Consider the following 117,144-nt stretch of genomic DNA (forward strand, 5'->3'; position numbering starts at 1 on the left):
TCTTTGAATGTGAAGTGTGAAAGGGGTGAAACAAAACTGATCCTTTTGACAATTTATACTTTAAATCTGATCAAGCATTGAAGGAACAGTTCCTTGCTAAAAAGAAACCATTTTATATTATACAATCACTGAAGCAAAACAGTAAAATGTACTCTTAACATTCAATGAAAACGAGAGTACAATAAACAACCTACCTTCTCAGACACCAAATATGTGGGCACTCAGCAACAAAGTTACATTAACAAAGCAAAGCAAGATCTAGCTTGAGTACGGAGAAGGATTCAGTAATCCTGAAGCAAATTCTATGGACAATAAAGATTCGACAACATCCAGAAACTGAGATTGCAGTTCTATAGTCCCAAGTCTGTGTATGGTAACTACAACAACCACAATAAAAAGTCTCCAAGTATGTACTGTTATTCCAAAACCATTTGTCTTATTCACCCCATCTCTGCACCAAAGCACCAAAAATTGGAATAGAAACATTACTTATTGAAAACCATTTTAAACTGCAATGAAAAAACTTTAAAATTCTTACCAAAACAGGGAAAGAAAAAAAACACTTATCAAGCCCACAGTATCTTTCAAGATATTTAAACTCTAACCTATTGTATTTTAAGCACATAATAAGGCACATAAGAAATTAAGTAAATACACAGTAATTTTGATAAAGTATTAAGAGATTATAGTGGTACAAAAAACCCTTGAGATTAAATTCTTTTTAAAAGAAGACCTTACCAAAAATAACTTTTAAAAAATCTGTCAAACCATATGATAGACCTGAATATTTTCCTTAAGACTGTAAACGTTTTTCTGAAAACTATAAAAAAGTAGTTTATAAGTAGGATTATTTTCCAAGATTATATTCTATTACCTGACAAGTGTCATTTTGAAATTTAAAACCTGATTTTTCTAATAAAATTACTAATTATTGACATCTTAATAGATTCTGGTTGGATTCCACTTAATATCCCTGGGGACAGTAAGATTTTATTTTTCCAAAGTCTTAAAAAGGTAAGGTATATAGCCGGTTACGAGTAGCTCATGCCTGTAATCCTGACTACTCAGAAAGGTGAGATCTGAGGATCAAGGTTTGAAGCCAACCTCAGAAGGAAAATCTGTGAGACTCTGATTTCCAATTAACCACCAAAAAACCGGAAGTGGAGATGTGGCTCAAGTGGTGAACTACTAGCCTTGAGTAAAAAAGCTCAGGGACAGTGCCTAGGCCTTGAGCTTTGAGTTTAAGCCCAGGTTGGGCACATATTTTTTAAAAAAGTAAGATATGCATTATTCAAAGGAGTGTCATACAGTGAACAAAAGAAACAGATGAAGAAAACATGCACATTTATAAATCGGCTTCCAATACAACTCAATGTGTTTATGTATATTAACTATCAATATAGATGGTAAATATTTAATATAATTTTCCAAGCAAACAATCTCCTACAGGGGTCAAAATTCTAAACCATAAAGTTAAAAACTTGGCTGTAAGTGGTTTAAATTACTTACATCAAGTAATTTTAAAAGTCTGCAATTGTCTAAATTTCTTAAAGTACAAAGGAGTTTATAAATGTTGTATAAGGCTGATCTAGACCCAAACTAAAAGAAAGTCTGCTCTCATGAAATCTGATTTATCACAAGAAATTACTGAAGAAGTATTTTTCCTGATTTTTTTTCCTTCCTGAAGGTTATTTTCATAGAAATCATGGTACAAAGGAAAAGCAAACCTTTGATTATTTATGGGAGCAAAGGGAAAAATGGGAAAAAAAAAAAAAGAACATCTCTTGTTTGAATGTACTTGAATATCAAACTCTGAAGGAGTTATTTTTTGTTAAAGAGGCAGGATTGGTCTTGAGCTGCTTCAGTCTATGTCTGAAGGTTCTATTGTACTTATGGTCCAGTTTGAGGAGAAAGATTCACAGAGATGTCAGATTGTAGATTTTGAGAAGGAAACTCGGAGGTGGTGATTTTCTCCAAGATCGTGATTATGAAGCTCAATGAGGGCCTGGATTGCTTCTTCTACAGATCCCAACTGAATGAGTGCCATTTTGCGATCTTTCCTGAAAATGATATAAGAAATATAAGAATATTTAAAATCAATTTTGTTTTCAACTTTCTCTGCCCTGAAGACATCACTGAACTAAGAGGGGTTACAATTACATGGGCAAGATAACAAGTACATTTCGTATCAAGCATTGTTGCCTCCTCTGTTTCCCCTTCCCATACCACCCCCCAACCTGATTCCCCCCCCCTCCGTCCCAGAGACTCTTATCTCCAATAAACCACCAGGACACTGGAAGTAGCGATACGGCTCAAGCAGTAGAGTGCTCACCCTGAGCTGAAGAGCGCAGGGACAGTGCCCAAGCCCAGAGTTCAAGCCCCACGACTGATTAAAAAAAAAAATTGTATAGCATGTTAAATAATGTTAATGTATTGAAAGGACTTACTGGAAGAATTTAAAAGCCTTCACCAAACATCCAGCTTCTGTGAAAAGGTTCTTCAAATCATCCATTGTAACAGAAGGGCTGTGAAAACATCAAAGAGCATCAGCTATATTAGCTTGGATACTCAGCTGAAGCATAGATTAATTTTGGTAATCATCAAATCTATAGCATTTTCTAGTTCAAACAAAATTATTTAGCAAAAGACATGTTTTGAGTGTGTTGAGGAGTATGTTCGAGACTGACATGTCTTCAAACAATGAAATTCTGTCTTTGATGAAGACGATGGCAAGTCTTTGACATTATCTTTATTGACATTTTGGTTTTATAAAAGGCTAAAAAGAACAACAACCAAAACCACTTTCTGTATGTATTCTTTCAAGGTCATTATTATTGTTATTGGCTTTAGTAATTCACTAACTCTAGTACTTCCAAAGTTACTTAACTGGCTCTAAATTGTAGGCTATCGTCCAGAATTCTACATTTATGGATTTCAGGGTAATACTGAATGTAGATATTGACAGCTAGGCTCTAAATGATAATCATAACCTTTGAATACTCTCCTCTTGTACTGAAAAGAGATTTTTCTCTATAATCCGTAAGGTATATTAGAAATGACTTATGTCCCATCAGACATGAGAACACTAATGCCCACATCTTTGGATTCCTGATTCACAGCATGAGATAATGAATATTTATTACTGTGTTAAGCTGTTAAGTTTTGGGGTGATATACTATACAGTAGATAATTGACACAGTAGTCTATCACATTAGAGTCAACTGACTTCAAAAAGCACAATCTTCTCATGACAACCAGCAAGGACAGTGCAGAAGCACCACTGGTTCTGCAGGAAGGCAGACCTGAGCTCAGATTATATTCCTCACTCACTAGTGCTTTATAGATCATTGTGAGTAAATTATCTTGAATCTCATTTCCACTACAAAAACAAACAAAAAACAATTATATCTTACTTCCAAAGTTATTATGAATAAACTGATGTACGTGGATAGCTGTCATTTCTTTCTATAACATCCCTCTAAAGACACGTGCTTTTTTTTTTAACAAATCTAAAAATTTCACTTTATCATCTAAACTGACTTCATATTAACTTATACTATGATTTTTGGGAGGCATATTTTCACATAATTTCACTCAGGAGATCACATATGATTTAAACAAAACTGATAAAAATGCAGGATTGTCTGAGAATATCTCTGAATCAACTGAGCCGTGTAACATACACATGTATGAATTAAAAAATTTGCTTTGGATATTTTTGGGGGAGGGGGAGAACTGTTCTTGGCCAAAACTACATGTAATAAATTCATGAGTAAGGCAGGCTTACTGTCATTACAAGGAGACAGGAAATAAATTGTTTAATGGATAAGGAGTTTGAATTCAGGATGATGAGGAATCTACAGTTGGAAATGCACAATGATATGAATGTATTTAAATGTGAATGTGCATTGTACCACAGGCATTAAATAGTTAAAAAGTATATCACATGTAAACGTTATCAAAATTTTAAACTTTATTTTTGGTGGTAGTGGGACTTGAATTCAGGGCCTCATAGTCACTTAGTTTTTTCCACTCACAGCTGCCACTCTTCCATCAGTACCTAGAATTCAGAAAATAGTTGAACTCGCTCTCTCTCTCTCTCTCTCTCTCTCACACACACACACACACATTTTTTAAAGTGCAGGATCTTGGCACTAGCTAGGCAGGTGCTCTTTGTGACTTGAGGCATGCCCTGTGCCCTTTTTGTTTAGTTATTTTTCAAACAGTGCCTCATGTTTATGCCTGGCAAGCTCGGACTGTGATTTCCTACTTAACCCCATAGATGGGATGACAGGAATGTGTCACCACACTAAGCTTTACTAGATGAGATGGGGCTTGTATACATTTTTGCTTAGGCTAGATGAACAACTTGTACCACTTTGCTTCTTGAGTAAGAAGGATGATAGATACCATTATGCCTAGCCTCAAGATATATTTTGAGATTCTATGTAAGAATATAATGAAAAGAGCTGGTATGTAGCTCAATGGTATAATGTTTGCCTAGTCCTGGGTTTAATCTGCATTATAGGTTTGTTTTTGTTTTTTGTTTTCTTTTTTTTTTTTTAAGTAAGCCGGGTGCCCATGGCACACGCCTGTAATCCTAGCTACTCAGGTGGCTGAGTTCTGAGGATCATGGTTCAAAACCAGCCCAAGCAGGAAAGTCTGTGAGACTCTTATCTCCAATAAACCACCCCAGAAAACTGGAAGTGGCGCTGTGGCTCAAGTGGTAGAGTGCTCACCTTGAGCTGAACTGATGAGTGACAGCGCCCAGGCCCAGAGTTCAAGCCTCTCGACCAACCAAAAAGAAAAGCAAATTGTAACAGGCCCATTAGGCTAGTACACACTAATGAGCAGCTAAATTTCTAGATTCATATACTCTAGATTATTTCTTTTACCTTGAAGTAATTTCTATAGTTTCCTAGGTAGAATGAAGTTTGACATATGGCCTGATTCAGATTAAAGGTCTCTCTTGACAGCTAGCTGTACACCAGAAGTGATGCTGGGAAGTTAACATTAATTTGTATAATTATTTTTCTTAGTATGCTCATATACATATTCTTTTTTTTTTTTTTGGGTCCGGTCGTGGGGCCTGAACTCTGGGCCTGAGCGCTGTCCCTCAGCTCTTCAGCTCAAGGCTAGCACTCTACCACTTGAGCCACAGCGCCACTTCGGCTTTTTTTTTTCTTTTTTGCTTATGTGGTGCTGAGGAATCGAACGCAGGGCCCTAGGCATGCAGGGCAAGCGCTCTACCACTGAACCACCTTCCCAGCCTCTCATATACATATTCTTAATGATGCTCTAAAACTTTTATAGACAGTCACTCCCATGTCCTTTAACATTTTTGTACACAGACATATATGGCAGCACTCCCTACAGCTTTTATCTATCCCTTCTTCCAAAGCTTGTTCTTTTTATGTATTAAGTTAAAATATACAGAAGCTCTGGCTATTTTTTTCCCCCCAGGGGCTTGAACTCTGGGCCTGGGTGCTGTCCCTGAGTATTTCAGCTCATGGCAAGTGCTCTACCACGTGAGCCATAGTGCCACTTCCTGTTTTCTGGTGGTTAATTGGAGATAAGTCTCACAGACTTTCCTGCCCAGGCTGGCTTTGAACCATGATCCTCAGATCTCAGCCTCCTGAGTACCTAGGATTACAGGCGTGAGCCCCTGGTACCTGGCAGAATTTCTGGCTTTATACATCAAGATTTCATGAATTAGAATAAAGGTTTTTTTTAAATGGCCAGATAGTTAATATTCTAGGCATTGTGGGCTATTCAGTTTCTGATGCAAACTACTCAAGTTTTGCTCTTGCCACTCAAAAGCGCTGCAACCTGGGCGCCAATGGCTCACGCCTGTAATCCTAGCTACTCAGGAGGCTGAGCTCTAAGGATCATGGTTCAAAGCCAGCCTGGGCAGGAAAGGCCATGAGACTCTTTTTTTATCTCCAATTATTCACCAACTATTCTCAAATTATTCACTATGGCTCAAGAGTGGTAGAGTGCTCACTTTGAGCTGAAGAGCTCAGGGACAGTGCCCAGGCCCAGAGTTCAAACACAAAAAAAAAAGAAGCAGTGGAGACATTTGTAATAATACCTATTAAAAATAGTTTCACATCCATCTTTATGAAAAGCAAAATGAGTATGTAATTTTCTCATAAAATAGTTGTGCTTTTCCCCCCCCAATTACTTTAAAATAAATAAATCATTCTTGGCTTAATTACTATAACTTAACAGCCATGGGCTTCAGTATGTCAATCTTAATAAAACACTGGGTAATAAAGAGACTTGTAGAAAGAATGATCACAAGAAATACACTTTCATCAAATGTTTAACTATATTATTCCAGGCACTAGGTGTCTCATGCCTGTAATCTCAGCTGCTTAGGAAGCTGAGAACTGAGAATCACAGTTCAAAGTCAGCCAAAAGTCCTTAAGACTCTTATCACCAATAAACTACTAAGAAAAAGCTGGAAGTGGTGCTGTGGCTCAAGTGGTAGAGCATTAGCCTTGAGCAAAAGAAGCTCAGGGATAGAACCTAGGTCCAGAGTTCAAGCCCCAGGACTAGCCAAAAAAAAAAAAAAATTAACTGTATTATTTATCTGATTTTGATGTATTACTTAAGAGTCTTTCCTTCTACAAAGGAATGGACAAATATGTACCAGTGAAATAGTAGTGTGTATGCTTATTTGCTGAAAAGTTAACAGAAAAGCAACTAACTGAAAGTCTCTATTTGAAAGTTTTGAAACTTCTGTTAACTTCTACTTTTAGAGAATATGACTGGAGATATATCCTCCTAAGGCATGACAGAAAAAAATGATCTTAGAAGAAACTGGTGACATGCCAGTTCTTTGTGTAACAGTACAGAGGCTTGAACTCAGGGCCTTACATTCTTGCTTGGTTTTTGCTCAAGGCTAGTGCTCTAATATTTGAGCCACACGTCTACTTCTAGCTTTCTGCTGGTTAAGTGGAGACTAGAGTCTTTTGGATTTTTCTGCCCTGCCTGGATTTAAGATCTGAATCCTCAGATCTCATCCCTCTTAGTACCTGACTCCAGGCAACTTTTTAGTCAGAATCTTCAGAACAATTAGGTCTCCCAAAACATAGTATATGTTACTAAAACACCTAAATAAATAACTTATTAGGTACATACGGAATGTTTGACAGATGCAGAGTAGCTGATGGTGGAAAGATATTCTGGAAGTTTTTAGAACCAGGCTTTTTAAATCGATGCAAAGGACTATTGCTGAAATCCTTAGTCAGACCTTGGTCTTCTTGACCTTCTCGAGGAAGCTGAACTGCTTGGTGTTTGGAGAGTGTAGCACGAAGGACTTTTCCATAAAGTCTCTGACCACTTAAATGGTTCATTGCTATTACATAGGAAGAAAAGAACAAAACTTTTTGAGTACTAAGATAGTCAGTACTAAATTGCCATAAATTATTTTCTCTGAGTTATTTAAAATTATAGCCAGTTTAAGGATTAAAGGGTTTTAAATCTAAAAACTTTTAGGGAAATACACTTAATAACTTCATTTTCATTTTATTATAATGAAAGCAATTTAAACAGAAACAAACCAAACAAATAACTACCTTCCAAGCAGAGCACTAGAAAGTGCCAGAGTACCTGAAACTTAACAAGTACTTAAAAAACTAAACTGAGAATAAATACTAATATTATCTTAAGAAATACTATTTTAATAGCAATATTTTAAGAGCCCCTGTGACAGTGAGGACATGGAATGACATTTCTTGCACCACATCATTAGGAAGCATATCCAGACACCTAGTTTCAAAGGAAAAGAAATAACCATACATAAAATGGGACAAAGTAAGTCATGGTTATTAGTTTAAACAAAAGCCCTACAGTCAAAGCTATAAACATTAACAATATGTTCAGGTACAGAGATAAACCAGATAAAAAGTACTCAATTTTTGTAATATGAAGTATCAATAGGTGCAGAAAAAAGAATGAAGACACTGTAGTAAGAAAACATTCTTGTAAAATTACGTTCCTACTAATTATGTATTTGCTATTTTGAAGAAAAATGTATATATAAAAAGGGCAGGTTATCATTGTCATCATTATAATCATCAGTACCTAGCTGGGCTTGATTTGCATCTGCCATCTGAACCAAGGCATTTTCTTTCTTATTAAACATAATTTTCACTCGATGCACATCACCATATACTCCTGATTAAAACAAAACATAGGGTTAATGCTTGACTGTGTGGTTTAGTTAATTTTACTAACATATTTAAGGGTTTATGTTTTTCATACTATTAATCCCATGGTTATTGCACACATACTTTTCCAAGTTCCAGATCTATTCAAATAGTTTTTCACCCTTCAAATTTATTATATCCAAAGCATTCATCCTCTTACCCCTCCCAAATTCCAGTGTTGGCTAAATATGGATAAACATCACATACATAAAAGCTACATACTATGAAGTTTTAATCTACAGATAAATTTATGGAAGGTTTACACCGTATATAACATTCTCTCTTTTCCATTCAGTATATTACAATATATAGCAGTTTATGTGTTACATGGCATGACTGATGTTATAAAAAAAACTCCTCCAAACAGCAGCATCATTATTATATAATGCAGGGGAAAATAGCTATTTCAAGCCACACAAAAGACAGGTGGTTATCAGTACCTAAAGAAACTTTTAAAGTTTAAAACAAAGCAGGATGCCAGTGGCTCACATTTAAAATTGCAGCTAAGGAGGCTGAGATCCGGGGGATTGAGGTTTGAACTGAGTCTGGACAAGAAAGGCTCCAAAATAAACAGCATAAAGCAGAGCTGGAGGCATGGTTCAAATGGTAGAGTGTCGCAATGAGCAAAAGAACTGAGTGTGAAGCCTGAGTTTCAGCCCCTGTAGTAGTGTGCATGTACACACACATGCAAGCACACATGTACATACACAGGCACACAAAGAAAAAATACAAGTATCTGCTGCCTTCATAAAAAATGACAAATGGCTAAAGTAGATAATAAAATAATAATTAAAGCAGGTGAGTTGTATGCTTATAATTATTCTTCAAAATGTTAAAAAAAAAATCTATCAAGCTGGGCACTGGTGGCTCATACCTGTAGTCCTAGCTACTCAGAAGGCTAGATCTGAGAATCAGGGTTCAAAGCCAGTCTGGACAGGAAAATCTGTGAGACTCCTTATTTCCAATTACTCCCCCAACCCCCACACAAATAAAAAGGTAGAAGTAGGGAGCTATGGCTCAAGTGGTAGAGCCCTATCCTTGAGTAAAAAAGGTCAGGAACAGCACTTAGGCCCCGAGTTCAAGTCCCTAGACCATCACACATACAAACACAGACACAGACACAGATACACACAAACACACACACAATAAAATAGTATTAAAAAAATCTATCTAGCTGAGTGCCAGTGGCTCATGCTTGTAATCCTAGCTACTTAAGAGGCTGAAATCTCAGAATTGCAGCTCAAAGTCAGCCCCTGGGAAGAAAGTCTGTGAGACTTTATCTCCAATTAACTACCAAAAAGTTGAAAGTAGAGCTGTGACAAAAGTGGTAGAGTGCTAGCCTTAACAAAGCTCAGGGACAGAACCTATACCCTGAGTTCAAACCCCAGGACCAAAGAGGCTGGGATTTGAGGGTTTCAGTTTGAAGCCAGCCAGGGCAGAAAAGTCTGTAAGACTCTTATATCCAATTAACTACCAAAAAGCAGGGGTGGATCTGTGGCTCAAGTGGTAAGTCCTAACCTTGAGCAAAAAAAAAAAAAAAAAAAAAAAAGCACAGGGACAGTGCCAGAGCATCAAGTTCAAGCCCCAGGACCAGCACGAAACCATCCCTCCTCCCTCCAAAACCACATTACCCTCCCCTCCCCCGCAAAACACTTCACAGCACACAAACAAACAAACAAACAAAAAAACCCAAACCCTATCATGCCTGTAATCCTCACTTCTCAGAGGCTAAGACAGAAGGATTGTGGTTTGATGCCAAAGCATGCAGGAAAGTCAATGAGATTCTTATCTCCAATTAACCACCAGAAAACTGGAAGTGGTGCTGTGGCTTAAAGTGGTAGAGCAATTGCTTTGAGGAAGAAGTCAGGGACAGTGCCCAGACCCTGAGTTCAAGCCCCACAATTGGTGGAAAAAAACCAAGAACTATCCAAAAACAAACAAACAAACAAAAAATCCTCTATTAAACAGCTGGGTACAGTGAAGTATACCTGTAATCTCAGCTATTGGGAAAGCTAAACAGAAGGAATAGGAGGATCAAAAGCTCAAGACAAGTCTGGGCTACATAATGAGACTATAACTGGAAAAAAAAAAAAAAAAAGGGATGGGGAAGCCAGATGCTGGTAGTTCATGCCTATAATCCTAGCTACTCAAGAGGCTGAAAACTGAGGATCACAGTTCAAAGCAAGCCATGACCGGCAAATCTGAGAAATGTTTACCTCCAATTAGCTACCAAAAGCCAGAAGTAAAGGTGTGGCTTAAGTGGTAGAGTTTTTCATGGAAAAAGGATTTTTCTCATTAATAAAATTCTTTCAAATGTTAAATCTTGCTTATTTCATTGCTCATGTATTTGTATACTTATACCATATATATACTCATTATCTATACATAAATATATAAAGTATAAATATATATATAAGTATAAAATGGATGTAATTTTCTAAATAATTTTATATAAATAGGGGTGTATTTTTAAGTTCTTTTTTTTTCTTTTTTTTTGGGGGGGTCCAGTCGTGGGGCCTGAACTCTGGGCCTGGGTACTGTCCCTCAGCTCTTCAGCTCAAGGCTAGCGCTCTACCACTTGAGCCACAGCACCACTTCCGGCTTTTTTCTTTTTGCTTATGTGGTGCTGAGGAATGGAACCCAGGGCCTCATGCATGCAAGGCAAGTGCTCTACCACTGAGCCACCTTCCCAGAGCCCAAGTTCTTTTTTCTTTAAACTGAGAAGTGAGAATTATTAAAAAGTTGACTTCTTTTTGTTTGAGACAATATCCAACTATGTAACTTGAGTTAGCCTTGAATTTATAATCCTCACTCAGCCTCCCCTAGTGCTGGGATTAAAGACGTGGAGACTATTTTTTTTTATTGTGATTAAGTGATTACATAAACTTCACAAATTTCATAGTACTGTTAGATAGTGATACTTAGTTAATGTCACAAACACATTTAACCTTCATGGGGCAAATTGTCATTATTGTGGTTTATAAAGTTTGTGAATTCTATGAGCTTTGACAATACAGCTATTTCTTCCACATCGAGTGGTATGTACATTTCCCTTTTACTTAGTGTGAACTGTTCCCTCTTGCCCTCCCCCCCATCACTGCCTTTGAGTTATTTAGTTTGTTTTCAGCAATGTCCAGAGCAGTTGATGGGTTCCGCTGTTGTATGTTTTCCTGTTGCCCTCTGTTTCTGTGGTCTCCTCGTTTCCCTCAGATGTGCGCATATATATCATATATATGGTCAGCAGCTTGGGGTCATTTAGTAATGATATGACCAGATAAGAGGAGGTCTTTTGTTTCTTGAGACTATTTTTAAAATCTTGGACTTGGATGTAGTTCAGTGGTGTTTGACTAGCCTTAGGGAGCCTATGAGTTCAACTACCAGCAACAAAACCAGAAAACATGTTGAAAACAAATTTTACAACTTTGGGGTGTAGTTGTAGAGGGGGAAGGGAAGGGGTGGTAGGGGAAAAACAGAGAAGGAGGCAACAATGCTCGATAGGAAATGTACTTATTACCTTGCTCATGTAACTGTAGCCCTTCTGTACATTATTTTTACAATTAAAAATGTACAAAAAAACCCCAAAAACACCAACCAGAATTTCATACATCACTCATTTGCCTAAAACTATTCAATGCCTACCCAGCATGATGGCACATTTCTATAATCTAGCTATTTTTGGGAGATAGAGACAGGAGGGCTGTAGTTCAAGGCCAAACCATACAAGAGTTATCTAGACTCTATCTCAACAACAAGCCTGGGCATCTTGAGGACCTGAGCTCAATGTCCAATACTGTGAACACCAAACCAATTAACCAAAAAACACTGCCCAATGAATTTTCATTGTTCTTAGGCAGAATTCCTTCATGTTCCTTATATATACATATATATATATGTATATATATGTGAATACATATATATGTGTGTGTGTATATATATATATATATATATTCCTTCAGATTCCTTCATATATTGCTTTCTATAAAGCTCCTCATTAACTTGCCCTATTCACATGTTCCACTTCATCATATCTTTTTTTTTTTTTTTCTGGGCTTTTTCTTTTATTTTTATCAGCTGTGAAAAGACATTTATCTTTGGTTTCTGCCCAGCAAATCCGTCTTCATTTTTCACAAGTCACCTTAAATATTGATTTTTTTTTCCCAGCTAGGTAAGACTCCCTGATTTATATTTCCATGAATAACTTTGAAATCCCCAATAATAAAACTTCTATTATATTTACTAAATCTCATTCACTATTTTCCCCAGGTCAAACATGCTACTTGACCTACAGAAATGAACAACAGATACCACTAAATATGCTTAGTTCTTATGTACAGACAACATTCAAAAGAATAAAAATGAACTTACCAAATAGGATAAAAAGCCCATGTGGAGTGATAAGCTGTTTGGAAAAGATAACATACAATGTAAGTGTCTTGACCAAATAATTTTAGACCTTAAGTATATACTGTAATACAATTAATTTTGTTTAAAGCATTGTTTTTATATACTATCTATGCTGGTAATAAAAAAAAAAAAATCACTGAAACAAGCTTATGTACTTCAATTTACATACAACCCTAGATGGAAACCACTATATTTTCTCCTGATAGATGATTTATATGTTAGACTTTTCAACTCACATCAGGATTGAGGTTGGTGACCAGCAGAACAGAATTTCCTGGTATACCACTTGCCCCAGGAATGGGCATCCTCCCAGTGACCGCAGAGGATGTGAGTGTGAGAGGACCCAGGGCTCCAGGAACGGTTGGGACTGACAGGCCTTTTAAAAACATCAAAAGCATTTCAGTCTAGTTATTAAGAAAATGGTAACAGTAACTCAATCAAGAGAAAAAGCAAACATGTAGAAGCAAGCATGTAGTATTCAAGGCTACTGTAAAAATACAAAATATCAAAAAATATCACAGAGGGCCTGGAAGCTGAGTTCTTTATTTGTTGACATTATCACTACTACTTATATTGTACTCTGCAGAATAACTGAACTCACTGATCCCCCAAAAAGAAGCTATTAGGCTTCTCAGATTATATCAATTACAAGCATTCCCCTGTCCTGAAATATAGTCTAGAATCTTTGTACCAATTTTCATATTGCCTTGTGCTGTACAATCAGCTATATTTTTTGAAGTTATTTAAGCTGGAGGTGTGGCTTAAGTGATAAAAATCCTGACTAAAAGTCCTGCAACTGAAGTCATAAATGTGCTAGCTTACACTGTACAATAGTCCATATGGAAAAAATAACCTTATATTGGCTCATGCCTGTAATCCTGACTGGAGATCTGAGAATCACAGTTCAAAGCTAGACTGGCAGGAAAGTCTGTAAGACTCTTATCTCCAATAAACTACTCGGAAAAAGGTGGAAGCTGTGGCTCAAGTGGTAAAGCGCTAGCCTTGAGCATAAAGTAAAGGGACAGAGCTCAGGCCCTGAGTTCAAGCCCTAGGAGAGAGAGACAGACAGAGAGACAAGGAGAGAGGGAGAGGGAGACAGGGAGAAGGAAAGAGAAGAAGAGGGGGAAAGGGAGAAGGAGGAAAGGAGGGAAGTAAGGAAGCAAGGGCGTAAAGAAAGGAAAGAGAAAAATAAAGGAGGAAAAGAAGGAAAGAGAAAGTACTATGTAAACATTAGTATGATCAGTAATAGACTTACAGTGTGCAATATTCTTTTGTGATATTTTCCTATTTTCTGCTCTCCTTGATATTCTCAAACTACTTAAATTTCTAATAAAGGCATAATGTTGACATTTTATGTAAAAAACTACTTTCACCAGAAAGTCCCTCTTGAGGACTTATTTATATCTTGGCTGAAAATTAGTCAAATACATATCTACATATATACTTCTAGTTTATATAAAATGAACCAATTCCTTAATTTTTTCATTTTCTTAATTTCAAAATTTATTATACTTGTATGACAACATATCATGCAACAAAATTTCAATATATTTGATACTCAGCGTATTCTGCTTGACCATCTAAAAAGATTATTCCTATTATCATCAATACTGTTGAATTTTAAAGTGCCCACCACATTCACAGGCTGAATATTGAATACAACCAATACCAAGTCTGTGACTTTTATCTGTAGTTCTGTGATATATTGCTAAGAGTACAGTTTAGTACCACTGTGTGGGGGGGTGTGTGTCCACATGCACGCACATGTATGTGTGATTTACTAGACTTTATTAAGTCAGGAGCTTTCTTTCCTCACTTTTTAATCATTCTTAATATATATTACTGTCATTTCTACATAGTATAGATGTAAAAGAAGTATCTAAAATGAAGGAAAACACATAAACTACTTCAAATATCTACCAATTAAATTCTGGGGAGCTCTTTTGTTTTCAACCAATTATGTAGAATAGCCACTTGAAGATAGGTTACAATGAATTAAAAACCATCCAATAATGACACCTTAAACTAGACTTCTTCGTCATTCTTTCCTTTTTAGTAAACTCTATCTTCTCCATTGGGAAATGGTTAATATTCCCAGAATTATCAGGTTACTATATAAAGATTATTATCAGGAAAAAAAAATAAGGCAAATAACTAAAAGCTAAAAATGTACTTTTTATAAGCAGCTTAACAGCATGTCACCATTTTTTAATTACCATCAAGCATTTCCTTCCTTCCTCCTTTCCCTTCCCTTTCTTTTTTATTTGGGGAGGGAGCTAATAGGGTTTGAACTTGGGCTTTGAGGATGCCAGGCAGGTACTCTACCAGTTGAGCCATGTTCCCAAACCAATTTTTGCTTTAGCTATTTTTCAGATAGAATCTTCTGTTTCTGTCAGAGGCCAGCATCCAGCCTCTACCTCCATCTAATATAACTCCCTTGTAGCTGAGATTATAGGCATGAGCACATGGCTTGGCCCTGAAGTGCTTTCTTTAAAGAGATAAAATCACCAAGTGTTCTTTTTTCCTTTCCTTATGATCAGCTTAAACAATAATTATTACTGAAGTATTAGTCAACTTCCATTTTTCTATTTCCATTAGCTAAAGAGGGAAAAAAATATACTCCAGTATGGTAATCTTATAAACCCTATCACTGGCAAGAGATTTGGAAGAGGCTGAATAGTAAGTATTCATTAAGTCAAATATTTACTGACTATGTAATGTATGCTGAGTGCCACTGAAGATACAAAGATAAAATTCAGGCATGTTCAACATAATATTGTTAAGCCTATTATCAAATGCAGCTCATATACTTTATGTAACAACTTAAGGTTTAATGTGGTAAACCTGTATGTATCTGTGCCAAACGTAAGAACAGGTGACTCAGAACATCTAATAGAATTGCTGGAGTTTGGACTGGAACCAGAGGGAACTATCTGGAAACAGCAGGAAGATGCGCATCAAACAACTGTTTATGGTTGCTGTTACCTAATGCTTTTATTATAAATCAACTCATTCACTTTTCATCTTAGTAAGTGCCTAGAAAACAAAGAATTCCATCTAAAAAAATTGAAGTTCAACTTAAAAAAATTCACCTGCAGCTTGAGGAAATCCAATTGTTGGGGCAAATCCAGCAGCCCCTGCATATGGTGAAGAAATTATACCTGGTGCACCTAGGAAGGAAGAGAAGCCACAATAAATATACTACTTTCTATAAATATGCTTATTAAAACAATATAAAGTGGCTATACAAGATTACAGATAACAATAATAAAACTGTTGTGGAATATATATTTGTTCAAGAGACAATCTTTGATGAGTAAGAGGCTCTGCTACCTCCAGAGGGAGTAAGTCCTTGCATTTGAGTTCAAGGATAAAGAATATGGTTTAGGGCTGGGGCATGGCTCACAGGGTAGAGCATTTGTCTGGCAAGTGCAAGGGAGGGTTCAAATCACAGTAACTCCCAGCATCCCACCCCCAAAAGCATAATTCAGTCAACTAATTGAGTCTGGACAAGGGTCAGATTCTGGCTCTTATTTAGATCATTTTTTTTTCCTATGTAAAAAGTAATTCTAGCTACTCAGGAGGATGAGATCTAAGGATTGTGGTTAGAAGCCAGCCCAGGCAGAAAAGTCCCTGAGCTGTGGCTCAGTGTGGAAGAGTGTTAGTCTTGAGCAAAAGAGCTCAGGGACAGCACCCAGGCCCTAAGTTCAAGCCCCACAACTAACAACAACAACAAAAAAGCCAAGCATAGTATATTTTCACTCATATGTAGAAGCTATCCTAAAACACATACATATCTGTGGATTTGTAGATACATAGATACATTAGATATATACATATATGCATAAAATATGATTATAACTATGGAGCTACTTAGGAAAACGAGATGAAAGGGAAAGGATGAAGGGTAAATAATTCTGAAATATAATGCTGTTGAATGCTACTGGTCAACAGGAGGAACAGAAAGCAATTTTTCTTTGGTTGGTTTTGGTGGGTTTTTTTTGGTTGGAATGGTCCTGGAGCTTGAACTCAGGGCCTAAGCACTGTTTCTGAGCATTTCTGCTTAAAACTAGCACTGTACCACTTTAGCCACAGCTCTACTTTGGCTTTTTGTAGTTAACTGGAGTTAAGAGTCTCTGAGACATCCTGCTCTGGACGGTTTTGAACTGCAATTCTCAGATCTCAGCTTGAAAGGATGACATGTCTGAGCCATCACTATCTGCATATTTTAAGCAAAAGATAATATGTGCATGTCTGTAATGAAACCCCTTGGTGCAACTGATGCCCACTAAAAAGGAATGAAATGACAGGAAAGTAAACAAGTTCTGATGGGGATGACTACCAATGATGGGGGAGACAGAGAGGGTGGATAAGGATGAAAATGGTTGTAGTTTATTTGCACATATGAAAATACAACAATGAAACCTATTGGAATTGCTTTAAGAAGGGGGAGTGAGCCAGGCACTGGTAGCTCACACCTATAATCCTAGCTACTCATAAGGTTGAGATCTGGAGGATCTTTAGCAACTGAAAGCTAGCCTAGGCAAAAAGTCCACAAGATTCTCTCTCCAAAATAAACAGCAAAAACCCAGGCTGGAAATGAGGCTCAAATAGTAGAGCACCAGCTAATAAGCCAGCAGGCCAAATTCATATGAGGCCCTGGAAGGAGTGGGAAGGGTGGAGAAAAAGGAAAAAGAAAAAAAAAACTGGAATAAGAGGAGTGATAGAAGGTGAGAGAGTGACCAGGATACATTATATACATGTGTAGAGATGTCACAATGAAACTCCTCATGTACAATATATGCGTATGATAATAAAAATATCAAAGGGAGGACTTTGGTTTGTTAATAATATGGAAATGGCGTATTTATTGGCATAAGTATATAGGCTCTATTTTACATAGGAGATGAAAGGACATGTAATTTCTGTCTCTCTGTAAAAGGGAATTATTTAATGTAACTTGTTAAATATGTAGCTGTGATTTATTAATAGCTCAACAAAACACTGGCACAAAAAGACTGCACATCTAACACTGGTACAGAGCATTAGCATTAGGAGAAGGTACCCCAAACAGAAAAATTGACAGAAAAACTGATAAAGAAAAATCTACTCAATAAATATACATGTATGTGTATAAATGTACACACATACAATGAAAACATATTATAAGTTAAACATTCTTGTGCTGAAGAATTACTGAAAAAAAAAAGAGATAAAAACTTTAACCCTTAGGAAAAGTGTGGCAGAACACACCTGTCATCTCAGCACAGGTTGAGGCAAGAGGATCTCAACTTCAAGGCCTACATAGCAAGACCCTATTGCAAAAACAAAACCAAAAAAAAACCCAACAACAACATAAATTCTGTTCTCACTAAACTCACCTTATTTTGCTAAAGATCATTGGTAAAGGAAGACTTACTTAACAGTCTTCAAGACTAGAGTACTCACTACACAATCTAGTTCAACAAGGATACAGTAGAGTCTATCTTGTTAGCATTCACCTGTCCCTTTGATGTAACTGGCTAGTCATGTGACCTGAGTTGTTTTTCTAGGAGAAAAGCACACTGTTCTTTGCAAATCACACTGGGCTTGATTGTCACTATTCTAAACAGAATAAATGCAAAAATGAATATGGCACAAAAGCTTCAGGATGTTATTTATTTGTATCAGCTTTCTTATTCTCTATCACAAGAATGCTAAGCGTGACACCTTCAGCCTGAAACCTATACAGAAAAGACATGATGACAGATAACTTGCTAATAGTTGATGATGAGGAATGTGACAAAGAGAAATGCTTAATGGTATAAACTATTGTTTTGGGAGAGAGGAAAATAAAGCAGTTTGTAAATATAGCAAAGTGACTAATACATCCATATGGGGATGGCTATTCAGGCTAGGAGGGGAAGTAGAACATGAGCCAAAGTAGCATGTATGGATGTATTTATTTTAGTTCTGAGTTTGTATGTGTGTGTGAGAGGGAGATTTGCTTGAAAATAACAATCCTTCTGTCTCTACTTTATGAATACTAGAATAAACATGCCAGACAGATTTTAGAGAAAAGAAAACATTCTGAGATAACTAACATAAAACATTTAATAAAACAAAATAATTGCTAAACAAGTACTAAGGCTAAACTTAAAATGACTATTTCCAACTACAATATGATTAACAAGAATATGTTAAAATTTGACAAAACAATCTTTTATAAAGTTTTATCAATCTACATTCCGAAAGGAGCAGACACAAAATCATTTTAGCGAAGTAACCTGTTAGACAATGCCTAGTATATTTTAAGAAGAGTACTCACACTGAATCTCATAACTATGTACAATTATATGTGAAAAAGAATAATTTTAAACCAAATATAGGCTCACACTTGTAATCCTATCTATTCAGAAGGCAAGAAATCTGGAGGATTGCAGTCAAAGGCTACATGCTGCAAAAATGTTCTCAAGCTTCCATCTCAATCAATCAAAAGGCTGGATGTTGGTGACATGTACCTGTTAGTCTAACTACATGGGAAGCATAAATAGGAGGATTACAATCCAGGCCTCCTAAGATAAAGGCCAGACTGTATTCAAGTAAAGAGCTGGGATGTGGCTCAAGTAGCAGAGTACTTGTCTAGCAAAGCCATGAACTCAAAACTCAGTACATTAAAGAAATATTAAGTGTTTTAAAAAGTGGCATTAGATGTCTTTAATTTCTTTGGTACTTTTTTTTTTTTCACATATAGCAGATGAAGTAACACAATCTTACTGTAGAACATGTCCATTATATAAAGATTTAAAAAAAAAACCTAATTGCCTAAAAGTCAACAAGATCATAAAGATCAACCAGAACAAAAATCTTAACCCAGTGAAACTAAGCTTCTCTTTCTTCAATCTCATGAAGCATAAGGCAAGAGACAAATTGTAAATTAGCTCAAGGTAGTTAAGTTAAAAGGACAACTTCAGTATTCATGTTCCTTAGTAATGAGTATGCCTAATTTCTGTATATCCTAGATATTGACTTCTAACTATCACTTCTTACTAACTAGAGAAATAAGTGAGGAGCTAGGTCAGAGGAGTTATAGAAGATGTAGGATGTCTTGAGCCAGAAAGTACTCAAATGATGATGAGAGTATGTCAAAGCCAATGAGAGAGCATGTCAAAAACCACATAAGCCATATAAAAGGTCGCCCATTTTCAAATGGGAAAATTAAGAGCATAAAATGAAAATTGACAGTTAAGAATTATAACCCATAGAATAAAGTAAGAATCTATGAGTCTATACTAAGATATGAGGTCGGTGATGAAAAGAAAAAAAGTGTGCATGTGTACACAGATCACAAACTACTAGATATCCTGAGTGCTGGGTAAGCACTCTACCATAAAGTTATTTCCCCAGGGAGCTTCTATCCCTATTCTTTTAGTGCCACCCTGGCCCACATGGGGACTGAGGACCAAACTAAGGACCTTACAGTTGCTAGGCAAGTCCTCTTCCACTGAGTTAAATCCCCAACCCCCATCCCTATTCTTTTTAAAAAATTATTAAGGTGAGGTAGAGAGGGGTTACTGTTTGATAAGTCAGGTAATTGAGTACATTTCTTTTGGGCAATGTTACCCCTTCCTTTGAGCTCTCCCACTTTTTCCTTCTACTCTCATGAACAAGTTGTATACTTCATTTTGAACACAGTGTAGTATTACCACTGCTGTATTTGTGCCTCCATTTCTGTGCCCGCTGGACCACCATATCTATACTTTTAAAGTATTGCTATATTGCCCAAGCAGGCTCGGAACTTATGATCCTCTTGTTTCAACATCCCAAGTAGCTTATATTACCATACCCAGTAAAAAAAGTTTTATTATGCCAGCTAGTAAATGTACAAGAAACAGTTACCAAATTAACCATGGCAAGCAAGCATCACAAGTATTTGGCAATGGATGTAAACACTAGAAGGTGAAAAGAGATAAAGAATTGGATATTTGTACACTTTTAACCTACATATACTTAAAAGGGAAGAACAGTAATTTTACAGGGAAGATGTCTAGCAGAGTCTACCTTTAACAAGTCATCAAGAGTTAATACTACCAGAAATAGTAAAACCTGACATTGAGTATCTCAAATAATGGACTGAGAAAGGTATTGTTTCAGTGACACTTTTTTGCCAAAAAATAGAAACTCTGAGGGCTGTGGCTCAGTGGTAGAGTGCTTGCTTAGCATACATGAAGCCCTGGGTTCAATTCCTCAGCACTATATAAACAGAAAAAGCTGGAAGTGGCGCTGTGGGCTCAAGTGGTAGAGTGCTAGCCTTGAGAAAAAGAAGCTCAGGATCAGAGACCAGGCCTTGAGTTCACAAGCCCCAAGACTGGCAAAAAAAAAAAAACAGAGAGAGAGAGAAAGAAAGAAAGAGAGAGAGAGAGAAAGAAAGAGAGAGAGACAGAGATACTCTGATATGAAAATATGAGATTCCTGCCAGAGGATGTGGCTTACACCTATAATCCTAGCCACTTAAAAGGTAGCGATTAAAAGGACTGCTATTCAAGGACAGCCCAGGAAAGACTCCAATCTTAACCATTAACATGCTGGGCACGGTGTTTATGCTTGCCCTGGGCATGGTGTTTATACCTGCCATTGCCTATAGTTAGTGTAAATAGGAGGATTGTGGTCCAGACCAGCTTGAACATAAATGTGAGAATCTAATAAAAAATAAAGCAATGAAGGCTAGGGCCATGGCTCAAGTGGCACAGCAATTTCCTGGCAAATAAAAGTTCACCTCCAATATTGCCCCCCTCCAAAGAAAAAAAAATTTAAATGACATAACTGCACTGAAGGAAACACAAATTCTCCCTGAACTCTTTTTTTTTTTGGTCGTGGGATTTGAACTCTGGGCCTGGGTACTGTTCCTGAGCTCTTCAGTGCAAGGCACTAGTGCTCTACCACTTGAGCCACAGTGCCATTTCCAATTTTCTGGTGGTTAATTGGAGATAAGAATCTCATGGACTTTCTTGCCCAGGCTGGCTTTGAACCATGATCCTCAGATCTGGGCCTCCTGAGTAGCTAGGATTACAGGGGTGAGCCACCAGGGCCCAGCCTTCTTGAACTCTTCAAAAATGCAAATCATAAAACACTAAAAAGGTGGAAATGTTCCATCTGTATGTGAAGACTCTAGCAATACACAATAAATTAGTCTTTTACTAAAATAAATCTATCATGTTCACAAATGGAATTTTTTCCTGAAATGTTAGTGTTATATACTAAAAAAAATGTTAGCATAAATTGTCAGAGGGGTTTCATCCTGATTACAACTTGCATGTAGTGTACTTTAATCAAATTCACTTTTTATGTTACCATTTCTTAACCATTCTCTGTGTGCCCCTCCTTTTAAGTTTTTTACAATTGGTAAATTTCTTAAAATGTCTGTAAAATGGTAATAGTATTGTACAGATGTGAATTTTCCCATTAGGATTACTATACTGTGTTTAAGTCTGAATATGTTTGTTCTTTGTCAACACATGACTAAGTAAAGGGCACTATATCTGTAACTTATTCTCAAATGTTCTGAGATAAGGGAAATAAATCACAACACAAATGTCTACCAATAATAAAATACATAGATAATAATATACATTTGACTGAACTGAGAATGAAGAAGCCACAGCCCCAGTCAGTCACAAATACCTAATGAAAGATGTCACAAAAGAAAGAATATGGGGCTAGGAATTTGGCTTAGGGGTAGAGTGCTTGTCTAGTATGCATGAAGCCCTGGGTTTGATTCCTCAGTACCAGTAAAAAGAAAGCCAGAAGTGGGTTGTGGCTCAAATGGTAGAGAGCTAGCCTTGAGCACAGAGAGGCTCAGGGACAGAACATAGGCCCTGAGTTCAAGCTCCAGGACCAGCGACCCCCATCCCCCCAAAAAAGTATGATGCTAGTTTGTAAAGATCTCAATATGGGGTGGGGGAGGGGGGCGGCAGAGTTTAGGACTATGTAAATGGATTTTCTTAAAAGGCAAAACAGGAAAAAAAAAAAAGAAAGAAAGAAAATGCCAGGCACTGATGGCTTATGCCTATAATCCTAGTTACTCAGGAGGTTGAGAGCTAAGGATTGTGGTTCAAAGCCAGCCAGGGTAGGAAAGTCCATGAGACTCTTATCTCCAATTAACCACCAGAAAATCGGAAGTAGCACTGTGGCTCAAGTGGTAGAGCACTAGTACTGAGCTGAAAAGCTCAGAGACAGCTCCCAGGACCAGAGTTCAAGTCCCACAACACACACATACACCAAGAAAAAAAGGAAAGAAAGAAAGAAACAAAGAAAGAAAGAAATAATCAAATCTGTGGTTGTAGCTATCTTGGGGCAAGGAGAACAAGAAAATAATCCATGAGGGAAGTACAAGAAGTGCTTCCTTAATATGAATATTTTATTTATCAATCTAAGTGGTAGTGATACAATTATATACAATATATTTACCACTCAGAAGTATTCTATAGGCATAAAACATATTACCGAAAATAGGGACAGAATTCTTGACTCAGAATTAAAACTTCAGAACTACTGTTAATGAAGAAAGAGTAGTCAGTGACATATGAAGAGAGTAGAGTATGATATTTCAGAAGGCAGGAGTAACAAGGAGGGGTAATCCTAGCTACTCAGGAGGCTGAGATCTGAGGATCACGGTTCAAAGTCAGCCCGGCCAGGAAAGTCCATGAGACTCTTATCTCCAATAAACCACCAGAAAATCAGAAGTGGTGCTGTGGCTCAAGCAGTAGAGCACTGGCCTTGGGCTGAAGAGCACAGGGACAGTGCCCAAGCCCAGAGTTCAAACCCCACGAATGACCCCCCCAAAAAAAGTAACAAGGAGGGGAAGGGTAAACTGTATCAAACATTAGGAAGAGGTACATTAGAATAAAAACTACTTTATTACGTTTTGGTGCTGGTCCTGGGGCTTGAACTCAGGCATTGGGCACTGTCCCTGGGATTTTTTTGCTCAAAGCTAGCATTGTATCACTTGAGCTACTTTCCTAGTGGGGCTGGCTTTGAACCTTGATCCTCAGATATCAGCCTTGTGAATTGCTAGGATTACAGGTATGAGTCACTGGCACCCAGCAGAAGAAACTTTCATACAATATGTAAAATATTTTTCTCTGATGAATTATTAATCTTAGGATGCAGACACTAGTTTGTAATGGTGAAGAATTTGTTAATAACATAATAAAAAGATGCGAACATCTGTTATTTTATATTCAGAAACCAAAATTCAACCAGGTGCTGTAGCTTACATCTGTAATCATAACTACCAAGAAAGGTGAGATCCAGAAGAAACTGTGTTGAGGCTAGTCCAGACAAAACATTCAAGAGACTCCACTGCAATCAATAGCTGTCAATAGCTATATGCTGGGATATGCCTATTATGCCAGCTGCAAAGGAGACTGATCAGGAGACCCAGGCCAGACTGGGCAAAAAAAGTCTCCAAGACCCCGTCTCAGCAGGAAAAAAGCTAGGTAGGGTGGCAAAAAGTATTAGTACGAAGATTATGGTTCAAGCTACATTATAAAAAATAACCAGAGCAAAAAGGGTTGGAGGAGTGGTTCAAGCAGCAGAGCACTTGCCTAGCAAGCATGAAGCCTTGAGTCTAAGCACCAGAAAAAAAAAAAGGATGTATGTGCAGACTTGAGTATAATGCCAATAGTACAGTATATGCCAAGTAAGTACAACTCCTTAATTCAAACCTCACTCTTACCTCTTCCTCCCAAAAAGGCAGTGCCAGTGGTATACACCTGGAAATCCTAGCTATTCAGGAGCCTGAGACTGCGAATCATAGTTTGAAGCCAGCCTGGGCAGACAAACCCTCAAGTCTCTTATTTCCAATTACTCAGCAAAAAGGCAGAAATGGAAGTATGGTTCAAGTGGTAGAGCACAAGCCACGAGCAATAAAAGCCAAGTTCAGGAACAAAGTCCAGAGTTCAAGTGCCAGTACCAGCACACATACACTAAATATAAATAAATACACATATATGTATATGTGTATTTATTTAGCTTTTGGAATAAATTGTGCATTTGATGGCTAAATTTGGGCAAATTTGAATTTGCTCCAATGTCTATAATTCGTTATACAAATGGTAATGACAAAATCATTTGGCTGGTCCTACAATTCAGGTAAATAAATATTGAAATATTAAAAAAGCTTTTAGAGTTCCAAACAATTTTCAGAAAAATTTGGAAAACCAATTCATTATCTTATACTTCTTTAATTTTCTTAGCCATAAAGGACTAAATACTACTTAGTAAGCAATATTTTACTGTGTTATTTCAGAATTGAAAAGAAACACCGAAGGGTATTAATATTTAATACTTTATCCAAATAATAAGCTACACTTTTGAAAGCTTGAAACAAAAAAGTTGCACATATTAACCTAATGATAGATCCAGACTGGGTCATCATTGCTGTTTCCTTTATATAAAAGCTTGCCTTATTCACTCACTTTCTAAACAAGTGCTCTACCATTTGAACCACATTACTAGTCCTTATTTTTGTTTAGTTTTTTAAGATAGTGTTTAGCTTTTGCCCAAGTGGCCCTGGACCACGGTCCAACCACCTCTGCCTCCCAAATAGTTGATGTTACAAGTATGCTAGTACACACTTGTATAATTCTATACTGTTAATTTAGGCCACTGACTTTAAACTTCACTATTTAAAAACTAAGACATTTTTCAAGAGAATTGTATTGACTACAAGTAAACATATTTAAGTCAAGATTAATAGTTAAGATGATTAAATTGACCCAAGTAGTTATGTAGCCTATGAGTAATATGAATATATTGTGTAAGAAAATAAATTTGAAATTCAATTTCAGATATTTATGTGACCTGTCAACTAACTTCTTAATATTATGGGCACATTTTGTTCCATGATTCTTATTCTCCTTTACAAATTCTGAGACATTCAAAAGGGGCTCACGTAAGATTAATAAGATATATAATTCTGGAAAACTTGCTTTGTGATTGAAAAAGGAACTACTCACCAAAAGCAGCAGCCATAGGAGGTTCAAGAGATGGCTGACCATCACCAGTAGGAAGGTCTAAGCGAGTGAAGTCTCTGCTTTTATCATTATTATATTTCACATTAAGGCTGGTGAGCTTGGAGAAGTCAATACGCAGAGTGCAGCATGCATTATAGATATTCTGGCCATCCAGCGCCTAAAGCATGTGAGAAAGGAATTGATGTTTGGCAAGATAACACTAATAAATCAAGTGGCAATTAGGTATAAAGCTAGGGAGCACTAGACTAAAAGCCAAAGATTGAGATTTATTTTTACATCTATCACTGACCCTACGAATCTATGTAAGAAAAGAAAAAGCTTTTAAATCAGTTTATGTATAAAATAAAAAACATCTATTTTACCTGTGCCAGGATCAAATGAGGGAAGAAATGAAAAAGCTCAGAAAATTACTATATAGTATTACAGAAACACTAACTACTATTGTGGTTATTTTGTCTATGACGAATGTTTATAGGCAGGTAGAGGAAAGAGTAAATATTAAAGCTATATTCTGGAGAACCAGAAGCCTATCTTTGAGCAGAAGTTAGAATTGATACAGAGATCAATATAAGATGGAATGAGTACATATCTCAAGATTAAATGTGTCATAAAAAAAGTTTTGTACTTATCAAAAGGCCAACTATTTGTATGTTAAAAAAGACAATATAAAGCAGGGTTCTAGTAGCTCATGCCACTAGCTATTCAGAAGGGTAAGATCTCAGGATCAAGGTTTGAAGCCAGCCAGGGCAGAAATGTTAGTAAGACTCATTTAACCACCAAAAACCTGAAAGCAGAGATGGGGTTCAATTGGTAGAGCACTAGATGGGAGAAAACAAACAAAAAACAACAGCAAGAGACTCTGAGTTTCTGAGTTCAAGCTACAGTTCTGTCACAAAAAATAAATTAAAAACAAAACAAGAGAAGATTTAATATCACCAATTTAGAGCTCAATGGAATAAAGACTGAGTATGATCAATTTCTGGCTAAATACAACATTAGTAAATAAAAAGATAATCTACTTTGTCAGATTACATCAGGAGTAATGGTGCTTGACTTATAAACAGTAGTAAGTCTTGGAGATCTAAGAGGTGATAGATTTGGAAATATTTCCTATGAAGAAAGTAATAGTTTTTACTTTAGGAAAAAAGAACATAGGGAACCGTACAGTTCAAAATAGTTAAACTGTTAAGCAATGTTTAAAATAAAATGATAGTAAACTGTAGCAAGACAGAAGACTTAATGGCATCATCCTTCATGTATCACAAGGTAAGTGATTAACCAGTGAAAATTTTAAAAAAATATATAATTACCATTTTGGCATAATGTGCATTCACTGGGTCAGCATACTGAAGCAAGGCTTGAAACTGATTATTCTTTGTAAAGGTGATAATCTTCAAAACTGTGCCAAATTTAGAAAATATCTGGAAAGAAATTCATAGTAGGTTAAATCTGGAAATATTAAACTGATATTATTTTTATAAATAACTTGAGTATGCATTCCATTTTCTTTTTTTTGAGAGTCTTGAAGGTTCTTAAGGTCTTGACTTGAGGTCTTCTTGCCTCAGTCTCTCAAGTCCTAGAATTATCTGTGTGTGGGCTCCATTTTTTTGTACATTTTTTATTGTAAAAATACTGTGCAGAGGGGTTAGTTACATGAGCAAGGTAATGAGTACATTTCCTATCAAGCATTGTTGCCTCTTCCTCTGTTTCCCCCCCTACCATCCCTTCCCTCCCACTTCCACAACTACACCCCACCCCCAAAGTTGTATAGGCTACATTTTTTTTTTTTTTTTTTTGGTCAGCCATGGGGCTTGAACTCTGGGCCTGGGCGATGTCCCTCAGCTCTTCAGCTCAAGGCGAGCGCTCTACCACTTGAGCTACAGCGCCACTTCTGGTTTTCTGGTGGTTTATTGGAGATAGGAGTCTCACGGTCTCTCCTGCCCGGGCTGGCTTTGAACCGCGATCCTCAGATCTCAGCCTCCTAAGTAGCTAGGATTATAGGCGTGAGCCACCAGTGCCTGGCTTAGGCTCCATTTTTTAAATGAAGCAATCTTCTCTGTTAAAACTATCGGTGCTAAAATGATTTAAAGTCTAAAATGTTAATGTTTCAAAGGTCATTCAGCATGTACTGTTACAGGACCTGACACAAGAAAGGACTCAAACTTATCCTGCTTTATACAAGTATAAATGGTACAATACTATAATAGGAGGCTACTGAGGGAATTGATAGTGTAAGATAATGGTGTTACAAAGCACATAATTGGATGTGGGAGAACCAAATGGTGTAACTATTTCATTCTGTGAATTAGCTCTACTTCCAGATAGTTTTTATAAGACAAACAACAGGGTAAGTAGAATAATATGTTCAAACAGAGCACTATTCAACAAATATTCACAGGACTCTGTTCTGAGCACTAGGAAATCAGCAGTGAACAAAACAAAACTCTCTACCTTTATGAAAAAAAAGTAAATAAGCAATATCCTATCTGGTCATATAAAAGTTCTATGATAAAAATAAAAGAGTAAGATTGACCTGGAATGCAAGTGAGAATAGTACAAAAGTGATCAAGGAAGGACTTTTTGAAATGTCTTCTGATAAGAATCAGAGAAAAATCTTCCTGGCATAGCCCTAGTTAACTTTGTTAAACTTTGTTCCACAAAAACTCAGAACTGGGTTGGTAGTATCTCATTCTGAAAGACTAGGTAGCATTCTGAAAACAGTAATACATTGTTTTCCTCTGTTATTGTATTTTGATTTGGATATTAATATGCTAGAAACTTGACCTTCTGCTAAGAATTAAAGATTAGGAATTTCCAATGCTGATAAGATATATGCCAATGTCTCTAAGGCAATTGATCTTCCTTTTTAAACAAGTAGAAAGAATACTCACGTTAACTATCCTAAAACACAGGCAACAACAACAACAAAAAAAAACCAGTCTACCTCAAAATCTTGTGCAACAAAAGACAGCTGTCAACAGAGTAAAAAGGCAACCCACAAAATGGGGTATAAAATGTGCAACTTACATGTCTGAAAAGGCCATGGTGTTAAAAAATATTAACAAGAGTGTTAGGTAGGGAGGATAAAGAGAAAGAACGTGCATCTGTATTTAAGGTTCAGTCCCCAAGGTTCCTAAGAGTTTCCCCTTTGGTATGAGTTGGTTTTAATCTAATAGCCTTGAAGAGAGCTAAACAGGGAGAGCTAAAAGAACGAGAATCCTACTATAATAATTGCTACTGAGGAGTCTCATAATTAGTCTTCATTACCTAACAGACTCCATGATCTTTTGTGAGAGAAAATAAGGTACAGTTGCTGCTTGGGGGAAAGGATAAACAGAGTAAGACATGATTATGTGACATGGAATAAGCTCATCACATTTTTGTTGGGTAGTAACACTGTTGAGCAATAGGTATAAGAACATCTTTTATGAAAGGCAAATGCATCACAGTACAGATGGCAGTAATACCACTTTGTGAAATGAACAGAGTAAAGTGTCAGTTATAACTCAAGTTTTCTGATTTAAAGTCTCATGCTTTGGTTTTGAAGAATGTAAATAAATGTTGGATCCCTGTAGAGAGCAAACATGGCTGTGAACATCATTCCTTTCTTATTTTTTTTTTTCTTTGGTTGATTGTGGGGCTTGAACCCAAGAGTCTGGGTGTTCTCCCTGAGTGGATTTTGCTCAAGACTAGTGCTCTACCATCTTGAGCCATGTCACCACTCCCAATTTTCTGGTGGTTATAACTGGAGAAAATTTTCTCATGGACTTTCTTGCCTGGCTGGCTTTGAACCGTGATTCTCAGATCTCAGCCTCCTGAGTAGCTAGGATTAGAGGCGTGAGCCACCAGCACAGGGCTTTTCTTTTTTGCAGGGTGGTGGAGGAAAGAAAGACGCTATGCTTTTTTTTTTTTTTTCAATAGGGCTATTTCCGATTATAAGTTAGCTTGACGGCCTTTAAGATGTTCTTGATGGTTCTTTATATTTAAAGGTTTATTATTTTGTACAAATGTCTGTATCTGAATCCTTTTATCTAAATTCAGAGATTAGTATCTTTTATTCAGTACATGTGACATACAGATAATATATTAAATTCATATATCCTAATTAGTGGAAGGTTTAATCAATTAAAAAATAACCCAAAACAGAATACAAATATTGGATGGATTTTGTTTTTTGATCCAATATGGTATTCTTCTTTTTACTGGAGAATTTAATCCATTAATGGTTGGAGTTATTAAAGAGAGATGTTATTTTCTTGATTTTCTATATTTTGTTTTTTCCCTCTTCCTGTGTTTACTAAATTGACCTTCTAATGATTTTTGTCTGTGTTTCTTTGATTTTGACTGTCTTCAGATTGTATTCCTCCCTTTAGAATTCTCTCCACACAAACCCTTGATGAAGGAGAGCCTGGAATGGTATAATCTAAGCACTGAAGATCAACAATTGCCAACCCAAACTGATCTACTCAGCAAAGTTATTTACGTTAGATGGTAAAACCAAAACCTTTCATGACAAGCAAAAATTAAAGGAATTCATGATAACTAGACAAGCATTACAACGAATTCTAAAGTGACATCATTCTTAAAGTCCTTCCTAGGACATGTTTCACAAATATACTTATTTTGAAAATGGTATTTGAGCTCATGCCTGTAATCTGGTACTCAGGAGAAATCAGATCTGAGGATCCTGGGTTTGAAGTCAATCTGAAGAGACAAACCTGAGAGACTCTTTAACTCCAATTAACCAGTAAAAAGCTGGTTGGCTGGTATGGCTCAAGAGGTAGAGCATCAGCCTTGAGGAATAAAGCTATGCAAGAGTGTGAGGTCCTGAGTTCATGCTCTGGTACCAACACAAACAAAAAAAGGTATTTGAAAATTATTAAAAAGAACAAAGTAGGTCTACTAACTAGTATAACTTGTGTAGCATATGTGGCACAGGATCATATTAGGAAATGTGTCTGAGTAGTCACATCAATTGGTATAATGATTACGAAAAAATAAATAAACTTCTGAGGCAAGGGTGGGGGAACCTCCAGGCTCATTTGGTATGTGACTAGACAGCCACAAAGACTTCTAAGTATGCTTCGCATCCATTGCTTGTGGCGGCTGTCTATACTGGTAATTTTGTATGGTCTTAAATGAAATGAAGTTGTAAATATCCAAATGGTCCTTGACAAAAAAAAGGTTCCCTAGCCCTGCAGGGAACAAGCAAAATGCACGAAGAGAGTAAGATGCTTTTCAATTCTAAAGCACAAATGCACATACAGCCCTATAGCTCTTCAGTTATACAAATAAATCCAAAGGTATGAAAATAAGCTTAAAGTATGTTCCAATGTTTTAGAACTTTACCATATGGGATGATAAGTATAATGAAATGCAATCAATAGATTCCAAAAGAGTAAAAATACTAAAGCTGTGGAGCTAGATGTCAAATATTATATAGTATTATGTAGAGTACAATGCACATTACATCGAGGATATTGTATATGAAGTATTAGTTTAAAATATAACAAAAGCATTAAAAAATGTAAGACTCTATAACCAAGAGGCTTAAGTTTGTTTTTTTTTTAATTTGGAGGTAGGGGTAGGGGGGGAGAAGATTGGGGGGGGGGGGGGGGGGGTTGCTGTCAATTAAGTCCAGGCTGGCATTCAACGCAATTCCTCTGACCATAAACTACCTCAATGCTGAGAATTACAGGTGTGCATCATCAAATCAAACTTTTCTCTTTCTGAGGAACAGTGCTGAAGCTTGAACACAGGATTTCATGCTTGGTAGGCAGGTACTCTTAGAGCTGAGCCATGTGTCTGGCCCTTTTATGAACTGTTTATCTGGAGAAAGGGTCTCACATTTGTTCAGGTACACACTTGGATCATGATCTATCTGTTCTATGGTTCCTTAGCTTCTTCCACCATGATGGTATCTCATAAACTTTCTTGTCTAGGGCTGGTCCTGAACTTCACAATCCTGATCTCAGCCTCATGAGAAGATAGGACATACACATACACTATCACATACAGCTGCACACTAGAATTCTGAGATTCAAACTGTCTCTTTATTCTCTACAACAGTCAATACTTACCAATGATATATGACTTTCTGTATTCTTACTATTATTATTTACTACAAAAATTATGTAAGTAATCTTCCATTCATAAATTCTAAATATTACCCATGATTTGATGGAATATTATCAATGTCAGTTATCAAGACAATTTAGACATTTTAATAGGTAATATATGAAGATTATGTTGGGTATTAGTTACTATTTAACATGACACATATATTAATGTTACATATGAAGTTTTATATATCTCCCCTTAAGGTCTTTGTGAGTGTATGTGTGTGTGTGTCAGTCCTGGGGTTTGAACTCAGAGTCTGGGCACTGTCCCTGAGCTTTTTGCTCAAGGCTAGTGCTCTACCACTTGAGCCACAGTTCCACTTCTATCTTTTTGGTGGGTAATCAGAGATAAGAGTCTTCTGGACTTTCTTGCCTGGGCTGGCTTCAAATCTTGATCCTCAGATCTCAGCCTTCTGTGTAGTTATAATTACAGGCATGAACGACCAGTGCATGGCTTTTTTGGGTACATGCTGGTCCTGGGACTTGAAGTCAGAGCCTGGGCTGTCCCTAAGCTTTTTTGCTCACTTGAGCTACGCATCCACTGGAAGTGGTTCCAGCTTTCTGGTGGTTGATTGGGAGTAAGAGACTCACAGATTTTTCCTCTGCCTGTGCTGGTTTAAAACAGTGTCCTCAGATCTCAGCCTCCTGAGTAGTTAGGATTACAAGGCATGAGCCACTGGCATCCAGCAATATTTTAAATTTTTTATTGTCTTTAAGGGTAATTCAACATTTCAATTTGTAAGTACAATGCATTTCGATCAATGTCACCTTTTTCTTGTTCTCCTCCATCTCTCTTGGGGCTTTTAAAATCATGTACTCATCTTAGAAAAAAGAGGCTGTCAAAAATTATCTTTAGGGTGGGGATGGGAGGGTAAAACAGAAAAGAGAGAGAAGGAAGGGATGACACTGTCCAAAAAGAAATGTACTCTTTACCTGACTTATTAACTGTAATCCTTTGTACATCACCTTTATAACAACAAAAACTTAAATTAAACAATTAACTGGTATGAGTTCTTTGTAAAATAATATGGTAAAGGTTTTTTTGTTTTGTTTTTTGCCACTCCTGGCACTTGAACTAAGTGCCTGAGCACTGTCCCTGATCATCTGTTGCTAAGACAGGACTGTACCACTTGCACCACAGTGTCACTTCCAGCTTATTCTGTTTATGGGCTTCATGCATGCAAGGCAAACACTCTACTCCTAAGCCACATTCCCAACCTAGTAAAGGTTTTTTCACTATTTAAGCATATATCATCCAATAACAATAACCTAAAGAAGATAAATATGAAAATATTACAGAAAGCCTGGCGCCAGTGACTCATGCCTGCAATCCTAGATACTCAGGTGATCTGAGGATCTCAATTTGAAGCCAGTCTGGGCAGGAAAGTTCATGGGATTCATAATCCCAATTAATCATCAGAAAACTGGAAGTGGTGTTATGGCTCAAAATGGTAGAGTACTAAGCTTGAGCAAAAGAGCTCAGGGACAGCGCATAGGCCTTAAGTTCAAGCCCCATGACTGACACAAAAAAATTTACAAAGGTTACAGGGGATTATGATTTTGTAAGAGTATTTCTCCTGGGCTGGGAAGGTGGCTCAGTGGTAGAGTGCTTGCCTTGCATGCATGAGGCTCTGGGTTCGATTCCTCAGCACCACATAAGCAAAAGAAAAAAAGCCGGAAGTGGTGCTGTGGCTCCAGTGGTAGAGCGCTAGCCTTGAACTGAAGAGCTGAGGGACAACGCCCAGGCCCAGAGTTCAGGCCCCACGACCAGAACCCGCCCCCCCCCCCCCCAAAAAAAGAGTATTTCTCCTATTTCAAAAAATAAAAGTAAAAACTAAAGGGGTTATACAAAAGTGAATAAGGAGTATTTCTTCTTACCTGATGAAGAACTTCTAGAGTAACGGGATAAAAGAGGTTTTCAATAATTATTCGGAGCACAGGGCTCTGCCCAGAGAGGACTGTGCCTTCATTGGAAGTAGCTCCTGGAAGGGCCAGGTTTCCTGACTGAATAGCACTCACAGCCTGCAGTGCAGCTTGGGTTCTCTGGAAAACAAGTAAAAATCAGAGCTTTTGATTATACAGAAGCATTATATGAATCCTAAATATCAGCTGGCCAAAAAAAAAAATGAAGTAATAAAATCAAACATATACACAATACCCCCATAGTATTACTTGATCCCAAGTTTGTAATTCGTTAAGAATTAAAAACCTACCTATTTATTAGCAATTTATGGTATTAAAGAAAGTTACTTAGCCAAGTACGGTGGTATACCCCTGTAATCCCAGCACTCAGGAGGCTGTAGCAGGTTTTTTATGAATTCAAGGCCAGCCTGAGCTACATAGAGATTGTCTCCAAAAAAGGAAAAAGATAACAAGTGGAAAAACATGTAAGGAATGTTAAACATCATATAAAAATCATTCAAATCCATCTTTATTCATTCTCTTCCTTTCCTTTCTTGAACAATTTAGTTCTTAAAGCCTTTGGGTGACATAAATACAGAAGAGGAGAGAACTGTGCTGGTTCAGTGGGAAAATGAGGGCCTTTACATAGATAGCCATAATGGCATGGAGCATCAGCACCTGACCAAGGTTGAAAGGAAGAACCTATGGTCTGGTTAAGGGAATCTGAGCCAAAGAAAGAAGTTATTTGGGTGTGTGTTGGGGGAGGGAATTCGTTATATATCAGAAACTAAGGAGCATGAGTAAGCAGGGCATTCAGTGGAAGGGGAGCCAAGAATATCAGAGCCCAAAGAGTAGGAGTAGTCCACATGCCTAAGTAGACAGTGTGATGAGACAGAGCAAGCAGCACAAAGAAAGAAGACCCATGGAGGTGAGGGGGAGCAAGAGTCTGAACACACAACATCATTCAATGAAGGGATAGCCTGACAAGAAATGCTAGTTTTCAACCAATCGTGTGCAGACAAAGCATCTAAGCATCTCTCCCCTAAAAGTAACAAGAGCACTCTAAAACAAAACAAAACAAAACAAAAAAGTTGGTTCCAGAATTGGGGCAGGAAAAGCCCAAGATGATTATGAAATAGTTTTATTGTGTTTTCCTTATTTTTGTCAGAACACAAAGAAATAGTCAAAGAATAATGGCAAAAGAATACAGAAACCAACTTGAAGGAACTTCCGTAGTCAAATTCAGAAGTTTATGTACCAAAATAATCCATGAAATAAAACAGGAAACTCTAAATTAATACTGATTAAAATTGGCAGTTGGTTAAGGAACAGTTTATTTATAAAAATCTCAAATCTTGCCCATGTAATTGTAACTCCTCTGTACAGTATTGTCACAATAAAAAAAAAAAATCTCAAAATATGTGCCCAAAAAGTACTATTTATTCCCCCTTTTAAGTATAGATGACTCCTCTCTCTCTCTCTTTACACACATACACACACACACACAATCTGTGAAAAACATATGTAGTCATGGTCTAAAAAATTCCCATCTATAATGAAAATGTAGGGTTTTTTTTCTTCTCATTATTCCCTGAGCAATATAGTCTATACAAGGTAACTGAAGCATCCTTAGATTTTGGTTTTGTGGTGTTTCTGGAACCACCAACTCCTTCCCTGACTCTCCGTAGACACTGAGGGACAACATAATAATTCCAAAAGCCTAGCTAAACATTAGCATAATTGAGTTATCTAAGAACACATCATCAGTAACAAAACAACATGAAATTATATGCTGCTATCATGAGAAGAAACGACTACTGTGATAGATACCCTGAACTGAATCCTCAAATTGAGAGACAATAGAAAATAAATTGCTTGTACTTTTTAGCAATGCCAAAGACAGGAAAGTCAAAGAAAAATGGAGGAACTGTCTTAAACTAAAAACTGTAAAAGATATGACAACTAGATGGAACATGTGAATCGGAACTGGATCCTTTGTTATGAACAAACATTACTGGGACAACTGGTGAAGAGTATGGTGGCTAAGGAGTACAGAAGTGATGCATCAATGTTAACTTTTTAATGTTGACTTCTATTGCAGTTGATGGGAAATATCCTTGTTTGTACAAAAATAGGTATTAAAAACTTCGTTGTGAAGTCATAAAACTATTTCTTTAACTTTGTGACTGCTTAAGTTATTTAAAAGGTGCAGTAAGTGAAAGAGTTAAAATTGAAGTATAATCATTGATTACTGAAACTACATGCATCATTGTTATCAATCTTTCATTCCACACAGCATCTCTTAAGATGATATTTTGCAAAATATTGGTGCAATAAAATGAAAAATTATTGAACTTCAAATTATCTTTCATTTTTACATAATGTATATAGTTGCAATTTTAAAGAGCATAGTATCCTGTATACTATGATTCTAGTGTGAAATTTTTTCTCTTATTTTGCTGTGATAAATATTAAGGTAAGTACTTTCCTGAAAATTGGAAGCTTTTTATTTGCTGTATGCTTATTTAAAAAATTGTCTTTTACACTTATGTACCACTCCCCTTTCCCTTTTTAAAGCACCTTATTAAGATGTTTCTCACAAATCAGAAGAAAATCTAAATTACTTAGAAGGTAAACAGAGTTTGAGGCTAGTTCAGGCAAAGTTGGCATGACCCTGTCTCAAAAAAAAAGTTAAAAAGTAAAAAAGCTTGGATGCAGCTCAAGTAGGAGGGCAAGTACAAGGCCCTGGATACAATTCTCAGTACCATAAGCAAACAAACACACAAACAAAGCAATTTTAAAAAAACCATACAGGGCATTTGCGTGTAAATTTGTGTTAGTTTTCTGCAGATGCTGGCTGATTTTCTCTGTACTATTCCAATTTTGGTATATGTGCTGCTAAAGTGAGCATCATCCTTTTTAAAAGACCTTGCATGCAAACATTTTAACTACTTTTATGTCATATGCAGATTCTTATGTATAACTCACAAATTGCCAAATGTACAGTTCCCCAAGTAGCAGTATCTTCAAGAATATATAAAATAAGCTGGGTGGGTGCAAGTGGCTCACACCTGTAATCCTAGCTACTCAAGGAGGCTGAGATCTGAGGATCTCACCAGCAAAGTCTGTGACTCTTATCTCCAATTAACCACCCCAAAGTGCAAAGTAGAGCTGTGGCTCAAGTGGTAGAGCATTTGCCTTGAACAAAAAAGCTCAGGGACAGCACCCAGACAAGAGTTCAATCCTCAGGACTGCCTCAAAAAACAATATATGAACAATTATCTCAATATTTTATATCACTATTTCTCAAATCTATGCTCTTGACCTGGCATGATGTCCATACCCTCTAATCTAGCTAATTGGGAGGTGGTGATCTGGAAGGACAGCAGTTCAAGCTAGCTCAGGGAAAAGTTAGCAAGACTCCATCTCAACAAACAAGCTAGTGGTACCTATGTGTAATCCCATTATGAGGGAAATACAAGTATAATGATGGTCCCAAGTTAGCTCCCATTTCACACGCACGCAGGCGTGCACACGTGCGCGCGTGCACACACACGTATAGTATCTCAAGTGGAAGCACACCTACCTAGCCAGTGCAAGGCTCTAGGTTCAAACCCTTAAAAAAAGCAAATATGCGTGTGTGTGTGTGTGCTTTATGAAGCCAAATATGTAGGATAATGAACAGTTAGTCTTGCCTGTAAACATGGAAGTGTATCTTATTTACATTATTCTGGATGTCCCTGTAAGATTTTATTGGAAAACAGGGTATTGTTTTGCTAAAGTTTGAGAACTAATTTAGACTTTAGTTTTCAGTACAAAATTGACAGGGGGGGTAGGGGGGATTGAAGTAGAGAAAGAAATTCATCAACCAAAAAAGATCAAAGCCAGTGGCTCATGTCTGTAACCCTAGCTATACCAGTGATACTGAGTATCACAGTTCAAAGCCACACCAGGCAAAAAAGTCCGTGAGACACTTATCTCCAATTAACCACCCCCAAACTGGAAATGGAGCTGGTTCAAAGTGGTAGAGTGCTAGACCTGAGCACAAAGGCTTAGGGACAGTGCCCATACCCTGAGTTCAAGCCCTATGACTGACCAAAATAAGTAAATAAAATTAAAAAAAGATGATCCAGAAATGACACAGGGGTTAGAATTAACAAAGACATGAAGTCATTTATTCTAACTATATTGCACATAACCCGAAAGTGAAAACATGTAAGACATTAAACAGTACTCTCTGTGATAACAGAAATGTTTAGCTGTCTCCATTGTCTAATATGAGTGCTAGTAGTCACAATAACTAGTAAGCACTTAAGTTTGGTCACTGCAACTAAGGAGCTAATTTTTTTTCCTTAGTCATTTACCCTCACCGAGCCAAGTTTGGTTAATTCTTGTGCTTTTTCTACTTGGAAATGAGTATGGCTGGGATTGACGCCTGTAATTCCAAGATCACACAGGGTCTTATTCTTCTGGTGGTGGCCTTCTGCTGTTTAAATTCTGGATTAACCCTGGCAGGCAGAAATATACTCAACTGAGGAATAGGGCTTGGTGCACTAATTTTGTTGTTAAGTCATCCTTAAGTGGTTTAGCTTCTTTTGCTTTCAAATTACTCCTGGCAGTAAAAATTCCAGTGTTTTGGCTGTGGGGATTTATATACATTTTTAGTATATATGGGAAGCTTGCCTTTTAGAAGGAATTAGCCCTAGCATGTGGGACTCCAATGGATTGGTCTGCTACTTAAGGGGGACTAACAGTTTGATTTGTGGTCTTGGTGTTCTCAGTGACCTCTACTTCAGTGTCCTTAGCTCTTGAATTAGTTCCAGCAGCCTGGTGTCAACAGCTGTAGCCTCAGTTAATTGGGGGTTCTTAGTTCCTTGCATGCTCTTGCTGAGCAAGATGGACTCGCCTTGGTTTGAATCTCCTACTGCCAAAGTACCTTTGGCAGCCTGCGGACTAGTAGTTCTTTACTTTTTGCAGGCTTTGAGGCTTTTTACTTTATGAGGCTTTGTATAAAATACTGGTGGGAGAGGCAGCCTTGCACCATTTAAAATCCTTGACTACATTCATACCTAGCAGCCAAGGGTTGGTGGTTGGGTTCTCTGCTCTTCTGGAGCTCAAGTCAAACTTTAACCTCTTAGTGATCTATGAGAAGGATCTGCCTAATATACCATCTGCTGACCAACTAGCTTTTGTGGGGATGTTTCCAACATTTGAGAGCTCAGTTTTTATGAACAATTGGGTATTTAAAAGTTTAAAACTTTGTCCTTTAAGTATTTGTGTATTCAAGGTAATATGCATCAAGGATACCTTGTACTATTTTGCCTTGTACTATTTTGCCTGGTTGGCTATACAATTCAACTAGCATTGAATTCAGCATTGTTGTCCACGAATAGGCAACTCTCTTTGCTTTATGCTCCTTCTTGGTGTTTGAGGTGGCCTGTAGCAGGTTAGTATTCTCTTATAACCTGGCAGCAGGAAGTTCAGTAGCTTGGGGGGGGAGGGGCCTCACCCCTAATCTCACATTTTTAAGTGTCTTGATGACACCTTGCCTTTGCCTGGTTTAGTCTCTCTGGCTGCTGAATATTTGTCATCCTGGTTATTAATGGCTCTGCCTACAATTAATTGGCTACTAAAGGTGTTTGGGATACTCTTGGTAACTGAGGCAAGCCTGTGCAATTTAACTTATCAGTAGATTTGGATATGGCAGACTGCAGTCCAACAGTTGGACCCTCAATTGAGGGATTGCTAAATCTGAGAACCCAGGGGTTTAGGCATCTCTGTGGGGCTCTTTGTTTTCTGGTTGAGGAGGTTCTGTGGAGGTTTAATCTTCTCTCTAGTTTTAGACTTGGTACCCTGGAGTGCAGCAGCTTGGCCCTGGAATGATTTCACATTGTAAATTCATGAGGAGGAGGAGATTGGCCATTGTGAGGGTTCTGGCACAGATGTCTCCTTTAAAGAAGGAATAAGAGCCCTATAACCTGTCTGTTTGGATGCTAAATCATCAAAGATTACAGGGTATGCAGAGGTTGAAAATTGCTGCTAGCCATCTTAAAGGATATCCTGCCCAGATTATCCTTTCTGTCAGATATGTGCCCAAGGTGATGACTGGGGGTCCATAGTGGTTGGAATATCATCTTTGTTAAGTCATTGAGGAAAATCTATGCAGATTATGCTGCTCCTCACAGGCAGGGAAAGTGTGCTGGGTCTGACCTCCATCACAAAGGGGTACAGTAAGTTCTGACATTTGCAATCAGAAACCCAAGAGGATCTGCACAGATTATCACCTTCTGGGATCAAGACAGGAGCCCCAGTAGATGTTTTCCTGTGGTCTCTGTTCTTCACCAACTCATGCTGGTTGGATAGTTGTCAGTGTTGGTATGACAGCAGGGGCTACGGAGTTTACCATCCTCTATAGCAAAAAGAAAAGATGTTCTGAATCCTCCCCTGTATGGGGACTTGTAGTGCTGGCTATCTGTCAGTGTTTGGAAGCCAAGAGGGTCTGCACAGATTCTGATCCTCCAAGACAAAAAAACATTGATGATTTTCTGTGGAAAATCCACCCACTATATCAAGATGTTTGCCAATGCTGATAACCCAGAAAGGTCTGCAAAAGACTAAGATAATTCATGGCAAAAACAGGAGCCTTAGTGGGTGTTTTTATAGGGACTCTTTTCTCCTTTATAGGGTTACAAAGAGATTGGATATCTGCCAAAGCCATTAAGCCCAGAGGGTCTGGCTCAAATATAGACTTGGGATCCCCAAGCAGTGGATGGTCTTGGGATTTTTTTTCCCTCGACTTGAGGGCCCACAGTATCCAAGAACTTGCCATGACCAGTTACCAAAGAGGCTATGTTCATTTCCTGAATGTCAACAGAAGTTGCCCCTGCAGATGGCCGGCTGGTCATGGGCTTGTCCTGCACCTTTCTCCCTTTGGGCTCCATTCCCCTGACAACTCCTTGGGGGTCCAGGACCTTATCTTACTTTTTAGCTTGACCTCCCATAGTACTTTAGAAAAAAAAAAAAGTTCAAAACTAGCAGTTTCTAAATCTTAGAATTGACCTGTGTGCCATGGCTCTCGCTCATGGATCTGAAACCAACTGAATCTTGTGAACAATCTAGATTGTGACCACCAGGCCATGACTCTCTAGCTATGCAAAACCTTCTATGGTACTATGGGTGGGGCTGGAGGAAAGATGCTGTCACAAGTGACCAAGTGCTCCCTGTTAGTTTTCTACTGGTGCCCTATGTGCCAGTATAGTGACATCCTAAGAAATAAATAAATGATTTAAAAGGCTTAAGGGTAGAAACCCCTCAATCTAAAGGTAGATGAGCAAAGACAGTCAGTCTTTGGGCAGTTGTAGGATCCTGAATCTGGGAGTTGTGTCATCAATTCTACTTTCATCTTCCAAAACACTTCAGATCCTAGATTGGGTCAGTTAGTACTGTATTGTACACCTCAGTGCAAGGTACAGCTGAATACCTTTAACTAAAAAGGATGAAGCATATGAGGAACTGTAGAGATACTGCAGTGCAAGCACATAGGTTTACCAGGAAGCATTGCCAAGGAAATACATGCTTACCATGTTTTAAGAACTGAAAGTTGAAAAGTTCCTACTCTTCAAGTTAATGTTTTAGTATATATTCATGCAAAGTATTCAATGAAGCCCTGAGGAGCAGGAAAGAATTTGTAGATGTATCTTTGTATTAGCTCTGTCATGGCTCTGGCCAATTGAACATGAGAAGGAAACCCTTACTTTAGGCTTACAGTTTCTACTGTTTCTGTACATGACCACAGAGAGTATGTGACAGGACACAAGCTTACAACATGGCAGCCAGGACATGTGCTCATGAGAAATATTTGTTTTCTTTTTTCTTTTGTCAGTGATGGGTTTTGAACTCTGGACCTGGATGTTGTCCCTCAGCTCTTCAGCTCAAGGCTAGCACTCTACCACTTGAGCCACAGCGCCACTTCTGGTTTTCTGGTGGCTTATTGGAGATAAGAGTCTCGCGGACTTTCCTGCCCAGGCTGGCTTTGAACCATGATCCTCAGATCTCAACCTCCTGAGTTGCTAGGATTACAGGCAAGAACCACCGGAGCCTGGCACAACTATTTCTTTATCTTAGCACTTATTTACTTGTTGGCATTCACTGGGTCCAGATGAAATAAAAAGGGGAAAGCCAGTAAGAATAATGTTCTTGTGATCCTTTCTCTTATCTCCTTTCCTTCTTCCTGCCTACGTTTTGCTCCCTTTGTTCCATTCTCCTTTCTCCTTTCTCTTCTGTTGGGGCCCAGATGAAAGGGGAAAAGCTTTCATGCTTTTCTCTCCCATCTTTTTCATTTATCTTCTCTTCTGTCCTCTCTCTCTGCCTTTTCTCTTCTCTCCTGTTTTTGCTCCTCTTTCTTCTCTCCCTGACCCTGCCATAAATGACTAAAACTGTGAGCAAATCAAATCTTAACTCCCTTGTGTTCTCAGGTATTTATCACAGCAATGAAAAATTTATTAGTGGTTTCTGTACTTCATCCCACCACACGAACAATAAGTCTACTTTTATGCATGTCATGTATCCTACCACACATGAAATTTTGTATAAAGTCCTATTTTTAAAAAAAGCTTTTGATAAAATCTGAGGAGGGCTGGGAAGGTGGCTCAGTGGTAGAGTGTGTGTCTTGCATGCATGAGGCCCTGGGTTCGATTCCTCAGCAACACATAAGCAGAAAAAAAAAAGCCGGAAGTGGTACTATGGCTCAAGTGGTAGAGTGCTAGCCTTGAGCTGAAGAGCTGAGGGACAGCGCCCAGGCCCAGAGTTCAGGCCCCACGACTGGACCCAAAAACAAAATAAAAAAAAAAAATCTGAGGAAAGAATATTGGGAAAAAGCTGTAGATTATATAAGTAATTATAGTTTCAAAAAAATTTTGAGACAGCATAGCCTAGACCAGCCCTGAACTCAAAATCCTCTTTCCTCAGCTTCCTAAATGGTGGGATCACAGGCATGCATCACACCCAGCTCTTAGTGCCAAATTAAACAAGGCCAAAACATTTAAGTGAAAAATCAACAGGGTTTTTAAAATGTGAAAATGCAACTGGTACTAAAAATTACGAGGCATAAAATCTGTTAGGGGATATGATTTTTAAACATTTGGGCAATAAACTCTCTGGAATAATTACACTTATTATTAATAAAGGAAGTAAACTGGGCACTGGTGTCTCATGCCTTATAATTCAAGTTACTTGGGGGTGAGACTGGAAGGACAACAGTTCTATGCCAGCCAGGGCAGCAAAGTCTGCAAGATTCAGTCTCTATGGAGGGAAGCCAGAAGTGGTGGCATGCACCTGTGATCCCAGAGCAGGTCAGAAATCTTACTAGGTGGACCACAGCTCAGACGTGCTCCTAGTGGCAGCTAGACCCATCTTTATCCTTAAAGTAACCAGTGAAAAACAGAAATGGAGGTATGGTTCACTGGTAGCACACCAGCCTAATAAGCATAAGGCCCTGAGGTTCAAACCCCAGTAACCACAGGAGAAAGGACAGAAGGAAGGAAGGAAGGAAGGAAGGAAGGAAGGAAGGAAGGAAGGAAGGAAGGAAGGAAGGAAGGAAGGAAGGAAGGAAGGAAGGAAGGAAGGAAGGAAGGAAGGAGTGAGGGAGGGAGTGAGGGAGGGAGGGAGGGAGGGAGGGAGGGAGGGGAGGAACAACAGATTTTACTAAGTTGGTACAGGGATATACTTCTTATGAAACTTGGACACTGGTGATGGCAGCAGTCAGGATATGGGGGCAGGAGGCTAATGAGTTCAAGGCTAGCCTGACCTATATAGTGATATCCTGTTGCAACGACACAGAATTACCTGTGTGATGTGAAGGTATTTCCAAAGACAAGAAGGTGGAAATTAACAGGTTGTACATGTACAGTGTTTGTAATTGTTGTTTTGGTTTTGTGCCAGTCCTAGGGTTTGAACTCAAGGCCTGGGAGCTGTCTGAGCCACAGCTTTAATTCTGGCTTTTTTGGCTTAACTGGAGATAAAGAGTCTCACAGACTTTCTTGCCTAGGCTGGCTTCTAACAGGAACTTACAGATCTCAGCTTCCTGAGTATCTAGGATTACAGACATGATCTACTCACACCTGGATAGTGTGGTTTTTGTTGTTGTTGTTTTGTCAAGTCAGGGGCTTGAACTGTGGGCCTGGGCACTGTCCCTCAGCTCTTCAGCTCAAGGCAAGCACTCTACCACTTGAACCACAGCACCACGTCCAGTTTTCTGATGATTAGTTGGTGATAAGAGTCTCACGGACTTTTCTGCCCAGGCTGGCTTTGAACCACGATCCTCAAATCTCAGCCTCCTAAGTAGCTAGGATTACAGGCTTGAGCCAGCGGTGCCTGGCTAGTGTACAGGTTTTAACTGTTCATTTAATATTAAGGGGACATTTTAAAAGGAAAAAGTCTCCCATCTCTGCAGAGTTATAAACTCCTACCAATAAGAACAAGAAATATACAACAATAATGACCATCAAATGTTGTACCTCAGAATATGACCTAAATTTTGTAATAAAAATTATTTTAAATCAAAGAGATAGAAATACTTGGTATTCACTTGATCCTCTATCAATTACGTCTAAGAAGTGATATGCATGTTTGGGGTAGTTTGCTACTCAAAAAAAAAATAGAAAGGAAATATTAATCTATCAGCTTCCTGGGGTTGTTAGAATCAAAGTACATAAAGACCCACTTTGAATTGTGACTTTATGTTTCTATATTTTATCAAACACCAACATATAATAATTTCACAAAAGTAAACAGTACTGGAAAGAAACCAAGGCTAAGAATAAACTAGGTCATTTGGGCGACTGGTTGCCAAGCAACTGGAATTTCTCACTGTTTCCCTTTAGAATAATTCAATCTTTAAAAATTTTATTAAATTACTTTTACTTCTTCAAGAGTTACACTAATATACTTAGAAATCACACTAATGAGAAAACTGTAGGACTTAAATATAGCAGAAATTTAAAACTGTAATATTTAACTTCCTTCTCTAAACACAAATGTTAATTATCTGTAAATTAATCTATAAAACCCCCAAAACCTACACTTATAAATGACTAAAATGAGCTAGGTGGTGGTTCATGCCTGTAATCCTAATTACTCAGGAGGCTGAGATCTGTGGATTGTAACTCAAAGCCAGCCCAGGCAGAAAAGCTTATGAGCGGTTATCTCCAATTAACCAGAAAAAAATTGTACATGGAGGTATAGTTCAAGTAGTAGAGTGCAGAAAAAGCCAAATGAGAGTGTAAGGCCATGAGTTCAAACCCTAGTACCAGTACCACCAAGAAAAAAGAAAAACTGCTGAAATGATAAATTTTAAATTACATGTATTTTACAGTTAACAAAATGAAAGAAAAATGGCATAAGCAGAAGTCACTGAACGTTACAAATTATCAAATAAAAATAAGTAAGATACAACTTCATACCTATTATCAGATAGGCATGAAAATTGTTCTTACCATAAACTGACACACAATCTACGAAAGAAATCCAGTAACATCAAAATATATCTCATAAATGTGCTCTGTCTCAGGCATACTTCACTGCCAGAAGTGACTTAATAATGTTGTAAGAATGATAAAAATATATGCTGTTGCAGTACTGTTTTAAAAAGTATAAAATAAGCTGGGCATTGGTGGCTCATGCTTGTAAGTCCTAGCTACTCAGGAGGCTGAGATCTTAAGGATCAAGGTTTGAAGCCAGCCCAGGCAGGAAATGCCATGAGACTTTTATCTCCAGTAAGCGCTATCAAAAAGCTGGAAGTGGAGCTATGGCTTAAGTATTACAGTGCTAGCCTTGAGCACCAAAGGTCAGGGGCAGTGCCCAGGCCCTGAGTTCAAGATTCTACACTAGGGCTGGGAAGGTGGCTCAGTGGTAGAGTGCTTGCCTTGCATGCATGAGGCCCTGGGTTCGATTCCTCAGCACCACATAAGCAGAAAAAGCCAGAAGTGGCGCCGTGGCTCAAGTGGTAGAGTGCTAGCCTTGAGCTGAAGAGCTGAGGGACAGTGCCCAGGCCCAGAGCTCAGGCCCCATGACTGGCAAAAAAAAAAAAAAAAAAAAAAAGATTCTAGACTAGCACCACCCTCAACAAAACAAAATGCCATTACAAAACAGGGAAAAAACTTTAATGCCTATCCAAAAATTTCACCATAAATTATGGCTATGGTTAAAAAATTGGCAGACTGGATCACACCCCAACTCCTAGCTATTTGGGAGGCAGAGTAGAAGGACTATTCTACAGTTCCAGGAGAGCCTGGGCAAAGAAGTTACAAGTCCCTATATCTCAATAAACAAGTCATGGTGACCCATGACTGTCATTCTAGTTACATAGAAGACAAGGGTAGCGTGGTCCAGGTGAGAGCAAGCAAAAAGTATGAATATGAAAATAACTAAAGCCAAAAAGAGGTAAGGGAAATAGCTCAAGTAACAGAATGCTTACTTAGCAAGTACGAGGTCCTGAGTTCAAATCCCAGTACTGTAAACAACTTTCTCCTAAAAATCAACTACAATAAAAACCCCACCAGAACAAAAACCAAACTTCTCTGTATTTGCTTTTTTTTGGGGTCCGGTCGTGGGCCTGAACTCTGGGCCTGGGCGCTGTCCCTCAGCTCTTCAGCTCAAGGCTAGTGCTCTACCACTTGAGCCACAGTGCCACTTCCGGCTTTTTTTTCTGCTTAAGTGGTGCTAAGGAATCGAACCCAGGGCCTTATGCATGCAAGGCAAGCGCTCTACCACTGAACCACCTTTCCAGCCCCTCTGTGTATTTGTTGTTATAAACAATGTCCAGAAAATATTATGAAGGAAAAATAAAGTTTCAAATTAGCTATCAAGATTACATTATGTTAAATTCAATGACAGGAAAACAGAAAAACATAAAACAGAATGTTAACAAGTTACTAGTTATCTCTGGGAGTATTTTTCCTCTTTGTTTTCTTTTTACTTTTTTAGATTTTCTTTATTTTTCTAGATTTTCTAAATGTTCTGCCACGTATTATTTATAATTTGTACAACATTTTTTTATTTAAAAAGCTCTATCATAGAGGCTTGGGCTACAGCTCAAAGGTAGTGTTTGGCTTAGCCTTCTATGACCCTGTGTTCATTCCTACATGCTTTGGGGAGAAGTATGGGGAGGCAAGTTAAGCTGTGATAATAAATAAATAAATAAATAAAAATAAGGGGCTGGGAAGGTGGCTCAGAAGTAGAGTGCTTGCCTACATGCAAGAGGCCCTGGGTTTGATTCCTCAGCACCACATAAACAGAAAAGGCCAGAAGTGGTACTGTGGTTAAAGTGGTAGAGTGCTAGCCTTGAGCTGAAGGGCTCAGGGACAGCACCCAAGCCTAGAGTTCAAGCCCTGTGACCAACAAAAAATAAAATAGTCTTTTCTACTTTAAAACATCAAGTATTCCAGTAGTTTATTACATTATTGCTTAAAAATAAGGATTACGGACAAATGTTTTAAGCAATGCAGAAAACTGTAACTTAATTTTAATGCAGCCCACCTTTTTATGCCTTTCAACACACAATCAAAAGCAAGGCTGAACAAGGTGGCATACAACTGAAATGCCAGCACTCTGGAGGCCAAGGGATGAAGATCAATAAGGGGTTGGAGGCTAGCCTGGGCTGCATATAGCCCAGCCTGACCTACACAGTAACTCTATTAAAAAATAAGCAACAACTGCAGGAGTTCTTTACCTAGAGCAAGAACACAAGTCAAAGATACACTTCATACAATTTTTTTTTAAATACCCTTTTGGGGGGAGGAGAAATAGGGGGTGACTAGAGATTGAATTCAGGACTTCCACTACTTGAGCTAATGATCCAGACCCCAAACTACTTGCTTAAAAGATACTTGGCTTTATAGACAAAAGCATTCCTATGTTTAATTAACCTCAAATTGAACTAACTAAAAATGGGCTGAGCACTGGTGGCACATACCTGCAATCTTAGCTACTCAAAAGACTGAGACCTGAGAATCACAGTTCAAAGCTAGTTGAGTAGAAAGTCTGTGAGACTCCAATTAGCCACCAAAAAGCCAGAAGTGGAGCTGTGACTCAAAGTGGTAGAGCGCTAGCTTTGAGCAAAAAACAACTCAGGGACATCACAGTACACAGGCCCTGAGCCTAAGCACGACAAGTGACAAAAACAAAAACAAAAAAACTTTGAAAGGATAGAAAAGACTTAGACTATAGCAAAATAAAACAGAAAAGTGAGATAATACCTAATAGCCATGTTTACAATGTTTATAATACCAAATACCTATGTTTACAACATAAACATCACTCCTCCAAGATTTTGCTACAAATTCTATTATAACTTATAAAGTTCCTTTTATATTTGAGATTTTAAAAGGCATATAACAATGCATTTTTCTTTAATCATTTTATTATAAAAATAATTTTAAAAGAAAAAGTGTTATTTCTAATGTCTTAGGATATTTCTAAGTGGCATTTTAAATTATTAAACCTTCAGGAAAGAAATTAAACACATTATTTCAAATAATAAAGAATCCTAAAATGAAAAATGGTACATACCCTACATAGTACAGAAAATTTTAAAGTTTTAATACCATGTATACTTTTATCTATTTTTAAAGGTGCTTTAATACTTACAGCTTGATTAGGTAGATTGTCAGTTTTAAGTTCTCTGTGATTGGAATACTGAATATAAACAGGCTGGCTTCGAAGATGAGGAGTAACAGGAGTGTAATAGTTCACCATAGTAACAGCAGCTTCCTCAGAAGCCATTTCTAAGAAAGCCTGCAATACATGACAAAAAGATAAAATGAAAAACCATGTTTTTTAAAAAAGATAAAAGTATTTTATCATACTAGTTTTCTCTAGCCTCATGCATTCTCAATAGAAATTATAATGCCCCCAAGAGGATGAAAAAATCCTCTGCTTTGAAGTATATCATACAGGCTAATTACAAGTACCCAAAATTTGGATTCAATAATGGACTTAGACTTGGAAGTTGCCAGTTGTTTAAATTGATGATGGATGCATGTTGATTTTTCCTCTCATTTCTACTTCTTCTAAAATCTAAAAATATTACTTATAAAGGCAAAAACAAATATATATACATACATGTATAATATACATATATATATAAATGGGTGCTTTAAGGATTTAAAGTCTTATATTATTTAATAGTCTTATGTTAATAGTGATTTAATAGTCTTAAGTTAAAAATCTTGGGGTTAGCCTGCTTTCACTATATTTGATGTCAGTATAACATGTGGAGGAGATGGGGACAAACAAGTCGTTTAAGGATTCAGGTGGACCTGTTGCAACAATGAGAAGTACAAAATGTCATGTCAAAACCAGCTTTACAATGTCGGGGGGGGGGGGGGGGTATGATTGGGTGGGGGGGAGGGGGGAGGCTGGGAAGGGAGGTGAAGGGTAAACAAAGGAGGAGGCTGCAATGCATGGTAAGAAATGTATGCATTATCCTGCCCATGTAATTGTAACCCCTCTGTACAGTATGTTCTCAAATAAAATAAAATTTAAAAAAACAAAAAACAAAAAACAAAAAAAAAAATCTTGGGGTTAGGAAGTGGTGCTGTGGCTCAAGGGGTACAGCGCTTGCCTTGAGCTGAAGAGTGCAGGGACAGCGCCCAAGCCCAGAGTTCAAGTCCCACGACCGACAAAAAATAGATAAATAAAAATTATAAATAAAATAAAATGATGAAAAAGATGAGTTAAAGTGTTTTCACTCATATGTAGAAGCTAAACCAAATACACACACACACACCTGAGGACAGGTACATATGTATACACATCTGTACACTTAAATTTATATGTATATACATAAAACATGACTGTAACTATGGGACTAGGAGGATGATGGAAGGGGGAGGGAAAGAAAGATGGAGGATAAATAACTTTCAAAGCAACTACATGTGAAGTCAGCATAAGGAGTCTCAATGAAAGCTGTTGATCAAAAGGGGGTTGGCAGGACAGAGGGAGTAGAGATGGTTGTTCTGAGCAAGGTAAAATACATGCACATCTGAAACACCATTGTTAGTCTCAGTACAGTTTAAAAAAGAATGATAGGAAAGTGAGGCAGGCTTCATTCATGGTTACTGGTGCCAGTGGGAGGAGATAGCTAACAAGGAGGGTGAATGAGAATCAGTATGTCTAAAATCTGTTGAAATTAGGAGTAGTGGGATGGGGAGAGTGATAGGAGGTGAGATTCATCAAGATATGCATGCATGTTATACTGGTACCCTTTTAGTTGTACTAATATATACTCATAGTATATATATTAGATACACTGTATAAGTGACATATACTGATATGAAAAGTATTGTGATTAAAAGGCTAGAGTACACAAAAGATGCATTAAAATTTAATGAGGCAATTAGGGTCTTTTTTTTAAAGCCAAAAGCCAGAAAGAAATAAAGAGGAAAGGAGAAAAGGAAGGAAAGCTGACAAATGATATTCCTTTTTTTTGTAAGTCCTGGGACTTGAACTTGGGGCTTTATGCATTGTCTCTGAGCTTTTTTTGCTCAAGGCCAGCACTCTACCACTTGAGCCACAGCACCACTTCTGGCCTTTTCTGTTTGTGTGGTACTGAGGAATCGAACCCAGGGCTTCCTGCATGCAAGGCAAGCACTCTACCACTAAGCCACATTCCCAGTTCTGACAAATGATATTTTAACTATCAAAATTCTTTAACAGGAATGAGACATAATGTTGTGTTCCACCTTTCCTTTGTATAAAAACAACAAAATGAAATAATTTTATTTATAAATTAAATAGAATACTCTTTTTCAGTGACAGTTACCATCTCATACTTAGCTAACTTGAAGCCAACATATCAAGGAACAAGAATTGTCAATTCATCGTGGAAAGGAAACAATTTAAACTTATTCTTAACTGTAATAACTTAGTTATTGACAACCTTGAACCTTATTTCCTCATCTAAAACATGAAGTGCTGTCAAATATGATCTATAAATTTCTTTGCATCTCTTAACATAAGATTCTGGTGTTTTGGAGCTGGGAAGGTGGCTCAGTGGTAGAGCGCTTGCCTTGCATGCTCGAGGCCCTGGGTTCGATTCCTCAGCACCACATAAGAAAAAAGAAAAAATCCGGAAGTGGCGCTGTGGCTCAGGTGGTAGAGCGCTAGCCTTGAGCTGAAGAGCTGAGGGACAGTGCCCAGGCCCAGAGTTCAGGCCCCACGACCGGACCCAAAAAAAAAAAGATTCTGGTGTTTTGTTTTTTTTTTTTTTTGGGGGGGGGGGGGTCATGGGGCCTGAACTCTGGGCCTGGGCACTGTCCCTCAGCTCTTCAGAGGCCAGCGCTCTACCACTTGAACCACAGAGCCACTTCCAGCTTTTTCTGCTTATGTGGTGTTGAGAAATTGAACCCAGGGGCCTCATGCATGCAAGGCAAGCACTCTACCACTGAGCTTCCTTCCCAGCCCTCTACCATGAGATTCTGCGGGGGGAGAATCTATTAAATTTCAGCCACCAAAAAAAAAGCATCCCTTTAAAATGGTGTGGCGCACACACTGTTACTTGACTTTTTCTTGTTGTTTCCATTTCTGAGGTTTGAAATCAGGGTCCTGTGCTTGGCAGACTGGCACTTTTCTACTATGAACTATGCTTCTAGCTTACATTTTTGCTGGCTATTTTGGAGATGAAGTCTAGCAAACTTTTTTACCCAGGCTGGTCAATCTATGAGCCTCTAAATCTTAGCCTTATGAGTACCTACAATTATAGGTATGAGACAGCAATACGTACCTGCAATTACACAGTATACTGTGTAACATTTAAATCAGATAAAAGCAATATACAGTATTCGGTTATTCTTTTTATTCTTTTTCTTTTCTTCTTTTAACAGTGCTCAACATCAAACCCAGGTCCTAGTATGTGGCAGGCAAACACTACACCAATGAACTTCAGTATCATCCATTATATCAGTTAGCCTTGTCTACAGTATTCTAATAAGCAATAGTGTATCAACTTTTTTTTATTCTTTTTTTGGGGTCCGGTCATGGGGCCTGAACTCTGGGCCTGGGCGCTGTCCCTCAGCTCTTCAGCTCAAGGCTAGCGCTCTACCACTTGAGCCATAGTGCCACTTCTGGTTTTTTTCTTTTTTCTTATGTGGTGCTGGGGAATCAAACCCAGGGCCTCATGCATGCAAGGCCAGCGCTCTACCACTGAGCCACCTTCCCAGCCCCCTTTTTTTATTCTTATCATCTAAATATACCTTTGTGCCTACTGATAACTTGTCCCAACCTCTTTCTCCTCATAGTCTTCCCAGCTACTGGCAACCACCATTCTATTCTCAACTTTCAGCTTTTCAGATTCCAAATATGAGTAAGAGCATGCATACTCATCTTTCACTTAATTAAATAATTAAATAATCTTCAGTTCCATTCCTGCTATTACAAATAACAGGATTTCTTTTTTTTTTTAAATGGCAGAACAGTACTCTATTTTTTTTTTAATGGCAGATAGTACCCCATCACTGCATTTTCTTTATATGTTCCCTGGTTGATGGACATTTTGGTGGTTTCTATTTTTTGGACATTGTGGATGGTGATGCAATAAATGTGGGAATACAGATGTTTCTGACACACTGATTTCATTTGTTCTGAGTATTAGTGTATAGAATGAGACCTTAATGTTTTTGGGGGGTGGGAGTGGGAGATCCAGTCACGGGGCTTGAACTAAGGGCCTGGGTGATGTCCTTGAGCTTTTGCTCAAGGCTGGTGCTCTATCACTTTTAGCCACAGTGACACTTCTGGTTTTCTGGTGGCTATAAAAGTCTCATACAGGGCTGGGAAGGTGGCTCAGTGGTAGAGCGTTTGCCTTGCAATGCATAAGGCCCTGGGTTCGATTCCTCAGCACCACAAAAGCAAAAAAAAAAAAGGGGAAAAAAAGCCAGAAGTGGTGCTGTGGCTTGAGTGGTAGAGCGCTAGCCTTGAGTTGAAGAGCTGAGGGACAGCACCCAGGCCTAGAGTTCAGGCCCCACAACCAGACCCCAAAAAAAAAAAAAAAGTCTCATACATTTTCCTGCCCAGGCTGGCCTCAAACTGCAGTCCTCCGAACATTTATAAATAAGTTCTAGCTTCCATATATGACAGAAAATATTTGTCCTTTGTCTCTTTGGGCCTAACTTTAAAACCAGGAGATCCACAGCAACCAATGAGAAAGGGCCCAGTCTATTTGAATTTGCATGCTCTTTAACCCTACAAAAAAGTGGTCTTGTAGTAACTTGCTCTAAAGCAATCTGATTTGAATTTTTTTTCTATTTCCTTGTTTTGAGGTTAAGAACACTAACTCTTCTGTGTCCAGCTGCACATTTAATTCTACCTTACAGGTAAGGTTTTGCCCAAGTCTAGAATCATATATAAGTCAGTATAACCTTTTAAACTTGTAATTTTGTCTTGTGACAATAGTATTCATGCCCATTTAGATTCTGGAAAACTGTTCTGTAATTTGTCAAATGATCTACTAGGATCATCTAATAATCATAAATTTAAAAAAATTTTAATGTATATTTTTATTTAAGTAGTTGTTCAAAGGAGTTGCTATTCAATAGAGCAGTTTATGAATACAGTGCCTCTTAATAAAAAATATTTTAAATAAACACTTCTATTATATAAAACACAAAATGTTTTGTTATGAAGGAAAATGACCACAAGTCCACAGGTAACAGTAATCTTCTTTCCTATGTTATTTTTGTTGATTTTCCTGACACACACACACACACACACACACACACACACAATCTGCTTGAAAAACTGAACTTATACCATGTGCTAGTGGCTTAACCCTGTAATCCTAGCTACTCAGGAGGCTGAGATCTGAGGACCATAGTTCAAAGACAGCTTAGGTGGGAAAGTCATGTGAGATTCTCATCCCCTTCAAAAAAGCTGGAAGTGAAACTGTGGCTCAAGTGGTATAGAGTGCATGCATACACACAGACACAGACACAAACAGAGAGACAGACACACATACACATATACACAACTAATCTTATACACCTGAGGCATAGCTCAAGTGATGAGTACCAGCCAAGAGCAGTTAAAAACTAACTTATAAGTTGATGTCAGTGGCTCACCCGTGTAACCCTAGATACTCAAAAGGATGAGATGTGGATGATTGAAGTTCAAAGCAATCTGGGCAGAAAAGCCCATGAAACTCCATCTCCAGATAAGGACAAAAATCTAGGCTGGAAGCATGGCTCGAGTAGTAGAATGCCTGCTGTGAACAAGGATGCTGAGCAAGCATGATGCCCTAAAGTTCAAATCCTAGTCCTAGCAAAACAAAACAAAAGCAATCACCACAACAAAACTAACTTATAATCACAGAATAAAATACAGGTTAGAAAAGTTAAAGATCCAGACAACTACTTTTTAAGACCTCATGAAATCCAAGACCAGCCTGGGCAACAAAGCAAGACCTATGTCTGGATGGATGGATGAATGGATGGATGGATAGATACAATATTCTTGGACGTTCAAAATAATAAAAACCATCATAACACTAACACCAGGGTAATAATCATTCTGTCAATGTTTAAACATTACATACCTGGCTTTTTCCTTTCAACATCAAAAGATTAGTTACTTTGCCAAATGGTAGACCTAATGATATGACCTCTGCTTCGGTGACATCACATGGAATTTTTCGAAGATGGAGAACACGGGAAGGTGAACAGGGAGGTCTATCTCCTTTAAATTTCTTGTTGTCATTCCCATTAGCTAAAAAATATAAGATTTAAAAAAAATTACTGGAACTAATTTGGATTGACATACTACATTAACTATATTGTCACATTTAATTCCCTCGAGTTTCAGGATGTAAAATTCAAGGGACTATGAGGGCTTAAGAAGGAAAAAGGAGGACAGTGGCAAACAAAATCAACCACCTTTCAATAAACCCTTTATCAGGTTTCTCTGTGAGCATTACAGTTTTAAAAACTGATATATGCTATTTTAACATTAAGGAAAAGTATTAGGGTACGTGAATATATTTAGGCACTACAAAATGATGTTCCAGCCGGGCGCTGGTGGCTCACATCTGTAATCCTAGCTACTAAGAGGCTGAGATCTGAAGACTGCGGTTCAAAGCCAGCCCAGGCAGGAAAGTCCATGCCACTTTAATCTCCAATAAACTACCAGAAAAACCAGAAGTGGCGCTGTAGCTCAAGAGAGTGCTAGCCTTGAGCCGAAGAGCTGAGGGACAGCGCTCAGGCTCAGAGTTCAAGCCCCGTGACCGACAAAAAAAATAAAAATAAATTTAAAAATTATGTTCCAACAAAGGGCCTGACCATATACAGATCCCATTAAGATTTTTAAGTAAAATGGAATATTCCTATTGCCTGTTAATACTATTATTCCTGTATTCTTCATGTCTATGGTGATCCTGATGTAAACAAACCTACTGCTCTTCCACTTGTACAAAAAACACAATTATATATAGTATATAATACTTTATATTAAATGACTGTTATTTATGTATTTAGAATATTTTTATAATTAATGTATTGTTAATTTTACTTATAAAATGAACAAAAAGTAAACTGTACAACAGCCTCAAGCAGATCTTTAAGGTAGTAATTTAAAAGGCACTGCTATCGTAGGAGATGACAGCTTCATGCTTGTTACTGTCCCTGAAGACATTCCAATGGGACAAGATGTAGAAGACAATGAAACTAATGATCATGACTTTTACATTTAAAAAGCAAAACAAATTAACAACAGAAAACACATAATGATATAACGAAAGAAAACATTTTTTACACAGCTGTAAAATGTGTTTGGGTTTTAAGCAAAGTATTATTACAGAATGTTGGAAAGTAATTCTTTTAAGTTTACAAAGAAAAAAGGTAAATGAATCTAAGATCAATGCTATTGAAAAATAATTATGAACAAAACATTCAGGAATTATAAAAAGTCTGCAATAGAACACAATCACATCCTGGGATTCCACATTTACTCACCCAGCAGACCATCTAGTTGTGCAGGGCACCTTTTCTATTTTTAGATAAACAAATACTTACCATTCTGTTACCAATGCTTATAGTATTCAGTAAAAGTGACCATTTGCAGAAATCTATGGCCTAGGGCAACAGGTTATATCATATAGTACTAGTATGTACGTACATAAACTCTCCAATGTAAATCTGTGAGTATACTAGTTATTTCCTTAATGATAAAATTTTCTATAAAACATTTCTCAGAAAATACGCCCACTACTGAAGGATGACTATACCTCTAATTCCACTTTTCTGAAGAATTTTTCTAAGCTATTCTAATGCTAAGTATAATGAAAACAATCAGTTTTAGAAAAGTATGCTAGGAAACTGAATATAAATTACTTAGTATCTGAAAATTTCATTACTAATGAAACTACTTAAAATGTCTGTGATCCTAAATGAACAAACTTTATGAAAAGCAAATAAGATGGGCCCTTGTAGATTATGCTGTAACCTTAGTACTCAGGAGGTCTGAGACTTGGAGGACCACAATCCAAAGCCAGGACAGGCAGAAAAGTCTCCAACTAGTCATCAAAATGACAGACTAGTGGTGTAGCTCAACTGGTAGAGCACCAGCCATGAGAAAAAAAAGCTGGGTGAAAGTGCAAGGCCCAGAGTTCAAGCTCTGGTACTGGCAAAAAATCTTAACAAAAATATAACAGTATTTTGTATTAATATCTGTGACAGAGAACCTAACTTGTGTACATAGTTTCATGAAATACATAAACACTTGTTCCAAAATTCTGGGAACACAGGAAGTACCTGCCTAGAACTAAGACTATTAATTCCTAAAAAGTCCAAGCAGGTCTGCTTCTTGATCACATTATGAGTAAGATGGCTAGAAAAGTGATTTGTTCTCTTCTATTTTAACAAGTATGGCCTTTCCATCCAAAATGCCTACCCACAAACATTATTTTCATCTCTAGCCATAATCATTATCACCAACCTTGCGTTTGATCTTGTCCCTTTTTTCTCTCTCTTCTTCTAGTCTCACTTCCTGTGGAAGTGTCCCTAGGATTTATTATCATCGCTTAACTAAAGAGAGTCTGAAAGTTCCAACAGAGTTACAAATTCCTAAAATATCCTTTAGTAATTTCTACTTCATTTTTATCATTTGAGTCCCACAAATATCCAAATAAAAATTTAAAGGTAGTTTAACTTCAAGTCTCAGAAGTGTTTTAAAAAACATAGGAAAGAGTAAAAAACCTGACAGACATTGACAAATTTCATCATACTATAAGAGACTACTATGGATTAACAATAAACAAATACTAAGCTAAAAAAACAAACATCAGTCACTCAAACAAGAGTTGAACAAGGGCACCTTCCATGCTTGCCCATGCTAAAACAACAACATTAATATCATCAATGAATTAAGTACTGGAAAAACATCCTCAAGCCATGCAATATCTGTAACCTTACCCTACATGTTTCAAAATAATAAAAGGACATTAAAGAGGTTGTTTTGTCAGCCGGGTGCCGGTGGCTCATGCCTGTAATCCCTAGCTACTCAGGAGGCTGAGATCTGAGGATCACGGTTCAAAGCCAGCCCAAGCAAAGAAAGTTTGTGAGCCTCTTATCTCCAATAAATCACTAGAAAACCAGAAGTGGCGCTGTGGCTCAAGTGGTAAAGCGCTCACCTTGACTGAAGAGCTGAGGGATAGCGTCCAAGCCCCACGACCGACCCACCCCCAAAAAAAAGAAAAAAAGAGGTTGTTTGTCTAAGAATGGCATTATAAGTTTGGGAAAAGTGTAAATACTGAAAAGCAAGTTTTTGATTTCTTATTTGTGTTCCACTACCAAGCAGAGATCTAGTATGATAAACTCTTATCAAAAAAACATGTGGAGGGGGGGACCAAGATGGCGACGGGGCAGTAGGGAAACGCCACAGCTCTCTCCAACCAAAAAGAGAGTTCGAGTTCCAACGTTTAATCTCCCCAAGAGACCGACAACAACAAAAAGATGAACACTCAGAGAAAAACCAGAGGTGGAAAATAACAAAAAAAGAAAGAGAGGAAAAGAAGAATTTCAGAACAGAGAAGAGCAAAGACCCCTCCCCCAACCTTTACTGGCCGCGCGGCAGTGCGCCAAGCCGCCGGCCAGCCGCCCGGCGGGGGCTGCCGGAGCCACAGAGACACAGGGGGCTGCTTGCAGATCACCAGGTACCAGATTGCAGAACAGCGGATCGCCAGGAACAGAGAAACCTACCAGCCGGGAGTCTCCACGAGGATCCCATCCCCACCCCTCACTCTCCACCGGAGCTGAGAGGCTCCATCCCGCCAAAGCCGCCCCGCACGAGCAACACGACAAAGGGACCTGTCGGCAGAACACCCGCCCAATCGCGATCGCAGCAACCCGGCGGGGGGCCGCCCAACCCAGCCTGCAACCACCCCAACTGAACTCGGATTGCAACAACAACTGACGACCTACAGGGTGAGTACCCAACAGGGGACAGTGAATCCCCCAAGGGAGACCAGAGCTGGAGGGAATCCCCAGACCCTGACCTAGACTCCCTACCCCAACACCCGGACCACAGGACCCACTAAAACTGGGAACTGTTCGAGAGCTCCACCAGCCGGTGGAGCACACTCTGCTGGCCAGGCCAGAGCAAGAGCGCCCCTGGAAGGGAGCTTAAATGCCCAAGCCAGGAACAGCGCCCCTGGGTCAAGACTACCAACAGTAGAAGAAATTTGAACTGTGTCCTCCAGGCTGCATAACCTAGGTGGTATACACATTAGCACAGGCCTAACGAGCGCGCTCCAGGCTGGGGCCGGAACCAGGCCCGGGGACCGGCGCCTGAACAAAGCAAAAAGGGTCAGAAGTGGGGCTGTGGCTCAAATGGTAGGGTGCCAGCCCTGAGCTGAAGAGCTGAGGGACAGCACCCAAACCTAGAGTTCAAGCTCACAACCAGCCCAAAACAAACAAACAAAAACACATCAGGAGCCCATAGCAGACTCCAGTATTTGGGAGAGTGCATCCAGAGCATCTGATCTTCCCAAGAGCACCCGCAGGAGCAAACACAAGCAGTCTAGGCTGCTCAACCCTTCCAAAGGCGGGAATTGCTACAGCAGAGAGCTGAGAATCCTAAGTAAGTCAGAATAGCAGCTGGAAATAGGCTCCCAACAGAATCCAGATCAGGCACAGACTCTCTCTACCAATACAGAATCAGCAACGAAGCAAAGACAGACACACCAAAACAAGATTGAAGAGCAGTCTCCTGAACCCCCATGCGAAAATCACAGAGAAAAATCACAAGGTTTACCACTACCCAGGACAGCAAGCTCACCTCAAAAGCCAGCAGCCACGCAGGGGAGAGCCCCAGTGGGAGCAAAGCAGGAATGGAAGACAAAAACTACATCCAAGGGTTGCTGGAGGCAATGACTCAAGAAATAAAGCGAGAAATGGATCAGAAATTGAAAGAGCACAAGGATGAACTATCAAAAGATATACAGGATATCAAACAAAAATTGGATGCAAAAATAGAAGCTGCACAAACCTCAGTAAGAAGTGAGATAAACGCCAAATTAGAGGTAATGCATACTGATCTCACCTCATTGAGAGGTGAGATCAGTACTCTGAGAACCAACATTGAATCCATAAAGGGATCCATTTCCACCATGCAAACCACAATAGAAGCCACGGTCAACAGAGTGAATGAAATGGAAGGAAACAATGATAAGGAAATGATAAGGAATGATAAGGAAATGATAAGGAAACAATCCTGCATGCAGCAAAAATGAAGAAGGAGCTATACTACAACGGGAAAAAAATTAGAATCACTGCAGATCTCTCCACACAAACAATGAATGCAAGAAAAGCCTGGGAAAGCACCATACGAGCCCTGAGAGCCAATAACTGCCAACCCAGACTGATATACCGGGCAAAGCTAGCATTCACATTCGATGGAGAACTGAAAACTTTTAATAGCAAAGAAAAACTAAATGAATACATAAACATTAAGCCAGCATTACAAAGAATTCTAAGAGGGGGGACACAACCTGAAGAAAGCAACCAGGAACTGGGACCTGCCCCAAACAGGCATTACTCAAAGTCTAACTGAGCAAGCACAGGAGGAAAGGAAAGAAGAAAAACTTAGGAAAACGGAATGGCAGGGACAACAATGCATCTCTCTATACTTTCTCTTAATATAAATGGGCTGAATTCGCCAATTAAAAGAAAACGAACTGAGGACTGGATCAGAAAACAAGACCCATCCATCTGTTGCCTTCAGGAGACCCACCTCTCAGCCAAACATACAAACAAACTCAGAGTGAAGGGGTGGAAAAGGATCTACCAATCAAATTCCCCCAATAAGAAAGCAGGTGTAGCTGTCCTGATATCTGACAAAATAAACTTTTCATTAAAATCAGTACAGAAAGACAAGGACGGACACTACATATTAATAAAGGGAACAATCCAAGAGGAGGATATAACCATCATCAACTTATATGCCCCAAATATCGGTGCACCCAGATATGTTAAACAAATGCTCTCAAACTTACAGAATAAAATAGATCCCAATACGATAATACTAGGAGACTTTAACACGCCACTCTCACCAAAGGACAGGTCTACCAACCAGAGGATTGGCAAAGAAGCTACCGAATTAAGTGAGGCCATACTTCAAGCGGAATTAACTGACATCTACCCAGTATTTCACCCTAAAACAACACAGTACACATTCTTCTCAGCAGCTCATGGAACTTTCTCCAAAATAGACCATATCATAGTTCATGCAAGGAACTTAAGCAAATACAAAGGGATCGACATAATCTCCTGTATCCTATCTGACCACAGTGGAATCAAGCTAGCTCTCAATAACAAAGCATACCGCAGAAATTTCTCTAATACATGGAAATTGAACAGCACACTCCTTAACAAGGCCTGGGTAACAGAAGAGATCAGAGAAGAAATAAAGCATTTCCTACAACTCAATGAAAATGAAAACACCTCACAAAGAAACTTGTGGGACACAGCAAAAGCAGTCCTGAGGGGCAAATTTATTGCCCTCAGTGCCCACATCAAGAGAATGGAGACAGACCAAGTAAATAATCTCATGTTGCAACTAAAACAGCTAGAAAAACAAGAAAAAATGGGACCTAAAGCTACTAGACGAAGCCAGATAACCAAATTGAGAGCAGAGATTAACCAATTAGAAAATCAGAAAACCATAACCAAAATAAACCAAACAAAAAGCTGGTTCTTTGAAAAAATAAACAAAATTGATGGCCCGTTGGCAAGATTAATTAAAAAAAGAAGAGAGGAAACCCATATTAATAGGATTAGGGATGCCACGGGAAACATCACAACACAACACGTACCCAAGATATCCAAACAATTCTAACAGACTACTTTCAAAAGCTATACTCTCTAAAGGAAGAAAATCTGGCGGAAATGGATGCATTTTTAGAGAAATACAAGTTACCCAAACTGAGCAAAGAAGAAGTTAACCAATTAAATAAGCCAATATCCTATAATGAGATACAGGAAGCTATCAAAAGTCTTCCAACAAAAAAAAGCCCAGGACCAGATGGATTCACAGCAGAATTCTATAAGACCTTTAAAGAAGAACTAATACCCATACTCCTCAAGCTCTTCAGAGAAACAGAGAAGGAGGGAGCTATCCCAAACTCATTCTACGAAGCCAATATCACACTCATCCCCAAACCAGGCAAAGACCCAACCAAAAAGGAGAATTACAGGCCAATCTCCTTGATGAACACAGATGCAAAGATCCTTAACAAGATTCTAGCTAACAGAATCCAGAAACACATAAAAAAAATAATACACTATGATCAGGTAGGCTTCATCCCAGAGACACAGGGATGGTTTAACATACGTAAGTCAATAAATGTAATCCAGCATATCAACAGAGCCAAGGTCAAGAATCACATGATTATCGCCACAGATGCAGAAAAGGCCTTTGATAAAATTCAACATTCATTCATGCTAAAAGCTCTGGAGAAAATAGGAATAGAAGGAACATTTCTAAAAACAATAAAAGCCATTTATGACAGACCAATAGCCAATATTATACTTAATGGAGAAAAGCTACAACCAATCCTCCTAAAAACAGGAACAAGGCAAGGATGTCCACTGTCTCCACTCCTCTTCAACATAGTCCTAGAACCCTTAGCCAGGGCAATAAGGCAAGAAAAAGACATTAAAGGGATCCACATAGGGAAAGAAGAAGTGAAACTATCCCTTTTTGCAGACGACATGATACTATACCTCCACGATCCCAAAAACTCCATCCCCAAACTTTTAGAAATCATAAGTCACTTCGGCAAAATAGCAGGATACAAAATAAACCCACAAAAATCAGTTGCCTTCCTATACACTGAGAACGCACAGGAAGAGAGGGAAATAAAGGGAGCAACCCCATTCACAATAACCTCCCAAAAAATAAAATATTTAGGAATTAACCTAACCAAAGATGTAAAAGAACTATTTAATGAGAACTATAAAAAGTTAAAGAAAGAAATTGCAGAAGACACTAGGAAATGGAAAGACCTCCCATGCTCCTGGATAGGCCGACTTAATATAGTAAAGATGGTGATACTTCCAAAACTAATATACAAATTCAATGCAATTCCTATTAAAATCCCAATGACGTACATCACTGAAATACAGAAAACAGTCCAAAAATTTATATGGAACAACAAAAGACCTAGAATAGCCAAAACAATTCTAGAGGATAAAGACAATATGGGAGGGCTATCCATGCCGAACTTCAAACTCTACTACAGAGCTATAATCACAAAGACAGCATGGTACTGGCACAAAAACAGACCCGAAGACCAATGGAACAGAATAGAAGATCCAGATATAAATCCACAGGCCTACAGCCAGCTGATATTCGACAAAGGAGCCAAAGACATACAATGGAAGAAACACAGCCTCTTCAACCGCTGGTGCTGGGAAAACTGGGCAGCCACATGCAGAAAACTAAAAGTGGACCCCAGCCTATCACCATGCACCAACATCAACTCAAAATGGATTAAAGACCTTAACATTAAACCTGAATCTCTGAAACTACTGCAGGACAGAGTAGGAGAGACACTTGAACTAATAGGCACAGGAAGGAACTTCCTGAACAGAGTCCCAGGGTCACAACAAGTTGGAGAGACTCGACAAATGGGACTACCTTAAAATAAAAAGCTTCTGCACAGCTAAATCTATCGCAACTAAGCTAGAAAGACAACCAACTAATTGGGAAAAAATATTTACCAGCAATATATCAGACAAGGGGTTAACATCCTGTATATACAGGCAACTCAAGAAACTAATCCCTCCCAAACCTAACAAACCAATTACTAAATGGGCAAGGGAACTAAAGAGGGACTTCTCAAATGAAGAAATAAAAATGGCAAAGAAACACATGAGGAAATGTTCATCATCCCTGGTGGTGAAGGAAATGCAAATAAAGACAACCCTGAGATACCACCTTACCCCAGTCAGAATGTCCCACATCCACAAATCAGCCAACGACAAATGCTGGAGGGGATGTGGAGAAAGAGGAACCCTATTACACTGCTGGTGGGAATGTACACTTATACAACCACTTTGGAAAGCAGTCTGGAGGGTCCTTAGAAAGCTAAAGATTGACCTCCCTTACGACCCAGTCATACCACTTCTAGGCATCTACCCTGAACAACAGGAACCAATATACAAGGACACGTGCACCTCCATGTTTATTGCAGCACTGTTCGCAATAGCTAGGATATGGAAACAACCTAGGTGCCCCACCACAGATGAATGGATCCAAAAATTGTGGTATCTATACACAATGGAATATTATGCAGCCATTAGAAATGACAAAATAATGGCATTTGCAGGGAAATGGATGGAGCTAGAAGGAATCATGTTGAGCGAGGTAAGCCAAGAACGAAGAGACAAACGGTACATGGTCTCCCTCATAAGTGGATGCTAAATCCAAAAGGTTAGTGATACGACAAAACTAACAGGACTTAAGAAACAAAGAACTCCCGCTCATCTGGTTGAACCACTACTAAATATCCTCATGCTGCTGATCACAAATATGGTATATAACATGTGAACACTGTTATATATTACAGACTGTGGTAGACAATTTGCTCCAGGGAAGTTAGAATGAACTTGTGACTTTGAAATTATGTAATCATTTAATCACAATCAAAAAAAAAAAAAAAAAAAAAAAAGAACCTCGGGGAAGGGAGGGAGGGAGGGGATGGTAGGGGGAAAACAATGGAGGGGGTAACAATGTTCAAGAGGAAGTGTACTCATAACCTCACTCATGTAACTGTGACCCTCTGTATAGTAGCTTTACAATAAAAAAAAAAAAAAAAAAAAAAAAAAAAATAAAGACAACCCTGAGATACCACCTTACCCCAGTCAGAATGTCCCACATCCACAAATCAGCCAACGACAAATGCTGGAGGGGATGTGGAGAAAGAGGAACCCTATTACACTGCTGGTGGGAATGTACACTTATACAACCACTTTGGAAAGCAGTCTGGAGGGTCCTTAGAAAGCTAAAGATTGACCTCCCTTACGACCCAGTCATACCACTTCTAGGCATCTACCCTGAACAACAGGAACCAATATACAAGGACACGTGCACCTCCATGTTTATTGCAGCACTGTTCGCAATAGCTAGGATATGGAAACAACCTAGGTGCCCCACCACAGATGAATGGATCCAAAAATTGTGGTATCTATACACAATGGAATATTATGCAGCCATTAGAAATGACAAAATAATGGCATTTGCAGGGAAATGGATGGAGCTAGAAGGAATCATGTTGAGCGAGGTAAGCCAAGAACGAAGAGACAAACGGTACATGGTCTCCCTCATAAGTGGATGCTAAATCCAAAAGGTTAGGTGATACGACAAAACTAACAGGACTTAAGAAACAAAGAACTCCCGCTCATCTGGTTGAACCACTACTAAATATCCCCATGCTGCTGATCACAAATATGGTATATAACATGTGAACACTGTTATATATTATAGACTGTGGTAGACAATTTGCTCCAGGGAAGTTAGAATGAACTTGTGACTTTGAAATTATGTAATCATTAAATCACAATCAAAAAAAAAAGAACCTCGGGGAAGGGAGGGAGGGAGGGGATGGTAGGGGGAAAACAATGGAGGCGGTAACAATGTTCAAGAGGAAGTGTACTCATAACCTCACTCATGTAACTGTAACCCTCTGTATAGTAGCTTTACAATAAAAAAAAAAAAAAAAAAAGAAATGATGTGGGAACTTACTGATGAATTCATTCATTCATTCATTCATTCATTCAACAAATGCTTAGTGATTGTCATGCTCCAAGCTAGGCATTGAGAAAACAAATTTTTTAATGAGAGAAACAATTTTTATTTTTAATGCAAAGCTGATAATATTGTATATCCAAAAAAAAAACCATGTAATTATAAATCACTATTGCAGGAGGAGGAGGAAGAAGGAGGAAGAAGGAAGGAGAAGAAAGAAGGAGGAGGAAGGAGAGGAAGAAAGGAAGAAAAGGAAGAAGAAAAAAGGAAGAAGGAAGGAGGAGGAAGAGGAGGAGGATGAGGAGGAGGAGGAGAAGAAAAAGAAGAAGAGGAGGAGGAGGAGGAGGAAGAAGAGCAGGAGGAGGAAGAGGAGGAGGAGGAAGACAAGGAGGAAGAAGAGGGGAGAGGAGGAAGAGGGGGGAGGAGGAAGAGGGGGGAGGAGGAGGGAGGAGGAAGACAATAAAAACAAAGACGAAGAAGAGGAAAGAAGGCACTTGTGTTGGCTATAAAATCAAACATCCCACTCTGGACAAATTACCTGACCACAATGAGATGCCACCTTTCATCTATCAAGATGTTCACTATAATTAAGACAAAGATGTGGAAACACAAACACTTGCATAGTCTTGGAATGTAAACTGGTACAACCACTACAACAAAAAGCTGGGCTGATGATATTAAGTTTATCAAACTTGAGGCTTTGAATACAAACCCAATACTGGAGAAAAAAAAAACCCCAACAAAACCAAATGAATAAAAACAAAAAAACCTAAGCAGTATGTAAAAAACTAGTTCAGAGTTAAAAGGTTCAAGGTCAACCTGGGTAGAAAAAAGTTAAGAAATTACATTTTGGCTAATGGCTGAGTATAGTGGCGGGCAAAACTTACACAAGCTACAGGGAAAGCAGAATGGATGGGCAGTGTGACATGTGCTCGTCACTCATCATTCAACACAGGGAAGCATATAGAGAAAGAATGCAATCCAAGTTGGTCTAAGCATAAAACAAGACCCTACATCAAGAAATGATCAACACAGAAAGGTCTGGTGGAGTGGCTCAAGTGGTAGAATAACTCGCTAACAAGTGGGGCCCCAAAGTCAAATCCAATTACTGCCAAGAATTTCATCACTTCTGATGAACACAGATGTGCAGACTCTCAATGAAAATTTTTTTTTTTTGCAGCACTATTCACAATAGCTAAATAGCAGAATCAGCCAAGGTATCCAACAACATACAAATGAATAAAGAAGACTGGTATATATAAACCACAGAATAGTAGAGTCATAAAAGAAATGCAATCATGCCATTTGCAGGAAAACAGAATTATAACATCATGTTGAGCAAGCTCAAAAAGCCAAGTATCATCTATATATAGAAGTTATACCTAAAAGACATACCCATATTAGCTGATGGCTCATGCCTAAGATCTGAGGATTGTGCCCAGCCTGGCTGGGCACCGGTGGCTTACCCCTGTAATCCTAGCTACTCAGGAGGCTGACACATCTGAAGATCACGGTTCAAAGCCAGTCCGGGTAGGAAAGTCTGTGAGACTCTTATTTCCAATAAACCACTCGAAAACCGGAAGTGGCGCTGTGGCTCAAGTGGTAGAATGCTCGCCTTGAGCTGAAGAGCTCAGGGACAGCGCCCAAGCCCAGAGAGTTCAAGCCCCACGACCGACAAAAAAAGAAAAGCCAGCCTGGCAGGAAAAGTCTACAAGACGCTTATTTCCAACAACCAAAAAGCCAGAAGTGGAATTGTAGCACAAGTGATGGAGGACCAGCATTAAGCAAAAAGCTAAGGAACAGCATATCCAGGGCCCTGAGATCAAACCCCAGTACTGGAATGACAACAAAAAATTTATATTCACAGACATGTAAATGTGTGTTTGTGTGTGTGTGTGTGTGTGTGTGTGTAGCACATGACTAATTATGGGGCTATTTAGGATGAGGTAAAAGGGAAAGAGAAAAGAAAGATGGAGAGCAAATAACTTTGAAATATAGTGCAACTATGTATGCAGTCTGCATTAAAAATTTTCAGTAAAATCTGTTGATGAATAGAGGGTTTTAAGAACAGGGTGAGAGAAAGCAGTAGTACACATCAAGGAAATGGAAAAATGAATGACAGGAAAACGAGATAGGCTCCATTGAGGATTGTGCAATTGGGAAGAGGGAGGGTTAACGAAGGAAGTAAATAATGAATATGGTTAATTATACATCTGCATGTATAAAAATAGAAAAATGAAGCTGGGCCACTGATGGCTCATGCTTGTAATCCCAGTTACGCAGCAGGCTCAGATCTGAGGATTGCAGTTCAAAGCCAGCCTGGGTAGAAAGTCTGTGAGACTTATTTCTAATTAACCAACAAAAATCCAAAAGTGGAGCAGTGGCTCAAATAGTAGAGCAACAGCCTTGAGCAAAAATAGTTAAGGAACAGAATCCAGGCTCTGAGTTCAAAAGGAAAAAAGGCACAAAAGGAAAAAAAGAAAAGGAAAGAAAAGAAAAGAAAGGAAAAATGAAACTTGTTGAAGTGGGGAGTAGAATAGAGATAGAGATAGAGATAGAGATAGAATAGAGATAGAGGAGAAGGACAGAGGTGAGTGTTTGATACATTGTATGCATGTTTGGAAAAGTTACAACGGACCACCACTGTACAACTCATGTACAGTATTTAAAAACAAAAACAAAAAACTTATAGTCAGATGCTAGTGACTCAGACCTATAATCCTAGCTATTCAAGAAGATGAGATATGAGAATTACAGTTACAGTTCAAGGCCAGCCTGAACAGGAAAGTCTGTGAGATTAACTCCAATTAAGCACCAAAAAGCTGCTAGTGGAGCTGTAGCTCAAACGGCAGAGTACTAGTATGCAAAACATCTCAAGGACCTAACCCAGGCCATGAGTCCAATGTCCAGGATCAGCAACAACCACCAAAAACAAAAATGAAAAATAATCTTGCAAGCTCAATCTATTAAAAAGATCACATACCATAATCTAATTGGTTTCATTCCAAGGATTCAAGGTTGGTTCACCACATGTAAATCAATAAATGCAGCATATAAACATAGAAACACACGTAAATCAATAAATGCAGCACATAATCACACAATCATTTCAACTGATACAGAACATACATGTAACAAAACAACATTCCTTTATCATAAAAGTTCTATAGAAATTAAGAATAAAAGGAATGTATCTCAACATAACAAAGGCTATATATAACAAACCCGTAATCATATTGAATGAAACAGGAAAACTGAAGTAATTTCCTCTAAACTCTAGTACTGGCAAAAAAAAAAAAAAAACACTCTAAATGGTCAAATATCTTGATCTGAATATCTGAAATACAGGAACACACTAGAATGTACAGGCACAGGTAAATATTTCCTGAGTACGTATCCAACTGTTCAGAAAATTATCAAGAATTGAAAAGTACGACTGTATCATATTTAAAACTTGCTTTATAGTGAAAGAAATACCAGAACTGAGACAATCTACAGAGAAAATCTTACACTGTTATTGAACAGAGAATGACTGAAACTCAAAATATTCGTTGAGATTAAAAAAAGACAAATAATAGTAAAAGAATAAATAACCTAATAAATGAAAAACCAAGTAAGCACAGTTCTCAGAAGAAGAAATACAGATGACTGATACAGCAAGAAAGGTTCCATATTCTTAGCCATAAATGAAATGCAAATCAAAAACTATATTAATATTCTATCGCATCTAACTCAGAATGGCAATCATCAAGAAACAACAAATTCGGAAGTGGCGCTGTAGCTCAAGTGGTAGAGCGCTCGCCTTGAGCTGAAGAGCTGAGGAACAGCGCCCAGGCCCAGAGTTCAAGCCCCACGACCGACCAAAAAAAAAAAAAAAAAAAAGAAACAACAAATTCTAGCAAGGATGCAGGGAACAACCCTCATATACTATAAGTAGAAATGTAAACCAGTGCATTCACTGTGGCAATCAGTTTGGAAGTTCCTACAAAAACTAAGATCAACCTACTTACGACCTTACACCACTCTTATATATCCAAATTCATTACAACTCTGTTCACAATAGCTAAATTGTGCAATCAGTTTCAATACGCAACAAATAATAAGTGGATAAAAAAATAGAGTACATATACACCCAGAATACCAGTTGGCCTTAAAGAAAAATGAGGGAGAATGGACAGAATTATAGAGATCATCATTAGCAAAGTAGACCAAGCTCAAAACTCAAATACATGTTTTGTTCATTTGCAGAATCTAGACCTAAAAGATATATATGTGCATTTTCATCTTCATCTACATCTATATATAAACATGTCTGTCTATCTATCTAAACAAACATAATTGTAACAATGGGACTGTTTAGGAGAGAGGGAGAAAAGGGGAGAAGGAAAGAAAATTATGAAGGATAAATAATATTGAAATACATTGTATATGTCTATTGAGGGCATAGGAAACTGAAAATTTAACAATAAAGGGGTGAGGGAATAGGGAAAGATATCAATAAAGGAGGTCAATCTGACTAAATTATATTCTATGTAACTTGTGGAATACCATGGTGAAATGTCCTTTGTACAATTAATACACACTTTTAAGAAAAGCAAAAATGAATGACAGAGCCAGCACTAATGACTCATGCCTGAAATTCTAGCTACTAAGCTAGAAACCAGCTAGAGTAGAAAAGTCCACAAGTCTGTATATCCAATTAACCACAAAAAAGGCAAGACTAGAGGGATGGTTCATATGGTAAAGATTACCAGTTATGAGCAAAACTTTAGTACATGCGCGTGCATACACACACACACACACACACACACACACACACACACACGCATACACACTAAAGATAAGAATGAGAGTAAAGAAGGCTCTGCTAGAGGAGTCAAATACCAGCTAACAGATGATGAATGAAGGTGAATATGGTGATCAAAGTACTTCATATGTATTTAAGAAACAGTACAGCCTGGCACCAGTGGTTAACACCTGTAATCCTAGCTACTCAGGAGGCTGAGATCTGAGGATCGTGGTTCAAAGCCAGCTCAGGCAAGAACAGCCGTGAGACTCTTACCTCCAATAAACCACTAGAAAACCAGAAGTGGCGCTGTGGCTCGAGCAGTAGAAGGCTCGCTTGAGCTGAAGAGTGCAGGGAAAGCGCCCAGGCCCAGAGTTCAAGCCCCATGACCGACAAAGCAAACAAACAAACAAAAAACAAAGAAACAGTACAATGAAACCTGATGAAATTGTTTTGAGAGATTAGATGGAGAGTGACAGAGAGGGATTGATCAGGGTAGATTGTGTGAATGTAAGGAATAATCACAATAAACTCTCTTCTTGTGTGACTAATATATGCAAATAAAAATCTTAAAAAAAATCATTTTAAGCCAGGAGGGTTGGCTCATGCCTGTAATCACAATTACACAGGAAATAGACATGGGAAGAATTGCAAAGATGATGGGCAAAGGTCAGCCTCGGCAAAAAAAAGATCCCATATAAATTAAAAGGCCTGCCATCCAAGCAAGGAGGATAAGAGGACCATAGTCCAAGCAAGCCCAGGCAAAATACATTAGACTTATCTAAAAATATAACTATAGCAAAAATGCTTAGGCATGGTTCAAGTGGTATGGGTCCTACTTAGCAAGCATAAGGCCCTGAGATCAAACTCCAGAATCTCTCAACCCCACAAAATATTGTTTTAAGGTATCAGAATGAGTAACAGTAGGGATGAATATGATCAAAGTACATTTTGTGGCTATATGGAAATATCACAATGAAATCCCTTTGAACAATTAATACAGACTAATAAAAAAGTAAATTAGAAAAATTGTAGTCAATAAATATCAAAATATTCAACTTTTGAAGCTTCAGAACATGGCAATATTACAAAAACATTTTAATGTATATTAAAAATTACAATATTTACAAAAAAGGTATAATTTCCAGGTGTCAGTGGCTTATGCCTGTAATCCTTAGCTACTCAGGAGGCTGAGATCTGAGGATGAAGGTTCGAAGCCAGCCTGGATAGGAAAGTCCATGAGACTCTTTATCTCCAATAAACCACTAGAAAACCAGAGTGGCACTGTGGCTCAAGTGGTAGAGCACTAGCCTTGAGCTGAAGAGCTGAGGGACAGCACCCAGGCCCAGAGTTCAGGCCCCATGACTGGACCCAAAAAAAAAAAAAAAAATATATATATATATATATATATATATATATATATATATATATATACCTTACCAGACAGTATATTAAAAATAGGACACCCGAATACCCTGAACTCCATAGAACTGTAAAATCTGAAGCTATAAATAGTTTGGGCTGGGTGCCAGTGGCTCATGCCAGTAATTCTAGCTACTCAGGAGGTTGAGATCTGAGGATTGTGATTTGAAGCCAGCCTGAGCAGGAAGTGGAGCTGGCTCAAGTTGATAGTCTTGAACAAAAAAGCTCAGGGAGAGCATCTATGCCTGGCACCAAAAAAATAGGTTTGATTGGATAGGCACAATAATGCATTCCTGTAATCCTCCCAGTACTCAAGTGTTGTAAAGACAAGAGGACTGTAAGTTCAATGCAAGCCTGGGCTCTTACATCCATTAGGAAAATCCTAACAACTCTCCCCAAACAAAAAGGTGTCTTAAAAGTAAAAAAACCTAATGTAGTATAAAAAAGAGGGGAAGGGGAAGGGGAAGGGGGAGGGGAGGGGGAGGAGGGAAGGGGAGGGGGAGGGGGAGGGGGAGGGGGAGGGGGAGGGGGAAGGGGAAGGGGAAGGGGAAGGGGGAGGAGGGAAGGGGAGGGGGAGGGGGAGGGGGAGGGGGAGGGGGAGGGGGAGGGGGAAGGGGAAGGGGAAGGGGAAGGGGAGGAAAGGGGAAAGGACCCAACCACTATTTAGACTTTAGAAACAAAACAAGTAAGTCTGGGTGAAGATGAAACTTGGGTAGAATGTGTGACTAGCTTGCCCAATTCCAACAGCCACAAAAACAAAAATCAAATAAGGAAACAAAAAAATATTACTTCTAAAATCAAATACTCAATGGAACAATAAAAATAGAGAAACCTGAACAAATAGTGAATTAGAAAACTATTTTAAGGAAATTATGCAAAATATACTATACATTGAGAAAGGGATGAAAATTCTGTAAGAGAGGTTAAGGCAAATCAGGATGCAATGAGATAGTCCTGGTACCGGTTTAACTGGCAATTCATAAAGAGTTGGATTACTCCTGAGCAGAACAAATGGAGATTACAGTAATGGTCTCCAATCCTAGATGCACCTTAGATGTATCACCTAAAAAGCTTTTTACTAAAATCATTTGCTTAGATTCCCACCCACAGAAATTTTAGAGTAAGCATGGAATAGGTCAAGCCATCTTTTTCTTCAATGATCCTTTAAATTATTCTGAGGAGCTGGGCACTGGTAGTTCACACTTGTAATTTTAGCTACGCAGGAGGCTGAGATCTGAGGATCATGGTTCAAAGCCAGCCTGTGCAGGAAAGTCCATGAGACTCTAATCTCCAACAAACTACCAAAAACTCAAATAGTATGGTTCAAATGGGCTATGGCTCAAATAGTAGAGCACTAGCCTTGAGTGAAAAGGCTCAGGGATAGCAACCAGGCCCTGAGTTCAAGCCCCAGGACTGGTGTAAAAAAGAGTAAGTAAGTGCTGGAAAGGTGGCTCAGTGGTAGAGTGCTTGCCTTGCATGCATGAGGCCCTGGGTTCGATTCCTCAACACCACATAAGCAAAAAGAAAAAAGTGGCGCTGTGGCTCAAGTGGTAGAGCGCTAGCCTTGAGCTGAAGAGCTGAGGGACAGCGCCCAGGCCCAGAGTTCAGGCCCCATGACCGGAGGCCCCCCCCCCCCCAATAAAGTCTCACAGACTTTCCTGCCCAGGCTGGCTTTGAACCGCCATCCTCAGATCTCAGCCTCCTCAGTGGCCAGAATTATAGGCATGAGCCACCAGTGCTGGCAGAGGCAAATAACTCTTAACCAAGAATCCTATTTAGTCACTCAAAGTTCAATAATGACAATAAAAGATATTTTAACCAAAGTCTGAGAGATGAGTACTTAATAGAGCTGTGCTGAAAGGCTACTGAAAAGCATGTGCCTCAGAAGAGACACATTGAACCTAAAGCATAATGGGATATATGTATCCTTAAAGCGAAGCCTGAAACAAAAAACTGCTGCTGTCAGCTAAATTCACATCTCATTAGAGTTTCTTTCCTAAGTAGTCACCACCAAGTAGTCTTTCTGATCATCTATCCCAGTAATTCACGAATGTGGCTAGACGAAGAAAATGATCAGATTGTAAAATGAAAATTATTCACAGTGTATATCATAAAACTGAAGAATTTTTAAAGACTCATTAAATCAAAAGGAAATCAGATGTCGCAATTTTAGATTGCTGCCTCTCCACCAGAAGTTCTCAAATGTACAGTGTCAATGTTACTGAAATTTGTACAAGTGCAAATCCTGAGGACCCACTCCCAAACTACAAAATTAGTAGCTGGGATTAAAAACACTCATCAGTGTGCCTTCCTTCAATTGTGAGGTTTTTAGTTTTCTGTTTCTGATGAGTTTTATGAGACTTAGTCTTCCTATGTAGCTCCTGCTGGCTTCAAACTCATTATGTAGCCCAGATTGGTGTCAAACTCAGACAACCTTCTGAAAAGGATTATGCAAACACAATAACAATTTTATTTTAACAAGCTTTCTCAGGGATTCTGATGGGATCTCAACTTTGAAATGTCTACTTCAGATTCAATGCCTTTATTATTCTATCTACTCTTCACATTAACAAATTCCCTGTTGCTCCTCTGCCTACAAAATCTTTCCATTAGTCATTTAAGAGGGTGTACATCAATGGCTGACCAATTCATATCAAGTTTATGAATTCATATGAGGAAATTTCTTTTCATTTTTTTGCCTTAAGTAACTGAATCCTATCCACTTTAATTCTATAGTTCTCCTATAATGGTTTTTAATGGTATTTCATCACGTTTCTGAACATTGCAAGAAAAGTTGAAGCTCATGTAAAGAAAACATTTGAAAAAAACTAAAACTTACCATACACACCTGTAGAAGTAGAACTGTTCATGGTAGAAGGTCCGTTAACGACTCCAGAAGAAAGAAGCTCATCAGATCCCCGCTGAAAAGCAAAATCAATGTTCAGTTAGTCAAAGTTTTTGATAATAGTTTCGTTCACTACTAAAAATATTAACCACTATTATTTAATTTTAGTAGGAAGACATTTAAGAGAGTCCTTAAAACTCTAAAGTTCAAAATGTATTCTAAGGAAAGAGTATAGCACATCTACATGACTGGTAATTATAAAAATAATAAAATATAAAATGCCACCACAGAAAATGGGAACATCATCTTGTAACCCACAAGTTTTGACCAAATCAAGACACCTAAAGTGTTATCTCTGAAATACTAAACTGTAACTATATTTAGGAGGTTGCATTTCAAAAATGTTTTTATAAGATGTATTTATACTGGGTGCTAGTGGCACATACCTGTATCCCTAGCTACTCAGGAGGCTGAGATCTGAGGACTGTGGTTCAAAGCTAGCTTGAGTAGCAAAGTCTATGAGACTCTTATCTCCAGCAAACTATCCAAAACGTGGAGCTGTGGCTCAAGTGGTAGAGCACAAAGAAGTTCAAGGACACACCCAGGACCTGAGTTTAAGCCCCAGGGCTGTGTGTGTGTGTGTGTGTGTGTGTGTGTGTGTGTGTGTGTGTGTGTGTGTGTGTGTGTGTGTGTGTGTGTGTGTGTGTGTGTGTACAAGGTGTCAAATAAGCCTTTTATTGCAATAAGGGTGTGTGTGTGTGTGTGTGTGTGTGTGTGTGTGTGTGTGTGTGTGTGTGTGTGTGTGTACAAGGTGTCAAATAAGCCTTTTATTGCAATAAGGGTGAAGGGTGTGTGGGTATGTATATTTACAAGATGTCAGATAAGCCTTTCACTGCAGTAAGATACCAAAATTTAAAACGATAATATGGAGTACAATACCAAAACCAATTTATTTCAAATACATTTATTCAGTATGGCCAATTTTTAAGAATAAAACTTTGACATAATAGATGACAAATTTTAACCCCTAAACAATCCTATAAATATTAGAATAGCAACAGTGCTACAACAGATATTTAGTGCGTAAGTTTGAATATCACTTCTTATTGAGACATTTCAACCACTGCTGAAGACTAAACACCAATATTTCTGCACAAAAAGAGTTAAAGTTGCTTAAAAATCCTGCATTAATCATCTACAAATTACTCCAAGTATACAGAATGGAAGAAAATTGAACAATATTAATTCCTCCAAAAGAAAAGAATTAATTAAGTACTGCACAGGTCTTTCTGCTAAATTTTGAAATGTAGACTATGTTCAGACTTGCCTGATATTAACAGACTTTGTAATTCACTGGCTACCTACAGATAAATGAAGCTTTCCAAGTGTATCAATTTATACTGTGTAAATTGCAACAGTTTAATTCCCATTTAATTCTAAGAGTTTTGAGGCTGGGCATATGACTCAAGTAGAAGAATGCCCACCTAGCAAGCATGAGGTGTTGCTTTTAAACTCCAATACAGCCAACAATAACAATTGGTCTTATTAATATGAATACTTATTACAACCATTTTTGCAGCATTTGAACTCCAAGCCTTACACTCACTTGGCTTGTACATTACGCTGGCACTCTACCACATGATCCAGGTCTCCAGCACTGTTTTTTGCTGTTTTACAGAGTTAGTTCTCATACTATTCTGACTAAGCTACCCTCCAACCACAATCCTCCTGATCTCAGCCTTCAAAGTAGCTAGGATTACAGACAGGAGTCACTGGCATCCAGCTGTTGTTCTACATTATCACTAACATTTGATATTGCCAGTCTTTTTATAAAAAGATAGTATTCTGTTGTGATTTTAATTTACATGTTACTTACAGGTAATAAAATTAAACTTAGTTTCCTATGTTCAATGGCTATATTATATTGTTATTTGTATGTGGCTTTACCAAAATTTATTTCTTGTCCATTTACAATGCTGGTAGTTATACAGAGACACACTTGTTCTAGGAGTGGGGCTGCAAGAGCAACACCTATGTGGGGCATGTTCTTTCAAGGGCAAAAAAAGATAAAAATTTGGCAGAAATGTCTGAAGATTCTGCTTGAATTATGTATGACCCTGAGTGTCATATTCCATAGGCCAAAACATATCATAAAACTGCTCAGTATCAATAAGACAGAAGTTATTGCAAGTCATATGAATGGGGATGTATTATCCTTTTACAGGATAGGGGAAGGTATAAATACTCCAGGATAATCCTATGGTCTAATATTTTGTGAGATCACCTTTTTATCCTCCAAATGAATGTCTTCTGTTAAATAAAAACATTGACTTTTTTTTCTTTATACTTGTGCTTTTTCTTTTGTTTTGATTTAGTTTTGCTTTGCTTAATACAGGGTCTTTCTATATAATCAGGCTGGCTTAGAACTCATGATTATTCTTGCCTCTGCCTTCCAACAGAGGCTTGGATTACAGTCAAACGCCAATGCACCCATCTTTTGGAAAACAAAAAACAAACTTTATTTTTTTAACGCAAAAAAAAAAAAACAAAAAAACACTTTTATCCAAAAGGTTTCTTTCCTTGCTAGAATTTTTTTTTTTGGCCCGTGGTGGGGCTTGAACTCTGGGCTTGGGCGCTGTCCCTGCACTCTTCAGCTCAAGGCAAGTGCTCTACTGCTTGAGCCACAGCACCACCTCTGGTTTTCTAGTGGTTTATTGGAGATAAAGAGTCTCATGGACTTTCCTGCCTGGGCTGGCTTTGAAACATGATCCTCAGATCTCAGCCTCTTGAATAGCTAGGATTACAGGCGTGAGCCACCAGTGCCCAGCTTTGCTAGAATTTTTTTTACAGGTTTCCTGCATGCTACCACACACAGAAAAAGCTTCCTAATTTTACTTAGCTTTCTGACTCTGTCTTAAGCACTTTCACAATGATTTTCTGCTCCTTGATAAGGAAAGCACACATGATCATACCTCAAACACATCTGGCACACATAGGACCACCATATGCCCTGCTGACATTTTTTTAAGACACTTGCGTGAGGACTTTAGGTCTCAAAGCACAACCCTCACCAAAGTCAGCCTGAGTATACACCACGTGCAGATTTGGTGCCTTCCCAATCTTCTTGGCATAAAGGTAAACAATTCTGTTGCTAGGGGTTTGAATCAGCCTGGTGTTAGAGGCTGTATTGTAGGAAAGCCTATGGCAGTGTATCAAACACTGAACCATTCTGATGGCCTTTGGACACCATCCCCAGAAGAGAAAAACTTACTCTTTTTTTTTTTGTCAGTAATGGGACTTGAACTCTGGGCCTGGGAGCTGTCCCTGAGCTCTTCAGTTCAAAGCTAGCATTCTACCACTTGAGCCACAGCACCACTTCCGGTATTCTGAGTGGTTTATTGGAGATAAGAGTCTAACAACTTTCCTGCTAGACTGCTTTGAATCTTGATCCTCAGATCTCAGCTTCGTAAGTAGCTAGGATTACAGGAGTGAGCCACAGGCACCCAGCGAAAAAAACATTCTTAATCTATGAATTGACACTGGATTTCTAACTGCAAAAGAAACAATCTGATATGCAATCAAATGTTCTCAAGTTTAGAATAAATTTGTACTGCATCATAAATTAATGTAATACTTTACCCATAAAGCAATAGTGAACTTTGCAGTTATTCTTCAAAATAAACAAGTTTGTAAATTTAAAAAAAAAACAAAATAAATAACATTTTTATCCTAATAATCCAGAAAATGACAGTAATAGGAAAAGAAGAAAATTGTTACATTTTATTTTTTTGCCAGTCATGGGCTTGAACTCAGATCCTGAGTAACATCCCTGAGCTTCTTTTGCTTAAGGCTGGCACTCTACCACTTTAGCCATGGCATTACTTACAGCCTTTTCTAATTATGTGGTACTAAGGAATCAAACCCACGGCTTTGCATATGCCAAGCAAGCACTCCTACCACTATGCTACATTCCCAGCCCTGAAATGTGATCATAAAATCTGTCATAGCCAGATTTTATTAGCCAAGATTTTTTTGCACAGGAATTCACTGTCAAATGATAGAAATAGATTTTTAGTATTATAAAGCTTAAATTCCAGGTCACTTTCTAAAACAAAAATTAACAAAAGGCTGGGCTGGAAGTATGCCTCAAGTGGTGGAGTATCAGCTAAGGTAGCAAGCAACCTCTAGTACTAGCAAAATAAGTAAAACAAAAATATATACACACACACACAAAGGAAAGCTTGATCATATTTGATTGGATCCTCAAGAGACTAATTGTTAAACAAAAGGAGAAAAGACTATGTATCACAAGTAAACAAACTAATAGTGTAAGAAGGCCTAAATAGGTGGAATAAAGACATTATGACATTGAGGATAACACTGCATGAACAGTCTCCTTAGAAACAACAACAACAAAAAAAATTTACATAAGTCCAGAAGTTGCCTGTGAACTTGTTAGTTCTCTGGATATATCAACATATCAATCAGCTTCACTTCCCTCAAGTATCAATTATTGAGGCTCTCTCCAGCTGAAAGCTGGATACCCAAAGCCAACAGGCACAAGAATACTGCAATTAAGCAGAACAAATAAAGTACCTCACTGTCAAATCTGATAGGAACTGACTTTATTTACAATTAAAATGAGAATATTAATATGATAAAAACAGTAAGTGTCACACAACTGAGAAAAAGCCACTGAAGTAATATGTAACAAGGATTCTGAAGCCAGGCACCAGTAGCTCATGCCTGTAATCCTAGCTACTTCAAGAGGCTAATATCTGAGGATCACAGTCAAACAAGCCTGGGCAGGAAAGTCCAAAAGACTCTTATCTATAATTAACCACCAGAAAACCGAAAGTGGCACTGTGGCTCAAAGTGGTAGAGTGCTAGCCTTAAGCAAAAGAGCTTAGGGATAGTGTCCAAGCCCCCACTTCAAGCCCCATGACAAACAACAACAAGGAAGATTCTGAAACTAAAATATTAACTCATGGTTATAGTTAAGATTATATTCAAAATACATATTAAATTCAGTAAAATCAATTGTGTTTAGTCTGTCAAGATACTATAACCAGAATTCTAGAATTGTTTTTAATTAATAGAGCCTAATATCTAAGTCCTACCTTGAACCAAAGTAAAATTTCTAGCAGATGGTCTAGTGACCCTGGGTAGAAGACTTCCCAGAACAGAAAACTCACATTTGTTCTGAACTGCTACGAAGCTTTTCCATAAGAGAAATAAGTGATATTACATGGAGTATTACTATATATTTGTCAATTATGGTCTCTTGATAACTCACCCTTACATCCTTTCCTCAACAGAATCTACTACTGTTTTGCATATACTATATTAAGAACTTTCTTGTTTAATAATTAACTACAAAAATGCAGAAATAAACAGAATTTCAGCCTTACTGTACAGCATTACAGGAAACTCCAAGGTTTGGTTTTTAAAAACAAATAAAACAGGGGCTGGGAAGGTGGCTCAGTGGTAGAGCGCTTGCCTTGCATGCCTGAGGCCCTGGGTTCGATTCCTCAGCACCACATAAGCAAAAAGAAAAAAAGCTGGAAGTGGCGCTGTGGCTCAAGTGGTAGAGCGCTAGCCTTGAGCTGAAGAGCTGAGGGACAGCGCCCAGGCCCACAGTTCAGGCCCCACGACCGGACCGAAAAAAAACAAATAAAACAAACAAACAAACAAATTTAAGCCTCTTGTTAACATTCACCCTTCCAAAGCCTCTTGGTTAATTAACAGACCTCAATCCCAAAGACACCAGTCATTGATGTCTTGAGACATCATCACTTGAGACAGTAACAAAAGAGTGAGGGTGATCAGAACATATGTAAACATATGTGGTAAGTTAATAAAAATAAAGAGATCATACTCTCAAATACACTGGGCGCCTCATCTACAGAATGATTACACTTAGATATATTCCTCAAGAACAAGTGTCAAATTGTTTATCTGTAACATTTTACTTTCCAAGGCTGACCCTCTTGAGATTTTTGGACAGTGAGAATAAAAAGGGAGTAGCTGAAGACGGAACACAATTCTTGGACTATACAGTGTGGTAAAGATTTAAAGACCTCTAATTATACACAGTTCCAACAAGGATTCTGAAGCCCTTCATTTTATTTGTGTATCTTAGCAACAAAACAGTAATATTTTTCTTTAATGACTAGCAAAATATTCCTCCAAACCATTCTTTAGCTTATGACATCCAAACCAGAATGCCACTCATTTCAACAGTTTATTCAGATCCTATTATAATAGGCATATCCCACATATATTGAACTCAATATATATAATTGTTTTAGTAATAATATCCATCAGTCAATAAATCCAATAAATATTTAGAGATTACCTTTAGTCACTAAGGAAAAAAACGGAGCAAACAAAAATCCCTTTCCTTATTTTAATGCATTTACAATCTTACAGGAAAAATAAGTTATAATAAAAATAAATAATGCAGTGTGTTTTAAAGATAAGTACAAAAGCTCAGGGACAGAGCCCAGCCCTGAGTTCAAGCCCCAAGACCAACCAGCATGGGCGGGGGAGAGGGGGAGGTAGTATGCAGAATAGGCCCACTTACAGATGGTGAATTGGTTTTTCAGGTGCCAAACATTTCAATCTAGAAAAGAAAAGCTTTTCAACAAAGGAAAGTATCTTCCTTCATATCTTTCTTAAACACAAAGAAATCCATAATAAAAAAACTTTATATTTATCAAAATCAAATTGTCACATTTACTAGAAGACACTATTAAAAAATAAATACAAGCCAGGTTCCAGTGGCTCATCTCTATAATCCTAGCTATTTGGAAGGCTGAGATCAGGAGGATCACAGTTAAGTCACCAGTCAAAAAAGAAAAAGTTCACAAGACCTCCCTTCTTAAAAGAAAAAGGTTGTAATGGCATGTATGTTACTCTAGCCATACAGGAAGCCTCAAATAGGCAGATGGCAGCCTAGGTACATACCCAGACAAGAAGCAAGACACTATCTCAAAAAAGACTTGTGAATCAAAGGACTGGAGGCACAGCTCAGTGCTAAGAGCATCTGCCTAGCAATCATGAGGTCCTGAATTCAAACCCAGTATCATTAAGAAAAAAAAAATAAAAGGCACAATACAATGAGAGACATAATACAATGAGAGAAAAGACAAATGGATCTGACAAAATACTTACTATATCCAAAATACATAAAAGAATCTCACAATTCAGTAATTCTATCTGAAAGAATAGATAAATTGTCAGTTATTTTTGTCTTTACAAAAAGAGCAACATCAAACTATCTGAACATCATGGACACATCAGAAAACTGATATTGCTGGGCAATCTTAAAGTCTATAGCTTGGAGAATCCAACATCACAGAGAAAAAGATATCCTTACTTAGAAGAAAAGCTGTTGAAGTCACAGTAGAAACAATCGGTAGGTATCTTTAATAAGCGTCTGAAGGCTGAGTATGAAAATGCATAAGAAAACCCTTTTGAAGCTGCAGTATCACAGAGTTTCAACACCCTCTAAGGAATTTACCACCAAAAACACAATTAAAATCTCAGGACTAGCAGAGAGAGAGGAAGAAAGTAACCACTGTAAAATATGCTTTGGAGTTTTCTACAAAATAAAGATCTGAACTGATGGGTAAAAACTGTATTTTGTCCAAAGGGGAAGGGCATGTTCTCAACTCCATTCCCGTCCAACTTTTCTGGCTTATCTAAGTAGGGGAGAAAAACGCTGAAGAAATACTTGTGAAGGTCACAGATCAAGGACACAGACTTATTAAAAAACTGAAATTAAAGAATAAAAAATGCTTTCCTTCCCAGTATCTTACCACTAAGTAAAAGGGGTCCAATGTACTGCAAATGGGTTATAACTGCAAGAGTCAGACTTTAAAGGACAATATAGCCAACATTGAATACAGTCCAACACTTAGCCAGATTAACAAAAAACTCTTACTAATGGCCTTTTACCTCTCAGTTACTGATAAATCACATCTGGCTTCCTGCCAAAAACACGAGTCAAGAAGGCAAAAATAAATATGGAGAAGACAAATCAGGCATCAAGACCAGATTGAAATAGGACAAAGATCTTTGTATTACCAGGCAATGTTTAAAATAACTATGACCAATATGTTAAAACCTATCATTAGAAAAGTAGGTAACATTCAATAAAAACAGATAACATAATCAGAGATGGAAACTCCAAAATGAGACTCAAAATGCAATGCTAAAAACAGAAAACGTTGTAATATAAATAAATGTTTGATGGGCTCATTAGTGGACCAGACATGGCTAAAGAAAAAAATCAATGAGCTTAAGGATATTTCAATAAAAACTTGAAATGCAGAGGGCAAAAAGTATGAAAAGCAATTCAAAACAAAACAATATCTAAGAACTGTGGGGAAATTTCAAATGATTAAAATAGACACAACAGGAATATTATTAAAAAGATAGCACTGTAAAAGAAACAAAAGTAAAATTGGTAATAAAGTCATTTTCTGGTGTATACTGAGTACTCATAAGACCTAAGTAAGAGGATAATGTAAGCCTAGAAGTCTGATACCAGTCTAGGTAACAAAGCAAGACTCTTGCTCAAAAATAAAGCAACAAAGATAATTATTTCCTGTAATTACTAATATACAGTATGCCAAATCACAGATCCAGGAAGCTCAGAGATTACCAAGCAGGATAATACCCAAAAAATCCTTGTACTTTACCATATTGTTCAAACTACAGAAAACCAAAGACAAAAATAAAATAAAATCTTCAAAACAAAGAGGAGAAAACACCATCTACATAGAGGAATAAGAATATTAGGAATGAGAAGTTTAACCAGAAATCATGCAAGCAAAAAGGAAGAATAAAGTGAGCATGGTATTATAAGCCTGTAATTCCAGCTCAAGATGCAAATATATGAGGATCACTTAGGCCAGCCCAAGTTAAAATGAGGAGGATCCTATCTCAGAAACAAGTTGTGTGAGGTGACACACACTTGTAACTCCAACTACTTAGGAGTCTGAGATCCTAGGATTGAGGCCTAAGGCCAGCTGGGCAAAAGCACAAGACTATCTGAAAACCCAAACGTTAGAGGATGGAACATGGCTCTTGAGGTAGAGCTCCTGTGTGGTAAGCACAAGGCCCAAATTCAATCCTTAGCAGAAAAACAAACAAAAACAAGAAAAACAAACAAGTGGTGAGGTGAAATATTTAAAGTGTTAAAAAAAAAAAAGAGAACCCAGAATTCACACATCTTTAAAAAGGTGGTTAATGCACAAGTAAAATAAAGGACAGCAAGGTTATAAGGAACAGTAAGGAGTCATTGGGAATGCTCTGTTAAAATGCACCCACGCTGGGCACCAGTGGCTCATGCCACTGTAATCTTAGCTACTCAGGAGGTTGAGATCTGGATCAAGGTTCAAAGCCAGCCTGGGCAGGAAACTCTGTGAGACTCTTATCTCCAATAAACCTCTAGAAAACCCCAGAAGTGGTACTGTGGCTCAAGTGGTAGAGTGCTAGCCTTGAACTGGAATGCAAGGACAGTGCCCAAGCCCAGAGTTAAAACCCCACAACCGACAAAATAAATAAACAAATAAAAATAAAATGCACTCAAGAGACCAGAAGACTTAGTGCTTGCCTGTTAATCCCAGCTACTTAAGAGAGATTGGGAAGACCATGATTTGAGTCTAGCCAAGGCAAAATGTTAGTAAGTTCCCATCTCAACAAATGTATCTGTGGTCCCAGCTATAGAGAGGCTGTACATAGGAGGATCAAGTTCTGAGGCCAGCTCCATGTAAAACTTCAAGACTCTACTTGAGGGGCTGGGAAAGTAGTTCAGTGGTAGAATGCTTACCTCACATGCATGAGGCCCTGGGTTTGATTCCTCAGCACCACATAAGCAGAAAAGGCCGGAAGTGGTGCTGTGGCTCAAATGGTAGAACGCTAGCCTTGAGCTGATGAGCTGAAGGACAGCACCCAGGCCCAGAGTTCAAGGCCCATGACAAACAAACAAACAAACAAAGACTCTACTTGAAAAATAAAAATAACTAAAAGGTCCAAATACTAGAAAGGGGCTTAGAACAACTGTTTAGCAAATGTAAGGCTCCATATTCAAAACACTAAGTATCACCTCACTCCCCCCCCAAAAAAAAATCCACAGTACATATTAAGAAGTATAGTGGTCTTTGACAGTGAATTAAGATGAGCTATAAACATATATGCTAAAATATAAAGATCAACCACAAACAAAAATGTCTAAAGGAATTACTAAAGCATAATTAATATGCTCAGAGAAATTAATGGAATTACATAAATGCTCAATTAAAATCAGAGATGAAGCCAGGTATGGTAACATAGGCCTTCGGCTCCAGAGTCTGAGGTGGGAGGATGCCAAGCAGGAGGTCAGTTTTAACAACTTAGTAATACTATATCTAAAAATCAACAAAATATCAAAATATCAAAAATAAACAAAAGAGGAGAGAGAGGAGGAGAGAAAAGAAGGAACAAATGTAACAAAAAGAAAAGTGATGTACAAGGTAATTCACACTTGAACTGTGTCATATACTAATAACAAGACACTATTAGAATATACTTTAAAAAAACAAAGAGAGCAAGGGAAGGGGTAACGTTGTCCAAAAAGAAATGTACTCATCACTTGACTTATGTAACTGTAACCAGTCTGTATATCACCTTTATAACAATAAAAAAATTAAAAATTAAAAAAAGCCTAAGCGCCAAACACCAGTGCCTCAGGCCTGTAGTCCTAGCTATTTGGGAAGCTGAGATCAGGAGGATAAAGTGGAAAATAGTCAGGGAAAAAAGTTTATGAGGTCCCCTTCTCAACCAATAGTTAGGAATGGTTGTACATGTCTGTCATGCTAACTACATTGGAGGCTGGAATCAGGAGGATTCTAATTAAAGACCAGACATCTCAACAGAAAGAAGCTGGGTATAATGGCAGGCATCTGCTAACCTAGGTATGGCAGAAACAGAAAAGGAGGATCACAATCCAAGTACGAACCTGAATAGGAAGCAAAACCATCACTGAAAAAATGGCTGGAGTTGTGGTTCAGCAGTAGAATGCCTAAAGCTTAAAACTCAGTCCCAAAAATAAAATAAAATGTGTTCTGACCAGAAGAAACAGCTTTAAAATTCAACATTCACAAGTGATTAGCTAAAAAGCAGCCATCAAATCAACAGTGAAAACTAAAACTACATTGAGATAATAATACTAGTAATGTCCACTAGGCATGTCTAAAAGAAAGGACTATAGCACCAAGATTTGGCAAGAATATAAGGCATCCTGAACTCTATTTCAAAGATGATCAGTGTTAAGTGATACATCATTTTGGAAAATAGTTCAAGCATGTTAATGAGCTTTCTGTCATAATGATGAACTACATAAGGTAATTTACAAGAGAAATGATGTCTTTACATAGAGTGAATCTACTGCTTTGACCCTCTGGTTAGCTTGCCAGGTAGAAATGGTAAGACATGCATGATGCAGCAAACCACTCCAAAGTGAGAAACAAAAGCGAAAGAGAGTCAGCAGCAGTGGCTCAAGCCTGTAATTCTAGCTGCTTGGAAGACAGCAACTGGAGGATGGCAGTTCTAGGCCAGTCCAGGCATTAAAAAAAAAAAAAAAATCATTTACAAATTCGGTGCTGGTGGCTCATGCCTATAATCCTAGCTACTCAGGAGGCTGAGTTCTAAGGATTGTGATTTGAAGCCAGCAAAAGCAGGAAAGTCCATGAGACTCTTATCTCCAATAAACTACTCAGAAAAGGCTGAATGTGGAGCTGTAGCTCAAGTGGTAGAGCACAAACTTTGAGCAAAGAGAGACTCAGAAATAGTGCCCAGGCCTTGAGTGCAAGCCCCAAGTAGTTTACAAGACTCCAGGCTGATGGAGTGTCATCCAATGGATGACATAGAAGTGCACCTGTCATCCCAGCTTCAGGAGAAGCACAATGGCGACAGAGTGGCACATGCTTGTCAAGACAGAGATGTGGAGAAGTATAAACAGGAGGATCAAGCACAATGGCTAGGCATGATGAGACTCTAAAGCAAATATAAAAAAGGGCTTGGTGGAGTGACTTAAACATGATAACTTGAATTCAAAACCCAGTGCAGGTGGAGGGGGAAAGGGGGGAAAAGCTAGGCCTTGGTAATACATGTAATCCTAGCTACTAAGAAAGCTGAGATCTAAGGATCAGGGTTCAAAGCCAGCCTGGGCAGGAATGTCCATGAGACCCCTAACTACAATTAATCATAAAAAGTCAGAAAGTAGAGCTGTGACTCAAGTGCTGGTAGAGGTGGTGGTGGTGACAGAGGAGGAAAAGATGAGAAAGGGAAGAAAAAAAGGAAGAAGAAGAGTAAGAAGGAGAAAAGAGAAACAGAAGAGGAACAGGAACAGAAGGAATGAGGAAAGAGGAGAAAGAGGAAGACGAAGGAGAAGAAGGAGAGGGGAGAAGGAAGAAGTGGAACAGGAGGAAGAAAGGAGGAGGAGAGGAGAAAGGGCCAGGGTTCCACCAATCCCATTCTAGGACACATATTCATTAATAAAAAGACCTCTCACAAGACTTTCTAAAGATATTCCCACTAGTGCCAGATTGGGGACCAAGCTGTTAAACAAGCTTTTAGGGAGCATTCAATTTCAAAACATTTCAGATAGTTTTTTGGCTTTGGGGGGGGGGGGGGGGACTCAGTTTGGGCACTGTTGCTTAGTCATCTGTTTTTGTTAGTGTTTTTTTTTTTCAAAACTAGCACTCCATAAATTGAGCCACAGCTCTGATGCAGACTTTTTAGTTTTAGTTGGAGAAAAGTCTCATGGATAGTCTTGCCTCGGCTGGCTTCGAACCGCGATTCTCATCTTTGCCTCTCAAGTAACTAGGATAACAGATACCAGTACCTGGCTCTCATAAAGTTTAACATACACATACCCTATCACCAAACAACTCTATTCCTAGGCATTGAAAAGAATATTCATAATACATACTTACAGGTTCATACATATAAGGGTTCAGAATTTTATTCAAAAAGTCCCCAAACTGGAAAGAAACCAAGCCTTCACCAACCAGCATAGATTTTTTAATACTGATGTATCATACAACAGAATACTCAATAAACAAAGAAATGAACTAATGATATATGCCTGGAATCCCAAGATAATTTTTAAGTAAAAGAGTATATTCTATGACTCCATTTATACAAAGTTCAAACATTGATAAAAACTAATCTATGGCGATAGAGATCAGAGCAGTAGCTACACTCAGTCTGGAAAGAAGCAATTAAGAAATTTATTTATTTATTTTTTGGTCGGTCATGGGGCTTGAACTCTGGGCCTGGGCGCTGTCCCTCGGCTCTTCAGCTCAAGGCTAGCACTCTACCACTTGAGCCACAGAGCTACTTCGCGTTTCCTGGTGGCTTATTGGAGATAAGAGTCTCACGGACTTTCCTGCCCAGGCTGGCTTTGAACCAAGATCCTCAGATCTCAGCCTCCTGAGTAGCTAGGATTACAGGAGTGAGCCACAGGCGCCTGGTGCAATTGAGAACTTTTTAGAGTGGTATTCTATTATTTAGATTAGGGCATCCCAAGCACTAGTGGAGGCATTTGTCAAAACTTACTAAATGGTATGTAGCCTTAAGACTTTAGGCAAAGTATATCTCAGTTTCAAAGGAAAAGAATTTGTAGTCAAGACATGCATTTCCTATAGTACAAGTACAGAAGGAAACAAACTTTTTCTTCAAAGGCTAGAGTAAGTATTTTGGGCTTTGCAGTCTCTACTACAACTACTCAACTCAGCTTAAGCAGCCATTGATAATATGGAAATAAATATGACTGTGTTCCAATAAAACTATATATGAAATTAGGTAGCAAGCTAGATTTGATCAACAGAGTTGTTTACTAATCTCTAATGTCTACAAATAAAGTAAAAAAAACTAATCATTAAACATTAACTTAACTAGACATTAACTTAAACAGTCTGTATTGTTCTTTTTTATATAGTGGCAAACATATAAATTATTAGAAGGCAATTATGATCTTTCCTAAACATGAGAGTTTTTCTACACTCAATGTACTCTCTTAAAACAAGATGAAAGAGCCAGGCACCAGTGGCTCACACCTGAAATCCTAGCTATTCAGGGATTGAGATCTGAGGATCCTGGTTGAAATCTTGCCTGGGCAGGAAAGTCCTTGAGACTCTTATCCCCATTTACATCAAAAGATCCGAAGTAGAGCTTTGGTTCAAGTGGCAGAACACTAGCCTTGAGTAAAAAAACTCAGACAGAGTAGTGCCCAGGCTGAGTTCAAGACCTAGGACTCACTAAAAAGAAAGAAAGAAAGAAAAAAGACAATGGCCAGATACAAGAGATTCATGCCTCTGACCCTAGCTCCTAGCTACTTATTTAGAAGGCTAGTCCATAAGGCTATCTCCAATTAACCAACAGAAAGCTGGAGGCTGAAGTGTGGCCTCAAGTGGTAGAGGGAAAAAAAACAAACAGAAAAAACAAGGGAGAGAGCCTGAAGTCCTGAATTCTAGTATTAGCACCAAATAAAAATAAAAAAATAAAACATCAGTCTCCTTAACAAAATAATGAATTTTATATTTAAAGAGTATTTCCACTTCTTTAAAAAAAAAAAATACTTCTCTGAATGCAGGAAAGTAAACTTAGAGGGCACAACCTGAAATCCACTCTTGCCACTGGCTAATACCATCTGTTGTGCTATCACATTTAGACTCTAACAGAAGGAATTAAAGCAGGGAACCGGTGGCTACTCAGGAGGCTGAGATCTGAGGATCTTGGTTCAAAGCCAGCCCAGGCAATAAACCACTAGAAAACCAGAAGTGGCGCTGTGGCTCAAGCGATGGAGTGCTCACCTTGAGCTGAAGAGCGCAGGGACAGCACCCAATTCCAGAGTTCAAGCCCCATGACCGACAAAAAAAAAAGGGAGGAATTAAATATTGATTGATCTTTTATCTACTCAGGTGACAAGTAAGCCTTATTGGTCTATTATTTGGTAACTAAATTCCTTTGGAGAGAATCCATGAAAGAACAATTTTATGAGAAATCCCATATAATGAATGATTTTATAGCATACTTCCAGTTTTTTAGTCTATAAATTACCTACTAAATCAACTAATCAACTTATCTTTAGGCTAGTTCTCAAAATGCCTGCTACAAAACACAGTCAAAAAGCCAAATGTCATGTTCAAATGTTTCCTATGCCTAATATTAAATTTTCTTGCATTTCTCATGAATATATTTTCCCTATAATAAAAAAAAGCATGACAGTCCTTCAAGCATATCTTTAACTCTTAAGTGGTCATTTTTTCGTAAATGTCTTATGTTATTTTGCCAGACAGAACTCCAGCATTACAAGTTACAACTCTGATATAACAAGCAACATTCATTTTAAATATCTCTTCTCCCACAGGCACCTACAAATACCAAAAGAAATTATGAAAACTGAGCCTGTAATTTGAGAAACAGATTTACTCTATATCTCAAAAATATATATTGCACCAAAAAAAGACCTTCATTTTATTTCCAATTCATAAATGTATCCTAACTGCTAAAGCGGGTCAACTCCAACCAACTTCAAAGAAAAAATATAAGAAATGGACTCAGCCATGTGCCAGTGGCTCATGCCTGTAATCCTAGCTATTCAGGAGGCTGAAATCTGAGAAAACCAGATTCAGTAGGAAAGTCTGTAAGACTCTTACCTCCACTCAACTACCAAAAAAGCCAGAAGTGGAATTGTGGCTCAATTAATAGAGCATAGCCTTGAGCAAAAGCAGCTCAGGGCCAGTATCCAGGCCCTAAGTTCAAGCCCTAGGACTGACTGAGACACACACAAAATAGCCCCAATTATGCTAGTCTTGGACATCCTATTTCTGTTTTTTGCCTTTATGCTTATTTTTTAAGGCATATTAAGAATATAAGCACCACCATCAGATCCAGATAAGTGTGAAATAGAAACAGAAATTGTAAGCAAGATGATGTACAGATATGAATAGACAACCACAGAATGAGAGACTATTCCATACATGTATCTGTAATATTTACAATACATGATATACAAAGACGAGTAACTTCTTTCTACAGTAATTAGAACACTATGTAGCCTCTTGAACTAGAATCCCTACACAGCTATATCAAATACCAAATTACTAAGGGCATCCAATCACATTTTAAAAGCCTCACTGAGGAGCATCATTTGCTGTTTGTATTTTTAAATCTAATTAATCAATCAACTTTGATAAAACTGTAATGATTTGAAGTGTAGAAAACCATTATTATAAATATTAATTTTCCAGATCTCTGGCTTGTTTACCTTTTAAATAGAAACCTTATTGCTAACAACTAGGTATAATAACAAAAAAAAAAAAAATCATGCTTTCAAACCAGCAAGACAAGGGTTTGAATAAAAGTGTGGAGGACAAATTTTCCAAACCCACTTTTACGTCTCCTAAATGACAATACTAATTACCTTAAGAATCGTTATAATGATTATTAAAAATAACCAGAAAACCACATGAAATACAGTAGGCAATAAGCATCTGCTATTGTTATTTCATTCATCATAAGAATATTCATAAAAAAGATAAAAGAACAGAGCCTCGTTTAATACGAAAAAGAAACAAAAACCAAAAAACACCCTGATAGGTCAAGTCAAACTTTGGACCCAATTTTTGTTCATACTTCATATATAAATATATATATATATAAAGTTCCTCCCTGAAATTACATCAAATCCAAAATTAGCCACAGGTCTACTCATTTTGAAGCTGAATGAAAGTGAACAATTACTAGTACATGATATAACAGATAATTCTGTATATAGGTGAGATACCTTCATAACTGGAAAAAATGTCAAAATTAAGATACAAAAATGTTTATGAAAGGATAGTAAAAGATTCCTACCTTTAAACCGACTGTTATAAGATCTGTAACAACACTGTATGGAAAAAGTAAAAAGAGAAAATGGAAAACAAAGTTAGAGAACAAGTTTTTAAAAGACAGATAATAAGATCAAAGAAAAAAGAAAAAGCATTATAATAACAAATAATAAAAATAAAAATGTGATGAGTTGTGAAATGTTAATACAAAGAAAAATGATGGAACAGTCTAGCAACAGCAGAGTATAAAAGCAAAGTCTCAACAGTAAAGCAAGAAGTAAAATAAATTATCTTGTAGTATTTAGAAACTCTTCGGTTGTGCTTCAATATTTTATTTTTATTCAAAAAAATCCAAAACAAGATTTAAAATCACCAAAGCTATTTTAAATCATTGGTACATATGATCACATCTACAATTTTAAATGCAACAAACCAGTGTTGGATTTTACAGAAATACAAAGTATCTTGCAAATCTGCATTTATCACAAAGAACTCACCAGAATACAATTAAGTCTCTCAGAACTAAAATACAAATGTCATAGGTTGGGAGCATGGTTCAAGTGGTAGAGCACTCTGTAATAAATACAAGGCCTTGATTTCAAACCCCGCCACCATCAAAAAATAAAATAAACATCAAATTTCAAGTATCAAAAATTTTAAGTTTTGATGCATTATTTTTTATTTTAAAACACATTAAAACTGTGTTTAAATAAAAATTCCTTCTTAGAGGAAACAGAAACACACAGGAAGCTGGTATTTGAAGTAGAACTAGAGAGAGATGTTGTCATTTTTTTTTCTTGGTACTGCTACTGGAGTTTGGGGGCTGGGAAGGTGGCTCAGTGGTAGAGTGCTTGCCTTGCTACTGGAGTTTGAACTCAGGACCTGGGCACTGCTATGGCTAGCACTCTAGCACTTGTGCTGCAGCTCCACTCCAGCTTTTGGAATGGTTAACTGGAGAGTCTCATGGACTTTCCTGCCCAGGCTGGTTTTGAACAGCAATCCTCAGATCTCATTTTTCTCCTGAACAGGATTACAGGCAAGATCCAGTGGTGGCAGGCTTTGTTCTTTTTATTTAAGAAAAGTACTCAAGGGGAAGTGAAGGGATAGTGGGACAAGGGAAGGGGTAACAATGATGGACAAGTAATGTACCCATTGCCTTACTCATGTAACTGTAACCCCTCTCTACAGCATCTTTACAATAAAATTTTTTAAAAAATAAAGTGTAAAAAGCCCCATAAAGTGTGCTGTACAAGAACTCATCCTCTTCCTTATCTTCAATGAATTGTTTGGCCCCAAATTTCCTACGAAAAAGCTACATATAAATTACATTACTACTAATAATCTATAATGGCATCATTATTTAATTACTTAATATGTTTAAGTGACATATATTTGTTTTAAACAATAACCATATAGATTTTTAAATTTTCCCTTGTAGAGGTCTGAAACTTGAAATTCATTTTTCTGATATTTAAAGGTGACAAAATACTGATGTTTTCTGCATTTAAAAAATGTGTGTGTAGTACTATATTGGTCCTGACACAGTAAAACATGCCACATTGTAACTCTGAAATGAACTTACCTTCCTATATTTAAGCCAATAAACAGCTTTAAAATCACAGATGAAGCAAACAGATAACTATCAGAAAGAGCAATTTGTACTTCATGGTGGTCCAAGAGTTTAACACCCAAAATAAGAAAGTCAAAAGTCCTCTCTTTTTAACTATAAATTTTGCGACCCAAAAAAACTAGCCCACTTCCTGAAGTCAAACTTCTACGAATGATTCACTACACATCATGAAACTAATTACACAGCCTTCCTGAACTCAAACATTGGCACAATACTGGCACAAGCATGCATTTAAAATGAAACTGAATAAGGCACTATGTTTTGAGTCTTCTCTCTCAAAGAACCTTCAATGACACGATAGCATAAATGAAATAACAATACTTTAAGAATATCAAGACCGTAAATTTTTTTTAAAAATCTAAAATTACACTTTGATGTCTGTGGCAATGTGCAATCCACATTCAAATGAGGTAATCCACACATCACACTTAATATTGTGAAACTAACTAAGAAATGAAACTTAATGAAGGCAAAATTTGTTGTTAGATTTTAGTGTCTTCCAGTAACAGGTAACAATCAACTGTATAGCAAAACGTAAACAGGCTTTTACTTTATAAGCAAGTTCTACATATTTCACATGCAAGAAACTGGCAGAAATCTTATCATCAAAAGTAAATAAATAAAATTTAAAAACGCCGTGTGTGTGTGTGTGTGTGTGTGTGTGTGTGTGTGTGCTCGAGTGTGCGCACTTAGCAAGCCAAACAAAATCTCATAATGGGGATAGTTGACGATTTTTTAAAAAATCTTGATGCACAGATAACACTGTCTTCAATTAATTCACCAAGATCATTGCTTTAATCATGAAAATATATCAGGCCTCACCCCAGATCCCTTGACTTCCCAGAGAAATATTTACACGGAATAGGTGACTCTACATCCTTTTATTCGGGTCAATTTAATTGCTGTGTTTGAAAAGCTCCCCGAAAACTGCACTTACACAATCTCTTTTCATACAAGGAAGGCAACGAATTTTACCCAAGTTTCTTGGGAGTGGGGGACAACGGGAAGGCGTCTACGGTCACTAGGAACAGGCGCCCGGTGGGCATGAAATCGGAAACATTATCTCCCACCCCTGGCGCCCCGAGACCACGCGCGGGGCACGGGTTCGAGACCCGGTCGCCGCCCAGACGTGTACCGACGCGCGCACTGGCCTGTCGCCACCCGGCGGCCGCTCGCCTCGCCTGCGGGGAGAGCTCCGCCGCTCCCCTCGCCCCACCCCACCGGTAAACAGCAAGTCGCCCGTCGGTCCGCCCGGCCGTCCACCCGACCGCCGCCTTCCTCCCCCAGCGCCGCACACCATTTTCCGGGAGGAAGTGTCGGGAGGCCGGCCGGCCCCGCTCCCCGGACTCCGGACGCGGAGGGCGGACCCCGGCACCGGCGGTCGGGCCGGGCTTCCCCCGCTTCCCGGGGCGCCCAGTGAGGGTGGGAAGGGGCGGGCAGAACTGAGGCGCCACGAACAGGAAGGAGCGGCTGGGGCGGCCGGCGTTCCTGAGGCTCGGGGTCCCCCCCGGAGGCGCCCGGAAGCCCCGCCGTCGGGCGACGCCGCGCCCGGCTCTCCGGCCCTCGGCGTGTCCCGCCGAGTGGGAGGAAGCGGAGCCCGAGCAGCCCGACGCGGGCGCTGCGCCGCGCCGCCTGGCACTTACCCATCCATGGCCCAGACGGAGGAGCGCACCGTGCGCGGACGGACGGGCTAGCCGCGGCGGCGGCGGCAGGGGCAGGGCAGCTCCGGGGACCGGCGAGCGGCGCCTCTCCAGAGCCCCAGCCGGTCGGAGGTGGAAAGAGTGGGAAACAGGGGCGGGGACCAGGCACGCTCCCGCCACCTCCGCGCCTCCGCCTTCCCAGCCCGCGAGCGCGTCCCCGCCTCGCTCGGCCCCGCCCCCCCCGGCGTCGACGCCCTCCCTCGGGGCCCGCCCCTGCGCTCGCGCCCACCCTGGGCTCGGCTCCAGGGCGCCCTCTTCCCGCCCTCGCCACTGCGCCCCGCCCTCCGAATCACGTCGCGACGCACGCACGTACGCACGCACGCGTGCGTGTCCTCGCCTCGCTCCTGCGTTCGCGGGAGCGCGCGCCTTGTGTTTTGCGCTCGGCCGCCCGTCCTCGCGCCTGCCCCGCGGGCCTTCCGGCCCGGCGGAAGCCCTGCTGGCACACCTCCCCCTGCTGGCGGGAAAAGCCCAGGCCCGACTCTGTAACGTCGGTAGAAATGTCCCGCGGAGACCCTAGAGCCGAGATGGAATTGCTCCGACATTGTTGGCTGCAAGGCCAGAAACCGGGCACGGCCGTTGGAAACAAGTCCCTGGCTGTCGTTTTTCGGAGACTCGGGTTCTGCAGCCCTGGGAAGTTCAAGGCCTGAGTGGGGAAGAACCCCGGCCGGGGCCAGTCCCGCAGGTCCGCCTCAAGGCGAAGGGAGTCGCCTCCTAGGCCCGGCTCCAGCCCGGTAGGTGTGGTTAGGAAGATCCTGGAATGGAGTGCCTGGTAATTTTTAAGCAGTTTTCGTCGCAGTGCTTTTCTAGCTGACAATCCGGTACTGAGTTTACATGGAGCTTGCATTTGCCCGAATCTAGTGTGGACACTGTATTGCCATAGTTTTAAAAGTCTTACCTTTCTCAGGGTAGGGATGGGGGTGGGGGTGGTCACTTTTAGGTAGAGATTATTCACTTTTTCCACATGAAAATATAACGAGTAGTGTGATTTATTTACAAGTTCACAGTCAGTTCGTTTGCACCACAGCCCTTTCTGTCTGAACAAAAATAAATAGGTATATGTAATACAAGTAAGTGTCTAACTACTGACAACACGCTTTTTTCCCCTTTCATCGACTGTCTAGTTGTGAAATTGAATGGCCTTTGGATTCACAGATCGCCAGAATGTGAGCCACTGCTTTCAAACCAAATTTTAAACCTCTCCCAGTAGAAATAGGGAGCTGCTGTCCCCACTTGAAGAGCAAGTAATAACCGCAACCATATATCGTTTCTAAAAATATCTTGCTTTAAATAAGTAGGTGTTACCAAAAACAAAAAAGATTTAAACTGAAGACTCATGCAGTCAGTATTTATTGAGAGTATGTATTATGTGCAAAGCACTGAAGGTGTAGATAAATACACATGAACTCAAATTGCAGCCTTCATGGCTGAATGGATTTTTTTTCCCCCTTTGGTGCTGGTTTTAGTGCTGGTCCTAGAGTTCTAGTGTTCTCGAATAGAGTTCCCTTCCCATAGCTTAGTACACTTCCCCTCTCCATAGTTTAGCATGCTCCCTTCCTGGGCAACACTAGGCCCACTTAGTAAAGGCAGTAAATAATCAGCCTCCAACCCCCTCTACCTTGAGATGGCACTTCTCTGGGGCAGCTACCACCATATAAGGCAGCAAGAGCCCCATAGAGTGACCTTCAGGTCTGGGCAGTTGCAGGTCTCCTTACTGTTTGGATAACAGCCATAAATCCTAGTCCGCCATGATGAAGCCCCTGGCCTGCACTTTCACACCAGGGGTCTCTGCCTCCTAGCCCCTCCTAAACCTCCTAGGTTATATAGGACACCTCAGACAATAGTAGGTGCTTCTCACTAGAAGGGTTCTTCCTGGTCCCTTTCCCAGCAATAAACCTTTCTTTGTTCTCTGTACCTGGATGTCTGCATGGTTTTCTGGCAAAATCCAAATAATCTAACAGGCAGTGTCCCTTAGCTTCTATTCTCAAGGCTAGTTCTCTACCATTTTGAGCTACAGCTCCTTTCCAGCTTTTTTTTTTTTTTTTTTTTTTTGTAGCTAATTGGAGATGAGTCTCATGGACTTTCCTGCCCAAGCTGGCTTTAAACTACAATCCTCAGATCTCAGCGTCTTGCATAGCTTAGGATTAACACCTATAGGTGTTAATTAACGCCCAGCTTTATTATTTTTTTCTTTTTTTTCCTGTTTCTTTTTTTGATGTTCTTGGGGCTTGAACTCAGGGTCTGGGCCCAGAGCTTCTTTTGCTCAAAGCTAGTGCTCTACCACTTGAGCCATAGCTCCACTTCCAGCTTTTTCTGAGTTCTTTATTGGGAATATGAGTCTCATGGACTTTCCTGCTTGGGCTGACTTCCAACTGCCATCCCCAGATCTGAGCCTCTTGAGTAGCTAGAATTACAGATGTGAGCCACCTCACCTCACTCAGTTCTTAACAACAACAACAAAAAGTTTCCAAATAGAGAGTCTCATTCAGTGAGTTCATCATTAATTAAGCTACTATGTCTATAAACCTCAGTCGTGTTTTCCAAAATATCAAATATCTTTTTGTATGTGAAGTCCAAATATTAAGTTATATTTGTAAATATTGCCACCATACATTGCCAGATGTATACAGATAATTCACTATTTTAAAATAGCTTAATAAATAGATAATACAGCCTTTCTCCTGCTGTATTTGGAGTATATTCTGCTGATGAAATTTTCATAATTTTTTGTTTAGGTAGATACAGAATATAAATGTTGACACTCATTTTTGAAAATTCAAGCAATGTTAAATATTTTAAATCTTTTGGTTTTTTTCTCATCCAATTTTCCCCAACCCATGATAAACTCTGTAATAATATTTATGCATCATTCTAGACCTTTACTATAAAAAGAAGTACATTTCTTTTTTTTCTGTCAGTTGTAAGACTTGAACTCTGGGCCTGAGCGCTGTCCCTCAGCTCTTCAGCTCAAGGTTAGCACTCTACCACTTGAGCTACAGTGCCACTTGTGGTTTATTGGAGATAAGTGTTTCACAGACTTTTCTTGCCTGGGCTGGCTTTGAACCGTGATATTCAGATCTCAGCCTCCTGAATAGCTAGGATTACAGGCATGAGCTACCGGCACCTGGCTAGAAGTATAATTCTTATAATCAATTTAATTATCTTTATTACTGTATAGTAGTTCCTAATTTAATATGCTCTAATTTATTTAACCTTTTCCCAAATAAGAAATGTCAAGTTTTTAATTATTTAATATAACTAAGAATATTGTGGAAATGTCATATACATATGAACATCTTACAGCCGTGCATAAAAATATATATGCATGCCGGGTGTGGTGGCTCATGCCTGTAATCCTAGCTACTCAGGAGGCTGAGATCTGAGGATTTCGGTTCAAAGCCAGCCCGGGCAGGAAAGTCCATGACACTCTTCTCTCCAATTAACCACCAGAAAACCAGAAGTGGTGCTGTGGCTCAAGTGGTAGAGCGCTGAAGGCTCAGGGACAGTGCCTAGGCCCAGAATTCAAGCCCCGCAACCAACACTAAAAAAGTATGCATAAACCATCATCTGCACCAATCTGAGAATAGATTATTAGAAGTAGAATTGCAGAACAATAGATATAAGCATTCCAGATTTGGTAAATACTGCCAGAGTTATTCCAAAAAGATGCCAGCTTACATTTTTTCTTAAAAAAAAGGTTATATCCCTTTCTCTGGTTTTTGTTCCTGTGCTGGGTCTTGAACTCAAGGCCTCGTGCTCTTGCTTAGCTTTTTCCACTCAAGCCTCGTGCTCTACAATTTGAGCACACATCCACATTTTGTTAGTCTCCTTTCTCGGTACCTATATTTCATTGTGAGCCATCAGAACCTGGTTTTATTATAGAGGTGTCTTAACTTTATGCCTTAAGATAACTAACAAAAGTTAATATTTTTTCAAAATGTGCAATGTGTGTGAAACTCATCCATACTAACAATTGTTGTGCAGTGTGCAAGGTAAAGACAGTGCACCTGAATAAAGTGAACAAAATAACACGGCATTTGCTAAACCTCAAGTCCAGCTTTACGACAGAGGCCTAGATAAAAAGAAAACAGATTACAGTAGAAAGCAAGGTAAAACTTCTCCATTTCCCATACCCCTTGACCTCAAAGTCAAAGAATTTAGGGACTGAGCTCTATGAATTTGTGAGTCTCTGATTCAAAAACAGTAGATAAAATAGAGCTTAATTCTTCAAAGCCCATGTTTAGGATCTTTGCTGTTCCCATAGCTCACATAACATAGAGAGCCTTGCCCTTCCATAATCTCAGCAATGGCTTCTAGGTTTCTAGAATGATCAGATATCACCCATGTGACCTAAGTACCAGCACTGGCTTCTGGATGGTAAAGAAGGGAACATTTTCTCTCTCATAATTGCTCTATTTGTTGAAAGGGATGACATTCTAAATAGTTTATATTCTAACATTTTATATTCCTTGGTTTTTATTCTAATTTGCCTAAGGAATTCCCAGGAAACCCTTGTAGTTTTATCAGAGCTACAACCTCACCCTTACATTTGGACAAAATGTAACCTTTGAACACTTGCCTTAAGCCATTCCAGTATGCAGTGGTTAGTTAACAGTTAACCTATGTTACCCTGTTCATGTTTACAGGTAAGACTTTTTAAGACATAAAATAATAGGAAGATATTAATATAGGTCAAATAATAATAGCCATCAGGTGAATCTAGGAAGGTCAACATTTTAGTATCATTTTATCCTGTAAAAAATGCAAAATTGTGGTATATATATATGTATATATATCCTAAGATAGAAGCCTCTGAAATTATACTGAGTAAAAAAGAAAATCTGAAAAATTGCACACTGTATGATTCCCTTTCTATAACATTTTCAAAAAGCCAGAATTATAGAGAGAAGAAGATACTGGTTGGAAGAAATTAGGAATGGAATGGAAGGGAATGGAGGCGGATGGAGATGTCTGTGATGATATTTGTGGTATTAAAACAATTCTGAATTTTGATTATAGAGGTGGTTATATAAATCTGATATAAATCTGAACAATAAAATCTGCATAGAGTTTTGGTATAGGTTGCAAAATCAGAAGATGAGTACACTTATGTCAGTTTCCTGGTTTCGTTGGCTTACTACCATTAGTAAGATGTTATACCTGGGGGCTGGGAATGTGGCTCAGTGCTAGAATGCTGGGCTAGCATGTGTGAAGCCCTGGGTTCAATTCCTCAGTACCACATACATAGAAAAAGCCAGAAGTGGTCCTTTGGCTCAAGTGGTAGAGTGCCAGCCTTGAGCAAAAAAATTTCAGGCCCTGAGTTCAAGCCCCTGAGTTCAAGCACTGGCAAAAAAAAAAAAAGAAGAAAAAAAGATGTTATACATGGAAACTAAGTAAAGGCCTCGCTGTACTATATTTTAAACTTCCTGTGAATTGTAATTATTTCAAATTTTAAAAAATGATTTTAACAAAGATACCTTGTCAGTGTGTTCCTTTCATATTTGTTATTTATTCAACACTTAGGCACTATCACACTTCAAAAGTCAAAGGAAAAAATGTGTGGGAGTTTAATTTATATTTTTCAGGCTATCTCACCTTCGTAGTCAAACATAATAGCTGACATACACTGTCTGATGCTCACCCCGTTCTGTTGAGTTATGAGCCTTTGTTCAAAGTCCTTCCCAACTATTTGAGGAGGTGGCATGAAAATATCTCCTACTTGCTCACTAATCTATCAGATACTGTAAGTAATATCCATTCTCCTCATGCTCTAACTGGCCCTGATGTAATCGTGCATACGTGAAGCTCCTAACACAGGCAGTTCCTAGAGTAGAGAATACCTATATTCACACTTTGGCGTTCTCTCCTGTCACTGCCCTATAGTTCGGAGTTTCCAGCCTAGGCCAAAGTTGTTTTCTACTTTCTGAAGCACTTTTCCAAAGAGGGGGAATTCCTTCCCTATGTCTTTTTTGTTGTATCAACTAGTTCACATTATCCCCTAGATTTTAATAAAATGGTTGTTGCTATATTTATTCAAAGAAAAGCCACCTGTAGGATTTAGTCATGAATCCATGAAGGTAGGTCTGAGAATAGTCTTGAATGTTAAACACTTCAGTGTTCAAAGAATCATCATTTCCCTTGAAGCACTGATCTCTTATCATTAAAACTGGAACCCCATTCTTTACTCTGAGGATTGATTTTTAATTTAGAAGTCTCCTAGGATTAGTCATTAGAAATACCTTTGTTCTGCCATGGGCCACTTGGATATTTGTAACATCATTTGTGGGCAGTACAAAATTATCATTGCAAGCAGATGGCCACAAGCAGCTGGCAAGAAGTATGTGTGTCCTATCATGTCCTGTCATGTTTTCAAGGGATATACATGGCTCACAGACCAGACATTCCCCACCCCTACATTAGAGCATTAAAGGGTTTAAGCCCAACCACTAATTTCCAGGAAAAGAGTGAAAGTGGGAGGGATGGATAGTAAGCTCTATAAAAACTCTTGGAGCTGGGTGCAGGTGGCTTACACCTGTAATCCTAGCTACTGGGGGGGGGGAGGGGGGGAGCTGAGATCTGATTCTTGCCCGAGCAAGAAAGTCCATGAGATTCCTATCTCCAGTTAATTACAGAAAAAGCCAGAAGTGGCACTGTGGCTCAAGTGGTAGAGTGCTACTAGCCTTGAGGCAAGAGGAGATCAGAGACAGCACCCAGGCCCAGACTTCAAGCCCCAGAACTGGCCAAAATAAACACCCAAAACTCTTGGAGCTGGGCACAGGTGGCTCATACTTACAATCCTAGCAACTCAGAAGGCTGAGTTCTAAGGATCATGGTTCAAAGTCATCCGGACCATGAGGTCAGGGATAGTGCCCAGGCCCTGAGTTTTAAACCCCACCACCACCAACAGCAATAACAAAAAATCTTGGAGTTAGAGGCATACTTCAGTAGTAATGTGTGCTTTGTCATGCACAAGAACTGAGTTCAGTCCTCTGAGCTTCCAGCCTGCTGAACAGATAGAAGTATTAGGAGAATGGTATGCCCAGAGCAGGTATGGATGCTTTGCTTCCTCACCTTCCATAACTTGCCCTGGACATTTCCTCCATTGACTGTTTATGAGTAACATCCTATATATAAACCAGTAAAACATTTTCTTCAGTTCTATAGACCATTCCGGAAATTTTTTGAAGCAGAGGAAGGGGTATGGGACCCTCCAATATAGCCAGTTGTTCAGACGTATTCATCTCAATCACATTAAGAGAGTCAAAGTTCAAGACATAAGATATGCCATGCCTATGCAGGCACTAAGCACATATCTACCAATGAGCTATATGCCAGCACCTTCTCTGACATTTTTTAAAATTTAAAGCTTTTTAAAGTTTTTAAAATAAGCATTATTTTAGAGCAATTTAAGACCTACCAAAAAAAAAACAAAACTGAAGATAGAAGTTCTGACAGGTGTTGGAAATGTGGCTCAGACACATGCTAGCCAATGAGCAAAAGTATTAGGTACCAAATTCAAGTCCCAGTCTCAGACCAAAGGGAAGTATATGGGGAATCCCTACACCAAATTCCTGCTAATATTAACATCTTATTAGTATGGTACATTTGATAGTTAAAGAATTATGAGCCAAGCTTTGGTGGCTCATATCTGCAATCCTAGCTACTCAGGAGGCTGAGATTTGAGGATTACAGTTCAAAGCCAGCCCAGGTAGAAAAGTTCATGAAACTCTTAACTTCAGCTAACCAGCAAAAAGCCAGAAGTGGAACTGTAGCCCAAGTGATAGAGGATTGACCTAGAGTAAAAAAGCTAAATGACTGTGCCCAGGACCTGAGTTGAAGCCCTAGTACTGGCGTGATACATTTCCTATCCCCTCCAACCTCCACCCCTACACAAAAAGAAGTAGAGGTACAAGGATCAACAGGAGCAACTCTAAGGTAGAGAAATGGGGCACTTATTTTCCTTTTTTAAAAATTTTCCCTCTTTCCACTTCAACCTCTTACAACTTAAGTTAGCCTGCTCTACTAAAAGAGTTTGTTAGCTTTTTCTAGAGCCTTGCCATTATATTTGCAGAGGTATGGAGTTGATAAACATTACTGATGCTCATAATATTGCCAAGGTGCTATGGGAAAAAGTAGTTTCTCTTCATGTATTTGAGACCACATCACTAGTAGGAAATAGAAGTTTCATTTTGCAGGTAGAACTTAGCCTTCACTCAGATTACTAATTCAAATCTGTCCTCTAAGTCATTTGATAGAACTGTTTAATAGTCATGTGGGTTTGTCAGTGTATACCTGTTCTCACCCCCACTTCTATTTGCCCTTTGTTGAAGTAATAATCTTGATTAAAAAAAAAAAAAAAACAGAGCACAATCTACAAAGAAAGCAGTAAAGTCCCTGGGATACCAGATAACTAGATAGAGCTGTTGTTCTATTTTCCCAGTATGGTTCTGAAAATCATTTGACTGCTGATGATCCCACAAGGTACCGGGCAAATGTTCAGCCTTGAACAGGCAAACAAGCAAAAGGTCAGTCCAGAAAAACAAAACAAAAAACCATCTGGAAAGCTTCTCTCTGAGAATATGTTATTGTTATAATTGGAAAAGCAAACTTCTCTCCATCTTACTCTCATCCATGGGGTAAGGGGTTACTTGTACACAGAGGATAAGCTCTTAGTATTGCCCCTCTTCTAAAGCTGATGGGAGTATGAAACCTTAATCAAAAATTTAATTTTGTAGAGGGTAGTGGGAGGATAACACCTACAGGAATTTAATTTGGCACAGAGTAATGACATGGGAGTATTTCCAAAGCTTGATCTTTGTGTTGCAAAATAGCACCCATTGAGAGGTAGATGCCTCAAGTCTTAATTCTTTTTGATCTTGCCATTTTTCTTCTTTCTTCTTTTTTTTTTTTTTTTAGGGACTAGGGTTTGAACTGTAGGCCTTGATAGTATATGCTGGACTTTTCCTCTGGAGCCTTGCCCTTGATCCTTTTTGTTTTTGAGATAGGGTCTCACTAACTTGCTCAGGCTGACCTCAAACTTCTGATCCTCTTGCATCAGTCTCCCAACTATGATCATAGTCATGTGCCACTCAGCTTATGCTGCTGTTCGCAGTACTGTGGTTTGAACTCACCCTTGTACCTGTCAGGTGCTGTATCATCTGAGCCCAACCCTTTTGCTCTAGTTTTTTGGTTTGTTTGTTTTAATAGAATCTTACATTTATGCCGATGTCGACTGTGATGCTCCTATTTTCATTTCTTGCATAGTGGGATATTGGTGCCTACCACTTTGCCCAGAGACTGGATGAGATTGGGATCTTGTGAACTTTTTGCCTAGGCTGGCCTTGAACACTATCATCCTGATCTCAGCTTCCTGAGTTAGGATTACAGGGATGCGCCACTGTGCTCAGCTGGAGCCTGATTCTTAAGGTAATCTTAAACATTTTGTTAATGCCTGTTAGATACAAATATGAAAGCTAGAAGATAAAAAGAAACTGTTTTTTCTATCTATATCAGTGAGGAGGGGTGAGGCTATGTGTTGGTCATGGGAAGGTCAATGTTTCTTTCAGCATGTGCTAAATACAGTACCCTTTCTCAGAATTACTGCCTCTTTGGGAAACATGGGAGGTTTGAGATAATAGTTACTTAATGGACACCAGGAAGAATTAAGTGGAAATATCTCCAAATGAACTGGACTGGACTATTCATACCCACCCTGGACTCCCTTGCTATAGTATTATTTTAAATATAATGAATGTTCAGATTTGAGAAAATGTTTGACTTGGGAAAGGAAGATAGCTATATAGAAAGATCCTGTATCAAAAACAAAAGAACTAAGCAAAAAGAAAAAAGCCGGAAGTAGCACTGTGGCTCAAGTGGTAGAGCGCTATCCTTGAGCTAAAGAGCTGAGGGACAGCGCCCAGGACAACCGGACCCCAAAACAAAAGAACTAAAGGGAAACTGAATGTTAGAGGCTCACGCCTATTATCCTAGCTACTTAAGGAGGTTAAAACCTGGAGGATTGAGGTTTAGAGACAGCAAGGCAGAAAAATCTTTGAGACGCTGTCAGCAGTGAACTAGCAAAACGTTAGACTGACAATGTGGCTCAAGTGAAGAACACCAGCCATAAGCAAAAAAGCCAAGCATGAGTGTGAAGTCTTGAGTTCTTGCCAGTACCTGAGGAAATTTTTAAAAAAGAAAAAAAAAAGAGCAAGAGGGGAAGTGGTGCAGTGACTCAACTGGTGGAGCACTAGCCTTGAGTTGAAGAGTTGAGGGACAGCACGCAGGCCCAGAGCTCAAGCTCCACGACCAAATGTGTGTGTGTGTGTGTGTGTGTGTGTGTGTGTGTGTGTGTGTGTGTGTGTGTATTTAATTTCATTTTATTTATTTATTTTTGGTCAGTCGTGGGGCTTGAACTCTGGGCTGGGGCACTGTCCTTGCGCTCTTCAGCTCAAGGCTAGCGCTCTACGACTTGAGCCAAAGGGACACTTCTAGTTATCTGAGTATTTCATTGGAAATACGAGTCTCACGGCCTTTCCTGTCCAGGCTGGCTTTGAACCATTCTTGGAGTGTCCTGCCTAGGTTAGAACCACATTCCTCAGATCTCAGCCTCCTGAGTAGTTAGGAATGTAGGCGTGAGTTACCAATGCGCCACTCAGTGAGAGTCTTTTTTGGGGGGGGGGGGGGGGGGGGGAGAGGGATCCAGTCATGGGGCCTAAACTCTGGGCCTGGGTGCTGTCCCTCAGCTCTTCAGCTCAAGGCTAGTGCTCTACCACTTGAGCCACAGCGCCACTTCCAGCTTTTTCCTTTTTGCTTATGTGGTGCTGAGGAATCGAACCCAGGGCCTCAGGCATGCAAGGCAAGCACTACCACTGAGCCAACTTCCCAGCCCTCAGTGAGAGTCATATCTCCAATTAATCACCAAAAAGCTGGCTCAAGTGATAGAGTGCTAGCCCTGAGTGAGAAAGCTCAGGGACAGTGCCCAGGCCCTGAATTCAAGCCCTAGGACCAGAACACACATAGATACACACACACACACACACACACACACACACACACACACACACACACACACACACACACACACACACCCGTGTGTCTAACTGTATTTAACTGGAAACTGTAGATAAAAATTTATTATTTCTATAAAAGAAATCCATAAGTGAAGCTTCAGGGCTGGTATGGCACTTCAGTTCATTGCTTCCACCTTGTGAGCAAATAGTTCTCATTCCTAAGGGCCCAAAAATGGCTGAAAGTCCTTTAAAAAAGTTTTCCCAGAACTCCTTCTTAACATCTCTATTTGTGTTTCAGCCACAATTTTGTCACATGACCATGTCCAGTTGCAAGAAGAGCTAGGAAACACTGTGTTTTTTGTTGGACTCATTGCCACAACTAATAACAGATACTTTTAGTGAGAAGGAGAGAATGAGTAATGGATAGGACACCAGCAGTTTCTGCCATAGTTAGCAGTTGTCATATAAAGTGAAATATCTTTCTTGTGTATTAATTCCCTCATATAAAACTCTGCTTGCAGAGAGTTGTGTGAGTAGATGGTATAGTAAAAGCAACAGAAGGAAAAATCAGAACATTTATTTTTAACACACTAATCTGACCCAAATGGCACATGTATTTGTGATCCCAGTATTCCAATGACTGAGGAAGAAGACTATGAGTTTGGTCTGCATAGTCTCAAAAATCAACCCCTTTAAAAAAAAAAAAAAAAGTAATTTAGGGCTGGGAAGGTGGCTCAGTGGTAGAATGCTCACCTTGCATGCATGAGGCCCTGGGTTCGATTCCTCGGCATCACATAAGCAGAAAAAGCCAGAAATGGCATTGTGGCTCAAGTGGTAGAGTGCTAACCTTGAGCTAAGAGCTGAGGGACAGCACCCAGGCCCAGAGTTCAGGCCCCATGACCCAATACACACACACACACACACACACACACACACACACACACACACACACACACACGTTTTAGGGCTGGGAATGTGGCCTAGTGGTGCTTGCCTAGCATGCATGAAGCCCTGGGTTCCATTCCTCAGTACCACATACACAGAAAAAGCCAGAAGTGGCACTGTGGCTCAAGTGGTAGAGGGCTAGCCTTGAGCAAAAGAAGCTCAGGGACAGTAGCCAGGCCCTGAGTTCAAACCCCAGGACTGACTCAAAAAAAAAGAAAAGAAAAAAAAGTAATTTAAAAAAGACCAACAATAATATCAGAGCAACCTTTAATCTCTAGTACATACTCTAACTGGTTAATTATGCCAATTATATTTTTATAGCAATAATTTCTTTTCTTTTTTTTTTTTTTTTTTTTTAAGGTCCGGTCATGGGGCCTGAACTCTGGGCCTGGGCGCTCTCCCTCAGATCTTCAGCTCAAGGCTAGCACTCTACTACTTGAGCCACAGCGCCACTTCCGGCTTTTTTCTTTTTGCTTATGTGGTGCTGAGGAATCGAACCCAGGGCCTCAGGCATGCAAGGCAAGCACTCTAGCACTGAGCCACCTTCCCAGCTCCTATAGCAATAATTTCTATATAGGAACTAGTCTAAGATCATGTGTTGTATGTTATTGTTTCTGTTTTTTTTTTTTTTTTGGTCGGTCATGGAGCTTGAACTCTGGGCCTGGATGCTGTCCCTCAGCTCTTGAGCTCAAGGCGAGCGCTCTACCACTTGAGCTACAGCGCCACTTCCGGTTTTCTGGTGGTTTATTGGAGATAGGAGTCTCATGGTCTCTCCTGCCGGGGCTGGCTTTGAACCGCGATCCTCAGATCTCAGCCTCCTGAGTAGCTAGGATTACAGGCGTGAGCCACCAGCGCCCGGCTCGTTTCTGTTTTTAACCATTGCAGCTCCACAATCTTTGTGGGGATTCCTTATTGAGTTGCTTAAAAAAAAATTATCACTGTGATGTTATAAATAAATGAGCAGGGCAATTTGTACTCCAGAAGCCATTTAGCAATTTCTAGAAATATTTTGGTTGCTGAAACTCAAAGGGTTAAATGCAAAAACTCCTATAATGCCATACATAATAGAGACAAATTTTCTTTCTTTCTTTCTTTTTTCTTTCTTTTTTTTTGGTGGTTGTAGGGCTTGAACTCAGGACCTAGGTACTGTACCTGAGCTCTTTTGTTCAAGACTAGTTCTACCACTTTGAGCCACAGTTCTACTTCCAGTTTTTGAGTGGTTAGTTGGAGATAAGAGACTCACAGGAACTTTTCTGCCCGGGTTGGCTTTGAACCATGATCCTCAGATCTCAATCTCCTAGAGATAAAGTTTTGAATACTTCTTAAATTTGTGTTGCATCACAAATAAAAATGGTTAAATTAATTTTGCAGAATATACATTTAAAAGAAAAGTATCCACTTTTTTAGTTTTCTTAAAATGGTAAATTAAAGTTACTTAGGTAACATCTTAAAAAGTTAAGGGAGATATTGATCAAGATTCATTGTACTTAAGCAGGGTGCAGATGGCTCACGCCTGTAATCCTAGCTCAGGATACTGAAATCTGATGATCAAGATTCAAAACCAGCCTAGGCAAGAAAGTCGATGAGACTCTTACCTCCAATTAACCATCAAAAAGACTGAAATGGAGCAGTGGCTCAAGTGATGGAGTGCTCTAGCCTTGGGCATAAGAACTCAGGGACAGCAGCCAGCCAGGCCTTGAGTTCAAGCCCTAGGTCCAGCACACACACACAAAAATTCATTGTACTCATAAACTGACATACTGAACTGAAACCCCCTTTTTAAATTAAAGACATACATATATGTATATTGCTATATTGCCTAGAAAGTATGAAGCCCTGAGTTCAAAACACAGTAAGGCAAAAAGAAAGAGAAAGTTAAGGAAGACTTTTGGGTGTAAACTTGGAAAGATATGTATGTTACATTAAATAAAGCACAGACAACTGGCAAGGTAACATATAATGTAATCTCAATATTCAGCAGTTGGAGGCAGGAAGATTTCAAGTTCAAACAAGTCTGTGATATATAGTACAATCCTGTCTCAAAATAAAAATCAAGAACAGGTTTCAAAGCAATATAATATATATAATCTTACATTTTCTTTAAAAGCTATCAAAATTTAAACAAATGTTTCTTTCTTTCTCTCTCTCTCTTTCTTTCTTTCTCTTTCTTCCCCCCCCCCCCCCCCCCCCAGTTGTGGGGCCTGGGCGCTGTCCCTCAGCTCTTCAGCTCAAGGCTAGCGCTCTACCACTTGAGTCACAGCACCACTTCCGGTTTCCTGGTGTAATTGCAGATGAATCTCACTGACTTTCCTGCCCGGGCTGGCTTTGAACCATGATTCTCAGATCTCTGCCTCCTGAGTAGCTAGGATTACAGTCATGAGCCACCAGTGCCTGGCAAGCCTAAAATATCTTAAAAGGCTAGTTGAAATATGGCAGTGGCAAATCAAATACACCATTAATGCAGGGTCTTTCAAATGGTAGGTTATGATTTATCACTGAGTCATTGAATTTATGTCATAGGTTAAAAAACACCTTAAAAAGATATTAGATTCAGATTCAGTGGAATAGAACCCTATTGTGTACTATTTGTTGTTTGTTGGTTGGTTTGTGTGTATGTGTGTGTGTGTGTGTGTGTGAGAGAGAGAGAGAGAGAGAGAGAGAGAGAGAGAGACAGATGATATTTGAGCTTAAACTCAGAGCCTCGAAATCTTGAGCCTTTTCATTCCCAATTGGCACTCTACCACTGGAGGCTTCAGTTCTGTCTTTTTGTTGGTTATTTGGAGGCAAGAGTCTCAAAGATTTGTCTGCTCAGGCTGGCTTTAAACCTCCATTCTTAGATCTCAGCCTTACCAGTAGCTAGGACCACATGCCTGAACAACTAAGGCACAGTATTTAAACTCAGGGCCTGGGCTGGATGCTGATGGCTCATGCCTTTAATTCTAGCTACTCAGGAGGCTGAGATCTGAGGGTTATGGTTCAAAGCCACCCCAGGCAGGAAAGTTCATGAGACTCTTATCTCCAATAAACCACTAGAAAATCAGAAGTGGCACTGTGGCTCAAGGGTAGAGTGCTAGCCTTGAGCTGAAGAGCTAAGGGACAGCGCCCAACCCCAGAGTTCAAGCCCCATGACCGACAAAAAACAAAACAAAAACAAAAACAACAAACCTCAGGGCCTCAAAGTTGATAGACTGTCATTCTACATTTAAGCTATACCCTCTATTTTGGTTTTTTAAAATTTGACATTACCAGGATTTGGATTCAGATATTAAGCTTGCTTGGTTGGTGCTCTACTACTTGAGTTGTGCCACCAGCCTGGCTTTTGCTGGTTATTTTGGAGATGGAATTTCAAACTGAGATTCATCAGATCTCCACCTCCTAAGTAGCTAGTACTACAGGTAGGAGTCACTGGCACCTGACCAACTTTTGTTTTTAATAGTGTCTCGCTTTTTGTCTCAGTTAGCTGGAAACATGGTCTTCCTACTTAAGCTATCCTTATACCTGAATAACACCACACCAAGGCTCTTACTGGTTGAGATGAGGTCTCATTAACTTTTTAACTATGCTGGCTTCAAACTATGACCCTCCTAATCTCACCTCCTATGATTACAGACATGAGCCACTTTAATTGGTTAAAATTACTTTTTAAAATAAAAAATTGGGGTTGGAGCCATGGTTCAGGTACAAGAGTATCAACCAATGTGTGAAAGCATGAGAAATTCAAGTCCCAGTCTCAAACCAAAACAAGAGAGAGAGAGAGAGCAAGAAAGAAAGAAAGAAAGAAAGGAAGGAAGGAAGGAAGGAAGGAAGGAGAAAGCAGCAAGAAAGAAAGAAAAAGAAAAAGAAAGGAAGGAAGGATTAACTTCCGGGCTAGAAATGTGGCTTAGTGGTAGAGTGCTTGCCTAGCATGATGCATGAAGCCTTGGTTCAATTCCTCAGTACCACAACAAACAGAAAAAGCGTTGTTGTTTTTTTCCCCTTGGTTGTGGGGAATGAACTTTGGGCCTGGGCACAGTGCTGTCCCTCAGTTTTTCAGCTCAAGGCTAGTGCTCTATCACAGCGCTACTTCCGGCTTTTTCTGCTTTTGTGGTGCTGAGGAATCCAACCCAGGGCCTCATGCATACAAAGCAAGCACTCTACCACGGAGCCACCTTTCCAGCCCTCTGAGCTTCTTTTGCTCAAGGCTAGCACTCTACCACTTAAGCCACAGTACCACTTCTGGCTTTTTCTGTTTATGTGGTACTGAGGAATTGAACATGCATGCTAGGCAAGCACTCTACCACTAAGCCACCTTCCCAGACCAACCAAAGTATATTTTAAACAACTTGAAGTGTATATACTTTCTTATTTCATTTTTATTTTCACTATTTTTGCCTTAATTTAAATTTGTTATTACATCACATAGCCAGGAGCTTATGACTCATGTCTGTGATCCTAGTTACTCAGGTGATTGAAATCTGGAGGATAGAAGTTTGAAGCCAATCTGGGCACACAAAAAACAGTCTTCCAGTCAACCAGCAAAACGCCAGACTGGAAGCATGACTTAAGTGGTAGCTTGCTGATCTAACCGTTATGAGGCCCCAAGTACCACCAGAAAGGGGGAGGGGGCAGGAGTTATGGCTTAAATGGTAAAGTCCTGTCAAGCAAGCTTGAGGCCTTGAATTCAAGCCCCAGTACTAATTAAATAAAATGGAATCTTGGGATAATAGTGCCATCTGGTGTCTACTTCTAGTATATGGTTTTATTTGAAGTTGCTCTTTTTCACATAGATGTCCAGTAACAGGCAGCAAGTCTGTTTAATTTGAGATATTGCCAAACTGCTTTCTAATGCTACTTGTTCCATTTTGCATTCCCTTCAGCAATGTATGAGGGTTCAATTTCTTCACATCTTGGCTATTACTTGTTCTTTTCCATCTTTTTGATTTAAAACCATCCTAGTGGGCGTAAAGTGGATATCTCCTGGCTTTTATTTACATTTCCCTAGTAACTAATGCTGTTAAGAATTTTTCCATGGGTTGTTTATCACTTGTACATCTACAGGCAAATGTCTATCTAGAATATCTTTCTTTTTTTAAGATCAGATGATTGTGTGTGAACTGAAACGTCTAAAATCTTGAGCAAACCTCTTTTTCTTTTCCTCCCTCCCTTCCTTTCTTCCTCCTTCTCTCCTTCCCTCCCTCCCTCCCTCTTTTCTTTCTTTTTTTCTTTCTCTCTTTCTGTCTGTCTTTCTTTTGTTCTTCTTTCTTTCTTTCTCTTTCTTCAGTCATGAGGCTTGAATTCAGGGCCTGGGTGCTGTTCCTGAGCTCTTTTATTCAAGACTAGTGCTCTATCACTTGAGCCACAGCCCCACTTCTTTTTCTGAGTAGTTTATTGGAGATAAGTGTCTCATGGACTCTCCTGCACAGGCTGGCTTTGAACCATGATCCTCAGATCTCAGCCTCCTGAGTAGCTACAATTACAGGTGTGAACCACCAGTGCCTGGCAAACCTTTTTTCTTTATAAATTGGTTAGTTCAAATACTTGCTATAGTGGCAAAAAGCTGAGCCACACAGTGCCTTTTTTCAGACTGGCTTCTTTGACTTAGTAATACGCAATTTATTTATTTATGGTGGGACTGAGGTTTATACTCAGGGCCTCATGCTTGCTAGGTAGATACTTTACTATTTGAGACATGACTATAATTCTTTTTAGTCTTATTTTTAAGGTAGTATCTTGCTTTTTGTTCAGATTGGCCTTGACCATGATCCTGGTCCTTAAAACTCCCATGTACTTGAGATGATGACTGAACCATTTGTATTGAGATGGGGGGGGGGGGTCTTACTAACTTTTTGTCTTGGCTGGCCTCAAAATTGCAATTCTCTTGATCTCTGCCTTGTGACTAGCAGGATTACAAGGATGAACCATCTTTCTAGCCAGAATATGCATATATAATTTCTCCATGCTTTTGTGGCATTCAGCTCACTTAACTTTTTAAATCACCAAGTGATGCTACATTGTTTGGATATACCAGTTTATTTATACATGTACAGTATACAACATATGTAGATATATGCATATGATAAGAAATAATTGAAACAATCTAGTTAACATATTGGTGATTTGAACATTTAATATCTGGTCTTTTAGCATTTTTTCAAGTATGTCATGTAATTAATTATAGTCATCATTCTGTACATTAGATGTCTAGAACTATATTCTTCAGCAGTTATACCACATTTCCACTCCCCAGAGCTAAAGGCAGCTACCAATCTGCATTCTCTCCCTTGACTTGACTACTGTGGACATTTTCATTTCAGTGGAATCACGTACTTTTGACCTTTTGCTTCTGCCCTTCCACTGAGCGCAGTGTTTCTGAGGTTTATCAATAATCGTTCTTACAGTTAAATAATATTCCACTGAATGCACATACCACATTATTCATTCATCAGATGACCGACATTGGGGTTGCTTCCACCTTTTGGCTATTATGAATAATGCTACCATAAACATGTTTATCTCCTCAGATTGGTAGGCCTTCGTGGATAAATGGAATAAGCCTAGACATCTCTAGGGAAATAATCTAGGGGATAAGCTTGATTTTTTTTTTCAGGGGCTTGTTATTCTTTCTTCCCTTAATCACCTGTCAGACCTGTCCAAAATATGAAACCTCCAATTTTAAGAAGAGTGAGTTTGAAATTGATCCTCTTTTCCCCATGTTTCTAGGTTCCTTCTGGAACTAGGTGTTCAACCTACTTAGAATACTAAATGCCAAGGGGAGAAGCCTTGGTGAAATGTAATTAAATAACAATATTATGACCTTTTTCTTGGCTGAACCATGAATGCTAGTTTATTTGTTGTATATTTGTGTAGCCTAGATAATCTGTGGTAGGCAGGCAACAAGTGTTTCATTACTTCCCAGCATTGTGCATGTCCACTTTTATCCCTTTCCATGGCTGAAAAACTGGAATGTTTCTCTTAGTATTTGAAACTTGAACATATACACAGAGAAGTAAAGTCCCTATGATAGCACTCTAGAAGGAGGTTCTTGAAACGTCCCTAGTTCTCACTCATCTCTTAAGTTATATAAGCTATCACAGAATTCTTTTGATAAGTTCCCTTCCCAACCACTTCTAGTTTGTTGTAAATTAGCTAGATTATGTTACACTATAGAACTATAATTTTAGGGAGGGAAATTGATATGGGAGAATGTGTTGTAGCAAGTCATCTTGCTACAACAAGCTTATGTATTCTCTCTCTCTGTGTCTCTGTCTGTCTCTGTCTCCATCCTGTGAGATCTAAAGGGGATTGAATTCATGGCTATGAATGCTGGCCAAGTACTAAACAGAACTCCCAGCCTTTAAAAATTTTTTGGGTTAGACACCAGTGGCTGACACCCTTAATCCTAGTTATTTAGGAGGCTGACCATCTAAGGGTCACAGTTTGAAGCCAATCTGAGCAGCAGGAAAGTCCATGAGAATATCATCTCCAGTTAACCACCAGAAGGCCAGAAGTAGAGCTATGCCTCATGTGGTATAACACTATCCTTGAAGGAAAAAGCTAAGGGATAGCACCCAGGTCTGAGTTCAAGCCCCAGCTCCACCATACACACACACACACACACACAGAATAAATGTAATTTTGAACAAAGTTTTGGTAAATTTTCCAGGCTGACTTTGAAGTCAATATACAGCCTAGATAGGCCTCAAAACTTGCAATCCTGCTCCTCATCTCCCTGAGTAGCTACAATTACAACGTGTATTACCATGCTTGGTTGGATTAAAAAGTTATTATCTTTAATTTTATGTAGCTTTTTTTTTTTTTTTTGTCGGTCGTGGGGCTTGAACTCTGGGCCTGGGCGTTGTCCCTCAGCTCTTCAACTCAAGGCGAGCGCTCTACCACTTGATCTACAGCGCCACTTCCTTTATGTAGCTTTTACATCAACTTTATTCTGAGAGCCAACTTGTATGAGTTAACAAGTCTTCATCATCACCATTGTAGAAATCATATGCCTTCTTACATGTATCAAAACCTCATACTCATCTATGAGTTCTAGGTTCAAAAGAGGATTTACTATTTGCACCTGTCTGTTAAGACTTTGTTACAAATTAAACAAAGACACACAGTGCTACATAATACTTTTTTTTTTTTTTTTGGCAGTACTAGGATTTGAACTCAGCCTCATGTTTGCTAGGCAGGTGATCTACCAACTGAGTTATACCCCCAGCTCTAATATTTCTAATGGTGGAAAAATACATATAAAATTTGTGATCCTAACTTTTATTTTAGTAGTTGTTTGGTTTTTCTGGTGCTGAAGATTGAAGCTGGGCCTGATACATAGTACTCTTAACACTGAAGTTAATGTACAACATGACTACTCCCATCTTTTTTTTTTTTTTTGTCATTAGGGAGTTTGAACTCAGGCTGTGCACTGCTAGGCAGGTTTCTATTTGAGCAAAGCTGGCAGTCCTACTCTTGACCATTTTTATGTCTACAGTTCAGTAGTTAAGTACATTGATGCTGTTATACAACTACTGGGCCCCACTCATCTTTAGAACTTTTTCATCTTCAAAACTGAAACTTTGTACCCATTAGACAATAAATCTTCATTTCGGTTCCCACTAATGCAAAAAGAAGGCAGCAGGAGATAACAGCCTATATAACTTGCAGGTGGCAGGACAAGCTGATAAACTGAAACCTACCAGACTATCAAATGGAGGCTGAGCTACAAAAGAATGAGGAAGTAAGGGAAATGACTGAGGAAATGAGTCTTCTCTTGCCAGATGCAAGAACCAAAGGCAAGTTTGCTACATTAAATTTTTGGTTAACACCTTTGTTAAGTTGGCTGGGAATGTAGGAACTAAGTATACCTTTATCTCACTTGAATTTATAGGTAACACTTCTAACCCTAGGCAACCATTAACTTTCTACTTTCTCTTTGAATTTATTTTCTGTGACACATATAACTAACATTATACATTACTTTCTCTTTGTGTTTGGCTTTTTAAGTTAATATAATGTGTTCCAAGATTCGTCAATCTGGTAGCATGTACCAGCATTTCCTTCCTGTTTAAGGATAAACAATCTTTCATTGTATATACATATCACATTTAGTTCCCCCATTCATTCAAGGGACATTAATAACCTTGTGACAATTGGAAATAATGATATTATGAATGAGTGTTCAAAAATCTCAATTTTTGATTTTTTTTTAAAGTGGCTTGGTTATTTTTAGTTAAAGAAAAACCACCTTTTCCAAGAGCAACAGTGAACTGAAGGTCAGAAGGAAGCTGGGTGTGGGCTTCTCCTAAGCGGTGGCTCCAAAGCAAGGAAGGGAAGGAGGAGCCCTCCTGAGAACTTGGGGTCACTGGAACAGGGAAGGGGAGAAGAATTCCTCCATCTGGTGAAGGTAGAGGGGAGCTGCCAGGCCACACTTGGTCATTGAATTGACTTATGAGGAATCTACGGTGATCTCTATTGTTTCACGAGGGATCTATGGTCATCTTTATGGGCTGGTCAGATGACATGATTGACATTATAATTCTTGGAGGGCATTAAATTAAGAAATGACCTGGGGAGCCAAGACTGGCTATTCTGTTGGATTCTGAATCACAATCAGGAAATAGTCCTTATCTGGTGCAACCATAATTTCATTTTTCTTGGAACGAATTCGAAGGAAGGTCAGGTCATTTTGGGGATCAATTTCACGCACAGTGCTCAGAGCCTTCAAGATGAAGTTATGCATGAGGTTGGCGTACTGTGTAGTGGTGGGATTGTCCATGGTGCCTTTGATAGGAATGCCTTCTGTATTCACCACGATGATGCCCTGCACTCCCTTCTGGCTCTGAAGTCGCTTCAATGTCCCTTCCACCTCTGCCATCTTGGACGGATGCTACACTGCTGCGGAGCCAACACTAACTACTCAATCTTTGATTCTTTGGGATAGATGCCCAACAAGTAGATTTGCTGGATCATATGGTATTTGATTCTAGTTAAAATTTTTTAGGGAACTACCATATTGTGTAAAATATGTTTGCCAAACCCTCTGGGTAATTCTGATGATTGATAAATTTGAGCTCCACTGTCCTGAGATTTTGTTTGTTTTGGTCTTCAATTCCATGAAGATGGAATGAGGTGTATATACATGGTCCAGCCTACAGGAGATAAAAAGGAAAGGAAATGGAAGCATGCAATGCTCTTCCAAGTAATGTAGAACTCTGCTGACATTGCATCTACAGGAACTTAATCTCATGACTACATTTGTATGCAAAAGATGTATTATGGTGGCTGAAGGCATATTGGGGGCAATCATGTCACACACAGGATTCTTGCTTCTCTGTCCTCCATCATGTTTGTGGCACCACCAGTATCCCAGGGATTTGCAACAAATATCTAGCATCTTCTCTTTTTTCCTCCATATCTAGTCATTTGTCAAATCTGCTAGGTTTAATCTAAATATCTCTTCCCATTTTCATCGTTACTGATTTAGGGCAGGTAACTTCTGCTTTTCTTTCATATTATTATGAGCTTTGGTGCTTCTATCTACTCCCAAGCTATTATTATTCTTATTAATTATTTATTTTTGGTACCTGTCCTGGGGCTTGAACTCTGGGTCTGGGCACTGTCCCTCAGCTTTTTGCTCAAGGCTAGCACTCTACCACTCGAGCCACTTTTGGCTTTTTTTTTTCTATGTAGTTAATTTAAGAGTCTCATAGAGCCCAGTGCTGGTGGCTTATGCCTATAATCCTAGCTACTTAGGAAGCTGGGTTCTGAGGATCCCAGTTTGAAGCCACCCCAGGTAAGAAAGACCCCTTTAAGCTTACACACACACACACACACACCCATAGGCTTTACTGCTGAGGGTTGGCTTTGAAAGGTGATCTTCAGATCTCAGCCTTCTGAGTAGCTAGGATTACAGGCACACTGGTACCTGGCTTTCCACTCTATTTTTTACACAGCAATCAAAGTTTTCTTCTTGAGTGTTCTTTCTTTTTTTTTTTTGGACCA

The 117,144-nt window shown here is 38.9% G+C and overlaps 2 protein-coding genes, 1 non-coding gene and 1 pseudogene across 7 annotated transcripts; all 4 read right to left on the reverse strand.

Annotated features, from left to right (window-relative positions):
* Positions 1-1,327: 1,327 nt before the first annotated feature.
* On the reverse strand, positions 1,328-94,337 carry Ptbp3 (polypyrimidine tract binding protein 3). Of its 5 annotated transcripts, none has more exons than XM_042697690.1 (15): positions 94,157-94,236; positions 90,909-90,942; positions 73,998-74,070; positions 54,239-54,408; positions 48,301-48,447; positions 33,634-33,798; positions 26,947-27,057; positions 25,619-25,793; positions 15,713-15,790; positions 12,857-12,996; positions 12,582-12,615; positions 8,092-8,184; positions 7,147-7,363; positions 2,448-2,525; positions 1,328-2,060 (listed from the first exon to the last, which is right to left on the reverse strand). In XM_042697690.1, the coding sequence occupies exons 1-15, from the start codon at positions 94,162-94,164 to the stop codon at positions 1,928-1,930; spliced, it is 1,656 nt and encodes a 551-aa protein (XP_042553624.1). In that variant the 5' UTR covers positions 94,165-94,236; the 3' UTR covers positions 1,328-1,927. The 5 variants fall into 5 exon arrangements, with proteins under 5 accessions (XP_042553624.1, XP_042553621.1, XP_042553629.1 ...); XM_042697687.1 differs by having other exon boundaries at positions 73,989-74,070; XM_042697695.1 differs by lacking the exon at positions 90,909-90,942 and having other exon boundaries at positions 73,989-74,070; positions 94,157-94,337.
* LOC122123895 lies at positions 76,890-77,222 on the reverse strand (annotated as a pseudogene).
* Positions 94,338-114,142: 19,805 nt separating the features above from the next.
* On the reverse strand, positions 114,143-114,267 carry LOC122124382. Its single transcript, XR_006150531.1, has one exon. It is a non-coding gene; the product is annotated as a small nucleolar RNA SNORA40 (small nucleolar RNA).
* A 1,087-nt stretch (positions 114,268-115,354) lies between these two features.
* On the reverse strand, positions 115,355-116,088 carry LOC122122599 (dynein light chain roadblock-type 1-like). Its single transcript, XM_042696872.1, has one exon. It carries the CDS (start codon positions 116,015-116,017, stop codon positions 115,727-115,729), a length of 291 nt encoding a protein of 96 aa, XP_042552806.1. The 5' UTR covers positions 116,018-116,088; the 3' UTR covers positions 115,355-115,726.
* Between the last annotated feature and the right edge of the window lie 1,056 nt (positions 116,089-117,144).

This window comes from Dipodomys spectabilis, unplaced genomic scaffold (genome assembly GCF_019054845.1).
Source record: "Dipodomys spectabilis isolate Male_0828 unplaced genomic scaffold, ASM1905484v1 ptg000006l, whole genome shotgun sequence".
Classification (NCBI taxonomy): Eukaryota; Metazoa; Chordata; class Mammalia; order Rodentia; family Heteromyidae; genus Dipodomys; species Dipodomys spectabilis.

Excerpts from the sequence above, each read along its gene's own strand:
- Ptbp3 (XM_042697687.1), bottom strand. Across the intron at positions 27,058-33,633 it reads CTCTAGAAGTTCTTCATCAG|ATATTTTCTAAATTTGGCAC; the intron begins GTAAGAAGAAAT and ends ATTTCTTTCCAG. Across the intron at positions 25,794-26,946 it reads ATGCACATTATGCCAAAATG|GCGCTGGATGGCCAGAATAT; the intron begins GTAATTATATAT and ends CACATGCTTTAG.
- LOC122122599 (XM_042696872.1), bottom strand. The coding sequence starts at position 116,017 with ATGGCAGAGGTGGAAGGGACATTGAAGCGACTTCAGAGCCAGAAGGGA.